This window comes from Oncorhynchus mykiss, chromosome 25 (assembly GCF_013265735.2).
Source record: "Oncorhynchus mykiss isolate Arlee chromosome 25, USDA_OmykA_1.1, whole genome shotgun sequence".
Lineage (NCBI taxonomy): Eukaryota > Metazoa > Chordata > Actinopteri > Salmoniformes > Salmonidae > Oncorhynchus > Oncorhynchus mykiss.
In genome coordinates this window covers 24675306-24819484 of record NC_048589.1, presented here as the reverse complement: position 1 = coordinate 24819484, position 144179 = coordinate 24675306, and the positions used below count along the sequence as shown (strand labels likewise).

The 144179-nt window shown below is 42.1% G+C and overlaps 4 protein-coding genes and 1 long non-coding RNA gene across 8 annotated transcripts; 3 read left to right on the top strand and 2 right to left on the bottom strand.

The window, feature by feature from the left end:
* Positions 1-27890: 27890 nt before the first annotated feature.
* LOC110505697 (protein yippee-like 5) lies at positions 27891-30559 on the bottom strand. 2 transcript variants are annotated; one of them, XM_021585088.2, is made up of 3 exons: positions 30216-30559; positions 29685-29843; positions 27891-29337 (listed from the first exon to the last, which is right to left on the bottom strand). In XM_021585088.2, exons 2-3 carry the CDS (start codon positions 29823-29825, stop codon positions 29113-29115), a joined length of 366 nt encoding a protein of 121 aa, XP_021440763.1. In that variant the 5' UTR covers positions 29826-29843; positions 30216-30559; the 3' UTR covers positions 27891-29112. The 2 variants fall into 2 exon arrangements, with proteins under 2 accessions (XP_021440763.1, XP_021440764.1); XM_021585089.2 differs by having other exon boundaries at positions 29685-29877; positions 30216-30551.
* Positions 30560-37819: 7260 nt separating this feature from the next.
* Positions 37820-44060, top strand: LOC110505695 (b(0,+)-type amino acid transporter 1-like). Its single transcript, XM_021585086.2, has 6 exons — positions 37820-38642; positions 42704-42837; positions 42927-43056; positions 43193-43317; positions 43408-43495; positions 43654-44060. The coding sequence occupies exons 1-6, from the start codon at positions 37908-37910 to the stop codon at positions 43882-43884; spliced, it is 1443 nt and encodes a 480-aa protein (XP_021440761.1). The 5' UTR covers positions 37820-37907; the 3' UTR covers positions 43885-44060.
* Positions 44061-44063: 3 nt separating this feature from the next.
* hs1bp3 (HCLS1 binding protein 3) lies at positions 44064-47671 on the bottom strand. Its single transcript, XM_021585087.2, has 7 exons — positions 47223-47671; positions 46680-46845; positions 46140-46347; positions 45506-45716; positions 45184-45305; positions 44840-44975; positions 44064-44753 (listed from the first exon to the last, which is right to left on the bottom strand). Exons 1-7 carry the CDS (start codon positions 47303-47305, stop codon positions 44504-44506), a joined length of 1176 nt encoding a protein of 391 aa, XP_021440762.2. The 5' UTR covers positions 47306-47671; the 3' UTR covers positions 44064-44503.
* An 11573-nt stretch (positions 47672-59244) lies between these two features.
* Positions 59245-96830, top strand: apoba (apolipoprotein Ba). The gene is made up of 29 exons (XM_021585085.2): positions 59245-59380; positions 60611-60655; positions 62726-62838; positions 62966-63111; positions 63344-63488; positions 63576-63728; positions 64252-64376; positions 67268-67344; positions 67661-68117; positions 68526-68634; positions 68763-68915; positions 69087-69298; positions 69632-69836; positions 70036-70215; positions 70307-70510; positions 73388-73555; positions 73708-73913; positions 74187-74369; positions 74480-74610; positions 74724-74934; positions 75027-75199; positions 75310-75485; positions 78507-78604; positions 82807-83180; positions 86676-94265; positions 94350-94461; positions 94568-94597; positions 94870-95056; positions 95270-96830. The coding sequence occupies exons 1-29, from the start codon at positions 59326-59328 to the stop codon at positions 96359-96361; spliced, it is 13110 nt and encodes a 4369-aa protein (XP_021440760.2). The 5' UTR covers positions 59245-59325; the 3' UTR covers positions 96362-96830.
* Positions 96831-109843: 13013 nt separating this feature from the next.
* Positions 109844-143307, top strand: LOC110505693. 3 transcript variants are annotated; one of them, XR_005039576.1, is made up of 5 exons: positions 109844-110461; positions 111124-111278; positions 130231-130357; positions 130435-130593; positions 142473-143307. It is a non-coding gene; the product is annotated as an uncharacterized LOC110505693 (long non-coding RNA). The 3 variants fall into 3 exon arrangements; XR_005039575.1 differs by having other exon boundaries at positions 130444-130593; positions 142473-143303; XR_002470853.2 differs by lacking the exon at positions 130435-130593 and having other exon boundaries at positions 109858-110461; positions 142473-143202.
* Positions 143308-144179: the final 872 nt, after the last annotated feature.

Below are 144179 nucleotides of genomic sequence, written 5' to 3'. Positions count from 1 at the left end.
CCAATTTCTGTTTGAAAAAGCTAGCCTTAGCTTTCCTAACTGACTGTGTATACTGGTTCCTGACGTCCCTGAAAAGTTGCATATCGCAGGGGCTATTCGATGGTAATGCAGTACGCCACAGGATGTTTTTGTGTTGGTCAATGGCAGTTAAGTCTGGAATGAACCAAGGGCTATATCTGATCTTATTTCTTCATTTTTTGAATGGGGTATGCTTATTTAAGATGGTGAGGAAAGCACTTTAAAGAACAACCAGGCATCCTCTACTGATGGGATGAGGTCAATATCCTTCCAGGATACCCGGGCCAGGTCGATTAGAAAGGCCTGCTTGCTGAAGTGTTTTAGGGAGCGCTTGACGGTGATGAGGGGTGGTCGTTTGACCGAGGGCCCATTATGGACGCAGGCAATGAGGCAGAGATCGCTGAGATCCTGGTTGAAAACAGCAGAACTGTATTTAGAGGGCAAGTCGGTCAGGATGATATCTATGAGGGTGCCCATGTTTACGAATTTAGGGTTGTACCTGGTAGGTTCCTTGATAATTTGTGTGAGATTGAGGGCATCTATCTTAGATTGTAGGACTACCGGGTGCTAAGCACATCCTAGTTTAGGTCACCTAACAGTACGCACTCTGAAGACAGATGGGGTGCAATCAATTCTCATATGGTGTCCAGGGCACAGCTGGGGGCTGAGGGGGGTCTATAACAAGCGGCAACAGTGAGAGACTTATTTCTGGAAAGGTGGATTTTTAAAAGTAGAAGCTCAAACTGTTTGGGCACAGACCTGGATAGTACGACAGAACTCTGCAGGCTATCTCTTCAGTAGATTGCAACTCCACCCCCTTTGGCAGTTCTATCTTGACGGAAAATGTTGTAGTTGGGGATGGAAATTTCCTACATTTTGGTGGCCTTCCTAAGCCAGGATTCAGACATCAGGGTTGGCGGAGTGTGCTAAAGCAGTGAATAAAACACATTTAGGGAGGACGCTTCTGATGTTAACATGTATGAAACCAAGGCATAATGTACAGGGTATAATGTCAGACAAGGGTATGGTAGGATGTGAGTAGAGTGGGGGTAACCCTAGGCATTGAGTGACAATGAGAGAGCTTGCATCTCTGGAGACACCAGTTAAGCCAGATGAGGTCCCCCCATGGGTGGGATGTGTGACAAAATAACTATCTAAGGCATGTTGAGCTGGACTAGGGGCTCTACGGTGAAATAAAACAATAATAACTAACCAAGACAGCAGAAGACAAGGAAAATTGACATTAGAGAGAGGCATGTGTAGCCGATTGATCATAGGGTCCAATGAGCAGCAATCGGTGAATCAGGGAGCCATTCGGTAGTCGCTACTATGCTAGGCAAGCAGGAGGCACGGTGTTCAGAAAGCTAGCGGGCCAGGGATAGCAGATGGGTCTTTGGCGACATCGCAACAGAAAAGTAGGTTGAAACCACATCGGACGATTACGTCGGCAGACCAGTCATGATGGATCGGCGGGGCTCCGTGTCGACAATAAAGGGTCCAGGCCAATTGGCAAAAGAGGTATTGTAGCCCACGAATTAGTGGGTATACCGCTTTGGCTAGCCGGGAGATGGGCCTAGCTCGAGGCTAGCTCAAGGCTAACTGGTGCTTGCTTCGGGACAGAGGCGTTAGACAGCAGTAGCCACTCGGTTGCAGCTAGCTAGCTGCGATCGATGATCCGGTGTACTGACTCAGAGCTTGCGGCTGGAATCCGGTGATGTGGTGGAGAAAGGCAATCCGATATGCTCTGGGTTGATATCGCGCTGTGCAGATTGGCAGGTATTGACCGAGCTAAAGCTGTCTAGTGTGCAAGCTAAAGGTGAAGACTGCTAGCCGTGGCTAACAGTGACTACTAGCTAGTAGCTAGTTAGCTGGCTAGCTTCTGATAGAGGTTACAGTTATAACATATATAAAAATAGCAGATCTGTACCACATTGTGTGAAGCGGGTTGCAGGAAAGTATATTTAGATCTTAGGTGGAAAGTGAGATTAAAATATATACAAAGAAAATGATGAAACTGACTATTTACATGGGACAAGACTGGACAAAACAGACACACGTATGACTGCTACACCATCTTGGATTCTCTTAAGGTTGGGCCCAGCCAATCAGTAATCATGACTTGCTTTGTCTTGTCGCCACCGCTATATAGTCATGACACTGGTGATAAGAATGCTAAAAATGTGTAGGATACATTACAGTAAACAAACAAAAAAGCCATTGCAGGATCTAATTGTTTATAGTATATAGGTTAGAGAGGTTTTTTGTTCAAATCAGTTATCTGGCATCATCGTAACAGTAGAATTAAATCCACTCAGTTCAAAGGTCCAACACTCCATCCCTCAATCAAGTTGGAGTAAATCGAGAACTAATCATGTAGTTGTTACATCAAATCAAAGTTTTTATTTGTCGTGTACACAGATTTGCAGGTATTATGGCAGGTGCAGCAAATTGTTTGTGTTACTAGCTCCAACAGTACATAACTCAACCCCTTAGTGAACTGACATCTGATTTGAATCCATTTCTTTCTTTTGCCCTCCATGTTGTTCGATAAATGTAATTTCTTTGGCAATGTCCTTGTGTGAACAACAATTTAAGTACATGGTGGTCAGCAAGGGCGACAGCTTTCATTTGGCCAGCGATAACATCCGAAATTCCACAGTGACACTGGGGACGGATTGTGTCTCGCACACCGTTGTTGGCTTGTGGTGCTGGGTGCTAGAATGTGCATGAGTGAGTGTGTGTATGGGTGCCTGGCTGTGTATTAAACTGTTGTCGGAGTGCTCGCAGCATATTACTGATAGCTCTCCTAGCCAATTCTTGGAATTCTTTCCTATGGAAACAATCTGCCACAGATCCCAGTGTGTCAGCACAGTCTGACCCCTTCACCCCCCAACTTTTCTCTGATTCCTGCAGTCAACAACTCACTTCGCTCTCTCATTCCCTCACTCTCCCCTCTAACCCCAGCACCATTCCCCACATGCACACACACTCACACCTGGACTCACACCCCTCACATTCACTATACTGCTCTGTAGTTCTAGTAAGTTTGCCATAATTGACTGCCGTTACATACACTGCCTCATGATTCATATTATGTTACATGACATTTTATTTGTTTTGTGCATAACCATGGTATGCTTGCTGAGTGTGTGTGTGTGTGTGTGTGTGTGTGTGTGTGTGTGTGTGTGTGTGTGTGTGTGTGTGTGTATGTGTGTGTGTGTGTGTGTGTGTGTGTGTGTGTGTGTGTGTGTGTGTGTGTGTGTGTGTGTGTGTGTGTGTGTGTGTGTGTGTGTCATGATCGTTATAATAACTGGACCAAAGCGCAGCGTGATCTGGGTTCCAGATCTTTTCATTACTAAGTGAAACTCACAGCAAAACAAATGGACTTACACAGTAATTATGACGACTTCCAGAGAACATCCTCCAACCTATCAGAGCTCTTGCAGCATGAACATCCAATCAAAGGATCAGAGCTAGTACTGAAAGCATAAGCTACAGCTAGCTAGCACTGCAGTGCATAAAATGTGGTGAATAGTTGACTCAAGAGAGAATGACAATAGATTAACAGTTTTAAACCAATTCAATTCTTCAAAAATTAAGGAGAAGCAGCAGAGAGAGAGATGACTATATTTCGTTGTATTTTTTCAGTTTCACTTACTTAGCTAGCTAATGCAGCTAATTTAGCTTACTCAACAACTTGACTCAAACAGAGAGGAAAACTATTTATGTTAGTTAGCTGGCTAAGGCTATCCAACTCTTCCAAGTCAAGGTAAACTTTCGGTTTTATTAATTTACCCAGGGGGGCCCACCAGTGTAACTGCTAAACTGCTTGTTGTACACTGTACCTACTGCACGATTGTACACATGGATTGGCAGTGCTGTTAACTCTCAGGCATTGGCCAGGGGCCACCCACATTTGACCCTCTTCACACGCTCACACAGCACACCTCTTATTTCTCAATCATGCTGCTTTTATTTTCTAATTAATCCACTATATATTCAGTGCATTAACTTTTCAACTGTGCCTGCAAATCTTTTTGAAATCGGAGCACATAATATGTGCCTGTAATTCTAAATCACAAGCAATCACTGCCACTGCACTGTGAACCACGGCAGATTGAAGCTTGTGATTGGTTTAATAATGGTCATGGACCAAGGGTATTGGATGTGCATTTGTAAAGAAACGGCACTCACAACTAGAGTGGAGTGCAGCCACAGCAGACTGGAGAGGTTCTTCGTTCTCCGCGAATCAAATTTGATGTACTCAATTATCCAAAAAGTAGCGCTGTTTTATACACGTAATGTCTTGTAGTGCTCTTTTATACACATAACTGTCAACAAATGAATTTGTGGTCACTCCTGTCCCTGTCGCAAAATGCTTCCTTACGACATCATGTGATAATTAAGAAATAAAGCCCGAGGGGGTGTGGTACAGTGGGGCAAAACAGTTTTTAGTCAGCCACCAATTGTGCAAGTTCTCCCACTTAAAAAGATGAGAGAGGCCTGTAATTTTCATCATAGGTACACTTCAACTATGACAGACAAAATGAGAAAAACAAATCCAGAAAATCACATTGTAGGATTTTTAATAAATTTATTTGCAAATTATGGTGGAAAATAAGTATTTGGTCACCTACAAACAAGCAAGATTTCAGGCTTTCACAGACCTGTAACTTCTTATTTAAGAGGCTCCTCTGTCCTCCACTTCGTTAACTGTATTAATGGCATTTCTCGTTACCTGTATTAATAGATTTCTGTTATTATCGCCACCAACTGGACTGGAGTATGGAAGAGCAAAAGGGACAGTCTAAATCCTACCCAGAATTCTCATATCCGTAAGGAAAGTCAATAGATAATTAAATACTACATCCCCGAAGATTTACCCAGCAGTTCACTTAATCTTGGCTCTTCAACCAAGTAACTTCTCAAATCTAACAACAATTTCTCCCTTTCCCCTCCCATATTTCTGGCACTGCAATAGAACATGTTCCACTGTCTCAACTTCAGTTGAACTCTCCTGGAACTCTCCTGGCTGTATGTTCCACTGTCTCCATCTCCTCCTGACAATGATCACACCTCCCAGTTTCCAAACCAATTTCAATGTAATATTGAGCCTTATGTGTTCCAGTCTCAGCCTTGTGATTACTCTTTCCTCCCTTCTCTCTCAGCCTGATGACCTCCCTGTCCCCACCTTTTCCCAAATCTTATACAGGTGTCTTCCCTTTCCCTCCCTTTTCCACAACTCTTGACATTTGATTTTAACCACTGTTTTTATCAACCCCTTGGCTTCTGCTTTACTGATTGACAATTCCATCTCAACATTAGGATGTTTAAGAGCCTGCTTGGTGTTAACATCCACCTCCTCTTTCCCCTCTACTCCCACATGTGCAGGTACCCAGAGGAACAAATACCCTTATCGGTTTTACCCTATGGAAGCACTGCAAAACCTCATACAATGCATCCTGTCTGCTCTGAGACACAAAGGAATTTAAGCTCATCAGTGCTGCACAGGAGCAGATCACTACTCTGTCTGGCCTCACCTCCTCCACCCACTCTGCAGCCAAGAGTATGGCCATAAACTCCATTGTGTAAAAATACAAATTATCTGATGCTCTTTTTGTCACTGCCACCTTAAACTCTTTAACACTAAAAGCTGCGCCTGTCCTGCCTGTTTTAGGGTCCTTAGATCCATCTGCAAATATATTCAAGAAAGCATAGTACTGTGTTCTTAAATGTTCACTTACAACTGAATCTACTCCTTCCTCATCAGCTCTTACCCTCTCAAGCAACCCTAGATATATCACTGGCTGAGGGAGCAACCAGGGTGAAATAGCAGGAAGAACCACAGAGGGGCTCAACGCCCTCCCAAACAACCCCATCTCGCTCACCATGCCATTGACTATCCACCCAAAACTTGTGTTCAGATTTTGTTCATGTTCCCAGCCCTCTGGGAGTATATTTTTCGTAAGATGTGTAACCTTATTTCCTTGTAGATTTATCCAATATGTCATGGGCAGCTGTTGTCTTCTTAACTTTAAGGGCATCTCTCCCAACTCTACCTGCATCGCTGCCACCGAGGAGGTCCTGAGTGCTCCATAATATATTCTTAGGGCTTGGGCCTGGATTACATCTAGCATTTCAAAACATTTCTGAGCTGCTGATCCTTATGCTATACTTCCATAATCCAGGGATGACCTTAACAGTGCTATTTAGATAATTTTCAATGCCATTGTATCTGCCCCTCACTCCATTCCTGACAGGCAATGCATCACAATATTTTCTTTCCTTTGACAACTACTCTGTTAACATGCTCCGCCCATGTCATTCGAGTGACAACCCAGACCCCTAGGAATCTAAACCCTCCCTCTACAGATTAATTCATACAACTTCAAGTATTATTTCCACCCCAACCTTCCTTCTAGAAAAAAAACTGTCTGTGTTTTCTCAACTGAAACATGAAGCCCCACCTTGAACTCTCCTGGCTGTATGGGTAATATATTTCCCTCTCTTTAGATTATTTGAGCTGTGCACCTTCACATATTCCTGTGCTAACATCTCTGCCATCTCTCACTACAACAATTCCCAACTTTTTAGCTCAGGGAGATCCCAATCTTGTCTGAACCCACTCTTAATCCTCTTAATCATCCCCCATACCTCTCCCACAGGAGTGGTCCTACCTATGTTTCCACAAAAGCGGCACCAACACCCCCTCTTAGCTGCCTGAATGATCCTCCTTACTGCTGCTTGTGCCTGTTTATACTGAATCAGGTGCTGGTAATTATGGGACCTTTTCAACATTCTGAAAGCCCTGTTCCTACTCTTCACAGCTTCTCTACTCTCTTCAGTCCACTAGCGTTACTGCATTACTCTTTCTCCCCCTGTACCCATAGGAATGACCTGCCTTGCTCCTTCTCCCCCCTGTACCCATATGAATGACCTGCCTTGCTCCTTCTCCCCCCTGTACCCATATGAATGACCTGCCTTGCTCCTTCTCCCCCCTGTACCCATATGAATGACCTGCCTTGCTCCTTCTCCCCCCTGTACCCATATGAATCACCTGCCTTGAGGCCCCTACTATTGCTCCTCTTATTCTATCATTCACTGTTTCTATATCTGAACTGATATAAACCTGAAACAGCTCCTGTTCACTCAACTCCTGAAACTGACCCCTCTCTGCTTTCCCAAATATCCATCTCCTACTGAAACTTCCATCTTCATTCCTACAGTACACATGATAGGATAGTGATCACTACCCCCTGTATATTCCTCCAAAACCTCCCAACTACATCTGCCTGCCATTGAACTTGAGATCAGAGAAAGATCCAGTGCAGATTTATTTCCAGTTCCTGGGTCAATCCTTGTTCCCCGGCTGTCATTAAGACTCACAAGCCCTTTCTCATACAGTAGGTCCTCCAACGATTGTCCATTTACATCAGTCTGTACCCCTCCCCAGAGAGTACTATGAGCATTAAAATCTCCACACCACATTACGCGTCTTCTATCTTGACCTTCTACATTCCCAAGGGTAATCAACTCCAGTCTCTCACACAGGTTGGAAAAAATTGCTATTACCATATTCCTCCCTCCCAACCACACCTCTACACTGACATACATTTGTTCAACTCCCTCTCATACACACCTATATGGGATCCCCCGCGTTATAAAGGTAGCACACCCTCCCCCTGCCACCCAATCTCTAAGGTCTGCAACATAACCTTGTATTACAAAATCTAGAGTAGGTTTAAGCCATGTCTCCTGGAAACATATCACATCAGGTTAGGCTGGTAACACCTCAAGAAACTGTTTGAACTCTTGCCCATTAGCCATCAAACTTCTTGCATTCCATTTAAGGATTAACACCATAATGCAAATTAACCAGAACATGATTCGTCTCTGGACTGATTCTCAATCTTATTGAGGTCATCCTGTGCATTTTCCCATGTCAGTCCTGTGATCCCAAGATATTTCACTGCCTGTTCCACTATTATCTGTATCTTCTTATTTTTAGTTTTAAATTGTTCTTTGCAATTGATTGCTGCTATCACAAATGTAACAACCTTTCTCATGTCTACTATCAGTCTTGTGTTCTCCTCCAATCTCAAATCAAGTCAAATCAAAACTAATTTGTCACATACACATGGTTAGCAGATGTTAATGCGAGTGTAGCGAAATGCTTGTGCTTCTAGCTCCGACCATGCAGTATATATCTAACAAGTAAGCTAACCTAACAATTTCACAGCAACTACCTTATACACACAAGTGTAAAGAAATTAATAATAATATGTATATAAAACTTATTGAATGAGTGATGGCCGAACGGCATAAGCAAGATGCATTAGACGGTATAGAGTACAGTATATACAGTACATATGAGACGAGTAATGTAGGGTATGTAAACATTACATAAAGTGGCATTGTTTAAAGTGGCTAGTGATACATATATTGCATACATTTTTCTATTATTAAATCAGTTGAGTCAGTATGTTGGCAGCAGCCACTCAATGTTAGTGGTGGCTGTTTAACAGTCTGATGGCCTTGAGATAGAAGCTATTTTTCAGTCTCTCGGTCTCTGCTTTGATGCACCTGTACTGACCTCGCCTTCTGGATGATAGCGGGGTGAACAGGCAGTGGCTCTGGTCGTTGTTGTCCTTGATGATCTTTATGGCCTTCCTGTGACATCGGATGGTGTAGTTGTTCTGGAGGGCAGGTAGTTTGCCCCCGGTGATGTGTTGTGCAGACCTCACTACCCTCTGGAGAGCCTTACGGTTATGGGCGGAGCAGTTGCCGTACCAGGCGTTGATACAGCCCAACAGGATGCTCTCGATTGTGTATCTGTAAAAGTTTGTGAGTGTTTTTAATGACAAGCCAAATTTCTTCAGCCTCCTGAGGTTGAAGAGACACTGCTGCACCTTCTTCACCACGCTGTCTGTGTGGGTGGACCATTTCAGTTTGTCTGTGATGTGTACGCCGAGGAACTTAAAACTTTCCACCCTCTCCACTACTGTCCCGTCGATGTGGATAGGGGGCTGCTCCCTCTGCTGTTTCCTGAAGTCCACGATCATCTCCTTGGTTTTGTTGACATTGAGTGTGAGGTTATTTTCCTGACACCACACTCTGAGGCCCCTCACCTCCTCCCTGTAGGCCGTCTCGTCATTGTTGGTAATCAAGCCACTGTAGGGTCATCTGCAAATTTGATGATTGAGTAGGAGGCGTGCATGTCGTGGGTGAACAGGGAGTACAGGAGAGGGCTGAGAACGCACCCTTGTGGGGCCCCAGTGTTGTGAATCAGCAGGGTGGAGATGTTGTTACCTACCCTCACCACCTGGGGGCGGCCCGTCAGGAAGTCCAGTACCCAGTTGCACAGGGCGGGGTCGAGACCCAGAGTCTCGAGCTTAATGACTAGTTTAGAGGGAACTATGGTGTTAAATGCTGAGCTGTAGTCGATGAACAGCATTCTTACATCGGTATTCCTCTTGTCCAGATGGGTTAGGGCAGTGTGCAGTGTGATTGCGATTGTGTCGTCTGTGGACCTGTTGGGGCGGTAAGCAAATTGTAGTGAGTCTAGGGTGTCAGGTAGGGTGGAGGTGATGTGGTCTTTGACTAGTCTCTCAAAGCACTTCATGATGACGGAAGTGAGTGCTACAGGGCGGTAGTCATTTAGCTCAGTTACCTTAGCTTTCTTGAGAACAGGAACAATGGTGGCCCTCTTGAAGCATGTGGGAACAGCAGACTGGGATAGGGATTGATTGAATATGTCCGTAAACACACCAGCCAGCTGGTCTGCGCATGTTCTGAGGACGCGGCTGGGGATGCCGTCTGAGCCTGCAGCCTTGCGAGGGTTAACACGTTTAAATGTTTGCTCCCAATATTCTCCCTACATCATGCCCAACCTGCATCCCTATCTGCTCTTCTAGGTGCCCCAATTGTTTCTGCGTGAACTGCCTTCACTGCTTCTGCATACTACTGCACTGTTGGAGCTAGGAACACAAGTATTTCACTACACCCGCAATAACATCTTCTAAATATGTGTATGTGACCAATACACTTTGATTTGATTTGACATGAGATTTTACACTCACTCCACACCTGCTGCACTTCCACCTGTCTTTTCATCACTGCACTATCCCCATATGCAATACTGTGGGCACCCCCACAATTAAAGCACTTTACTTGCACTCATCTTCACATTCCCCTTATGAATATTCTGCCCCAAACTTTGGACATACAGTTGAAGTCGGAAGTTTAAACCCAAATGTGGAACTGATTCTAGTTGGGGACAGTACATTGAAAGATAATTTGTGTTGAGTGTAGGGGTAAATTTAGCCTGTGCCATCTTGTCCTCAGAAGATTTTGTTATCAGTTTAATTTATCTGGTCTTTCACAATAGCTGATGTAAGGCATTAGAATAATTTGCATCCCCTACATTGGGCTAAAATTACACAATAAGGCCCTAGGGGATGTGGTATATGTTCAATATACCACAGCTAAGGGCTGTTCTTAGGCAAGAGTCAAAGCAGAGTACCTGGACACAGCCCTTAGCCGTGGCCTTATTGCTATTATAAACTGGTTCCCAATGTAATTAGAGCAGTAAAAATACATGTTTTGTCATACCTGTGGTATACAGTCTGATATACTATGCCTGTCAACCAATCAGCATTCAGGGCTCGAATCACCCGGTTTATAATATAGAATAATTACTTAGTGTGCTTATTGCAGCAAAAACACTGTCATTCCCAATATTTTATTATTTCACTTCTTACCAATTAAGTGATAAAATGAGGACAGGCTATATTGAAATGCCCCTTGCTTCAAATATCCTGTTTTGTAATTTTAGTATTGTGCACAAGCTGCTAGGTAGAAACGGTAAGCATAATTGCAAAAGATCTTGCCTATGTAGAGTAAGATGATGGCAAGGTTTTGAAAATCAGCCTCAACCACCTGAAGATGGATTTTTCTTAAATGTGGGATCATTTGTATAATGTCAAATGTCACATGAACATATTCAAGCCCGTAGTATTTGGGAAACATAGATCAGAGATGGGCAGCCAACCCTTTTGGAGAGTTACCTCTAGGCAGGATTTTTAATGGTCCTATTTTAGAGGGATCGTTCACCCAAATGTAATAATTATTTTGCCTGTTGGTTTCTTATGGACAAGGAGAAACTGCAATCTGTCCTATGGTTAGCCACTGCCACCTAATATTAATATTAGCTTATTCTAACCAAAAACAAATATAATTAAATGTCCCCCAGTTAGCATTCTCTAAATTCCATGCCCAAATAATCTTCAAACCAAGTCATCGAGTTTTGAGCGTGAATTCAACTTCAAAATTCCTGAATACACCTGAGCTGTTTTTTAAAAAAAATTCCACTCTGGGCCTAAGCCATGTGACAATATGTAACATTTCTGCAAATTAGCTTTAAAACAGATTTTTTTTTAAATTGGGGGAGAGATACGCACATAGGGGCATAACAAGAGAGATAATGATGGGAATGGGTAGAGACATAAAGGAGGGGTGGATGAGATCAGAGTAGTGCTAGGCCAAGAGAGAGTATAGCGAGAGGTACGTTGGCCAAAGGGAGCGAGCATAGCAATGAAGTACATTGGGCCAAGGGGTTCATCAACAGTCACGTGAATGATTTGGTGACATACAAAGTAGGCCAACAAAGATAACATAAAGTCAAGATAGGATACGATAAGGAAGGTGAAGATTTGAAAAGATTACATCACAGCAAAGGAGCTTTGTCACTGTTAATTCAATCACTCTATGTTTGTATATTGTGACACATGATGGTGTGATTTCCCCCCCAAAACATAATCCTTATTGACTGGAGCCCAGAGTAGAATAAACAGCCTCACCTCACCATTCAGAGAGAGAGAGGGAGAAAGAGAAAGAAAGAAAAGAAAGAAAGAAAGAAAGAAAGAATGAAAGAGAGAGAGAGAGAGAGATGTGTAATGTTTAATGTTAATTTCTCATTGTGTATTTCACTTTGGTTTATTATCTATTTCACTAGCTTTAGCAATGCAATATGTTTCCCATGCCAATAAAGCCCTTTGAATTGAATTGACATGCGGTAGAGAGAGAGAGATGAGGTAGAGAGAAGGTGAGCGAGAGAGTTTAGATATAGAGAGGAAGGTAGAGAGAGAGAGATAAGGTAGAGAGAAAGAAAGATGGAGGAGAGAGATGAGGTAGAGAGAGAGATGGAGAGAGAGTTAGAGAGCGATGGGGTAGAGAGAGAAAGAGAGAGAGATGTGGTAGAGAGAGAAAGAGTAACAAGAGAAAGACAGGAGATAAGGAAATTAGACAATTATGCAAGACCCAGTAAAAAGGGTGGGGTGAAAGGGAAGAAGACTTGAGTTAAATCATCCCTGTCTCTTTTCTGAACCCCATGCACCCCTTTCTCCTCCCCTCTCTTTTCTCCTGTGAAGCTGTCAGGGGCCCTCCAACCACGACCAGCACTACAAGTCAGGTGGTCAGCCTGAAATTCAGCTATCAGCTTGAATCCTTGGGATGGGTCATCATTGGTCCCCTGACGGCTTCCCTCATGAGAAGAAAGGACTATGGCACCATGAGGGTCATCCACCATGTCCATGTCCTCACCAGCACCACAAACCAATCAGTCAGCCGGGAATGCGCACACTAGCTTGAAGATGAACAGGCACGGCTGACTTCAATAAACTCGTTAAGGGTGTGGCTGGCTACTCAGTCAGGCGCCACACTTATCAGCTGCTGATTTCCCTTCACGGGGAAGAGGACTGAGAGAGCAGGTAGCTCTAGTTGCAAGTTTTATTTGCGGAACATTTCTTGATTCTTGAAGAGATCGTTTAGGTTGGAACCTTATAAAATCTATTTTGTTTTGAATTTACCCTGCCTCATGAGCCTCTGTACTAGAAACCTATCCTAGCTCTGGTCAGTGACATCACACCTCGCCACTGGCTGCCACATCTCCCGAAAAGTAGAAGGGGTCAGAAGGGACAAGAATGTTTACAAACAACAAACCAGAAGAAATGTTTTCTCTCCAATAAAGTCTTGTTAAAGCACTATCTATAGACTCCTTTGAAAATAAACCCAAGACACAATGTCCAATGCCCAAAAAAGACATCCTCTGTCTCTCTCACAGTCCGAGTCCGTCGCAGACAAAGTGAAATGACAATGTTCTTACACTGTTATGTGTTGAGTGTTTTCACCCTATTTTTTCACCCAGGTTCTTTCATTAAGAATCTCTTCTGAGAAATGGAAGCATTGAGTGTCGCATTGACATGTTTAATTAAAAGCCAAGTAGGCTATTTCAAGAGGGACTTGTAGTGGCACCTCTTCACGTGCTCCATTAACTTAAATACTCTTGTCAAAAATTCTATGGTATCAAATCAAATCAAATGTTAATGTGAGTGTAGCAAAATGCTTGTGCTTCTAGTTCCGACAATGCAGTAATAACCAACGAGTAATCTAACCTAACAATTATACAACTACTACCTTATACACACAAGTGTAAAGGGATAAAGAATATGTACATAAAGATATATGAATTAGTGATGGTACAGAACGGCATAAGCAAGATGCAGTAGATGGTATAGAGTACAGTATATACATATGAGATGAGTAATGTAGGATATATAAACATAGTGGGATAGTTTAAAGTGGCTAGTGATACATGAATTACATAGAGATGGCAAGATGCAGTAGATGCAGCAAGATGCAGCAGTTTAAATGAGTACAGTGTAAACATATACATATGAGATGAGTAATGTAGGGTATGTAAACATTATATTAAGTGGCATTGTTTAAAGTGGCTAGTGATACATTTTTACATCAATTTCTATCAATTTCCATTATTAAAGTGGCTGGAGGTGAGTCAGTATGTTGGCAGCAGACACTCAATGTTAGTGGTGGCTGTTCAACAGTCTGATGGCCTTGAGAGAGAAGCTGTTTTTCAGTCTCTCGGTCCCTGCTTTGATGCACCTGTACTGACCTCGCCTTCTGGATGATAGCGGGGTGAACAGGCAGTGGCTCGGGTGGTTGTTGTCCTTGATGATCTTTTTGGCCTTCCTGTGACATCGGGTGGTGTAGGTGTCCTGGAGGGCAGGTAGTTTTCCCCCGGTGATGCATTGATGCGTTGTGCGTTGTGCGGTGGTACTGATGATGGATAAGGTCATCACGTGTTTTCTTCTTCAGTTTGAGCTTGCAGGCACCATTCAACAGGAAGGATGCAGCAATGGCCAGGTGTGTGTGCTCATCTCATCTGTGTCTTTCTCTGTTGTCAAAAGTGAACTAGCAATGAAACAGAACTCATTGAGGTTGTTTCACAGCATAGCTTTCAGTATCCTTCTGAAGTGATGTGCTGACCCTGGATATGTTAACTTATAAACCCCTACAGCCCACTCAGACACTCAGATAATGTGCATGACACAGGGAGCATGGCACAGGGAGCAGGCCATGGAAAGTCTTGAGAGAGAGATAAACACTTCACTGACTGCTGTGGTAATTTAGTAACAGAGGAACTGGTCACAACTTTGGGTAAAATAACAAAATGACACCAGCTTGATCTTTGTCCTTCCTTTAAAAGGCTTGGAGCAGAGATTCCAGATCACAATCATTATGACATACAGTTGATTGCTAATTATATGCATCACAAATACACATGATCACCAACACTATCTTCTTCTCTCTTGTGCACTTGATTAGAAAAGGAAGTCTGATAAAGCTGTTCGAGTCCCCTTAAAGCCTTCAACACAGCAGGCCTGCTGTCCACTTTTCCTCACCTAGCCCACATAAACAGGGTCCCCTGATGGCATGTGCTAGGGTGAGAGTAAAGAGTTGAGAGGTCATTCGAGTTAAAAGGTTAGCTAGCTAGCTATGACGGCAGCAAAGCATGCATCCATCTCACATTTAACTTTCAGAAATGCAATGTTAATATACAAAAATAATATTTGTGCATCTACCAAGCATGCGTTCACAACAACCAGCGTGTCCGCAAAAGAGGTTTCGCTTCAGCAACTGGTTTTATGCTAGCTTGCTAATGCTAGCTGGCTAGTAGCTATGTTGCAACCAAGTTGTTGACATTTCGTCTTGCCCCACCCGACAGGTGCTCATTTGTAGTGAATTTGAAGTGAAGAACATTCAGGTGGGTAACAATTTTTGCCAAATGTTTACATTTCTCATGATCCTCTGATACTGAGTGATACTTTCTTTTGGTGAACCAGTTTATAAGCCTGTGTTAGCAAGCCAGCCATTGCCAGCAGCTGTTATTTAGGCTAGCTTGCTAACGTTAGGCTAACTGTCTACCAGGACTGGCAAAGCTGAGGTAGCAAGCGAATCTAGTGTGCTAACTAAGCAGCTAAGATAAAAGCATATAACTAGTTAGTAAAGAGTATATTACATTTCAGTTAAAGCATTGCTTTAGTTTTTTTGGGGGGAAACTAGCTAGCTAGCAATTGAACGAACTACAAAAATCTCTGAAACTGGAAACACTTATCTCCCTCACTAGCTTTAAGCACCAACTGTCAGAGCAGCTCACAGATTACTGCACCTGTACATAGCCCACCTATAATTTAGCCCAAACAACTACCTCTTTCCCTACTGTATTTTATTTATTTATTTATTTTGCTCCTTTGCACCCCATTATTTTTATTTCTACTTTGCACATTCTTCCATTGCAAATCTACCATTCCAGTGTTTTAATTGCTATATTGTATTTACTTTGCCACCATGGCCTTTTTTTGCCTTTACCTCCCTTATCTCACCTCATTTGCTCACATCGTATATAGACTTGTTTATACTGTATTATTGACTGTATGTTTGTTTTACTCCATGTGTAACTCTGTGTCATTGTATGTGTCGAACTGCTTTGCTTTATCTTGGCCAGGTCGCAATTGTAAATGGTTAAATAAAGGTGAAATAAATAAAATAAAATAAACTGCTGACACTACTATTTTACAGGAACACACATTAAGACCTTTTGTATTTGTTTAGGGGTGGAGAACTAGCCTAGGTATTGCATGTGAAGGTGGAAAAGTTTTAAGATGTAATGTCACATACACCACTTAATTTAGAGGTCCTGGATGATGTACTGGTTCTGTCCGCACCACCCTATGTAGTGGTATGCGATCGAGGGCGGTGCTGTTGCCATACCAAGCAGTGATGCTTTCCACACTGCCAGGTCTTTGCAGTAGCTAAAAAGGATTTAGCTGGTAATTTATATAATCCCTGTCATTGAGTTGAAATCAAGGTGTGCTGTTGGAATGTGAAAATGGCTCAGCTCATGATGAATAAATTAAGTCTACTAACTACTATGCTTTTGATGTTTTTCTTCCAGTTTAGACTGCAGCATCAACCTCATTAAACTGCATTCTCTCTGTCAAATTGAGTTATTTTCCAATAAGCCCATTTGCCCTCTATGTGTTCTGACACCAACACAAATCCTCACAGTGGTGATGTCCATTAGCGAAATGAGCAGGCTACCTCCTGGTCACATTCCAAACACTTCTAGGCCTTATCATTCTTGATGAGATTTTTAGAAAGCTTTACACACACTCGCACACACATTCTGCATAAGGTGTTTCTTTCTGGAGGAGGGATGGCAGTGCTTTATGTGGGCCTCTGTGGGCACTTATCTTTCATATCATCGAGAAATAATCTTTCAAATAAAAAGTATACACTTACTGTAGCCAGTTTGCACAGATCCATACAGTTGTGTCGCTAAAACCGACGAACTACACTTTCACTACAATTCCTCCCCAGTTACACTTACACAAAGGTGTTCGAGCGCGCTAGATAGCTAATTAGCACAGGTGGTCGCCTCTGTTTCCTCTGTCTGTCTTCCGTAAACAAACGCTGTAAAATGGAGATATGGCTGTGTGGGAACACTAACCACAACCTTATAAAGGTGTGTAGTAATTGAACCTTTGTATTATTATTATTACTTGCTGATATGAAAAATATGTTCCTTATTTTTCCAAAACTGTACCGCAAGAGATAAGTGTTAACAGAACTTCCCAGGCCAGAAGATACCTTCACTCATAGACGCTAAAGGTGGTTAGCATCTATGAATGGGTTACACTGGCCCCATTGTCCTATTCAAGTGCAATCAGTGTGCCCTGTCTATTACAGGCACAGTTCATATTGAAAGTAGGCTAACCTTACAGTATGTACTGACTACGTCCACAGGCTGTATATTGATCATTGGCACAACTAAGCCTTTTTACTGGTGTGAGTGTGTGTGTGTGTATCTGGGTGTGTGTTTGTGTTCTGGCTTGTTTTGTACTCTCAGAGATCCAATGGGTAAAAGTTATTAAAGCGTTGTTCTTTTCCCCACTGACTAACCCTCACCCTCCCCTCCCTGCGAACTGCACCACTCATCACAGACAGCAGGCAGCAATTAGCTGTGAGCACAGTGGAGATGGAACCCAGGGGTTGAAGTCCTCTCTGTTTTTCCACTGCAACAAAGAGGGCTGTTCAGCTAGCCTAACTCAGAAGTTGAATTTCTCTGCCTAATGGTTTTGAGAGCAGAGAACCAAGAATGGGCACGACTCGGTTTGCTGTTTAGACATGGTTGACCTCTCATTTCCATTTCCTCTATGGTGACATTTGGTCTCCACTCAAAATGATTTCCAGATTATGCAGGGTCAGACTACGAGCAGATATATATGTGTCATTGCAGTTGGGCTAGATCATATTTTGCTATGGTGATTGAATAAACATTTAATCAACCCTCGTTATATGGATTTAATCACATTTTCTATGATTTTATTAGTCCTACACCATTGAACATCGAAAGAAAATGTTTTCCGTGAGCGGGTGAATAGCCTACATCCCTTGTGTCCTGGGGGTTGGAAAAAATCATGATGTGATGACTTTATCACTTTTCACCTCTCATCCTCTGGGGACCATAAAGGTGTGTGTGCTCTAGCATGTTCCTGCCGACACGTGTGTGTGTGTGTGTGTGTGTGTGTGTGTGTGTGTGTGTGTGTGTGTGTGTGTGTGTGTGTGTGTGTGTGTGTGTGTGTGTGTGTGTGCGCGCGCGTGCATGCGTGCGCGTGTGTGTGTGTGTGTGTGTGTTATGGGGGAGAGCAGTAACAGGGGAGGCGTAATTGTGACAATTGTGCTGAGCCAGCGTGTTCCTCACCTCTTCCGTGCTTCATATTTTCCATTGCTAAAAAACAACAACCCTTAAACCCCCATCCAAGCTCTGTATGACACACACACCTGAGTTGTTATTCCATCAACCACTTTGAATGCTGCTTACCGGGAGACCTGCCGTGTAATGGTACTGCTGTTGCTAAGCGTGGTGGTCATTACGTGAGGGGGATGGAACCGGGAGACTTGTGCGATTACAGCGGTAATGGAGGTGGAGGAGTGTGAACCACAGTTCAAAACACCTGCTTGGTAGAGCAGAACTCCCTGTAGCCGAGCTCAGGTTCACTGCGTCAGCAAGACCAAGCAATAAAAACTAACAGCAAGAATAAAGCCATATGTTCTACTGATTTAGTGTTATGATTTGTTTTTTCTTCATAGGCTTATACTTTTATCCAAAGCCACATGCATAGCATGCGTAGCCAAGATCCCCATTTTTAGGGTAATAGGTGACACTGACAGTAGTTCTGGGAAAGTTTGTCCTACCTGTTGGGTTTATACTTTTTGTTAGGATATGCTCATTGGTTCATGCTTGGCAATACTGAGCTGTTAAGGCCCCATAAACCTAAATACGATACACTCCTCCACTCAGCAACTGATTTCTATGAACACTAGTAGACACAAAGGGTCCCTGTGGGGCAAGACTAGATATCATCTGACATGATCATATGGAGATCATATGAGCTGTCAAAGTCTCTGTACACCTACTGTAACACAGCAGTAGCTTTGAAAATAAAATGGAATATAGGCCAAGGCGTATGACAGTATTGAGTGGGCCCCAGATGGCATCCTTCTCGAAAGCTCGAGCCAACAAAAGACAGCTGTAGGCTGAGTTATATGCAAAAATATTTAGGCTATTCAGTGGAAATGTGAAATGTTCAGGTCTAAAAAAAGGTTGTCAGGCGAGCTGCATAAAATCCAGTCTCCCTGCTCACAGCATTTTAACAGTAAGAAACTCCTGGCTCCAACCCCTATTTACATTCCACAATAGGAATGTCTGCCTTGGTTTTTCCACTGTTTAGTGTTTAGGAAGATGAACAGAACAGGAGGGTTTACTAGTTATGAGGACATTGATAACTCCATTTGTCTTATATTAGGCAACTCCATGATTCATCAAATCTTTCCTCGTTACTCCTAAGCTTGCAGTTCCATATCCGCCGAGAATTCTAGAGAATTGATTAGCTTACTTTGGAAGTGTTAATGTCCTATGTACAGTATATCTGCTTCATGATCAGTTTAACTGCTTTTACTGTAGTGAACTAACAAGTTCACTGACGCATTAAGAAGAGAGTCCAAATATAAATGTGAAATCATCTCTCGCTCTCCCTCTCTCTTCCAGGTATGGCGATGTCGGTGCAGGGGCTTTACTTTGTGGTGACCCTGTTTCTGGGTAGTTTCCTTGACAGCATGTTAATGCTAGTCCCTGTGCTTCCTCTCATGCTGATGTCACCCGCCTGGTACCCTGGATCACAGACTCTATCTTGGCCACCTGGCTCACCCTGCATGTGGTTCATATATTTACACCAATCTGTTCCTGTCTCTGTCTGTGTTCCTTACCTCTGCATCTTCTTACTTCGTCTGTCTTTTTTATCACCTTTGTTTGACCACTGTGGTTTAACTGTTGTGCCTTTTTGGTTTTGACCTCCTAACCTTCTTTGATGTGTCTGTAAGTCAAACTAATTTTAAGAACATTGTATGCACATACACAGAGATACTCAGGGAGTTACCTTTCTTGATCTCTTGCCCTGATGTTTTTTGACCTCTCACTGACCTTGTTTTTTGTACTATTCTTGGCCTTTTTGTTTTTGTCTAGAGATGATGACATTTATACAGGGTGCTCTTGTGAATAAGAATGCAAATACAGGGGAATACAGCAGGACTAAATTAAATGACAGTCTTCCTGTTCCTTCCTTCCTTCCTTCTGTGCAGGCCTTGCTGGAGCTGGTGTTTGGGGTAATGGTGGTGATCAAGGCTTCATCCCAGGGGAGCATAGTGTGATCATCATGAACCACCGGACCCACCTGGAAGGTACTCCTGTGGTACTGCCTGCTGAGGTATAGCTAGCTACCTGTGCCTGGAGAATATCTACCTCAAGGTGGGTATAGGCAACATATGCACACACATGTGTGCGCGCACACACACACACACACACACACCTCAGCAGTGCTTCATCAAGCGTCAGTGGGAGGAGCCACAAAGAGAACATGCTGGAACACTTCTGTAACATCAGAGAGCCCCTGCAGCTCCTCCTCTTCCCTGACCGGTAACAGCTTTTAGTGACAGCTTTTAGTGACATCAGCCAACCAGGGCAATGACTGTTGAATAGGACATGAGCACCCTGCATCAACCGTTTCCAGCTCTCATCCCCAAGCCTGTTAACATCGGTTTTATACTGTAACTCCCTGAGTATCTCTGTGTATGTGCATGCAATGTTCTTAAAATTAGTTTGACTTACAGACCCAGGGCCAGATATATGACACATTAGGGTTAGGGTCAGCATCTGCACAAACCCCACAAACAGTGCCTGTTCAGGGGCAGAACGACAGACTAGTACCTTGTCAGCTCAGGAATTTGAACTTGCAACCTTTCTGTTACGAGTCCAACGCTCTAACCTCTAACGCTCTAACCACTAGGCTACCCTGCCGCCTCTTGTTCTTGTGTACCCCATTCTCTCTACTTGCAAATCATCATCTGCACATCCATCACTCCAGTGTTAATGATAAATCGTAATTATTTCGCCTCTATGGCCTATTTATTGCCTTACCTCCCTACTCTTCTACATTTGTACACACTGTACATAGATTTTTTTATATTGTATTATTGACTGTACATTTGTTTATATGTAACTCTGTGCTGTTTGATTTTGTTGAACTGCTGTGCTTTATCTTGGCCAGGTCGCAGTTGTAAATGAGAACCTGTTCTCAACTGGCCTACCTGGTTAAAGAAAGGTGAAATAAAAAATGTAAAATAAAATGACCCAGGAGCACTGGGCTAAAAGGGAGGTCCGCCTGAGTGACCTCTACGCCGCTGAGCCCCTGGGCTTTCCACAGGGAGGTTGCCGCGTGCCCCGGTGTAAGACGGAGCTCCACATGGCTCTGATGAAAACAGCCTCTCTGTTCTACTGGAGCTCCTTCATCACCTAACTTCACAGACCTCTGGCTCTGGGCCTTATCTGATTTTATTTCATATCATTCTTGAACCAGAGTGTCATAATAATAGCCAGAATACTATTTCTTAGTTCAGTTATGTGTTTTAAATGGATTGTATTATTGTTTTGTATGTTGTCCCTTGGTTATGTATTTATTTATTTTAAGTGATGGAAAAGAGCCATAGTATACAGCACTCATACATTAGATGTGTGTATTTTTGCCATTATTGTTCTGTGTTTAGCCAATGTAGATTATCCATTAGTCAAGCCAAATTAATCACTGTTTCTGCAAGCAATCATTAGCCAACAAAAAGTGATTACCGGTAGAACTGAATGCTTTCAGTCGAAGTGATGAGTCAATCGTGCACTAAAGTGTTTGCTGGCAGGGAATCTGAACAGTGTCTAACACATTAAGGCTACTGTCAATCCATTTACATTGAGCCTTTATAGACGAGGTAAGTTGTTTTCATTGCTTACCTCTCGATAAACCTGTAAACCTGATCATTTTTGTATACATGCTGGAAGTAGCTTTTGCACCAGGAAATCCAAAGGCAAAAATCAGCCATGTAATGTAAAAAGGAATCAAACGGAATGTAGTAGTCTGCCAAAACTGGGCAGGGCAGTTCCACCACGCATCGCTGCTAAGGTTCTTGTGGAATGCAGCAACACTTTCATGCACTCTTTATTGGAATGGGCGACTGTTCAGGAATCGAGATCTGAGACTGAGCAACTGCAAAGCAGCTTAGAAAGAGAGGGTGGAGGGTGGAAGAATGTAATTTAGACAACACCCACAACATCCAAGTGGGACACAGAGGACCAGACTTGGAGTGGAAAGTTGGCCTTGAAGTCGCCCTAATCCAAAAAAAGCCTCATGCCCACCTCTTTCTCTTCCCAGCAAACTTGCATTGATGCTCTCAGCGCGCTAAACTCAATTAGCGAATGACAGCTGAGAAAGCTCTACCGATTATGACAAAAAAACAAATCCAACCTTGCCATATATAGAGTTCTGCCAATCCAGAACCATTTTTATGAAGGACACTGTTTGATCTACCGACCACCTCAATGCTGCAGGTCAAATTATAATTTTTGTAAGAAAAGAATGAGTCCTATGTACAAAGTCATACTGTGCCTTGCGAAAGTATTCGGCCCCCTGGAACTTTGCGACCTTTTGCCACATTTCAGGCTTCAAACATAAAGATATAAAACTGTATTTTTTTGTGAAGAATCAACAACAAGTGGGACACAATCATGAAGTGGAACGACATTTATTGGATATTTCAAACTTTTTTAACAAATCAAAAACTGAAAAATTGGGCGTGCAAAATTATTCAGCCCCTTTACTTTCAGTGCAGCAAACTCTCTCCAGAAGTTCAGTGAGGATCTCTGAATGATCCAATGTTGACCTAAGTTACTAATGATGATAAATACAATCCACCTGTGTGTAATCAAGTCTCCGTATAAATGCACCTGCACTGTGATAGTCTCAGAGGTCCGTTAAAAGCGCAGAGAGCATCATGAAGAACAAGGAACACACCAGGCAGGTCCGAGATACTGTTGTGAAGAAGTTTAAAGCCGGATTTGGATACAAAAAGATTTCCCAAGCTTTAAACATCCCAAGGAGCACTGTGCAAGCGATAATATTGAAATGGAAGGAGTATCAGACCACTGCAAATCTACCAAGACCTGGCCGTCCCTCTAAACTTTCAGCTCATACAAGGAGAAGACTGATCAGAGATGCAGCCAAGAGGCCCATGATCACTCTGGATGAACTGCAGAGATCTACAGCTGAGGTGGGAGACTCTGTCCATAGGACAACAATCAGTCGTATATTGCACAAATCTGGCCTTTATGGAAGAGTGGCAAGAAGAAAGCCATTTCTTAAAGATATCCATAAAAAGTGTCGTTTAAAGTTTGCCACAAGCCACCTGGGAGACACACCAAACATGTGGAAGAAGGTGCTCTGGTCAGATGAAACCAAAATTGAACTTTTTGGCAACAATGCAAAACGTTATGTTTGGCGTAAAAGCAACACAGCTGAACACACCATCCCCACTGTCAAACATGGTGGTGGCAGCATCATGGTTTGGGCCTGCTTTTCTTCAGCAGGGACAGGGAATATGGTTAAAATTGATGGGAAGATGGATGGAGCCAAATACAGGACCATTCTGGAAGAAAACCTGATGGAGTCTGCAAAAGACCTGAGACTGGGACGGAGATTTGTCTTCCAACAAGACAATGATCCAAAACATAAAGCAAAATCTACAATGGAATGGTTCAAAAATAAACATATCCAGGTGTTAGAATGGCCAAGTCAAAGTCCAGACCTGAATCCAATCGAGAATCTGTGGAAAGAACTGAAAACTGCTGTTCACAAATGCTCTCCATCCAACCTCACCGAGCTCGAGCTGTTTTGCAAGGAGGAATGGGGAAAAAATTCAGTCTCTCGATGTGCAAAACTGATAGAGACATACCCCAAGCGACTTACAGCTGTAATCGCAGCAAAAGGTGGCGCTACAAAGTATTAACTTAAGGGGGCTGAATAATTTTGCACGCCCAATTTTTCAGTTTTTGATTTGTTAAAAAAGTTTGAAATATCCAATAAATGTTGTTCCACTTCATGATTGTGTCCCACTTGTTGTTGATTCTTCACAAAAAAATACAGTTTTATATCTTTATGTTTGAAGCCTGAAATGTGGCAAAAGGTCGCAAAGTTCAAGGGGGCCGAATACTTTCGCAAGGCACTGTAGATGGTTATCTATGTGTTTTTGTTTCTTGAAATACGAGGCCCTGTGGTTCAGGTGTATGGGCTGGTTCCAGTCACTGTGATTAGACTGCGTTAACAATTATCTCATCAGGATGTCAATGGCTTACCAAATTACTACTCATCTCTCTATTACTAGAATATCTGAAACAGCTGGAATTTACATATTTCACCCATCTCTCTCCATCTCTCTCTTATCTGTTCTCTTTGTTTTCCTTTATCTTTCTTGGTTTCTCAAAATTCTCTATTTCTCTGTTGGGTTGTCTCTGTGTTTTGTCATTGTCCATAATAGAATCAACTGCTGATGCTGGACTCCTTTACAATCACTGTCCTCAGATAAATCTTTACTGGCCAATGTTGTCAGTTATCACGCTGTTCAATAAATATAACATTTCATCCCATGCAGATACCCTGCTCTGTGTGTCTTGTTTGAAAATGTGCAATGTAAAACTCATTCTTCACTGATTGACGTTAAGGATGCTGACCCAACATTATATCAGCTCACTACCATTAGAATATTGCAGTTGTGGTCTCTTGGAGCAGTCCTAATAAACATTTTAGTGAATGAATCAATGAGACCGTGCACGCTCATGTTACAGCCATAGTGAGCTCACACCATAGACCATATATATATATAAACACACTCACCACACCAGTCTGCTGTGGCACTGACAGACAGAGGGCAAGAGATTTGAAGGTGAAGCAGTGTTGCCGTGGCAACAAATGTTGACTCATCCGTTCCCTAGCAACGTGATGCAGAATGATGTCAATGGAAGCATGCTATTTTTTCCTCTACTGCTAACGGTATGATGCCACTTGTGTATGTGTCAGTGTGTGTGCAGTGCATGGGTGTTGGGTGTTGGGTCTATGAGCTGTGTCTGCAAGCATGAGTCTCTGCTCTGATTTTAAATCCCAGCTCATTAATGCTGGAGGTAGAGAGGGAGGGAGTGATGCTGACATCCTTGGGAATAAATGAGGGCGAATGCAGGCCAGGTTGATACAGGACTTTTAGAAATAGCCACTCCAGGGACTATGAATCACAGGGCAATTATGCATATGGCTCTAATTATTACCTTAACTGTTTTTTTCATCATCCTTGTGCTGTGGCCGAACTGATGTCCACACCCACTATGATAGATATTACAGTGGGTGGAAGGATGATGATACAGCTTCCATCATTCTGTTGGCTGGTTGCAATGACACATCACAAGACATGTTCCTATTCCTTCTCATCCCTGGAGGAACATGAAACCAGGAGCTCTTTTTAGCATAGCTTTCTTAATCCACAGATAAAAGGGGAAACCTAGTTAGTTTCTAGTAATCTCTTCCTTCAGTCTTCTTCTTCTTTTGTGGACTTTATATGGCAGTTGGCAACCAACTTTAAGGTGCATTACCGCTACCAACTGGACTGGAGTGTGGACCTCAGTTCATCTTTCAATCACCCACGTGGTATATGCTTCTAAAAACCAATGAGGAGATGGGAGAGGTGGGACTTGCTGCACGTCATGCGTCAAACATTTAACCACGTTCTATTTTAGCACCTGGCTACACAGTCGTGAGCAAGTGATTTGGATGAAATTATTGAATAACATGTATGTGTAAATGTATTTTGCAACGCTTGCACACGCAACACGGGCGATGTTGTCAGCATGTCAGAGGGGAAAAGGATAACCAATACAATACATATTGGGGACAAGAAACTTGTTTGTTCATCTGATTGTTTCGTCTACCTTGAGTATTGGTGGAGCTGGTTATGTCTGGCACTCAACATGTTGCTATTTTAATCCACCTTCCTTTAACACCCTGACCCTCATCCTCTTTAGTTCAATCACCTGAGATGCCTCACAAGTACACTAATGTGCACAAACCCCAGCTAGTTCTAACAAAATGGATCACACAGGGTAACCCATTCTGTCCCGCCAAACTTGTGCAGTTAATCAGGATTTGTTAGAGCCTGCCTGGTAAGTGATTGGTAGCACTCTTGCTTGAGTAATTGCAGACCCCTGCTGATCCTACCATCCATAACACATAAACACACTCAGACTAACACCCACAGACAACGATGGCTTCCAACAGGATCAACTCTAAAAATAACCCCCGTGTTCAGCTCTGTAATATGTATGGGTGGATTAGGAATGCTTTGTCACTGCCTATTAATAAGCCAATTTCACACACCACCAAACCCCTTAATAGTGGTGATATTTGTGGCCTGTGTTGTCACAGAACAAATTATTGTGGTTGCTTGGTCTGTGTTCAGACAGCTGTGCCTGTTTGACTCCTTATCTGGGTGGACTTGGTTCCCATTCTCACATTTTCCACTACTCTTTGTACCCACCTTGACGTTCTCCACTATCAGTTTGATGTGAGTTAGTAGTTTTATATTGTAACGGCATTCTTCCTCCTCTTCTGAGGAGGAGTAGCGAGAAGGATCGGAGGACCAATGCGCAGCGTGGTAAGTGTCCATGACGTTTATTTAAAGACATAAACTGAACACTACAAAACAATAAACGTGAAACTAACAAAACCGAAACAGTACAGTGTGGCAACAAACACTCACACGGAAACAAACACCCACAACTCAAAAGTGAAACCCAGGCTACCTAAGTATGATTCTCAATCAGAGACAACTAATGACATCTGCCTCTGATTGAGAACCATACTAGGCTGAACTCAAAATTCAGAATGTGAAATATAGGCTATATAGAAGTAATGACATTCAAATTGAAAATCATTCTACGAAATAAAAGGATCTAATAGATTACAACACATTCCTGTGTTCGAACCTGTAACAAGGCTGCATGGGATTATTACTAATGCGACTCGGCGCATCCAATGACAATGTCCGCAATATGTATACCGCCAAAGCCACTTGCTGATTTGACAACCCCAATGCAGTTACACCTCCAAACATCACTTTAATAAAAACAATCAATCTGCTATGCCGTTTTCGGTTAAGGCGGATGTGATTGAATCGAGCCCTCATTCTATTAAAAAAAATGATTAAAAAGACATTGGCCGTGTTAGAGCATCAAAACCCTGATGTATCTTGGGTAAATTGTGACTGACTCACTGATCTCCAAATACTATTGAGGTTATTTATGATGCAAGGCGATTTGTAGATCACTCAGTCTCGACCCAGCTGCAATGTCAAACGCTTCCACTGTCTAAATGCTTCCACTGGGTTCACAAACCTTTTTACTTGGGGCCCCCCTTCCAGCATTGGGGAAACTCCTGCGCACCCCCTGCGCCACATCTATTTCTACGGGCACAAGCACTGTTCATGACACAAAATGTCACCCCTCTTGTTTGCAGAGAGAATTGTGCAGGTTTAAAGCTTATTTCCTGCAATTCTACACATATTGTCATGGGGTGCAAAGAACATTTTGTAGTTTAACTAAAGCAAATTTTCTTTAAATTCTATACATTTGGCCATGTCTAATGTGTTTACATGTGATATTTGAGTGACAAAAAAATGACAACAATATCTCTGGGCTAAAAATAACCCCCGTGTTCAGCTCTGTTCAGCTCTGTAATATGTAACCTAAATTAAAAAACCTTAGCTGACAGTCTAGTTGATCTGGACATTTCTGACAGGTTATAAATAGCTCTCTAATGTATGCAATGCCTAACATGACAATAGGAACTGATGATGCACTACCCAATTTCGAAATTGCACGTTGTGCATTCTACTATTACAGTTTGGAAACCACTGGTCTATAGGATAACCATAGTCACATCACAACACGCATTGTATTTTTAGTATGTAATCCGTTTTATGGTGCCATCTAGTGATCTAAAGCTCAAACTGTACCAAACAACATTTGGAAACATTACTTTTAGCAAGAATACACACTTTATTTCAGAAATCATCACTACAGAGGAAAAATTGCCCAAGCAGGATAACTGGAAAAAGAGACAATCTTACATATCAAGAAAAACATCAGACGTTGTTTTTTAAAAATACATAAAGAAAAACAATAATCATAATAAAAGCAATATTTTTTTATACTCATTCTGTAATTTCTTGGTAAATTTAAAAAAAAATATTTGTATTGTATTCACGTGACATTCTACTGTACTGTTGGAGGTGCTTTTAACACCTGCAAATCTGTGTACTCGACTAATAAACTGATTTGAAAAGCAAACCAATTAAAACAATGACTCATCTGAGAATAAAAATACAATAATGATACTAACCATTAATACAATTATAATAATTTCTGATGATCATGTGTTATTTCTATCTACTCCGCTAGCCAGCACCTCGTCTTAATAGGTGTGCGTTTCTTTTTCTTCTAGATTTCTATCTATTGTACATTAACCTGGGCAGGGATTCGAAACAAAGAACAGCATGACAGAGAACACAGATCCCTTCATTCCAACTGGCTGGGAATTGTCAGAAATTGGGAGGAACAGCAACAGTTCATATGAAGGCCAGCCCAGCAGGCCACCAGTCTTTGGGCATGATACTACCCTGCTCAGCTCCTCACTTACTAAGAGGCAATAGGCTGCTCGCACTCCTCACACACAGAAGGATGGACTTGTGGGGATGTGCATGGCAACAAGCAGGTCCTCACAATGCATGCACAGGCACAGCAGCCAGATAGAGGATAAGGATACACAGTACACACAACACTGGGAGGGAGTTATAGTGACTGCAGCTGTAACGTTGACAAAATATCCAGTCAGTGAATACATCTACTAATCATGCATGTGAGCATGTCAAGTATGTAAATATGAGTCTGTGTGCCTTGCAGTGTGTGTAGTTGCCTTCAAAATCCTGTGTTTGCACGTGTGCATGGAGTCCATAGGTATGTGAAAGCGGGCCCGTCGATGTCTCTAGGTGACAGAAGGTGGTCTTTGAAAGAGAGAGGGGTTTAGGAGAGGCCAACAACGCATCAAGAGATCCAGCCAATCAGGAGAGGTCAAAAAGTCCTAGCTAGGTCAAAGCTGTGGGTGGAGCCTAGACTATTGACCAGTGTCTGGAATAATGAGCTTGGGGCTATGGAGGGTTAGGGCAGGGGCGTAGGGATGAGCGAGTATTTTGAGCATCAGCTCAGGAATTGTCAGAGGGGACATGTTCTTCGAAGCCCTCGCTCTCCCTGACGAGTGCTCTCTCCAGGATGACACGGCCCTCCTTGTAGCGCTGGCTGTCCTCAGTGGCAAACTCATAGATCCAGCCCAGCTTGCTGTTACAGTTCTTACAGCTGACATCTCGCACCATGTGTCTGCCCGTCAGCATCACGCGGTCCTGCACCTCGCTGTACTGCAGGTTCACCACCTTACAGATAATGAATAATAATGCAGAGGTTATTACACAGTCGTAACATGGTAATAAACATGTATGTGTTTGCTAGGTGTTACTTCTGTCTTTAGTGGAAGTGGGTTTTCTAGGTGTCACGTGTAGTGTAACTTGCTGTGTAAATAATGTGAGTACACTTGTGTGTTATACATAGCTAAGTATAGTGATAGTGAGCCTGGAATAAAATATATTAGTTTTAGTGTTTATGCATAAAAGGAGTTTTCACATTGGACTATTTCAATCAAGGGATAAAAGTACTCATGTGAAAACATGTCTTTGGCAGTAGCAGGCAGGTGTCATGGTGTTACAGTGGAGGTGTCGCTTGCCTTGTTGAAGAGGAAGGCTCTGCCGGTGGCTCCGGTGAAGCGGGTGGAGATGAGTTCTGAGCGATTGGTCAAGATAGTGTCACAGTTGGCGCAGGAGAAGAGGCGTGTGCCCCCGATGTGGTCCAGGAAGATCCGCCCCATGGTTCAGTACACACTCACCTGCAGGACCAAACGGAAGGTTAAACGCTGCTCTCTGAAAGACAGAGAGATAATTTAAATTACATCTCTATACTCTGTTCAAAAAACTGTTCAATGAAGAACACAAATCCATGACAACTGTCATAATAAAGTCCCTAACGATAATACAGTCAGTCCCTAACGATAATACAGTCAGTCCCTAACGATAATACAGTCAGTCCCTAACGATAATACAGTCAGTCCCTGACGACGCTGTGTCTCGCGCACGCACTCTCTCTTTCATGGCTGGTTTGTCAAACTCAGTAACGCCATATTTAGCAAACGACGTCGATGGCATCAAGAGAAGGTCGGAAAAATATGACGTGTTGTTGCCTAAACACAGCCCAGTCTTACCGTTTAAAGACTTTTCGACTAGTTGGGTTTTAGCTATTTGTAGCTAAGCCGTCCTTTTCCACGTTAATTATTTTATTCCCCAAAGTCTGTTGGGTTCGTTGTCGCTTTGTTGTTCTCTCCCAGCTGTTCCTGCGGATTCTGTATCAACATCCGGTACGATGACGTGACGTAGAACGTCGCACTGGCACTTAGATCGAATAGCATTCCAGCTATGAACACAGTATTCTGCTCTCTAGTGGGTAGAGTTAGTAAGATTTTTCAACCAAATCGTTTGAGAAGGAGGTAGCTACAGCTCAATATGGAAACCGGAATATGGGCAAGTGGGTGTGTTGAAAGGAAAGTAGCAAGCATGTGGAAGGAAGTGGTTGTGTCCAAAGGAAAGTAGTAGGCGTGTGTAAAGGAGGGTGTGTGTCGAAGTGCTCTCCTATAGGTTAGAACAGTTCTCAACTGGTTCAGAGAGGGAAAGGAAGAGGCCCAACTCGATCAAAAAATAATACGGCCCGACTCCGTGGAAAATATGTCTCCCTCCAGCAGGTGGCATTTTTGCGTTGTTTTACCAAGGAATGCGTTTTAGTATTGAGGTCAATGAGAGAGTGTCGAATTTGGGCAACCAAAATGGCTATTTTGCTACATGAGGTTTATATTATGGAATAAGAGTTTCGTAACGCTTACATTGTTTCGAGTGTACTGATATAGGACACGTGACATCCCAGCAGCTTTGATTAAAAAAAACACTATATCGGAGTTGTCTCGAGATGGCTATGCATATTCATGTCATGAGGCTAGTAGCATAGCATCTATCTCCATTGAATACAGGTGGTTGACGTCAACAACTCTCATAGAATATTAAAAAATGAATTACAATAATGATCTCCATCCACCAATCCAAAGAAAGGATAGGCGGGAGCTAGGCCTCTACAGGATCGGTGTCCACTGCGGGACGGTTGAGCTAATGTAGGTTAATGCGATTTGCATGAGGTTTTAAGTAACAACAACATTTCCCCAGGACATAGACATATCTGATATTGGCAAAAAGCTTAAATTCTTGTTAGTCTAACTACACTGTCCAATTTGCAGTAGCTTTTACAGTGAAAGAATATCAATACCTTTCATTTCACATTTCTACAAACTTCAAAGTGTTTCCTTTCAAATTGTATCAAGAATATGCATATCCTTGCTTTAGGTCCTGAGCTACAGGCAGTTAGATTTGATTTATTTTCATTTTATTTTTTGTTAAAAAATTTTTTACAGGCAGTTAGATTTGGGTATGTCATTTTAGGCTAGACGTCACACTTTTTGGACTACTCCCATTAGAGTAATTTATCTTGTCAGTATATCCATGATCTTTGACTGGTTTTACCTAAGGACTTAAATTGGAACCAGGTTGTCTCAGTTGTAACCCAACATTGGCATTGTGAAAAATGATTGCCAAAATATAATCTGGAAACTATTTTAAATGCTATATTGATAGTAAATGTATCAATTATTTGCCAATGGAACAACATTCCCAACTCTCATTGTCAATAATACAATTTTGCCCATATTCTTGATGAAGAATGTTAGTAACTCAATGGTTTAAGAGCCCCAAATCAACCATAATAGCACTGCTAATAGCTCTATAATGAAAATACCATGAATTAAGAAAATATATACTATCACTTCTATACACTTTCTTCCTGGTTTAAGTCATTTCAGTTTAGACTGAATAAAATAAAATAAAAATGACAAAAACATTTACTCAGACAATCACGACCCATTCCAAACCTCCCGCGACCCAAATCTGGTTTGCGACCCACCAGTTGAGAATCGCTGGGTTAGACTGTTTTCATTTAACTACCGTACAACGAGAGTTAGGACTTCTGTTTTGAAGCCAGAGGACGAGTCTATGTCATATTTCACTCTTAGTTTTACACAAATAATTGTACATTTTTAGTTATAAAATTGACGATGGATTATTTTAAAAAATAAAAGTACTGATGATGGGTGTACTGTTGCTTCATACGTTGTATGCGTTTGCTTACTGTGAACTATAATATCCTATGCTTCACGGAGTCGTGGCTGAACAAGGACATGGTTAACAAATCTAGCTGCTTTTTTATGCATCGGTAAGACAGAATGGCAGCGTCTCACAAACTCAAGGGCGGGGGTATGTGTCTCTTTGTTAAGAACAGCTGGTGCACGATTTCTAATATCAAGGAAGTCTCCAGGTTCTGCTCTCCTGAGTTAAAATACCACATGAGAAGCTGTAGACCATACTATTTACCAGGAGAGTTTTCATCTATGTTTTTCGTAGCTGTCTATTTACCACCACAAACCGATGCTGGCACTAAGACCACACTCAACTAGCTTTATAGGGCCATAAGCCTACAAGAAAATGCTCATCCAGAGACAGCGCTCCTAGTGGCCGGTTGCTTTAATGCAGGAAGCTGAAATCTGTTTTGCCTCATTTCTACCAGCATGTCACCTGTGCAACTACATCACCTTGACTCCTCACACAGAGACGCATACAAAGCTCTCCCTCGCCCTCCATTTCGCAAGTTTGACCATAACTCTATCGTCCTGATTTCTACTTACAAGCAAAAACTCAAACAGGAAGTACCAGTGATGCTCAATTCAGAGGTGGACCAATGAAATTAATGCTAAGCTACAGGAATGTTTTGTTAGCACAGACTGGAATATGTTTCGGGATTCATCTGATGGCATTGAGGAGTTTACCACATCAGTCACCGGCTTCATTAATAAGTGCATCGACAACGTCTTCCCCACAGTGTCCGTAGGTAGATCTCCCAACCAGAGGCCATGGATTACAAGCAACATCCGCACTGAGCTAAAGGCTTAAGCTGCCACTTTCAAGGAACAGGACACAAAACTGGATGTTTATAAGAAATCCCGCTATACCTCTGATGTACCAACAAAGAGGCAAAGTGTCAATACAGGACTTAGATCAAATCCTACTATACTGGTTATGATGCTCGCCGGATGTGGCAGGGCTTGCAAACTATCACAGATTACAAAGAGAAACCTAGCCACGAGCTGCCCAGTGACGCAAGCCTACCAGATGAGCTAAATGCCTTCTATGCTCACTTTGAGGCAAGCAATACTGAACCATGCATGAGAGCACCAGCTGTTACGGACGACTGCATGATCACACTCTCCGGAGCCGATGTGAGTAAAACTTTTAAATAGGTTCAAATTCACAAGGCCACAGGGCCAGATTAATTACCTGGATGCGTACTCAGAGCATGTGCATTCCAGCTGGCAAGTGTCTTCACTGATATTTTCAACCTTTCCCTGAACAAGTCTGTAATACCTACATGTTTCAAGCAGACCACCATAGTCTCTGTGCCTAAGAACACCAAGGTAACCTGTCTAAATGACTATCGCCCCTTAGCACTTACATCTGTAGTCATGAAATGCTTTGAAAGGCTGGTCATGGCTCACATCAGCACCATCATCCCAGACATGCTGAACCCACTCCAATTCGTATACCACCATAGATGACACAATCTCTATTGCACTCCACACTGCCATTTCCCACTTGGACAAAATAAACACCTACGTGAGAATGCAGTTCATTGACTACATCTCAGCGTTCAACACCATAGTGTCATCCAAGCTCATCACTAAGCTAAGGTCCCTGGGACTGAACACTTCCCTCTGCAACTGGATCATGGACTTCCTGACGGGCCAACCACAGGTGGTGAAGGTAGGCTACAACACATCTGCCATGCTGACCCTCAACACGGGGGCCCCTCAGGAATGGGTGCTTAATCCCCTCCTGTACTCTCTGTGTGGCCATACACGATTCCAACACCATCATTAAGTTTGATGACAACACAACAATGGTAGGCCTGACCACAGACAACGATGAGACAGCCTATGTGGATGAGGTCAGAGACCGGGCAGTGTGGTGCCAGGATAACAAAATCTCCCTCAACATCAGTAAGACAAACGAGCTGATCGTGGGCCGAGCACTCCTCCATTCACATCGACAGGGCTGTAGTGGAGAGGATAGAGAGCTTCAAGCTCCTTGGTGTCCCCATCATTAAGGATCTATCATGGTCCAAACACACAAACACAGTTGTAAAGAGGGCACGACAACGCCACTTCCCCCTCAGGAAGCTGAAAAGATATGGCATGGGCCCTCGGATCCGCAAAAAGCATTGGCTGCATCACCGCTTGGTATTGTACTGCTTGGCATTCAACCACAAGGCGCTAGAGAGTGTAGTGCATACAGTATGGCCCAGTACAACACTGGCTCCCTGCCATCCAGGACCTCTATACTGGGTGTTGTCAGAGGAAGGCCCAAGAAATTGTCAAAGACTCCATCCACCCAAGCCACAGACTGACTGTTCTCTCTGCTACCGCACAGCAAGTGGTACCAATGCACCAAGTCTGGAACCAACAGTACCCTGAACAGATTTTACCCCCAAGCCGTAAGACTTCTAAACAAGACTGCTAAATAGCTCATGAAATGTCTACCCGGACTACCTTTAGATTAACTATCTTGCAATGGCTCTATGCACACACACTGGACTCTACCCACACACTCACACCGACACCCCAACACACACATACTGTACACACAATACATATGCCCACGCACACAACATGCACACACATGCATACTGATGCCACGCACTCACACACACACATACTTTCACACTCACCACATAGGCTGCTGCTTGTCACTTTACCCCTACCTACAGTGCATATGGAAAGTATTCAAACCCCCAGACTTTTTCCACATTTTGTTTATGTTACAGCCTTATTCTAAAATTGATTAAATAATTCTTTTTTTCTCATCATTCTGCACACAATACCTCATAATGACAAAGCAAAAACAGGTTTTTAAAATGTATTGCAATTGTATATAAATGTTTTGAACTGAAATATCACATTTACATAAGTATTCAGACCCTTTACTCAGAACTTTGTTGAAGCACCTTTGGCAGCGATTACAGCCTCAAGTCTTCTTGGGTATGATGCTATAAGCTTGGCACACCTGTATTTGGGGAGTTTCTCCCATTCTTCTCTGCAGATCCTCTCAAGCTCTGTCAGGTTGAATGTGGAGCGTCACTGCACAGCTATTTTCAGGTCTCTCCAGAGATGTTCGATCGGGTTCAAGTCCAGGCTCTGGCTGGGCCACTCAAGGACATTCAGAGATTTGTCCCGAAGCCACTCTTGGGTTTTCATGACTGTGTGCTTAGTCGTTGTCGTTGTCCTGGTGGAAGGTGAACCTTCACCCCAGGATGAGGCCCTGAGCGCTCTGGAGCAGGTTTTCATCAAATATCTCTCTTTACTTTGCTCCGTTCATCTTTCCCTTGATCCTGACTAGTCTCCCAGTCCCTGCCGGACTGCTGCTGCCACCACCATGTTTCAACGTAGGGATGGTGCCAGGCTTCCTCCAGACGTGACGCTTGGCATTCAGGCCAGAGTTCAATCTTGGTTTCCTCAGACCAGAGAATACTGTTTCTCATCATCTGAGAGTCTTTAGGTGCCTTTTGGCAAACTCCAAGCGGGCTGTCAAGTGCCTTTACTGAAGAGTGGCTTTCGTCTGGCCACTCTATCATAATTGATTCATGGATTCATGGAGCGCTGCAGAGATGGTTCTTCCATTTCTTCCTCTTGCTGTCTCTGCCTGGCCGGTTCCCCTCTCTCCACTGGGATTCTCTGCCTCTAACCCTATTACGGGGGCTGAGTCACTGGCCTACTGGTGCTCTTTCATGCCGTCCCTGGGAGGGGTGCGTCACTTGAGTGGGTTGAGTCACTGACGTGATCTTCCTGTCTGGGTTGGCGCCCAACCTTGGGTTGTGCCGTGGTGGAGATCTTTGTGGGCTATACTCGGCCTTGTCTCAGGATGGTAAGTTTGTGGTTGAAGATATCCCTCTAGTGGTGTGGGGGCTGTGCTTTGGCAAATTGGGTGGGGTTATATCCTTCCTGTTTGACCCTGTCTGGGGGTATCATCGAATGGGGCCACAGTGTCTCCTGACCCCTCCTGTCTCAGCCTCCAGTATTTATGCTGCAGTAGTTTATGGGTCGGGGGGCTAGGGTCAGTTTGTTTTATCTGGAGTACTTCTCCTGTCTTATCCGGTGTCCTGTGTGAATTTAAGTATGCTCTCTCTAATTCTCTCTTTCTCTCTTTCTTTCTCTCTCTCGGAGGACCTGAGCCCTAGGACCATGCCTCAGGACTACCTGGCATGATGACTCCTTGCTGTCCCCAGTCCACCTGATCGTGCTGCTGCTCCAGTTTCAACTGTTCTGCCTGCGGCTATGGAATCCTGACCTGTTCACCGGACGTGCTACCTGTCCCTGACCTGTTGTTTTCAACTCTCTAGAGACAGCAGGAGTGGTAGAGATACTCTTAATGATCGGCTATGAAAAGCCAACTGACATTTACTCCTGATGTGCTGACTTGCTGCACCCTCGACAACTACTGTGATTATTATTCTTTGACCATGCTGGTCATTTATGAACATTTGAACATCTTGGCCATGTTCTGTTATAATCTCCACCCGGCACAGACAGAAGAGGACTGGCCACCACTCATAGCCTGGTTCCTCTCTAGATTTCTTCCTAGGTTTTGGCCTTTCTAGGGAGTTTTTCCTAGCCACTGTGCTTCTACACCTGCATTGCTTGCTGTTTGGGGTTTTAGGCTGGATTTCTGTACAGCACTTTGAGATATCGGCTGATGTATGAAGGTCTATATAAATACATTTGATTTCCACAGAGGAACCCTAGAGCTCTGTCAGAGTGACCCTCAGGTTCTTGGTCACCTCCCTGACCAAGGCCCTTCTCCCCTGATTGCTTAGTTTGGCCGGGCGGCCAGCTCTAGGAAGAGTCTTGGTGTTTCCAAACTTCTTCCATTTAAGAATGATGGAGGCCACTGTGTTCTTGGAGACCTTTAATACTACATAAATGTTTTTGTACCCTTCCTCCAGAACTGTGCCTTGATTACAATCCTGTCTCAGAGCTCTAAGGACAATTCCTTTGACCTCATGGCTTGGTTTTTGCTCTGACATGCACTGTCGTCTGTGGCATATGCACTGTCATCAAATCATGTCCAATCAATTGAATTTACCACAGATGGACTCCAATCAAGTTGTAGAAACATTTCAAGCATGATCAATGGAAACAGGATGCCCCTAAGTTCAACTTCTAGTCTCATAGAAAAGGGTCTGAATACTTATGTAAATCAGGTATTTCTGTTTTAATATTTAATACATTTGCAAAAATGTCTAACAACCTGTTTTCACATTGTCATTATGGGGTATTGTGTGTAGATTGCAGAGGATTTGTATTTAAGCAATTTTGGAATAAAGCTATATCGTAACAAATGTGTAAAAGTCAAGGTGTCTGAATACTTTCCGAAGGCACTGTACATACATTCATTTTACAGAAATGCCTGGGGAAAAACTAGTCAGACATTGGTGCAAAATAAAGTTATTTATTTTTGTTTGTGTACTTATTTACTCCCCCAGTGACCTCAACCCCCCCCCCCCCCCCCCCCCCTTTCAAAAATCTATCTCTATCTAATCTGTAACAATCCCTTGGCACTGAAATGTGGTTGTAAAATAGTCATACTCACTCTTCCTTCTGTAATTATTAACCCACTCAATGGTGGTACAAGTGACTTGGACACAGACTTTAAAGCTTTACTTCAGCAAATATCTTGTTGGTCTATGGTAAAACATGACTGGTGAGGACAGATGCCCAGCAGTTGAAGTTCTGGATGGCACATCACCCAAGCTCAGCCTGAAACGGGAAGTGGGACTGGTTGGTGCTGTGTCGCTCGTGGCTGGCACTATGATTGGATCTGGGATTTTTATGTCCCCTCAATTCGTTCTGGTCAACATAGGAAGCCCAGGAGGAAGCCTGGTGGTCTGGGCTGCTTGTGGCCTGCTGGCTGTGCTTGGCTCTCTCTGCTATGCTGAACTGGGGACAGTCATCCGAGAGTCGGGGGGAGAGTACATCTATATCCTACGGACGTCAGGCCCAGTATTGGCCTTCATTTTAATTTTCAGCTCAGTCATATTTGTGAGACCTGCCAGTGTGGCTGGGATCTCATTGAGCTTTGCTGAATATGCATTGGCACCTTTCTACCAGGACTGTCCATGCCCACAGCTGTTGGTGAAGTGTGTGGCTGCAGCAGGGATTGTGGTGACAGCCATTGTTAACTGTCTGAATGTACGATTCGCCATGTCAATGCAAGTGTTCTTCATGGTGGCCAAGGTGCTGGCTCTTTCAGTAATAATTATTGGAGGAGTGGTGTTGCTCGTCAGAGGGGAAACAGAAAGTTTTGAGGATTCTTTTAATGGGACCAACTTGGGCATCAATCCGATAGGTATTGCTTTCTACCAGGGACTGTGGTCCTACGATGGATGGAATAACTTGAATTATGTGACAGAAGAGCTGAAACGTCCTAAGGTAAAGAGATGCATTCACTTCCATTGTAGAATCTGTACATTGAATTTATATTAGTGCTGATTTTGAGTACATAATACATTATATTTATTATCTCATACAGGTTGATTACAAAGGAACACTAACACTGGTTTACACATTCTGAGTGTCACTGACCCTGACAAAAAGTGTTTTCAATGGGTGGTGATCTCAAATTTGTTTATTCCGGATGGATTCTCCTCAGGTTTTCTCCTGCCATATCAGTTCTGTTATATTCACAGACATTATTCTAACAGTCTTAGAAACTTCAAAGTGTTTTCTATCCAATACTGCCAATACAGTCCAAGGACTGTTGACATCTACTGGAAGCCATAGGAACTGCAATCTGGGAGGTATTCCATTTATTTTCCCATAGATAGCCATTACAATGAGTGGTGAGCTCATTTTTTTTTATTTTGGATGGATTCTCCTCGGGTTTTCGCATGCCATATCAGTTCTGTTATACTCACAGACATTATTTTAACAGTTTTCGAAACTTTAGAGTGTTTCCAATACTTCCAATTACTTCCAATTATATGCATATCCTAGCTTCTGGGCCTGAGTAACAGGCAGTTTACTTTGGGCACCACAGTCACCCGAACATCCGAATACTGCCCCCTATCCCTAAGAAGTTTTTAAGCAGGTCAACATTAACAAAGCCACGGGGCCAGATGGATTGCCAGGATGTGTACGCAAAGCATGCACGGACCAACTGGCAAGTGTCTTCACTGACATTTTCAACATCTCCCTGACTCCCTGAGTCTGTAATACCTACATGTTTCAAGCAGACCACCAGGAAGTGAAGGTAACCTGCCTAAATGATTACTGGCCCGTAGCACTCACATCAGTAGCCATGAAGTGCTTTGAAAGGCTGGTCATGGCTCACGTCAACAGCGTGAGCCGTTTTCTTTTTTGTACTACTGAGGTTATAGCTCACAGGAAATAAACCAAAAATACAGAGTATAGGATATACAGTGCCTTGCGAAAGTATTCGGCCCCCTTGAACTTTGCGACCTTTTGCCACATTTCAGGCTTCAAACATAAAGATATAAAACTGTATTTTTTTGTGAAGAATCAACAACAAGTGGGACACAATCGTGAAGTGGAACGACATTTATTGGATATTTAAAAGTTTTTTAACAAATCAAAAACTGAAAAATTGGGCGTGCAAAATTATTCAGCCCCTTTACTTTCAGTGCAGCAAACTCTCTCCAGAAGTTCAGTGAGGATCTCTGAATGATCCAATGTTGACCTAAATGACTAATGATGATAAATACAATCCAACTGTGTGTAATCAAGTCTCCGTATAAATGCCCCTGCACTGTGATAGTCTCAGAGGTCCGTTAAAAGCGCAGAGAGCATCATGAAGAACAAGGAACACACCAGGCAGGTCCGAGATACTGTTGTGAAGAAGTTTAAAGCCGGATTTGGATACAAAAAGATTTCCCAAGCTTTAAACATCCCAAGGAGCACTGTGCAAGCGATAATATTGAAATGGAAGGAGTATCAGACCACTGCAAATCTACCAAGACCTGGCCGTCCCTCTAAACTTTCAGCTCATACAAGGAGAAGACTGATCAGAGATGCAGCCAAGAGGCCCATGATCACTCTGGATGAACTGCAGAGATCTACAGTTGAGGTGGGAGACTCTGTCCATAGGACAACAATCAGTCGTATATTGCACAAATCTGGCTTTTATGGAAGAGTGGCAAGAAGAAAGCCATTTCTTAAAGATATCCATAAAAAGTGTTGGTTAAAGTTTGCCACAAGCCACCTGGGAGATACACCAAACATGTGGAAGAAGGTGCTCTGGTCAGATGAAACCAAAATTGAACTTTTTGGCAACAATGCAAAACGTTATGTTTGGCGTAAAAGCAACACACCATCCCCACTGTCAAACATGGTGGTGGCAGCATCATGGTTTGGGCCTGCTTTTCTTCAGCAGGGACAGGGAAGATGGTTAAAATTGATGGGAAGATGGATGGAGCCAAATACAGGACCATTCTGGAAGAAAACCTGATGGAGTCTGCAAAAGACCTGAGACTGGGACGGAGATTTGTCTTCCAACAAGACAATGATCCAAAACATAAAGCAAAATCTACAATGGAATGGTTCAAAAATAAACATATCCAGGTGTTAGAATGGCCAAGTCAAAGTCCAGACCTGAATCCAATCGATAATCTGTGGAAAGAACTGAAAACTGCTGTTCACAAATGCTCTCCATCCAACCTCACTGAGCTCGAGCTGTTTTGCAAGGAGGAATGGGGAAAAATGTCAGTCTCTCGATGTGCAAAACTGATAGAGACATACCCCAAGCGACTTACAGCTATAATCGCAACAAAAGGTGGCGCTACAAAGTATTAACTTAAGGGGGCTGAATAATTTTGCACGCCCAATTTTTCAGTTTTTGATTTGTTAAAAAAGTTTGAAATATCCAATAAATGTCGTTCCACTTCATGATTGTGTCCCACTTGTTGTTGATTCTTCACAAAAAAATACAGTTTTATATCTTTATGTTTGAAGCCTGAAATGTGGCAAAAGGTCGCAAAGTTCAAGGGGGCCGAATACTTTCGCAAGGCACTGTACAGGCAAATCACCTGAGACAATACCTGACAAGTCTACTCTATCGCATCCTGCTAAATGGTTTTGATCTTTGGACCACCCCACCAACAGAGATATAGTGTGCCCTTATCTATTTTTAAAATTGCATCTGATACACTAATCAGGATGGAAATATGGTTGAAAATGTATGCAGAACTACGTCATTAGCTAGAGGGCAAGTCTACACTAAAAAGACCTTGGCTGTCATTTTTACATTTACATGGCTTTTGACAGCAATTGCATGTGGCTTTATGACCAACACATATAACAATGGTGAGATACTGTAGGTCAACCTTGGCCTTCACCTTTCCGACCTTCAGGGGAAGGAATTATCCAAGTGTACAATGACATACAGTAGCATCCATTTTCTCACTCTCCTAGTCAATCGGACCTCCTTTTTTTTGTTACAGTAATAATTTGGTGAATCTTTAACAAACACTTTGGGGGGGTAATCTGTATGGGTACCATTTTACATCTATAAACAAAGACACAACAATATACATTTTGCAACCTGAGAAGTTAATATTAACTACTAAGTACTTTGCACCCAGCATCAAAGATTTGCCAGGTCTTTGTATGTATTTGTCTTGCTTAAGAAGAAAGGATTGACCATTGACAACATTTTCTCATGTTGTTTGAATCAGTAAGCTGGCCATGGCAAAAACAGAAACAGAAGGGCTTGAACTGAAGTGCAAGTTGGGTTTAGTTGGTTCTGTTTCACTGGTAGCAGGAATCATAATTGGATGGGGTATATTCATGTCCCCTCAGTTTATGCTGTCCTACATTGGAAGTCCAAAGGCAAGCCTGATCATTTGGGCCCTGTTTGGCCTAGTAGCCATGCTGGGAGGAATCTCGTAAGCTGAGCTAGGAACCATTATTAAAGAATCAGGTGGGGACTTCATCTACATCCTTTAAATCTATGGACCTTTCCCTGCCTTCTTTGAGGCCTTTAACTTCCTACTAGTGGTGAAGCCAGCGAGCATCGCACCAATACCCCTCAGCTTTTCAGAATACGCTGTGGCACCTTTCAACCAAGACTGTTCTCCTTTCAGCTAATAGTGAAATGTGCTGCTGTTGCAGCCATCATGGTTGTAGCCATGGCCAGAATCTTGAATGTACATTTATCCATGAGAATTCAGGTGGTCTTCTTGGTGGCTAAGCTACTTATTTGCCCTGATGGTTATAGTAATTGGAGGAGTAGTGAAAATTGCACAGGAGAATGTTAGTGTACAAAAAAAATGCTTTTGATAGTACGAACTTGGGTGTGAGCTCCATAGGGATGGCTTTTTACTAAGGCCTCTGGCCCGTCACTGACTTGTATAACTTAAACTATGTGAAAGAAGAATTGAAAAGACCTGAGGTAAGAATGCACTGTAATAAGTAATGTCCTTTGTTCCATGATCTTAAGGACTTTACATATCTTTATCCATCTTGCACCCTCTCAGGTAAATCTGCCCAGGGCAGTTATGATTGCCATCCCCATGGTAACCATGCTCTATCTACTGGTCAATGTGAGCTACTTGGCTGCCATGACACCCAGAGAACTGATGTTGTCGAGTGCAGTGGCTGTCACCTGGGGGTGAGAGAGCTTAACTCCATCCATACACCTCTCTCAAAAAAATGTTCAATGTGTGATGAGATGACAAATTACATTGTTGTCTTTAACAGGAATAAGGTGCTCGGGAGCTGGGGATGGGTGATGTCCATTGCAGCTGCTTTGTCTGCTTTTGGCTCCCTGAATGGAACATTCTTTAGTGGTGGCCGGGTGTGCTTTGTGGCTGCAAGAGAGGGACACATGGTGAGAAACACATGCAAGAGACAGGCAATTTTAACTGACATTTTTCAAAAGGAAACTTTGGCATAGTCTGATGTAGGTGTTGAGTTAGATAGTTTTGTAGTTTTTATGTCAACATTTGTGTTGTCTTTGTCTCCAGCCTGATATTCTTGCCATGGCCCATGTGAATCGACTGACCCCCTCTCCAGCCCTGATCTTTACCACGGCTATCTCACTTCTGGTTCTCATCCCTGGGGACTTCCAGAGCATTGTCAACTTCTTCAGGTAGTTTATGCTTTGACTTCAAAATGTCTCAATACATTTATCAAATTGTTGCTTTATTTATCTTCCATCCCTCTGCATTGATATTACCAGTTTTACAGCCTGGTTCTTCTATACAATCACTCTGTCTGGGCTTCTCTACCTCAAGATCAAGAAACCTGAACTTCCCAGGACATATAGCGTGAGTCTCATAGGATATCTAATTTCTTATTTTATTTATAAAGGTGTGAGTTCTTTTGAACAACACAAGATTGATTTATTAAAATTCAATTGGCCAAATGGACCCATCTACTTTCTCAACTCTTGTGACAGTACCACTGTTTTTGTTTATTCACCCAGGTTCCCATTGTAATCCCCATCTTGGTCATCATGGCAGCGATTTTCCTTGTGATGGCACCTATCATTGACAACCCTGCAATAGAGTACCTCTACGTCACCATATTCATCTTCAGTGGTGTATTGGTTTATGTGCCATTCATTCACTACAAACTCTGCCCTGGACTGTTGGAGAAAGTCACTGTGTTCCTGCAGCTCTTCCTAGAGGTGGCCCCAGCAGACAAAAATATATGACAATGCTGTCTTCTGAGTAATACCTGGACCAAAATAATTTACATCTCAGATGGGCACCACCATAACCTGATTTTCAATAGTATTTAGGATGGAATGTAAAAAAAAAAAAAAAATCTAATTTGTACTGATTGTACTGCAATATAGGATGCTTTCAATAAATAATGCAAGTAAACATACCATTTTGTAAAATTGTAGACTTTATTTGGTGAAAAAAAGAGAAAAGATAATTTGTTGTTTAATTATTTTTTTACATTAATATGTTCCGACAAGACATTTAGTATGATAAATCCAAAATTACTGTGCAGTTATTACAAAAATGAGTTAGATTTCTTTGTCATTGCATTTGGAACCACTCAATCATGGTAATGTATACAGCATTTTCAGTATAAAAAGTAGGAAAGCAATATGGTTAAAAATAAATGATACCACACAGGCCCATTTCCAGCACTGATTGTAACTACACATGTTCAGTAGACTTTTATTAGAATCAGACTTCCAAAAGTCATCGTTGATGGAATAATATGGGTAATGTCAAAATATAATCATAGGCAGAATTTTTCCTGTGTAGCCTGCTAACAACTTCATGAGTCCTAATCAGTTACTATCATTTAGTTGGCAATTAAAACAGATCCAGATCATCAATAGATGTAGACTCATTTTGTTGGATATACTTGAGAATGTCGATTTGATCCTTCACCTCATCTGCAACTGGAAGAACACCCACAACTGGGCCCCTACCACCTGAGACTAGAGAGGAGGGCTTCACAGGCAGTTTTGGCTTTGGGGCCAGTTTGGGTTTGGGGGCAGGAACTGGCCTTGCCTTGATACTTTTCTTCACCTGGAGGAGCTTGTCAAAGTTGTCTTCTATCCTGAAAAGGGAAACAAGGACAATGTTGAATGGCTAATACAATGTTGTAATAACCCCTTTGTCTCGCAAATAACTGTGACTGTCTACCTGAAAAGTTCATCTGTATCCTCATCCAGTCCTGAATCTGCAGATGCCACATCCTTGTATGCTGTTGGAAGTAGTAAAGGGTCCCCCAACTTCACATTCCACATCAAGTCTGGCTCCTTAAACAGCTTAACGTTGCCTGTTAGCACAATGAAGATATGAGTTGAACTTAAATTGGACAAGAGGCAAGCTTCCTTGGGAACAGATCTGATATTTTCATTTACAGGGTGGCAGTCTGGAATCTCTGACACTGACACTGTTTGTAGACAGCTAATGACATTGTTATTGCAGTTCCTATGGAAGCAATAAATGGAACACAGAATCTGTATTTAAATATTTATACTAACTGTCTTTGGCTGCAGGTTGAAACAAGTCGTCATCTATATCCTCAGCCTCATCAAACAGAGATAACTTAGGTTGGGTAGCCACTTTAGCCTGTGGAGGCTTTTTCTTCTTCTGCCTCGTGCACCTGGGGGAAAGGGTGACAGAAAGCATTAAATACCATACAGTGCCTGTAGAAAGTATCCCAATTTTCAAATGTTGTTGATTTACAGCATGAAATGATATTTTCCCTTTCAACCATTTTATCCAGAATACAGATATTTGAGAAGATACCAAAACCATTGAGAAAAACATCTAAAATGAACACAACCTCAGCAAGGCTCTTACTTTAAATTGCCTAGAGGTCCAAGGTACTGATCATCATCGTCATGTTCCTGCTCCTCTTCCCTAGGTTTCACTGGTGGAACATGTTTGGTTACTTTCGCAGCAGCAGCAGGGGTCTCCTCACTTTCAAAGAAATTAAAGCCTTCTTCTTTATCCTGGTCCTGCCAATCTGCAACGTTCCTGGTTTTCGAATCTGCCATTGTGGACTTCGCCCCTACAGAAATATGAACTGTGAGCCAAATATTCTTTTTGACATTATATTCTTGATTAAATAAGGCAACTTCTACACTACAGGGAAGTACTGTTTATTTTTTCTGTTTGGTTAATAATTCATACTTTTCTTAAATAACCAGCCAGGCAGATACATGTCAATTTGAACCCCCGACTGCCTTGATATACAGTAACCTCATTGTTCAAATAATAATATCACAGTTTGGTGCAGTAGTATTAGTACTAATCCCCAAGGTTGAACATTTTCTGACCTATGTAGTTTGCATTAAGATAGAGGGGTGGCATTAATGTAGGTGAATGAGTTGGAAAGTGCAAGTTTCAGTCAGAGACAAGCAAATCAAACAAGTTATTTACCAAAACTCTATAGAAAAAATACTATTTACTGTAGTGCTTTGTGGTACATTACCTAAGAGCTCCAACACCTCTGGGCAAGTAGCAAGTGTAGAATTCTTGGAGATGAACTTGACCAGTTCGTCAAAGGCCACCCTACGCTCCCGGATGTCTGCCTCGCCTACAAACATGGCCTTGCGAGGCATGGCTGGTAAGGTGATCTTCGGATATTGACCCATGAGTCTGTAGTAAAACTCATCAATTTCACTGTATTTCTTTGAAACCTGCAAAACACATGTAAAACATGCAGGGTCTAGGTATGCCTGTAGCTTTTATAGCAATGCTTTGGGGTTCAAATCTAACCGTTAGAATTGTATATTTGGTTGTTGTTCAAAATCTTAATGTTATTATGCATTATGTAGCTGTTATAAAGGGTTTAGGAATGCATACTGTACATACTGAATGCTACAGTGAAGTGTTACCACAATTTCAGACCAAGCAGTAGCTGCAACACCATCACTTTCAATTTGAGGTGATTAGGGGCACAGGGGCAGGATGCTAATACTTATGTTTCCACCTAGCTTACATGGGACTACGACTACCTGTGACTACCTACCACCAGCTGTACAATGTCTTCAGGTTTGTGCTTGGCGGATTTGAAGGCAGCCAGCCGAGTCACCACAATTATCTGGTACTCCACATGACCTGTCATCATGGTACCACGGATCTCCTGGTAAAGAGGCACCTGCAGATCTATGCCTGTCACCTCATTCTGCAACAGCCTGGGATGGAAAACATTGTGACATTGACCAAAAGTAATTGCATAAAGTGCAAGATTCATACAAGAACAGAACTGTGGAGTGACATCGTGAATAAACATCATTTCACACTGTCCCAACGGTAAACAGCAAGAAAGGAATCCAGCAAACATGTCAATGACACCTTTTATTTCACTACATAATGGTATTAATTCATATGTGCACAATAGTTTGGTGAATAGTTGCAACTAAGTCAAAGGGACCCCTGGGTTGGTACAGGGAAAAACAAGGACTGGCTTCAACAAGTAAACAACGATGGGGATGTGTTTCACACGTGTTAATGTTATCAGGCAACCTCGAAACGTCAAAGAAAGATAGCTACGACATGTTCTTTATTTTACCTGCTTGTAATAAGTCCGTCTGGCATTGTGGTAAGATTGCTGTCCTGTCTCTGTTTATCTGTAATCAAGCTGACCACCCCCATTCCCTACTGTTATGATACAAGTCATGGGATGGGAACTAGATACTGTTTCGGCTGCAGGCATACAAAACAGGGACTTCCGGTTTTAGCCTTCAAAATAAAAGCGCGCTGCTGCACTCGTTCTGCACAGCACGAGCGGTGAGTTGCGAATATTTTGCAGTTGCTTGTGGTCTGGGAAGGAGGCACATCGACTCCTTGATAGTAAGTCGAGGCATATGTCAGTAGCAGAACAAGCTCAAATCAAGTAAAAACTAGCTTGTTTCGACAGCAAAGCTAGGTAACTAGGTCATCATCTACATTGGCTATGATCAGCTGATAGCCCATCCGTCTTTGCCTTAATGGCTTTTGCGTGCAGCCCTGCTACACTAATAGCAATCGGGCATCCGTGTGAGAACTCGTTGGGCTAGAATACGGCCATATCAGCTGTCATTTCATAGAACTCTCCATAAGCCACGCCCCAGTGGGAAGATCTAGGCATGTTGCCTAGAAAAAAATACATTTACAATGTGTCCGCCGTGGTTCTGTGTAGCCTAGTAATGCTAATATATTTCAGACCAGTGTATTGTAGTTAATTTCGTCTTTGACTCAATAAGTTCAATATATTTGAGTAGTAAACAGGGAAACAACAACGAAGTGAAAGGAGATACCAAGTCCGTTTCACAGCTGAATGCTTTCAACCAAAATGTGTTTGCCGCATTTAACCTTAACCCCCTAGGATCCAGGTAGTTCGCAAAAGAATATACCAGAGGGGGGCATCGTTTTACTAGGCTACATTGGGATCATATAGTTACCACCAGTGTTCTAATACATTGAGTTCGTTGACAAAACAGCAGTGGTGGAAAAAGTACCCAATTGTCATACTTGAGTAAAAATAAAGATACCTTTTTATAGAAAATGACTCAAGTAAAAGTGAAAGTCACCCTGTAAAAAAGTACTTGAGTAAAAGTCTAAAGTATTTGGTTTTAAATATAATTAAGTATCAAAAGTAAATGTGTAAATCTTTTCAAATTCCTTATTAAGTAAACCAGAAGGCACCATTGTCTTTGAATTTTAAATGTACCTATAGCCAGGGGCATGCTCCAGCCCTCAGACATAATTTACAAACGAAGCATGTGTGTTTAGTGAGTCTGCCAGATCAGAGGCAACCGGGAAGACCAGGGATGTTCTCTTGATAAGTGTGTGAATTACACAATTGTTCTGTCCTGCTAATCATTCAAAATGCAACGAGTACTTTTGAGTGTCAGGGGAAAATGTATGGAGTAAAAATTACATACTTTTCTTTAGTAATATAGTGAAGTAAAAGTTGTCAAAAATATAAATAGTAAAGTACAGATACCCCCCCAAAAACTACTTAAGTAGTACTTTCAAGTAATTTTAATTAAGTACTTTATACCACTGCAAAACAGACTATTGGACAGAGATGTATTTGTCAAGGTCCACGGTGGGTCTGTGTAAACTATGCAATTATATTGGAGACGGCCTCATAGCAGTGAATGTCATCTATTCATTTACTGTTATATTATTTGTAAGTAGCAGCCATATCAGCCAAGGAAACAAATTGTTCTCACTCTATAATAGAACAATCAGATTTTTCTGCATGAGTGTGGCACTCTTTAGCTGAATTATTAGGATTTTCTTGTATTCTCAACAAATCTGCTTATTTAGCTGAAATAGAGATAATTTCAATGTTTTCTTTGAAGATGGCCCTGTCTGAGAATAGAACATTCCGTTTTTTGCCTGATTGTGGAGCTGTTTATTGTAAATTTCTGGATTATCTTGTGACCAGAACAAAACTACTTAAATAAATGGTGTTTCTTTAAAATGATGGGCCTGAGGGCCTTCCAAGTTGCGCAGCGGTCTAAGGCACTGCATCTTATTGCTAGAGGCGTCACTACAGACCTGGGTTTAATCCCAGGCTGTATCAAAACCGGTCGTGATCCGTAATCCCATAGGGCAGCGCACAATCGTCCCAGCGTCATCCGGGTTTGGCCGGGGGGGACCTTACTTGGCTCATCGCGCTCTAGCAACTCCTTGTTGCAGGCCGGGCGCCTGCAGGCTGACCTCAGTCGTAAGTTGACCAGAGGAATCTGATGCATTGGTGTGGCTGGCTTCCGGGTTAAGCGGGCGTGTTTCGGAGGACGTATGACTCTGCCTTTTGCCTCCCAAGCCCGTTTGGGAGTTGCAGCAGTGAGACTAGATCAAAATTGTGGAGACAAATCAGGATGAGCCTGGCTGACATGGACTGTTTCCTCACCTTGTTCTTCTTGTGGTTATCCATGGTTGTTGCTTATTTTACCAGGTAACAAGAAGTGAAAAAACAAAAGGACTGGAAAAATAGGCTCCTTATTTTACTAAACTAGAGATTTAAATAAATGGTGTTTCTTTGAAAAGATGGGCCTAGCTGACATGAAAAATAAATTAAGTGGGAAGGATCCAGAGACACAGAGGCTCATTATCTTTCTGCACATATTTTTATTTACAATGCTGGCTGCCATGGTTAACAAAAACGCAGGAAGGCTACCTGAATTAATTCAGAAACTAACATAAGTAGTCCTGAAGTATCACAACAAGGTCAAACAAGTGTGTGTGTGTGTGTGTGTGTTTGTCAGATTATCCAGTATCCACAGCAACACTATTGATTGTTCTCTACCTCCAGTGCATGTGGTGTACAGTACTATGGTCTTAGCCATGCTCTCACTAACCCTAATCTTTTCTCTTTCACTGTCTCCCCATCCGGAGGGCCTGAGGCTCTTGGACCACAACTTAGGACACCCTGGCCTGACACCTGGATGTGCCTGTCCATATCCCCCCTCTACCTGCCTGTTACTTTAAAGTCCATATTTAACCTATACAGCTCTGGATCCATTGTCTTACATATTACTGCAACAAATTGTCAGTTATTTGCCATTTTAAATCATTTTTATTTTATTTTTTACTAATGACTGAAAGCTGTGTGACCATTAACAATTGCTGAATATACATTGTCCTTCTCCCAAAGTATTGACTTTCACATTTCTTCTCATCTCAGGGATTTAACAATGGTGTAAAGTAGCTCAAACCAATGCTTACACCTAGCCAATGCTTGGATATCCATGAGGAGAGAGATGGACAATTGGTATGCAGCCACTAATTTCAGGTGGCTTCATCAACAGATGGAATGTGTTCCAAATGGCACCCTATTCCGTATGCATAGTGCACATTCCGCCTGTTGAGCACCACCCTGCCTATTGTTATCCATCCCATTCCCCCAGTTAAGCAAACAAAGGGGAGAGGCTCTGACTATAATTTATGTAGTAAATTGCTTTTCCTATCAATTACTTTATTTTATAAACTTCCTTTGTTGTGTATGCATGTCCCTTTTAATAAAACCTTAATTGTCTCCCGAGTGGCGCAGCGGTCTAAGGCACAGCATCTCAGTGTAAGAGGCATCACTGCAGTCCCTCGTTTGAATCCAGGCTGCATCACATCTGGCCGTGATTTGGAGTCCCATAGGGTGACGCACAATTGGCCCGTGTTTGGCCTGGCTAGGCGGTCATTGTAAATTAGAATTAGTTCTTAACTGACTTGCCTAGTTAAATAAAACATTTTGTTTTTTAAATTAATTCAAACAAGAAATCCATATTTTCACTGGTGGATATTCATGATGGACATTATACTGAACAGTCATGTACCAATGAGATTCACAAGTATTGCAGTTGTGTGTGTGTGTGTTGTTGTTGCCATTCAGCCTCATCTAGAATAACTGCTAACTGACAAAATAACTCAGCCATAGGAAATCATTGGGGAAAGAAGTCACACGTCCGGTTGGCACAAATCTTTATTTGACTTTTTGTAATAGAGCTACAAACCGTATAAAAGCATACATTCAAAACCTTATGGTCAAATGTAATGGAATCCAAGTTTCTGGGTGTGTGGGGTTCAGTGACAGGGGCAGGTAGATGGGGGCCAGGTGGGATTGGGCCAGGCATGTCCAGGTGTCAGGCCAGGGTGTACTCAGTAACGGTCCAAGAGCCTTAGGCCCTCCGGAAGAGGAGACGGAGACAAGATGAGGGTTGCGAGCATGCACTGGGGGCAAAGAATGATCAATCGTGCTGATCTGGACACTGGATAATCTGACTAATACGCACACACACACCTGTATGACCTCGCTGTGGTACTGTAGGCCTATTTGTGTTACTTTTCAATTCAGGGAGCATTCAATGTCTTGCGTTTGTGTTAACCATGGCAGCCAACATTGTAAATAAAGAAATGTGCAGATTGTTAATCAGCCTGTGGTGTGTGTGGATCCTTTCCACTCAATGTCTTTTTCATGTCAGCCAGGCCCATCTTCTCAAAGAAACACAATTTAATTCATTCTTGTTACCTGGTAAATAACCAACAAATAAGGTGAGGAAACAGTCCAGGCCCATCTTTTTAAATAAACAATTTATTTCAATCTCTAGTTGAATAAACTATACTGAACAAAAATATAAAGGCAACATGTAAAGTATTGGTCCCATGTTTCATTTTGTGCAGACATTTGTTTACAGCCATGTTAGTGAGCATTTCTCCTTTGCCAAGACAATCCATCCACCTGACAGGTGTGACACATCAAGAAGCTGATTAAACAGCATGATCATTACACAGGTGCACATTGTACTGGGGACAATAAAAGGCCACTACAATGTGCAGTTTTGTCACACAACACAATGACACAGATGTCTCAAGTTTTGAGGGAGCGTGCAATTCGCATGCTGACTGCCGGAATGTCCACCAGAGCTGTTGCCAGAGAATTGAATGCTAATTTCTCTACCATAAGCCTCCTACAATGTCATTTTAGAGAATTTGGCAGTACGTCCAACCGGCCTCACAACTGCAGACCACGTGTAACCATGCCAGCCCAGGACCAGGACCACGTCCAGCTTCATCACCTGCGGGATAGTCTCAGACCAGCCACCAGGACAGCTGATGAAACTGAGGAGCATTTCTGTCTGTAATAAAGCCCTTTTGTGGGGGAAAGCTTATTCTGATTGGCTGGGCCTGGCTCCCTAGTGTGTGGGACTATGCCCAAATATGTAAAATCCATAGATTAGGGTCTAATTCATTCATTTACAAGTAACTGATTTCCTTATATGAACTGTAATTACGTAAAATCGTTGAAATTCATGCATGTTGCATTTATGTTTTTGTTCAGTCAATATTGTAGCCTCCAAAATTCCAAAAGTATTCCATTTAAGAATGATGGAGGCCATTGTGTTCTTGGGGACCTTCAATGCTGCAGAAATGTTTCTGTACCCTTCCCCAGATCTGTGTCTCGACACAATCCTGTCTCGGAGCTCTATGGCCAATTCCTTCCACCTCATGGCTTGGTTTTTGATCTGACATACAATGTCAACTGTGGGACCTTATATAGACAGGTCTGCCTTTCCAAATAATTTCCAATCAATTGAATTTACCACAGATGGACTCCAATCAAGTTGTAGAAACATCTCAAGAATGATCAATGGGAACAGGATGTACCTGAGCAAAATTTTACGTCTCAAAGCAAAGGGTCTGAAAGGTATTTCTGTTAGAATTTTTGTATACATTTACAAACATTTCTTAAAACCTGTTTTCACATTGTCATTATGGGTATTGTGTAGGGAAAATGTGTATTTAATTTTTAAAAAAAATTAAGGTCTGTAACGTAACAAAATGTGGAAAAATAACATTTTCCGAATGCACTGTAAATTTGGTATCTGCATTTGATGTAAATCTGATTTCCAGGTCTCACTCATCAATAACATCCCTCAATTTAGAACGAACAAGGTTGACTTGACTATAATTCCACGGTAACAGAGTGACACTGAGACTATTTAAAGTGTATTTCAATCAAAAACAATGATTGAAAAGTTCAAGAACTCCTACAACTATTTATTTTATTTCACCTTTATTTAACCAGGTAGGCTAGTTGAGAACAAGTTCTCATTTACAACTGCAACTTGGCAAAGATAAAGCATAGCAGTGTGAACAGACAACAACACAGAGTTACACATGGAGTAAACAATAAACAAGTCAGTGACACAGTAGAAAAAAGAAAAAAAAGAGTCTATATTCATTGTGTGCAAAAGGCATGAGGAGGTAGGTGAATAATTGCAATTTTGCAGATTAACACTGGAGTGATAAATGATCAGATGGTCATGTGCAGGTAGAGATACTGGTGTGCAAAGGAGCAGAAAAGTAAAGAAATAAAAACAGTATGGGGATGAGGTAGGTAAATTGGGTGGGCCATTTACCGATGGACTATGTACAGCTACAGCGATCAGTTAGCTGCTCAGATAGCAGATGTTTAAAGTTGGTGAGGGAGATAAAAGTCTCAAATTTCAGCAATTTTTGCAATTTGTTCCAGTCACAGGCAGCAGAGAACTGGAAGGAAAGGCAGCCAAATGAGGTGTTGGCTTTAGGGATGATCAGTGAGATACACCTGCTGGAGCGCGTGCTACCATCGTGACCAGTGAACTGAGATAAGCATGGACTTGTAGATGACCTGGTGCCAGTGGGTCTGGCAACTAATATGTAGCGAGGGCCAGCCGACTAGAGCATACAGGTCGCAGTGGTGGGTGGTATAAGGTGCTTTAGTAACAAAACGGATGGCACTGTGATAAACTGCATCCAGTTTGCTGAGTAGAGTATTGGAAGCTATTTTGTAGATGACATCGCCGAAGTCGAGTATCGGTAGGATAGTAAGTTTTACAAGGGTAAGTTTGGCGTCGTGAGTGAACGAGGCTTTGTTGCGCAAGAACTTCTAACAATGTCCACTGAACATTTACAGTTGAAGTCGAAAGTTTACATACTTTTAGGTTGGAGACATTAAAAATCATTTTTCAACCACTCCACAGATTTCTTGTTAATAAACTATAGTTTTGGCAAGTTGGTTAGGACATCTACTTTGTGCATGCCACAAGTAATTTTTCAAACAATTGTTTACAGACAGATTATTTCACTTATAATTCACTGTATCACAATTCCAGTGGGTCAGAAGTTCACATACACTAAGTTGACTTTGCCTTTACACCTCAGAAAGAATATTGTAGACCTCCACAGGTTCATCTTTGGGAGCAATTTCCAAACATCTGAAGGTACCACGTTCATCTGTACAAACAATAGTACGCAAGTATAAACACCATGGGACCACACAGCCGTCATACCACTCAGGAAGGAGATGCGTTCTGTCTCCTAGAGATTAACATACTTTGGTGTGAAAAGTGCAAATCAATCCCAGATCAACAGCAAAGGACCTTGTGAAGATGCTGGAGGAAACAGGTACAAAAGTATCTAGATCCACAGTAAAATGAGTCCTATATCGACATAACCTGAAAGGCCGCTCAGCAAGGAAGAAGCCATTGCTCCAAAACCACCATAAAAAAGCCAGACTACGGTTTGCAACTGCACATGGGGACAAAGATGGTACTTTTTGGAGAAATGTCCTCTGGTCTGATGAAACAAAAATAGAACTGTTTGGCCATAATGACCATTGTTATGTTTGGAGGAAAAAGGGGGAGGCTTGCACGCCGAAGAACACCATCCCAACCGTGATGCACGGGGGTGGCAGCATCGTGTTGTGCGGGTGCTTTGCTGCAAGAGGGTCAGGTGCACATCACAAAATAGGTGGCATCATGACGTAGGAAATTATGTGGATATATTGAAGCAACATTTCAAGACATCAGTCAGGAATTTGAAGCTTGGTCGCAAAGGGGTCTTCCAAATGGACAATGATCCCAAGCATACTTCCAAAGTTGTGGCAAAATGGCTTAATGACAACAAAGTTAACGTATTGGAGGGGCCATCACAAAGCTCTGACCTCAATCCTATAGAAAATTTGTGGGCAGAACTGAAAAAGCTTGTGCGAGCAAGGAAGCCTACAAACCTGACTCAGTTACACGAGCTCTGTCAGGAGGAATGGGCCAAAATTCACCCAACTTATTGTGGGAAGCTTGTGGAAGGCTCCCCAAAACGTTTGACCCAAGTTATACAATTTAAAGGCAATGCTACCAAATACTAATTGAGTGTATGTAAACTTCTGACCCACTGGGAATGTGATGAAATAAATAAAAGCTGAAATAAATCACTCTCTACTATTATTCTGACATTTCACATTCTTACAATAAAGTGGTGATCCTAACTGACCTAAGACATGGACTTTTTTCTAGGATTAAATGTCAGGAATTGTGAAAAGCTGAGTTTAAATGTATTTGCCTAAGGTCTATGTAAACTTCCGACTTCAACTGTACAAAAACGAATGTACATGAACAACAGTGCAAAATGTTGTAACATTTTCAAAGGACATTGTTTAAAGTAGTCACTGTGCACAGAGTTGTGTGGTTTGTTTAACATTGCAATTATTGGATTTTGTTTGACATACATTTTAAAAGGAAAAATCAGAGTCTCAGCATCTTGTTATCATGGAATTGACCCTATGGCAACAGTTTTGCTTACGAATTCCTCATCTCAAAGCCTATACCATCTGACTTGATAGTGATACTCCAACTACATGCCTGCTTCCCCTGTGTCATATATTGAATGGCTATAGTTGGCTATTGCCCAACCAGGTGAACTATACATTCATTATTTACAGTTTATCAGGGGTCACTAAACGTCAGGCTGTTGTGCTCTCACTGTACAATCAGCATTTTAAAGATACTGTGCCGTTTGAAAAAGCTTAGAAAGCTTTTTTATTATCTTTAGCGAGTTTAGTGACCCGATTTTTATTTAGGCATAGTAATTGTTGGGAAACCCATTTGCTACTTGTTTAAAGGCAGGCTTACACTGGGGATGTGAGTAGACTAGGTACAGCCAAAAAACAAAGACATAGCCTACAGTTCATGCCAGAAAAAGTGCAATTTTTGCTTGTTGAAAAAACTGGTACTTTCATACTTATATATTTTCTCACCACCAAGTTTAAGCTAAATTCAAACAGTAAAAGGTCTCGCACCTCCAGGAAAACAAATGTATGGTGACCAATCAGCACACACGCCTCAACATCCGACTATGGGGTTAATTGAAAGATAAAACATTTTAAAAAGTGCTTTGGCAGACCATGTCAGCTACCTCAGAGGTTATATTCAAATAACAATGTTTACTGAAAAACAAACATTACTTTGCATCTCAGGTGTGCATTAACTGGTGTGTTTGCTTTTAAAAATACAATGTTATCCTTGTGTTTGATATCAAGTTACACCTTGTGCCATTTAACCTATGTTCTTTGCCAAGAATAGAATCCTTACATTTTTGTTGACAGGTTGTAGGTTGGCATAAGGTTTTAAACTTCGGCAAAAAAGCAGAGAAAATAGGTTGAGTCTGATGGGTCACACGGCTCCTGCCAAAACTACACTTCAAGCATTGAATGTCTGATTCTTTAATGTCCACCAGCTGTAGTTGAAACACCCCCACTGTAATCAATGAGGCACACTACATACACCAGCCGCAGAAGCAGCATGTCATGTTCCAGGCCGCCTATATAGCAGTAGGGTTGCACAGGTTATCAGATCGTTAAGTCATACTGATAGGGTTCTTGGAATGTTAAACAGATATTAAACTGAAAGTTTATCAGACCTGTATCAGATCTCTGCAAGTTCCAAAATCTTAAAAATATAAATACAGAGTACCAGTCAAAAGTGTTCTACATTGTAGAATAATAGACATCACATTTATTAAATAACACATACGGAATCATGTAGTAACCAAAAAAGTGTTAAACAAATCCAAATATATGTTACATTTGAGATTCATCAAAGTAGCCACCCTTTGCCTTGATGACAGCTTTGCACATTCTTGGACTTCTCTCAACCAGCTTCACCTGAAATGTTTTTCCAACAGTCTTGAAGGAGTTCCCACATGCTGAGCACTTGTTGGCTGCTTTTCCTTCACTCTGCGGTCCAACTCATCCCAAGCCGTCTCAGTTGGGTTGAAGTCAGGTGATTGTGGAGGCCAGGTCTTCTAATGCAGCATTCCATCACTCTCCTTCTTGGTTAAATAGCCCTTACACAGCCTGGAGGTGTGCTGGGTCATTGTCCTGTTGAAAAACAAAAGATAGTCCGACTAAGAGCAAACCAGATGGGGTGGTGTATTGCTGAAGAATGCTGTGGTAGCCATGCTGGTTAAGTGTGCCTTGAATTCTAAATAAATCACTGACAGTGTCACCAGCAAAGCACACGCACACTATCACACCCCCTCCTCCGTGCTTCACGGTGGGAACCACACATGCAGAGATCATCCGTTCACCTACTCTGAATCTCACAAAGATACGCCGGTTGGAACCAAAAATCTCAACTTTGGACTCATCAGACCAAAGGACAGATTTACACCGGTCTAATGTCCATTGCTCGTGCTTCTTGGCCCAAGCAAGTCTCTTCTTCTTATTGATGTCCTTTAGTAGTGGTTTCTTTGCAGCAATTCGACCATGAAGGTCTGATTCAAGCAGTCTCCTCTGAACAGTTGATGTTGAGATGTGTCTGCTATTTGAATTCTGTGAAGCATTTATTTGTGCTGCAATTTCTGAGGCTGGTAACTCTAATGAACTTATCCTCTGCAGCAGAGGTAACTCTTGGTCTTTCTTTCCTGTGGCGGTCCTCATGAGAGCCAGTTTCATCATAGTGCTTGGTGGTTTTTGGGCCAACACTTGAAGAAACTTTAAAAGTTCTTGAAATTTACAGCATTGACTAACCTTCATGTCTTGAAGTAATGATGGACTGTCATTTCTCTTTGCTTATTTGAGCTGTTCTTGCCATAATATGGACTTGGTCTTTAACCGAATAGGGCTATCTTCTATATATCACTCCTACTGTCACGCCCTGGTCTTAGTATTTTGTGTTTTCTTTATTATTTTGGTCAGGCCAGGGTGTGACATGGGTTATTATGTGGTGTGTTTTGTCTTGTTTTTTTTGTAGGTATTGGGATTGTGGTATAGTGGGGTTTTCTAGCAAAGTCTATCGTTGCCTGAAGTGGTTCTCAATCAGAGGCAGGTGTTTATCGTTGTCTCTGATTGGGAACCATATTTAGGCAGCCATATTCTTTGAGTGTTTCGTGGGTGATTGTTCCTGTCTCTGTGTTAGTTTGCACCAATATAGGCTGTTTCGGTTTTCTTGTTTTTGTATTATTCGTGTTTATTCATTATTAAACATGTATGAAAATTACCACGCTGCATTTTGGTCCTCCTCTCCTTCATCGGAAGAAAACCGTAACACCTACCTTGTCACAACACAACTGATTGGCTCAAACGCATTAAGAAGGAAAGAAATTCCACAAATTAACTTTTAACAAGGCACACCTGTTAATTGAAGGGTGGCTACATTGAAAAATCTCAAATATACAATTTATTTTGATTTGTTTAACACTTCTTTGGTTACTACATGATTCCATGTGTGTTATTTCAGTTTTGATGTCTTCACTATTATTCTACAATATAGAAAATAGTAAAATAAAGAGAAACCGTGGAATGAGTAAGTGTGTCCAAACTTTTAACTGATACTGTATATACCAAATCCTACTGTTCAGTGTGCATCTCTATATTAGACTTTTGCGTAATTTAAATAATGTACGAAAACCTTCTCCAACTTTTCTAAAAGCTATACATGGATTATGGCATAGCTATAATTCCTCATACAGTATACTGACCTACATAATGTGCAACTGGTAGTTGTTGCAAGTTGCTACAGGACAGTAGATCCCTGAGAAACAAAACAGGAGACAATGATATTTTGATCCAAAACAATTGCTAAACGGGATAATCAGTACTGACAAATGTGCAATTCACATATTCTAGAATAGTGACAATTTTCTCCTTTGTTCAACTAATCAAAGTTGATGACCTTTGGATTGGCCACAACATTTGCAACATTGATTTATCTACCATAGCTCTCAGTTGGGCTGTCTTTGGGAGGGACTAGGAGAGATATGGGGAGACATTATAAACAATCTAGGTCCTGTGGTTAGTGAATCAGTTACGGTTGAGAGAGAGCTCAACCCAACATAAGGGACAGAGCTTTTTTTGTTGTTGAGCGCCCATCATGGGGGACCCCAAGATCTGGCTATTACTTCTTCTGAGCACCAATGTCTTTGCTCGTAAGTTTTTATCTTTTATTACTCTCCGATTTTCATAAGATAGTGAAAACTATTCATCACTTGCATTTTATTTAGTCAATATAGGAAGATACATATTTTAGTAATATATTAGGAAAATAATTATATTCTATACTACAATCTACTTTAATTAATGACATTAAATTATTTTGGATAGTTTGAAAAATATATGTCTAAAAATGTATGCTCAACTGCATGTCTGACATTTACACAGATTCAATGTAGCAAAGTATACTGAACAAAAATATAAAAACAACATGTCAAGTGTTGGTCCCATGTTTCATGAGCTGAAATAAAAGATCCCAGAAATTGTAAATACGCACAAAACGCTTATTTCTCTCAAATGTTGTGCACAAATTTGTTTACATCCCTGTTAGTGAGCATTTCTCCTTTGCCAAGATAATCCATCCACCTGACAGGTGTGGCACATTAAAAAGCTTATTAAACAGCATGATCATTACGCAGGTGCGCCTTGTGATGGGGACAATAAAAGGCTGCTCTACAATGTGCAGGATTGTCACACAACACAATGACACAGATGTCTCAAGTTTTGAGGGAGCGTGCAATTGGCATGCTGACTGCAGGAATGTCCACCAGAGCTGTTGCTAGAGAATTAAATGTTAATGTCTCTACCATAAGCCCCCTCCAACGTCATTTTAAAGAATTTGGCAGTATGTCCAACCGGCATCACAACCGCAGACCACTTGTTTGGCATTGTTCGAGTGAGCGGTTTGCTGCAAGATCTATACACAATTCCTGGAAGCTGAAAATGTCCCAGTTCTTCCATGGCCTGCATAGTCACCAGACATGTCACCCATTGAGCATGTTGGGGATGCTCTGGATTGACATGTTCGACATCCTGTTCCAGTATCCGCCAATATCCAGCAACTTCGCATAGCCATCGAAGAGGTGTGGGACAACATTCCACAGGCCACAATCAACAGCCTGATCAACTCTATGCGAATGAGATGTGTCACACAACATGAGGCAAATGGTGGTCACACGTGCATATCTATATTCCCAGTCATGTGAAATCTGTAAATTAGTGCCTAATGATTTTATTTTCATTGACTGATATCCTTGTATGAAATGTAACTTAGTCACATTTTTGAAATTGTTGCATGTTGCATTTATATTTTGTTCAGTATAAATAAATGCTACACCAATGTAACATTTTTCACAAAAATTAGGACTCTTTTATTTGCTTTTTAGAGAAAGGCAGTGAAAATGCTGATGAACAGATGTCATCATGCCCATGTAAGTCTCTAAGAATTTACTTGAACTGTTAATCTTACATTCAGTAAATACATGCTTTTAGATCGATGCCTGTCCTGGTTTTTGAGTTTTAGTGGAACTGGAGATAACAGAGATAACATGGCTGGATCTGAACTCTTGCGCCATGATGTTCATGATTTGTACAATTGATGTTATTCACTAAGAGAATTTCCATTTACTCAGTAAAGGTCCAGAGTTCAAGTGGTGACTTGGAACTTCGACTGTGAACCCAGGATGTTGTGTAAAAAATATTGACTTAATTAAGGGAAAACCCTTCTCTTTTTTTTTCTTCATTTAAAAAAATGATGTTTTGTTTTGCATTATGTAGAAGTACAGTACCAGTGAAAAGTTTGGACACACGTACTCATTCAAACTTTTTATTTTTATTTTTTTTACTATATTCTACATTGTAGAATAATAGTGAAGACATCACAACTATGAAATTACACATATGGAATTATGTAGTAACCAAAAAAGTGTTAAAACCAATCAAAATATATTTGAGATTTGAGATTCTTAAAAGAAGCCACCCTTTGCCTTGATGACAGCTTTGAACAGCCTTGGCATTCTCTCAACCAGCATCACGAGAAATGCTTTTCCAACAGTCTTGAAGGAGTTCCCATATTTGCTGAGCACTTGATAGCTGTTTTTCGTTCACGCTGCAGTCCAACTCATCCAATACCATCTCAATTGGGTTGACGTCGGGTGATTGTGGAGGCCAGGTCATCTAATGCAGCACTTCATCACTCTCCTTGGTCAAATAGTCCTTACACAGCCTGGAGGTGTGTTTTGGGTCACTGTTCTGTTGAAAAACAAATGATAGCCCCACTAAGCACAAACCAGATGGGATGGCGTATCACAGCAGAATGCTGTGCTAGCCATGCTGGTTAAGTGTGCTTTGATTTCTAAATAAATCCTAGACAGTGTCACCAGCAAGGCACCGCCACATTATCACACCTCCTCCATGCTTCACGGTGGGAACCACACATGGAGAGATCATCCGTTCACCTACTCTATGTCTCACAAAGACACGGCGGTTGGATCCAAAGATCTCAACTTTGGACTCATCTAACCAAAGGACAGATTTACACTGATCTAATGTCCATTGCTTGTGTTTCTTTGTCCAAGCAAGTCTATCTTATTATTGGTGTCCTTTAGTAGTGGTTTCTTTGCAGAAATTCGACCATGAAGGCCTGATTCACGAAGTGCCCTCTGAACAGTTGATGTTGAGATGTGTCTGTTACTTGAACTCTGTGAAGCATTTATTTGTGCTGCAATTTCTGAGGCTGGTAACTCTAATGAATGTATCCTCTGCAGCAGAGGTAACTCTGGGTCTTCCTTTCCTGTGGCGGTCCTCATGAGAGCCAATGCACTTGATGTTTTTTGGGACTGCACTTGAAGAAACTTTCAAAGTTCTTGAAACTTTCCACATTGACTTACCTACATGTCTTAAAGTAATGATGGACTGTCATTTTGCTTTGCTTATTTGAGCTATTCTTTCCATAGTATGGACTCGGTCTTTTACCAATTAAGGCTATCTTCTGTATACCACCCCTACATTATCATAACACAACTGATTGGCTCAAATGGATTAAGAAGGAAAGAAATTCCACAAATTAACTTTTACCAGGGCACACCAGTTAATTGAAATGCATTCCAGGCAACTACCTCATAATGCTGGTTGAGAGAATGCCAGGAGTGTGTGAAGCTGTCATCAAAGCAAAGGGTGGCTACTTTGAAGAATCTCAAATATAAAATATATTTTGATTTGTTTAACACTTTCTTGGTTACTACATGATTACACATGTGTCATTTTATAGTTTTGATGTCTTCACTGTTATTTTATAGTGTAGAAAATAGTAAAATAGAGAAAAACCCTGGAATGTGTAGGTGAGTCCAAAATTTTGACTGGTACTGTACATCTAAAACGTAGCCAGTGGCTAGTAGCTAGTATATTAGAAGTATTGATATACATTTTATAATACTTGATATAATACTTGTACATTCAGTGACATTATTCAAATTGATTTGCCTATTATTTGTGATCTCCAGTGTCAGCAAGGTTTAAGACCTTTAAGAAATATGTGTACCAATACACAACAGAGAGCAAAAATGGTGTGACTGGTACATCCAAACTCAGTAATGGCCCCAAAGTCACATGTCAGGTATGTCTGTTTGTTTTTGTGGCTCCACTTTTTATTGTTTCTCCTGGTAAACGGGGGAGCTCTTATCTTACTGCCCCTCCCTCTCTCTGTTTGCTTCACCTCTCTTGTTATTATCCTCCTCGTTTAGGTTGAACTCGAAGTCCCACAAGAATGCAGCTTCGTTCTTCACACAGCGAACTGTGCTCTCAGTGAGGTTTCGGTCATCGACCCTCAGGGAGAGCCTGTGTATAGACAGGCCGCAGGAGCTGATGCCTTCCAGGCTGCTATGGAGAAGTCAGTGGAAACATTTACCATAAAGATAAAACATGTATTGTCAATTTGATGATTTGAACATAAAATGTTCTCCATCACTTTCCATCATTTTTTAACCATTTCAATCATTTTTCACTTGTAAAATGAATAACACTATTTATTAGTCTATTATTATTAGTCCAGTGAAAGAACAGATCAACTATAATTAATTTGACAATGTTGACTTATTGTCTGGTGTGCCGTTTGTATTCAGGAACCCTCTGAAAATCACATGGGAGCCGGTCGTCGGGATACGCCTCTACCCAGAGCCAGATGAGCCTGTCAACATCCTGAACATCAAGAGGGGTATCATCTCCGCACTCAACGTCCCTGTCATGGAGGAGAGCAACGACATTATGGTAGGTCAGGTGATTCTTAGAAGTGCACGATTGCACTGAGGGAAAGTGTGGGAAATATTGATGTATATTTTTCCCTTTCCTCATTAGAACACTGTGCATGGCCTGTGCAAGACTGACTACACGGTCAACTCCAGGAAGGACATTGATACAGATGTGACCCTCACCAGAGATCTGTCTCAGTGTGATCAGTTCCGCAGAATGAAGCTCCCCAGCAGCCCCCTGGCCCTCCTCCCAAGCCTGGTGAGACCTGACTTCAAAAACATTAAACCTGTACACTGTGTTGAAAATGTTGTGGATTCCCTCTGGGTCCACCCATACAGTTATAGGATCTTAATTTGACCAGTTTCTCACAGTAGAAAAATAATCAGCAACAGGAAATGTGAAATATTGTGTGGATTATAATTAATGAACATTTTTGTAGGGGTTGATACAAGTGAAAATTACAAACTTTAGAAGCCTTTTTTTTAACCTTGAATACACTACAATATTTCCTGCAACAACAGGGTGATCAAATTAAAATCCTACACCTGTACAAAAATGTTTGCTCTCAAAGTGACTGCTAAAAGTGACATAAAACATATTATATGATGTTATTTTAGAGCAATTATAGTCTATAAAATATATGACATTTCAAGGAAGTCCTGAACAAACCATACAGCCATTTTGATAGATATGTGTCTTTTCTTATAACTTCAAAAGTGAGATTTTCAGGAAATTTAAAAAAGGTAATAATGTCATTATATGGCTATCACTCTTTCTTCAGCATGGTCCTTTGTCCAAGCTCATCAGTAGTACTCAGGACTGCAACTATCAGTTTGACAACAGGAGAAAGCATATGACCAATGCTGTGTGCACAGAAAAGCACATCTTTCTGCCCTTCTCACATGAGTAAGTCACCGACAAACATTTATGTGTATGTGCGGTGTGCAAGTGTGCGTGTGTGTGCTAGGGTTTAATTGCGGGAACTGGGTTACCAAGATTTCCCACCCAAACCCATTCTCGTTTCCCGAGATAAATAATGGCATGATCAATCAACACAGTGTGTGTGTGTGTGTGTGTGTGTGTGTGTGTGTGTGTGTGTGTGTGTGTGTGTGGTTGTAGCCTACTGTGGGCCTATTACGCAAAGTCGCCATTAATTCAAAGCGCTACGTGTGAGGGGTTCTTCTACCATGCCATTGGAAACACCAAGTAGGCCTACATTCTACATCAGATCAGCACTAAAAAAAGATGGCCATAGCCTACCCTCCCCAAGAATCCCCCAACATATCACAACTGGTGAGAGAATATGCAGAGAACGAAAAGGGCATATTAGCTTAGATGCAGAAATACAAACTATGCACTTGCAACATATCAACTCGCTGGCTTCATTCATACATTAGTCCAGTCATCACAATGCTAGCAGCTTACCATATTTACTCAAAATGAAGTCCCCAATAGAAAACATCCCTTACAAACTAAGAAAAGAGTGTTCCTCAAGGGTTCTTTGAAAAGGGTGAGGGTTCTGTGTGGAACTATAATGACTCAAAGAACCCTTTGAGCCTTTCAATGGTTCTTTGCGTTCACAGTGGTGGTTTGCTCACAGCTCTTTTTGTGCAACAGTGAATGAGTGTCATTCCAGTTTATCTAATCTGTTGTGCTATGCCATTACATGTTAAATGTGATTATGTCCAGTGATGGTGTCTTGTGAAAGACTCATATATGGCCTTGCGTCAATTGAGAACTGATGTCTAAATCAGGTTCTCAAACCTCTCCTCAGGGACCCCCAGCCATTCCAGAGCTAGCACACCTGATTCAACTTGTCAATTAACACAACAATAAAAACTATGGAATTTTAACCATACTTTAACCATGTCATTTGAGGGCTGAGGGGATAGGATGTATATTTTAAGTGTTTGGACCGCAGTCATAGACTGTTCTCTTTGCTACCGCACTTCACACTTATTTTTCTTAAAACTGCATTGTTGGTTAAAGGCTTGTAAGTAAGCATTTCACTGTAAGGTCTACCTACACCTGTTGTATTTGGCGCATGTGACAAATAACATTTGATTTGATAAAGAACATTTGAAAAGGGTTCTGTACAGAGGTAAAAATGGATGTAACGATAGCGGAACCCTTTTTGGTGATAAATAGAACCTTTTTTTAATAGTTATTTTTTGGGAACAAGTTCTCTATAGCACCATCATGGTTCCATTTAGAACTGTATGAGCATGGTTCTTTATAGAAGCTTCAAAAAGGGTTCAATTTAGCACCTAAAAGGATATGCTATCTTTACAAGCCAAATAACCCTTATTTGGCACTATATAGAAAAATGTATTTTTAGTGTGATAGCTACTTGCATGGTTTCTGTAAATATAATTGCTTACTAAGTGTGCAGGCTACACTCGACCTCTCGACGCAGTTACAGTAGACAATGTCCAATCTCAATATCCATACGTTAAAATTTCCAAACTAATGTGTGGCACTGGCAGAGACTCAAAATATAAACTGTTGCTAATCACAAAATGGCAGATACACTGTGTCCACAAATGCGCTTGAGGAAATAGACATTTGCAATTTTGTTTCATGATGTTAGGCCTATGCTAACAAAAGTGAGCTCACGGTGGGATACTGGTCAGATTCACGGACAATTTATCAACTGCAATATCCATGATTCTCCTCTGCTACCCTAGGCCTGCTTAGCTTATCTGTTTGTATAGCGGAGAATCTCATGTTCCCTGGGACAAAGTTACCACAATAAGTGTATTATCATCAAGTAAAAACAGCCACAACCTCCCCCAACTCCCCAATTGCCAGGTGCAAGCCAGGGAAGAGAAAAAGGACAAGAGAAAAGCTGTCTGACATCTTTCAGTCAAAGATATACTAAAACAAATGTCATTTTCACTAGACCTCATAATATTTTACTAATCGGCCATCAGTGCTTCATAAGACTACATTAAAACTAGGCTACATTGCCTCCCGAGTGGCGCAGCGGTCTAAGACAGTGCTGGAGGTGTCACTACAGACCCGGGTTCAATCCCAGGCTGTGTCGCAGCCAGACGCAATCGGGAGACCAATGATGCAGCGCACAATTGTCCCAGCGTTGCCCTGGTTAGTGGAGGTTTTAACTGGCCGGGATGTCCTTGTCCCATCATGCTCTAGCGACTCCTTTCCTTGTGGCGGGCCGGACACATGCACACTGACTTCAAATGCTAGTTGTACGGCGTTTCCTCCAACACATTGGTGCGGCTGGCTTCCAGGTTAAGTGAGCAGTGCGGCTTGGCAGGGTCGTGTTTCATGGACACATGGCTCTCGACCTTCGCCTCTCCTGATTCCATAGAGGAGTTGCAGCAATGGGACTAGACTGTAATTACAAATTGGGGAGGAAAACGTTTTTTTTTTTTTAAGTGTTTTGCATGCATGAATGTGATATGGGTGTTGAAAAATGCCAAAGCAAACAATCAAAAAAAACACCAAGAAACACAACAAAATCTAGAAAGGTGTCTGCATGGAGAAAGTCTCCTCCATGAATGGGGAATTGGTGTATTTATCCTGGGACACACCGGGCCCAAGTGTTTCCCATGTAGCTGACGACCCTCCCAACTCCGCCCACCGGCATCCTAATAAGGAAACAAGAACAAAGAGAGAATACGGCAGACAGAGTGGGAGGGTCGTCACAACGGGAATACCTGAATCCCGGTCATTTCTTGTAATTATCACTGGAAAATATTCAACCTTAAATTGTGCGTGTTACAAAAATATTTGAATTGATTTCAGTAAAGCCAATTTTTACCCATCTGCAGGAATAGTGGAATATCATCTGTGGTGACACAGAGCCTGACCTTGAAAGACTCAGCAAAGATCAACAACAGAGTCGTTGGTAAGGAACATGAAGGCATGTACTGTACTATCAGGAAGTGTGAGTGTTGTGTTTGTTGCGATCTGTGATTTCTCTTGCTAAAAATATCCCCTTGTTATAAGAGCTGCATAGCATTGTGTTAACAATTACATATTGATACCATGAAAGCTGTCAGTTTATAACATTAAATTCAGCTCATTTGGCTTGGGTCCTGACCCTGTCGTTTGGCCATTATATGTCAAGTAAAGTGTCAATTATTAAGCAGATAACATGAGTTGAAGGGAACTTCTTGAAGGATTTTCCATACCTGTTCTTTTCTCCCTGTACGTTGACGTAGAGGTTGAAACCAGCCGCATTCAACCCCTTCGCATGGAGTACCCAGAGGACAAGGCTCCTACTCAGACCAAAGAAGCTGTGCTGAGCACGCTGCGAGACCTCAGCGGTCTGTCAAGCACTGACCAGGGCCAGAGGAGGCCAGGTCTCTTCCAGAAACTGGTCTCCAAGCTCCGTGCTCTAAAGAACGAGACACTGAGCCCGGCTGTGGAAGAGATGATGGTGGAGGGTGGTATGCTGACCTGGCAGGCCCTGGCCCAGTGTGGAACACCAGAGTGCACCAGTGCCATCCTCCAAGTCATCAGGACGATGGACAGCAACGCTGTGGAGGGGGATGCCTTTGTGTACGCCCTTAGCCTCCAGTCGAGCCCTGATTCCCACCGGGTCAGAGATATGCTCAGTGTGGCCCAACACAGGCAGAGCAAAGCCATTATGTACGCTCTGGCAAACACAGTCAAGAAGTAAGTGAAATTACACTCTTTACTATTTTTACTCTACCTCAAAATAACTGAAATCATCGATATCTCATCAATTGCCTTTTTTTGGGAGGGGGGACTATCGTTGAAGTTTATTTGACTGTAACCATAACAGCTTTGTAACTTTTTAGATTTTTTTATTCAATTAATTGTTGAAGCTAACCACCATAGGGCAATAATTACCATCACAACTAGGGTTGCAAAACTTTCAATAAATTCTCTGGTTTTCCCGAAATCCTGGTTGGAGAATTACAGATTTCTTGCTTAATGCTTATACTCCTCCAACCGGGATTTCAAGACAACCAGGGAATTTATTGAAAGTGCCCAAAATGTTGTAACCCTAGTCACAACACAATTCAGCACTGTTAACATATTCCCAACACTCATCTGCAGGTTCCACCCAGGACATCCCACCGCTGAGGTCAAAGATGTGAAAGAGTTCATGGATACCATGTTGGGAGACTGCTCAGGGAATGAGGATATGACTTTCCTGACACTAAGGGTATACAACTGCTTATACGCAATATTAAAAGTATTGTTTTAAGTATTGTGTTGTTGTATATCTAACATACATATACAGCTAGTCAGTATTGCACCTTGCAACTTAATTCTTTCACAAACATATTCCAGGTAGTAGGTGTTATGGGTAAAGCTATGAAATCTACCGGTGATGTCGGTCTGGGCTTGAAGAAGTCCCTCATGAACTGTGTGCAGAAGGGGGCTTCTCTATCTGTCCAGAAGGCAGCAATTCAGGCCTTCAGACTCATGGACATCGACCAGGAGGTGATTCAAAGCCCACCACCATACCCACCACCTAAACCTACTCAATAAATTCTCAACGTTCTTCTTTGAGTTCTCTTCAGTTATATACTTTTATTACTTAGCACACTGTTCATAATCCTATCAATAACAATCTGTACTAATAAGCTAAAAGGTTTGTGCTGTGAATGACAGGTCAGAGAAAGTCTCTTGGAGGTGTACCAGGATGCTGAGAACCCCGTCCAGAAACGTGTGGCAGCTTATCTGATGCTTATGAAGAGTCCTGACGATGCACTCCTTAGCAAGGTGATCACCACGCTGAATGACAAGCAGAACCCACAGGTCAGGAGCTTTGTGGCCTCCCACCTTGACAACATCCGGCACTCTGATGATCCCAAAACGCAGCAGTAAGTGACTGTTTTCTGTATGATATGTTCAGTCACTCCCTATTCGTTTATATACGTAGTTTGCAAGGTTAACTTAATATGTTTGATCACAGTGGTAGAAGGTGTCGTTGTTTTCTGCATCTCCTACTGTATATGTTTTTGACACCTGTGTAAGAAAATCATCTTCATTTAGTTATATTTTTCATGTCTGTCCAGCTACAAAATCATGGACATGATTGTGTTCAATAGAATCACAGCAACAAAATAATACCCTTTATTTTCCCAATCCCCATAATCACTTGTGCAACACAAACAAGTTGTGGGTTCTGAAAAGCGCTCTCTCTTTTCCTCAAGAATAAGACAGTATATCGAGGAGGCATTGCAAAACCATCAGCATCCTGCTAACCCTTTCACCACAATGTCCCGCAACTACAAAATGGACACTGCCATGGGCTCCATGAAGGGCAACATGATCTTTGATTCCACTGACTCCCTGCCAAAGGAAGTCCTGCTGGAGACCACCCTCAAAGCCTTTGGGTACAATAGTGACATGTTAGAGGTAATGTTTGAAAATACTTTAGAAACTTATTTGGTAAATATGATACAAAAAGTGTATTTATCTAATAAATGAAACATTTTCTTTAAATGCATATTATTTCAAAGAATAATTGCATCTATATTGGTGTGATTACATTGATATCTTGTCTCCCCTTTGTGTTTTTTAAGTTTTATAACATATTCTCACTTCTTTTTTTAAGGTTGGTATTGAAGGTAATGGATTTGAAGCGAGACTTGAGGCCCTTTTTGGAGAGCAGGGTTTCTTCCCTGACTCGATCTCTAAGGCCATGTACTGGGCGGGTCACAAGATGCCAGACTCGGTCAAGCAGGTGCTGGAGAACTGGATCCCCCCCTTGAGGAGTGACAGAAGGAAAAGACAGGTAAAAGTGTATTATTTTATGTATTGATGTTCAAGGAATAGTTTTTTGGTTTGGCCTTTTAAGGACATGTTTAATCCTCCATATCTTACAGGCCCCACAGGACCTCATGAGAGACATTGGACAGAACTTCCAAAAGCTTGTCAGGGAACTTCGCTCTCAAGACTCCCCTGAGGCTATGGCATACCTAAGGATTCTTGAAAATGAAGTTGGATACATCAAGTCCAGTGAGATGGAGCACATGGCCCAGAGCCTAGCCATGTACTCTGAGGTGTTCTTCAAGATCATGCCTCTTAAGGTAAATCATGGTTGACTGAACAGGTCATTCTGAAGGAATGAAGCTGATTAAAGGCCTACCGGGTGGCGCAGTGGTTAAGGGCGCTGTACTGCAGCGGCAGCTGTGCCAGAGACTATGGATTCGCGCCCAGGCTTTGTCGTTACCGGCCGCGACCGGGAGGTCCATGGGGCAACGCATATGGCCTAGCATCGTCCGGGTTAGGGAGGGCTTGGCCGGTAGGGATGTCAGCGTTCAATTGGCATGCTGACTGCAGGAATGTGCACCAGAGCTGTTGCCAGAGAATTGAATGTTCATTTCTCTACCATAAGCCACCTCCAACGTTGTTTTAGAGAATTTGGCAGTACGTCCAACCGGCCTCACAACCTCACCCAGGACCTCCACATCGGGCTTGTTCACCTGCTGGATTGTTTAATACGCAGCGTGGTTAGGGTTAAACATCTTTAATAAAGACGAATACAGAGAAAACACTACAAATATACAAAACAATAAATGTGAAACCAGTCCTGTGTGGTAAAACAAACACAGACACGGAAATAACCACCCACAAATCCCAACACAAAACAGGCTACTTAAATATGGTTCCCAATCAGAGACAATGACTAACACCTGCCTCTGATTTAGAACCATATCAGGCCAAACATAGAAATAGACAAACCAGACACACAACATAGAATGCCCACCCAGCTAACGTCCTGACCAACACTAAAACAAGGAAAACACAAGAACTATGGTCAGAACGTGACATAATGTTTCAGCATGATAATGCACAGCCCCATGTCGCAGGGATCTGTACACAATTCCTGTTAGCTGAAAATGTCCCAATTCCATGGCCTGCATACTCACCAGACATGTCACCTATTGAGCATGTTTGATGTTTGGGATGCTCTGAATGGACGTGTACGACAGCGTGTTCCAGTTCCCACCAATATCCAGCAACTTCGCACAGACATTGAAGAGGAGTGGGACAACATTCCACAGGCCACAATCAACAGCCTGATCAACTCTACTCAAAGGAGATGTGTCATGCTGCATGATGGTGGTCACACCAGATACTAACTGGTTTTCTGATCCATGCCCCTGCTTTTTTTAAGGTATCTATGACCAATAGATGCATATCTGTATTCTCAGTCATGGGAAATCCATAGATTAGGGCCTAATTGATTAATTTAAATTGACTGATTTCCATATATGAACTGTAACTCAGTATATTCATAGAAATTGTTGCATGTTGCATTTGTATTTTTATTCAGTGTACGTAGAACCATTGTGGAATAGACGTTGAATTGATGTCTGTGCCCAGTGGGAAATATGATTTCAATTATCTCCATACACTAATTGAGTTAAAGTGAACTTACCCACACCAAAAGCAGTGTCGGTCGGTGATGTTTAAGATGAGGGAGGACGATTTTTTTTTGTTATAAGCATACCTTATTTCTATTACAGCACATTGGCTGACTGTCATTCATATTCCATTCACCCAGCTCAACGTAACGTCGATAGGTTTAGGCTACTACATTATACTCTAATTTTCCCTATACCTATCATGAGGTTGCTACGACTTGGCCTATGAATGAAAGTTTACAACTTAGGTGCAAAATTAGAGTAATCAAGGTGACATTCAATACTGCCTTTCACACTCTTGCCTGCATCTAGATGATCTAGGCCTAGGGTGTAATCATTAGTCCAACAGTTGCAAACGAGAGTTTCAATTGGATAAATTCAGGTATGTTTATCACACGCAAACAAAGCTCACAGCATGATCATTGTGCTCATTTTACAATTACTTCTAGCATCTACGCGTTCTCCTTCTCTCACCTTTTCCCTTCGCTTGTGGACTTCATTGCACAACACATCAGCTGTCTGTGACCAGACGAAAAAACCTTTCCAAGCCAAACCTTCATATCATAACCGCTAACCGCTACACACAGCTTACATCATTGTCACCATATTAGCTAATGTCATAGCTAGTCAACATACCTACTAGAACTAACGTGTTAGTAAACCCTCTACAGTCATGTGGTACAGTGTACAGTCAGCAAGCAGTTTAGCACTTACACCGGCAGGCCTCGATGGCAATGAATTAATAAATCCAAAATCTTACATTGACTTGGAAGAGTTCCAGTGTTGGATAGCCATATCCAGCTAGCTAACATAGCATCCTTCTCTGTTTGAGCCGGCTATGAGTAGGCTAAACTAGCTAGATGCATTCGCTAGCTAAGAAAAAATGCAAGTGAAAAAAATACAACTAAATATGTCTCTCTCTCTCTCTCTCTCTCTCTCTCTCTCTTTCGCTTCTCCTTCATTTTTAATGAAATGAATTTGTTCAAAACTGTTCAACTATTGTCTTTCTTTCTCTTTGAGTCAACTACTCACCACATTGCATGCACTGCAGTGCTAGTTAGCTGTAGCTTATCATTCAGTAGTAAATTGAGTCTCTGATCCTTTGATTGGGTGGACAACATGTCCATTCATGCTGCATGAGCCCTGATAGGTTGGAGGACATCCTCGGAAAGTTGTCATAATTACTGTGCAAGTCTATGGAAGGGGCTTAGAACCATGAGCCTCCTAGGTTTTGTGTACCCAGAGGAGGACGAAAACTAGCTGTCTTCCGGCTACACCATGGTACTACCCTACAGTAGGCTGTTGAGGCTACTGTAGACCTTCATTGCGAAACAGTGTGTTTTAATCAATTATTTGGTGATGTGAATATGTTTAGTATAGTTTTATCTAAAAAGGAAAACTTTTTAAATGTTTCACTATTTTAATTTGTATGAAATTCACTGAGGAGAATGTTCCTCCCCTTCCTCTTTTGAGGAGCCTCCACTGACCCAAATTCCTTTTGTTTCAATTAACCTTATTCTCTTTATTTTTGCACAGGTCATGCAGTCTCTAATGTCGAGCACTGACAACGAGCTTTATGCCCACTATATCTTCCTGGATGAGAGCTTTTATCTGCCCTCCGCATCTGGCTTACCCCTGAAATTCTCCTTGTCTGGTGTCTTTGCCCCTGGAGCCAAGGGAGGTCTGAGCTTCTCCCCTGGCATGGTAAGCTGCCTGCTCTTTTGTTTCTATTCAATTAAATGTATATGCCTTATGGAAGACTTTGAATGTATTCCAACCCTATTTGAACAAATTTTATGATTCATTTAGGATCCTAGGTTATTTTTAAGTGTGAATTGTGCCTTTCTTACCTGTAGCAGCAGCTGTCTTTCATGCCATCTGTCGGTGTGGAGTTTATTACGCAAATGGGCATCCAAATTCCTGAGTTTGTGGTGGCTGGCATTGAGATGCACACCAACATGTACCATGAGAGTTCCCTGAACGCCAAAGTCACCATTAGCAGAAATGAGATCAAACTCTCCATCCCTGCACCCAAGGGAACCACTCAGCTATTCAGTGTCAGGTGGGAATTACTCTAACTTCTACTTAACATATGTCTACTTAAAATAATTGTTTTTAAATATAATTGGAATGTTAAGGGTAACTCACATACTGTTGTCAGTGTGAATCGCAGTACAGACTTAAGAATCCAGTTGTATCAAATGCCATCATCTTTTAACATAGAAAAACTTTACATAAACCAGCCTCAACTTGAATCAGTTATATTAAGCATTACTATGTAAAAAGTAATATTAAAGATTTTGTCATTATTTTCCTGCATCTCTTCAAAATCCAGCAACAAGCTGATGTCATTGTCCTCCACCCAGACTAAGATGGTGCCGTCGATAGGGGAGGGTATGACAGACTCCACTGAATGCCAGCCCCTGTTTACTGGTATGAATATCTGCACAACACTGCGTTACACCAATGCAAGCTCAACAGATGATGCTCCGTACTACCCCCTTACAGGGGAGAGCAGGTGAGAGTTGATTCCATCGCCAGAATTTCCAAACACATTTGATTTCAACTGCATAATTTTATTGATTCAAAAGATAGTCTTTAAGAGACACATGTCTATCAATTCATTAGGCTTTCTGTGGAGATCCAACCAACAGAGGAGGTAACAGAATACACTGCTGCCATTACTTCTGAAACTCTCAGAGAGGGTAAGGAGGGACGCCAGAAAGTGGACTCTCTGAAGCTAACCCTGAGGGCATCAGGTATGTGTGTCCAATTTAAAAAAAAAAAACAAATTAAGACTGGCAAATTATAAAGCTACCCCAATAGAATGTACATAACATGAATTGAGGCACATCTGTCCTCTTCATATTAGGTTCTGAGCCCACAGAGGCGACCGCAACACTGAAGTACAACCGGAACAAGAACACTCTGACCACTGAAGTCCATGTCCCTGATTATGACATTGAGGCAGGGATTAAGCTGGCAGTCACAGACAGCAATGTGAATGGGAAGAAGATACGTGGCATCACCTTAGATGTGACCAACCACAATATTCCACAGTTGTCTCTAGTTGGTCGTGCCAGGTAAAAGAAAACCCAGAATTATGTTTTACCATTTTGGCAAGGTTGGTAATACTGTAACTAACATGCCTTTCTTTGAATGTTTATTAACTTAGACTTGAGTCCATGGAAAATGGAATGCTGCAAGTCCAGATGACCATCCCGGCCCTGAGTTCAGATGCCTCTGCTACTGCAACCCTGAAGAACACCGATGGTCTAGTCATGCAATTAGAGACGGCAGTCAATATTCCAGAGACTTCCTCCATGCAAACAGTCATTGTGAGATATGGTAAGTGTCATACAGCTTTTTCTCTGTACTGTGTGACCTGACAAAGGCAATTGCTAAATGTAACTACAAACAGAAATTATTCAAGTCTTACATGTGGTTTTCCCATACAGATGACAACAAGTTTGAGGTGGAGATGAAGTCTGACCTGAACTCTGAGATCCCAAAACTCATCCCAAACACAGAAGATTACCAGAGGGCGCTACAAAAGTTCATTGATGACATACTAGATCAGAAGGTGGCTAAGACTGATATGAAAGTGCGGCACATTGTTACCAAAGCCATTGAGGTAAGAGTTGTGTTTTTAAAATACAGAGAGTTCTAAAGTAATGGGAATAATCACTTCTATATTAATAAGGATGCTACCGTGATTACAGCTAGTTCCGAATGAATTGTGAATAGAAATTAAGGATAAATAATGTATTGTGTAATTGGAGTGACTTTTATTGTAAATAAAAATGTAATATATTTCTAAACACTTCTACATGAATGTTGATGCTACCATGATTACGGATAGTCCTGAATGAATCATGAATAATGATGAGTGAGAAAGTTACAGACGCACAAATATCATACCCCAAGACATGCTCACCATTACAATAACTGGGGAGGTTAGCATTTATTTTATTTTGAGGGGAGGTATGATATTTGTGTGTCTGTAACTTTCTCACTTATCATTATTCATGATTCATTCAGGACTATCCGTAATCATGGTAGCATCAACATTCATGTAGAAGTGTTTAGAAATATATTACATTTTTATTTACAATAAAAGTCACTCCAATTACACAATACATTATTTATCCTTAATTTCTATTGGGCACAAAATAATCTGAAACACAACCAAAACAAATAGAAAATGGATCTGTAACGTCCGTTGTTGGTGGAAGAAGGTGAGGACCAAGGTGCAGCGTGGTGTGTGTCCATATTTATTAAAATGAACACGGAAATAACAAAAATACCAAAGGTGCAGACTCCGGACGAAAAACACTGAACTTATAGGGGAGGGTCTGGGTGGGTGTCTGTCCGCGGTGGCGGCTCTGGCGTGGGACGTGGACCCCACTCCACCATAGTCCTTGTCCGCCTCTTAGCCCGCCTCCGTGGCCTCTTTAGAGCAGTGACCCTCGCCGCCGACCTCGGACTGGGGACCCTAGCCACGGGTGAATGGACGGGAGACTCCGGCAGCACCGGACAGGCGGGAGACTCCGGCAGCTCCGGAGAGAAGGGCGATTCCGGCAGCACCGGCGTGACGGGTGATTCTGGCAGCTCCTGGCTGAAGGACGGCTCCGGTAGCTCCTGGCTGACGAGCGGCTCCGGCAGCTCCTGGCTGACGGACGGCTCCGGCAGCTCCTGACTGACGGACGGCTCCGGCAGCTCCTGACTGACGGACGGCTCCGGCAGCTCCTGACTGACGGACGGCTCCGGCAGCTCCTGACTGACGGACGGCTCCGGCAGCTCCTGACTGACGGACGGCTCCGGCAGCTCCTGACTGACGGGCGGCTCCGGCAGCTCCTGACTGACGGGCGGCTCCGGCAGCTCAGGACAGGAGGGAGACTCCGGCAGCTCAGGACAGGAGGGAGACTCTGGCAGCTCAGGACTGGAGGGAGACTCTGGCAGCTCAGGACTGGAGGGAGACTCTGGCAGCTCAGGACTGGAGGGAGACTCTGGCAGCTCAGGACTGGAGGGAGACTCTGGCAGCTCAGGACTGGAGGGAGACTCTGGCAGCTCAGGACTGGAGGGAGACTCTGGCAGATCCGGACTGGAGGGAGATTCTGGCAGCACTAGACAGGCGGGAGCATCAGTAGGGAGGAGACGGAGAGACAGCCTGGTGTGGGGGGCTGCCACCGGATTCTGGTGCAGTGGAGGTGGCACCGGACAGACCGGACCGAGCACCGAGCCTGCCCAACCCTACCTGGCTGAATGCTCCCAGTAGCCAGGCCAGTGCGTCAAGGTGGAATAGCCCGCACTGGGCTGTGCTGGCGAACCGGGGACACCATGCGTAGGGCTGGTGCCATGTACCCCGGCCCGAGGAGACGCACTGGAGACCAGATGTGCTGAGCCGGCTTCATGGCACCTGGCTCGATGCCCACTCTAGCCCGGGCAATACGAGGCGCTGCTATGTACCGCACCGGGCTATGCCTGCACACCGGGGACACCGTGCGCCTCACGGCATAACACGGTGTCTGCCCGGTCCACCTCTATCCACGGTAAGCACGGGGAGTTGGCTCAGGTCTCCTACCTGACTTAGCCACACTCCCCGTGTGCCACACTCCCCGTGTGCCCCCCAATATATTTTTGGGGCTGCCTCTCGGGCTTCCTTGACCGCCGTGCCAACTCCATTCTCCGGTATCCCTCCCAGGTTGTAACCTACTCCAGATAGCGCTGCTCCTTACCACGCTGCTTGATCCTTTGGTGGTGGGTGATTCTGTAACGTTCGTCGTCTTCCTCTGATGAGGAGTAAGAGAGGTCGGACCAATTTACAGCGTGGTAAGTGTCCATTTTAATAAGACAAACTGAACACTACAAAAATACAAAATAACAAAGTGAAACAAAGTGAAACAAAGTGAAACAAACGAAACGGTCCCGTGTGGTAACAAACACTAACACGGAAAATAATCACCCACAACTCAAAAGTGAAACCAGGCTACATAAATATGGTTCTCAATCAGGGACAACGATAAACAGCTGCCTCTGATTGAGAACCATACCAGGCCAAACACAGAAATCCCAAAACATAGAAAAAGGAACATAGACAACCCACCCAACTCACGCCCTGACCATACTAAAACAAAGACAATAAAATAACTAAGGTTAGAACGTGACAGGATCAAACAAGTTTCTAGAGTCTCACGCTTTATGTAATCATTCTGTGCTATGAATATGGGAACAAATATTAAAATGTTCACTACTTTAATACACAATACAAATTTGCCCAATACTTTTGGTCCCCTAAAATGGGGGACTATGTACAAAAAGTGCTGTAATTTCTAAATGGTTCACACAATATGATTTCAAATACTCTCAAATTAAAGCTGACAGTCTGCGCTTTAACCTCATTGTATCAAATCCAAAGTGCTGGAGTACAGAGCAAAACAACAAAAAATTGTCACTGTCCCAATACTTTGAGCTGACTGTATCTTTTGATTAATGGCATCGGCAGTAATTTTTCAAATGTTCTACTCCCAATTGACATGCCTAGTTAAATAAAGTTAAGATAAATACAAAATGTTAACAAATTGCAACAATTTTGATTCCATTGATAACATTTCTCTACAACAATTCTCAACCTAAAAAGTACATCTCATTTTAGGCATGCAACATTTGGCTGGACAAAGTTGCTGGAAGAAACAGGAGGATCCTTGCAGAACTCACTCTACCCACCGTGCCTGAGAAACTGTTCCTTCAATCGTAACTATCTGACAATTCACATATTAAGTGGGGTTGGGATTACAGTGCATTCGGAAAAGTATTCAGACCCCTTCCCTTTTACACATTTTGTAATGTTACAGCCTTATTCTAAAATGTATTAAATAGTTTTTTTCCCCTCATCAATCTACACACAATAACACACAATGACAAAGCAAAAACAGGTTTTATGTATTCAGACCCTTTTCTCAGTACATTGTTGAAGCACCTTTGTCAGCGACTACAGAATTGAGTCTGGGTATGACGCTACAAGCTTGGCACACCTGTATTTTGGGAGTTTCTCCCATTCTCCTCTGCAGATCCTCTCAAGCTCTGTCAGGTTGGATGGGGAGCGTTGCTGCATAGCTATTTTCAGATCTCTCCGGAGATGTTCGATCGGGTTCAAGTCCGTGCTCTGGCTGGGCCACTCAAGGACATTCAGAGACTTGTCCCAAAGCCACTCCTGTGTTGTCTTGGCTGTGTGCTTAGGTTCGTTGGCCTGTGGGAAGGTGAACCTTCTCTTCAGTTTGAGGTCCTCAGTACCGTGGGGCAGGTTTTCATCAAGGATCGCTCCGTACTTTGCTCCATTCATCTTTGCCTCAATTCTGACTAGCCAAATCAAATCAAATGTATTTATAAAGCCCTTCTTACATTAACTGATGTCACAAAGTGCTGTACAGAAACCCAGCCTAAAACCCCAAACAGCAAGCAATGCAGGTGTAGAAGCACGGTGGCTAGGAAAAACTCCCTAGAAAGGCCAGAACCTAGGACGAAACCTAGAGAGGAACTACGCTATGAGGGGTGACCAGTCCTCTTCTGGCTGTGCTGGGTGGAGATTATAACAGAACATGGCCAAGATGTTCAAATGTTCATAGATGACCAGCAGGGTCAAATAATAATAATCACAGTGGTTGTCGAGGGTGCAACGGGTCAGCACCTCAGGAGTAAATGTCAGTTGGCTTTTCGTAGCCGATCATTCAGAGTATCTCTACCGCTCCTGCTGTCTCTAGAGAGATGAAACAGCAGATCTGGGAGAGGTAGCACGTCCGGTGAACAGGTCAGGATTCCATAGCCGCAGGAAGAACAGTTGAAACTGGAGCAGCAGCACAGCCAGGTGGACTGGGTCAGCAAGGAGTCATCAGGCCAGGTAGTCTTGAGGCATGGTCCTAGGGCTCAGGTCCTCCGAGAGAGAGAAAGAAAGAAAGAAAGAAAGAAAGAAAGAAAGAAAGAAAGAAAGAAAGAAAGAAAGAAAAAGAGAGAAAGAGAGAAAGAGAGAAAGAGAGAGAATTAGAGAGAGCATACTAAAATTCACACAGGACACCGGATAAGACAGGATAAATACTCCAGATATAACAGACTGACCCTAGCCCCCTGACACAAACTACTGCAGCGTAAATACTGGAGGCTGTGACAAGAGGGGTCGGGAGACACTGTGGCCCCATCCGACGATACCCCTGGACAGGGTCAAACAGGCACGATATAACCCAACCCACTTTTCCAAAGCACAGCCCCCACACCACTAGAGGGATATCTTCAACCACCAACTTACCATCCTGAGACAAGGCCGAGTATAGCCCACAAAGATCTCCGCCACTGCACATCCCAAGGGGGGCGCTAACCCGGACAGGAAGATCACGTCAGTGACTCAACCCACTCAAGTGACGCACCCCTCCTAGGGCCTCATGGAAGAGCTCTAGTAAGCCAGTGACTCAGCCCCTGTAATAGGGTAAGAGGCAGAGAATCCCAGTGGAGAGAGTGGAACCCGCCAGGCAGAGACAGCAAGGGTGGTTCGTTGCTCCAGAGCCTTTCCGTTCACCTTCACACTCCTGGGCCAGACTACACTCAATCATAGGACCTACTGAAGAGATGAGTCTTCAATAAAGACTTAAAAGTTGAGACCGAGTCTGCGTCTCTCACATGGGTAGGCAGACCATTCCATAAAAATTGAGCTCTATAGGAGAAAGCCCTGCCTCCAGCTGTTTGCTTAGAAATTCTAGGGACAGTTAGGAGGGCTGCGTCTAGTGACCGTAGCGTACGTGTAGGTATGTACGGCAAGACCAAATCAGAGAGATAGGTAGGAGCAAGCCCATGTAATGCTTTGTAGGTTAGCAGTAAAACCTTGAAATCAGCCCTTGCCTTAACAGGAAGCCAGTGTAGAGAGGCTAGCAGTGGAGTAATATGATCAAATGTTTTGGTTCTAGTCAAGATTCTAGCAGCCGTGTTTAGCACTAACTGAGGTTTATTTAATGCTTTATCCAGGTAGCCGGAAAGTAGAGCATTGCAGTAGTCTAACCTTGAAGTGACAAAAGAATGGATACATTTTTCTGCATCATTTTTGGACAGAAAGTTTCTGATTTTTTAAGGATGCGTAGATGGAAAAAAGCTGTCCTTGAAACAGTCTTGATATGTTCGTCAAAAGAGAGATCGGGGTCCAGAGTAACGCCGAGGTCCTTCACAGTTTTATTTGAGACGACTGTACAACCATCAAGATTAATTGTCAGATTCAACAGAAGATCTCTTTGTTTCTTGGGACCTAGAACAAGCATCTCTGTTTTGTCCGAGTCTAAAAGTAGAACATTTGCAGCCATCCACTTCCTTATATTCTGTGGCTTCGAAATGTACAGCTGTGTGTCATCCGCATAGCAGTGAAAGTTAACATTATGTTTCCGAATGACATCACCAAGAGGTAAAATATATAGTGAAAACAATTGTGGTCCTAAAACAGAACCTTGATGAACACTGAATTTACAGTTGATTTGTCAGAGGACAAACCATCCACAGAGACAAACTGATATATTTTCAACAGATAAGATCTAAACCAGGCCAGAACATGCCCATGTAGACCAATTTGGGTTTTAGCGCTATGATGGGGTCTAAAACCAGACTGAAGCATTTCATATACATTGTTTGTCTTCAGGAAGGCAGCGAGTTACTGCGCAACCGCTTTTTAGAGGAATGGGAGATTCGATATAGGTCGATAGTTTTTAATATTTTCTCGGTCAAGGTTTGGCTTTTTCAAGAGAGGCTTTATTACTGCTAGCCTCCCAGTCCCTGCCGCTGAAAAACATCCCCACAGCATGATGCTGCCACCATCATGGTTTACCGTAGGGATGGTGCCTGGTTTCCTCCAGATGTGATGCTTGGCATTCAAGAGTTAAATCTTGGTTTCATCATTAGACCAGAGAATCTTGTTTCACATGGCCTGAGAGTCTTTAGGTACCTTTTGGCAACCTCCAAGCGGGCTGAAATGTGCCTTTTACTGAGGAGCGGCTTCTGTCTGGCCACTCTACCATAAATACCTGATTGGTGGAGTGCAGCAGAGATGGTTGTCTTTCTGGAAGGTTCTCCCATCTCCACAGAGGAACTCTAGAGCTCTGTTAGAGTCACCATTGGGTTTTTGGTCACCTCCCTGGTGGCCACCTCTAGGAAGAGTCTTGGTGGTTCCAAACGTCTTCCATTTAAGAATGATGGAGGCCACAGTGTTCTTGGCGACCTTCAATGCTGCAGAAATGTTTTGGTACACACCCCCAGATCTGTGCCTCGACCTCATGGCTTGATTTTTGCTCTGACATGCACTGTCAACTGTGGGACCTTAAATAGACAGGTGAATGCCTTTCCAAATCATGTCCAATCAAATGAATTTACCACAGGTGGAATCCAATCAAGTTGTAGAAACATCCCTAGGATGATCAATGGAAACAGGATACACCTGATTCTAAGTCTCATAGCAAAGGATCTGAATACTTATGTAAATAAGGTATTTATTTTTATAATTGTTTATACATTTGGGGTCTGAATACTTTCCGAAGGCACTGTATTTCCATGTCAATCCTTTCCATTTACTTTAACCATATCTACATGTACATGCTACCTCAATCAGCCTGACTAACCGATATCTGTATATAGCCTCGCTACTTTTATAGCCTCGTATATAGCCTGTCTTACTGTTGTTTTATTTCTTTACCTACCTATTGTTCACCTAACACCTTTTTTGCACAATTGGTTAGAGCCTGTAAGTAAGAAATTAATTGTAAGGTCTACTACACCTGTTGTATTCGGCGCACGTGAAAAATAAACTTTGATTTGATTCAATTCAGGAGATACAATTAAATGTAATAATGGCAACGTGTAAGGGGAAATCAGGATAAATTCTTCGCTAATAGCAATTAATTAATTTGTCACTTTCTTTTTTGTTTTTACTACAGTGACAGTTTATTCAGATACGAGTTCAACCAGAACAAAATGGCAATCTCCCTTGTTTTGCCTTTGGGAGGAAAATCCTCTGAGGAGTTAAACATTCCCGCTACCCTGTCCATTCCTGCCATTGATGTTCCTGAAATAGGTTGGATGGTTCCTGCCAATGAGATCCAAATCCCAACTTTCACCATACCTCGCTCTTTTGACATCGTGCTGCCCTTGCTTGGCCTTGCTGAGGTGACCTCCAAAGTAAACAGCAACTTCTACAACTGGGAGGGATCCATCTCCGGGGGCAACAACACTGTTGATGTTCCCAGCTATATTGCTCATTTTAAAGTCAAGGCTCAGTCTCCTGTCAGCCCACTCGCCTACAGACTTGAAGGTAAACTTTGCTGATCTTTCCATGTTTCATTAGGGGTTCATAGTGAAGCTCTGTAACCTATTGTTATTCTTACATTTTGTTTTTCCTTGACATGGTCAAATAACTCAAGCATAGATTGGTAATTGTTTTTTTTGGGGGGGGATACAGAAACTAGAGGCCATGAGCAACTTTGTTAAAAATGACTGAACTGATTGGCCTATAGATGACGCTGGTATGATGCACTTTGCATCATATGATGCAAAACGCAGCATCGTATGATGTACAATGCATCATTCCGCCTGTATTTCTGTATTTTGGAAGTTATATATCTTGAGAACTTGATTGCTGACATGCAAAACATTTTGGGTCTATATCAACAATGGACTTATGCAACAAATACCAAAAGATCATTTTTGGGTGTAGTTTTCCTTTAAACTCTCATATCCCCTGCCATTTGACCTAGAGTCTTGAAACTTTGTATGTAGTTGTCTGTCATCATGCTGAACAAATTTTCCTCAAGGACCCATAAGGTCCATCAGGATCGATTTTCCTCCATCTTGGACAAAAATAAATAAACATATTCTCACAAACCAAGTCCAAATTACACCAAATGACACCAAATGTAGAATGTAGGTCCATTGTACATGTTTTAACTTAGTCTTAAGTTTGAGAAAAGCTAAGTGATTGATTAAGAGATGGCTGAGTTATTGATAAATCAGGAAATCTGATTTTAAATGTCTATCTAAATCCTTTATAAATCCACTCCACAATGGCCTGTTTTCTTGGGGTCATCAGAGACGTTACCTTGATGAACTATGTTACATTTTGGCATTGATATCTTAAAAAATAAGAAAACTATTAACAATTAACTTTTTTTAATATGTAATGCTAATGTTTAAATTAATCCGAAAAAAAAAACGTATTCTCATGGACTAAACTTAAGATTCATTCAAAATGTGGGCCTTGGACTCACCACAAAAGTCCCTAAAGAGTTTAAGAAAATAACGTTGATGCATTCAAAGATGTACACAGTATACCAGTAGATGCATATTAGCACATATGTTAAAATATGCTACAAATACTTTGAAAATCTTCTTCTCATGAACCATACGACCAAATGACACCAAATGTAGAATGTAGGCCCATGGTACATGTCTTAACTTTGTCTTAAGTTTGAGAAAAGCTAAGGCATTGATCAAAATATGCCTGAGTTATTGACAAATCTGATTTTATGTGTCCATTTAAACCACAGTAAATCAGCTCCACAGTGGCTGTTGAACTTGAAACTTGTCATCGCTATTATGGACGTCCCTAAGATGAACTACAATGAATTTGGTATTGATATCTCAAAAAACAAGGAAACTTTTAACAACAAATTCTTTGCATATGCAACGCTAATGCTCAAAATCATCTGCAATCATCTTCTCCTCATGAACCAAGATTCACTCCAGATTTTGTATTTAATGCTGTCATATAAGATATACAGTATTTCAAATTATATTTGTGTAGTGATTTTCTTGACCACACCTACAGTCTTGCTTCGGTACTTTGGTGCTGCAGTTTAACTCATAGACCGCACAATAGAGAAGTCGGATTTGAAAATTCCTAATAAGACACTTTAGTCTTCACCTTTGTATGCAAAACCATATTTGGTACATAGACTTACCACATTAATCTCTAATGAGTTTAACAAAATAAAGTCCCAGAATTCAAAGATGACTGCAATATACCCATACACTAAGGCTGAAACTATTTCACAAGTCTTAACATTAACCATTAGTCAAATTGACTCCAGAATTGATATATAAACTCAGTACATTAAGTAATGACTTTAAGAATGATTACCTGCTGCAATCAAAGATAACAACCTACAGCGCTAGACTAAACTTCACTTTTGTCATTCTTGTGGTATTGAGAGATAAACATGGTAATGTTTCACTGATTGCACATAAAGGAAGATAGTTCCTACATGATAGAGTTTGCAGTTTGCTGTGTTATCCAACTGATCTTGTGTCCTTTCTGTCATCCCGTGAACCCCGTTCATTGCTGGTCGCTGCTATATTTTAATGTACAGTGCATTCGGAAAGTATTCAGACCACTTAACTTTTTCCACATTTTGATCTGTTTCAGCCTTATTCTAAAATGGATTAAATGGTTTGTTTTCCCTCATCAATCTACACACAATACCCCATAATGACATCACAATACCCCATAATGACAAAGTGAAAACAGGTTTTTAGAAATGTTTGCATATGTATTCATAATAAAAACAGAAATACCTTATTTATATAAGCTGTGTGCTCAGGGTCGTTGTCCTGTTGGAAGGTGAACCGTCGACCCAGTCTGTGGTCCTGAGCGCTCTGGAGCAGGTTTTCATCAAGGATCTCTTTGTACATTGCTCCGTTCATCTTTCTCTCGATCCTGATTAGTTTCCCAGACCCTGCGCTGAAAAACATCCCCACAGCATGATGCTGCCACCAACATGCTTCACCGTAGGGATGGTGCCAGGTTTCTTGCATACGTGATGCTTGGCATTCAGGCCAAAGAGTTAAATCTTGGTTTCATCAGACCAGAGAATCTTGTTTCTCATGATCTGAGAGTCCTTTAGGTGCCTTTTGGCAAACTCCAAGTGGACTGTCATGTGCCTTTTACTGAGGAGTGGCTTCAGTCTGGCCACTCTACCATAAAGGCCTGATTGGTGTAGTGCTGCAGAGATGGTTGTCTTTCTGGAAAGTTCTCCCATCTCCACAGAGGAACTCTGGAGCTCTGTCAAAGTTACCATTGGGTTTTTGGTCACCTCCCTGACCAAGGCCCTTCTCCCCAGATTGCTCAGTTTGGCTGGGTGACCAGCTCTAGGAAGAGTCTTGGTGCTTCCAAACTTCTTCCATTTAACAATGATGGAGGCTGCTGTGTTCTTGGGGACCTTGAATGATGCAGAAATGTTTTGGTACCCTTCCCCATATCTGTGCTTCTACACAATCCTGTCTCAGAGCTCTACGGACAATTTCTTCAACCTCATGGCTTGGTTTTTGCTCTGGCATGCACTGTCAACTGTAGGACCTTATATAGACAGGTGTGTGTCTTTCCAAATCATGTCCAATCAATTGTATTTACCACAGAGGAACTCCAATCAAGTTGTAGCATCATCTCAAGTATGATCAATGGAAAAGGATGCACCTGAGCTGAATTTTGAGTCTCATAGCAGAGGGTCTTATTTATACTTATTTAAATCATGTATTTCTGTTTTTTATTTGTAATACATTTGGAAAAAAAATGTTCAACTGTTTTTGCTTTGTCATTATGGGGTAATGTGTGTAGATTGATGAGGAAAATTGTTTATTTAATCTATTTTAGAATAAGGCTGTAACTTAACAAAATGTGGAAAAAGGGAAGGGGTCTGAACACTTTCCGAATGCACTGTATATTTTCCACACATACATTTAAGTACATAGAAGATCACCATATTTCACTGTTTATATAATGACATTGGTTTAATCTCCTTTTGTCTTCATAAAGGCACAGGCATGATTTCAGGAACAGTGGAAGATAATCTGAAGTACCTAGTCAACGGGTCCCTGAGCCACAGTTTCATCGATGCCAGCTTCAGTATCTTTGAAACCTTGAGCGTTACAGACAAACTGAATGCTAAGGCCAACTACAAAATTGAAGCCTCAAGTCCTCTGGGCCTGCAGACCTCTCTGTACTACTCAGCAATGTCAGAATCCACTTCTGAAGAGGTCACAGGGGATGGTAGCTTGGATGGAACCATCAGAGTGGGCTCATGGAAAGCCGACTCCACCTACAGACATAACTATGCCATTCGCCCCCTCGATAGAGAAGGAAGAGGAGAGTCCAATCTGCGGGTGAACTCCCCACTTATCCAGGCTCAGAACATGATCAAGGGAGTGTATGCCAATGACGAGTTGTCCATTGTGTCCAAAACCAATGTGCAGGACGATGCTCTCAAGCATGTGGCAGAGCTCAAGTACAAGGATGGCCAACTATCTCTAAAATGTGATGCTGTTTCCAATGCCCTGGGCAATATACTTAAGAACAAAGTTGAACTTGGAATCTCCAGTGAGGTAATCATTCTGAGAGTTGAGTCCCAGGCTGATGATGCAACAAACCAGGCTTACTCCCTTCTCACAGGTTCCCTGAACATGGACGGTCTTGAAGTCAACTCTGAAGGCTCCCTTACCGTTAAAGGAGGCCGTGGATTGCATAAGGCCACTGTGTCAGTGAACAGAAATGGCCTGGTTACCAGTGGCACCAACAGCCTGCAGTGCAGTCCCTTGACGTTTGAGAACATCTACAATGGGGGCATAGATAGTAGTGGAGCCTCCCTGACCTCCACGACCAAAGGAATGGCTGAAGACAGCAGAGCCGAGCTAAGCTTTGAGGGCAGAATATCAAGTACTGAGGCTTCTCTAGGCAGTGCCTTCAGAGGCAACGCCTATGATTCAAACGCAAGAAGTACAACAAACCTGGTATTTAACAGGCAGGGTTTAATCTTCTCCAACAACATGAAGGGATCTCTGCAGAACATGAAGACAGAAAACACCCATAGTCTGACTCTCACATTATGGACCCTGGCCTTCCGCTCTAAGACAGATAACTCCATCTGTGAGGACGCCTCCTACAAGCATGATATAAAGGTTGACGTGAAGCCTTTTGTTACCTCCATTGACATGAAAAATTATCTCAAGCTCTTTGACGTCCGTATGAACAATGAAGGCCAGTTAAAAATGGAGCCTACCAAGCTGGACCTGAGTGGAAGTTTAAGAGGAGCCTACCGAGACGAACATGAGCTCAGACACACTTATGAACTAAACTATGCTGACCTAGCTGGCGCTCTGAAGTGTAGTACAACTGGGAAGATAATGGATGCACAGATGAGCCACAACTGTGAAATTGAGATTGCAGGACTGACCTCCAAGTCTAACTGTGAGGCAAGGATAAACTCAGAATCATTACGTTTTGTCAGCACTATTCGTACCTTGGCACTGCCATTTAGTGTCACTGTCAATGCCATAATCAACAGTGATGGTGAGGTGGACCTGTTTGGGAAGCACACTGGGCAGCTCTATAGCAAATTGCTTGTTAAAGCAGAGCCTCTTGCACTTGCTTACTCACATGACTGCCAGGCCACAACCACACATATGCTGGAGAGTTGGGAATCTGCTGCTCACCTGGATAACAAGTTTGATGGTCTTCTAACACCCAGTGAACAGTCATTAACCTGGAAAACTAAATCCAAGTTTGACAACCACGCTTATAATCAAGACGTCAGCACTTACAACAATGCTCAGATGCTTGGAATTGAGTTTGAGGGAATAATATCTACAAACCTTTTAAATGAGGCTGGAGTGTGTGGAGACCAAAGGTCAGAGAAGGAAAACCAAGAATTCAGTGTCTCCGGTTTCCTGAAGTATGACAAGAACAGTAACTCACATATCATTGAGCTTCCCTTCATTAAAAGCCTTCCTGCTGCTTTTGATCTCCTCAAGACTGCTGTAGTCAGTGCTCTGGAGGCCATGCAACATTATATCATCAGCTTAGACATTAACCAGCTAATTGGTGAGCTAAGAGTCCATTTGGACAATCTTCCGCAGCAAGTCAGTGACTTCATGACAGAGATTGATTTGGAGAACAAAGTGACTGATGTCAAAGAGAAACTGATTATTTTGACACAAGAGTATGCTGTGACACTGGAGGACTTGGAAGCCTCTGTGGAGAATCTTAAGGTGAACATTGAAAAAACACTATTTGATATTGCAACCAAAATCAGAGACCTGATTGCGACAGTCAGGGGCAGCATTGAGAGGGGAGACTTGTCAGACGCCATTTCAAATGTCCTCTCACAAATTAGTAATATGCTTAAGGATGTTGATTACCATTTTAATATCAGAGAAACAATTGTCATAGTCATTGATGCAATTGAGGATGTCATCAGACAGATTGATCTACAGAAGCTAGGAGACAGCAGTGTTGCCTGGTTGGGGGACATTGATAGTAGATTTAGAATCAAAGAAAAACTTCAAGATAAAATTAGTGAATTGAAACAGGTTATTGAGACCTTTGATGTCACAATGTTTTTCCAGAATCTGAGGGACTACACCCTCTCAATCAACTTTGACTTTGCTAAATATGTGGAGCAGCTAACTGCTAAGATTCCCACTGAGCAGATGGCCAGGGTCCTTGAATCTATAAAGGATGTAATTGTCAACTGGATTGAAGAATATGAAATTGCAGACAAAATCAATGCTATGTATTCTTATATCAGAGATCTGCTTCTCAGGTATGAGTTTGACAAGAGATTTGAAATATTCATGGATCAGACTGTAGTACTCATCAAGGAATTCAGAATCCAAGAAACTGTGCAGTCACTGGTTGATGCTTTGAAATCTATAGACGTTGAAGTCATGTATGACAACGTTATGCAACTACTGGATGGGTCTGTAAATCAGTTCAAATCAATTGACTTCAAGCAAAGCATTGATGAGCTAAAGGAATACATTTGCTCAGTCATCAAGATTATAAAGGAATTTGATTACAATGCGTTTGTTGATGATGCTAACCAGAAGATCAGTGAACTAACAAGTTATGTTAATAATCAGATTGAAGCCTATGGAATTGCACAAAAAATAGAGGCCTCCAGAGAATTTGTTAGAAAGATCCAGGGTTCTATCTTCAAATACTTGGAACAACTCAAAGAGACAAGAATTGCAGAAGTCGTGAAGATGATGAAAGATGTGATTGACACTACAGCCTTCAACGATATAAAGACGATTGTGCAGCAAGCCCTTCAAGACATGAGAGATCGAGTTGATGGCATGAACATTAGAGAGGAGATACTCATATATCTGCAAAGGGCAAGTGACTCCTATACGAACATGGTTGCCTACATTTCTGTTCAGTTCAACAAACTGATTGAGGAAATCCGCAGGGTGGCTGAGGACCAAGATATATTAAACCAGATCAGTCAGGCTGTGGATGGTATTCTGGATGCACTGAAGACAGCAGATGTTGAGATTCCCTCTTTTGTAGTGCCTCTCACTGACCTCGTAATTCCCGCCATCCAAATCAACCTGAACAGGCTGCAGGACATAAGCATTCCGGCTCAAATCTCAGTCCCTGAGTTCACCATCCTGAGTTCTTACACTGTCCCAGCCATGAACATAGATTTTGAGGAAATCAAACAACAAATAATTGCATTCATCGACCAAGTAAGAGAATATGAGGTTCCAATGCCTCCACCCGAGGCCATCTTTGGAGACTTGAGAGCACTTTACTTATCCGACCTCCCAGACTTGACCTTCCCAGAAATAACTATTTTAGAGATCAAGCTTCCAGCCATCAACCTCCCTAAGTTGAATCTGGAGAACTTTGAAATCACAATGCTTCCAATTCCGGAGTTAAAGTTCCCTCAGGTCCACACTGAAGTTCAAATTCCTGCTTTTGGCAAGCTCTATGGCGAGTTTAGAGTGAACTCCCCCCATTACACTCTTGTGACAGTAGCCTCATTAGAGAACTCAACAACAATTAATTTGAATAGAGATGCACCAGAGACTTCCAAGTTCACAGCCACGCTTACTTCTCAGGCCAAATCAGCCTGTGAATTCCTTGACTACTCCTTGGATGCCACTGCTCGTCTAGAAGCTTCTCAGATGGAAACATTGGTGTTTACTGAGACTGTGAATGTCACCCACATGGTCTTCTCTATAGATCACGAGGGATCACTGACTTTCAGCGCACCCTCTGCAGAAGCAACAGCAAAGACCACTGCTAAGGCCACTACTGAGATGTACACAGCTGATCTGGTGAACAACATCGCACTGTCCCTAAAGAATGGAATTTCTGCATCAATAGACACTACCTACAGCCACAACTTGAACATCCCAGCTGTTGAAACTTCAAGCCAAGCCACCATGACCCAGACTGCAGCAGCCAGTCTTGAATCTGGTATTATTTCTGTGACTGTTCGAAATGAAGGAAATGGAAAGTGGTCCATTCAAGACTACTCAGATGAAGGCACACACAAAAACAATCTAGAATTCAACATCAATGTTATCACTGCGAAATTAACCTTTGTTGGAGAAACTGAAAGCAAGGTCTTGAAAATGAAACAAACCATGAATGCTGAATCTGTCATTTTCAGCCACTTCACTGTTGATGCCAGGGCTGAGACAGAATTTCCTTTCGTCAAGAGCAGTATTGTGGTTTTAAATGGAGATGCCCATGTGGGAGACCTAAAGATTGCACTGACAGCCTCCCACAATGCAGAGCTTATGGGAAGAATGAGTGGAACCATATCTAACACTTTGGAATTTTTGGCCCGTCCTTTTGAGATTGTCCTAGATTGCAAAAACGAAGGAAATTCAAAGGTTATCTTCCCATTGACACTCACAGGAAAGTTTGATCTCCAAAATGAATTTGGTGTGATACTTAACTCTGAAATGCAGCGCGCCTACTGGGCTGGCTTAGCTCGATTCAATCAGTACAAGTACTATCATAATTTCACCATGGACAACAATCAGAAAGACATTGGAATCTATGCAGCAATGAACGGTGAAGCCAATGTTGACTTTTTGACCGTTCCCCTCACCATCCCTGAGATGACAGTGCCTTATCTTAGATTGAAAACACCTCACATTCAAGAACTTTCTCTTTGGGAGCATGCTGGCCTCAAGGAACTTCTAACCACCCCTAGGCAATCATTTGAAATGAACCTAAAGCTTCAGTATCAGAAGAACCCTGACATGCACACCATTGCTTATGACCTACAACCCTTCTACAATGCAATTAGTAATTTGGACATTTTTAGGGCTCACTTTGAGTTAGGGAGAAACAAACTTGTAAACCTTCTGACAACCTCTTACAATGAAGCCAAGACACATTTTGACAAATATAAGATTGACACATCCAACCAACCTCCCAGGTTTGTCACAGTCCCCGGATACAAAATACCCATCCTGCATATTGAAGTCTCTAGCTTCAGAGCAGAGTTACCTGCATTTGGCTTTTTCATCCCTAAGGAGGTCAGTACACCAGGTTTTAAAGTTCCAACAATGGGTTTTTCTGTGCCATCTTATACCCTGGTGCTGCCATCTCTGGAGCTGCCAGTCTTACATATTCCTGAGACATTGAGTGAGCTGACCCTTCCCTCATTCACACTACCTGCCATTCAGAACAACATCATGATCCCTGCCATGGGCAACATGACATGCGATTTCTCTTTCAAGTCCACTGTGATTACCCTGACTGCTAATGTAGGCCTCTATAACCAGTCTGACATTGTTGCCCGATTTGGAGCTTCCTCAACTTCTATGTTTGATATTCTAAAAGGTAAACTTGACGGGTCTACCAGCTTGACAAGGTCAAGGGGTTTAAAACTTGCCACTGCTCTGTCCTGGGAGCACAAGAACATAGAAGGCAGCCACGACTGTACTGTTAGTCTCTCTAAAAGGAACATGGAAGCTATTCTGGCAACTGTTGCAAGAGTCAACCTTCCCTTTGTGAGTCTGGAATTGAGTCAGGAACTTCTTGGAAATACCAAGACGAAACCAAATGTAGCCTCCAAGATTAAACTAAAATACATGCTTAATATGCCACTGATTGAGGCTGTAGGCAAGGGGAACATTGATCAAAACTTGGCATTGGAGGGACTTACATCTTATGTCTCACTGGAGACCTCTACCAAAGGAAAAACTGACATAACAGTAAAAAGGATTGTTTACTATGGAGCTATAGACAACGAGGCTAACATTTACCTAAACGCAAATGGCTTGCGATCCACAGTGAAAACTGACCTAGACTCCAACCTTGTTCACGATAAGGTTACCATATTGAATCTGAACATCAATGACAACCTAGCTCTTGAGGCATCTCTGAGGCGTGTGTATGCAACTTTGAATTACACCTGCAACAATATGGTTAACATTGTTTGGGCAGGGTTTGATACAAATGGGAAGCACTCTGTTAAAGCAAACTTAGACTTTGTTCCTCTAACAACGGTGACAGCTAAGGTAGACATTGGTGCAACCCAGCCATTCAATTACATGGATCTTCCAGGTGACGCAGGAGTGGATCAGAAATGTTATCTTTCCATCGCTGCAGATAAGCAGACATTCAGCTGGAGTGGCAGAGAGCAACTTGCCTCTGTTGTACATTCCTGTGACTTACTTCTGTCAAATGATGAGGCTGAAGTGAAGATAGATATTGCTGAATCTGTGGAAGGATCTCTTGCTTTCCTGAAGTCTGTCCGGCTCCCTGTCTACCAGAAGACTATTTGGGATGTGCTTAAGTTAGAGCAGGTCTCCAGAATGGATGAAATGCAATTCCTCAATCTGTCCACTACTGTAGTTTACACAAAGAACAAAGAGGGACTAATTTTCACTTTACCATCCAAATTATTTGAGAATGGGGTCACCTTCAATATCCCAGAATTGACACTAGCAGTGCCTAGCTGGGTGAAAGAGATCCCAAAGGCTGTAAGGACGATTGACATGCGATTCCAAAATATTGATCTCCCAGATCAGGTCTCAGTGCCACCTGTCATCGATGTTCCAGCTTTTGATGTACCCTTCACCACTCTCCATGTGCCAGCCTTCTCAATTGATTTGAAGAATTTGGAGATCCCTACGATGATAAGCACCACTGGCTTTGACATCATGCTGCCTGGTCTGCCCAAGGTGGAAATTCCCCGTTTTGATATTGATATACAGTTGCTACAGAACAGAATGTCCTTCCTGTCAGTGAAGCTGCCACAGTATGAAATCATTATCTCATCATTTACCTTCTCCAAGTCTATTACCATTGGTGAGCACACCATTAATTTGGATGAGATTGCTAGTCAGATTTCCAACTTTGAAATGCCAACCATTACCATCTCAGAACAGAAGATTGAAATCCCTGAAATCTCCCTGAACTTGCCTGTAAGTGTGTTTATCCCAGCCTTTGGTGCCCTTTCCACCACTGTGAAGGTGTTATCCCCAATTTACAATGTGACATCAACTGCAAACCTGGAAAACAAGGAGTCCAACGTTGTCACTTCACTGAAGTCCATCTGTACCTCCACTATGATCTTCCTGGAGTATGACCTCGATGGTAAGATTTATTTTTTTTTACTTTGGATTACTTCCTCCAAGTACTTTCAGGTTTACATTTATTTTTGTATATTTGTCCCTGCAGCCACCGCCACTCTTCGTTTTGAGAACGGAGCAGTCCGCATGAATGGGAAATGCAACTTGGTTCACAGTGACATAAATGTCAACTGGCAGCATGTCTTCTCACAAAATCTCAGGTAAAATATGTTATGAAAGTAAGACTGATGCTTTCGAAAATACAACGCTACCAAATAATAAGATAACAACATATTTTTCTGATTTAAATGTAATCTATTTTCTTAGGATGAAACGGCAAGTCTCTCCTGATGCTATGTAAGTACCACAATATAATTAGATTTTTTTTACTTTACTAGGCAAGTGAGTTAAGAAATTCTTATTTACAATGATGGCCTACCGGGGAACAGCCTTGTTCAGGGGCAGAACGGGGAACCTGGGCAACCTTTCGGTTACTGGCTCAACACTCTAACCACTAGGCTACCTGCCGCCCCAGACATCCTGTACATTTCTACCTTTCAGCCCAGATTTTCCCCAACAGACAGATCATAATCGCATAAAAATCTAACCAAGTGTCCTTTATCTTTCAGTGTATCTCGTCATACTTTGAATGTGGATATCACCAGCCCAACCTTTGTTGATGTGAGCTTCCGCTATGCTTCCCGCAAGGATGGCATCACCACTTCCATGGCTTCCCCATCGATTGGTTTCCTCGGATTCCTTTTTACTTGGAGGTCACCTTCACAAGTGTACGGAAAAGTGTTCAGTCGCTACCTGGTAAGACACATCTGAATTACTGGAACTTGTTTTATATGCATACTACACACCTCTGCCTATAAATTGTCAAACTGAAAGCTTAGAGTTTTCAAGACGTTATTTTCTATGGACACAATACATAGCTTTTTGTTGTTGTTGCCTTAATCAGTGTTTATACTGAAGGAATGAGACAAACAATTCTAATCCCCTCTTACTTGTTCCTTATCCATCCAGTCTAGCCCTGATAAGGATACGGACATTGTGAGTGTCAAAGCCACTCTGAAGAACTCTGAGAAGTTAAGTTTCCAGGTTGCCTGGAACATGAATACCATGCATTACACCATCGAAGGGCTCAAAGAGCGGATGCCTGCCATCACAGATGCGCTGCTCAAGTTCATAAACAAGTATCACACAGCTCACTTTGGCTTCAGTGTAAACCGTGCCTCCATTAAGCTGAAGAACTCTGCCTCCAACATCATTGAGAGAGCCTATCATGAGGTCCCATTGGGTTTTGATACACTACAGAATTCTATGAGAGAGATGTTTAGGATTGCAGCTGACAGTATACCGTCTATCGACATCACTGAACTGCTTAACAGTGTTCTTACGTTCTTGCGTGAGACTAATTTTGCTCTGCCCGGAATAGAGGAGAGACTTTCTGGACAGGAGCTCTACGAGAGGGCCAGTCGCTCTGTGTCTGCAGCCATTGGCTGGGCTGCCCAAAGGTTCTCAAATGTCATGGAGACCATAACTGATATAATTGAAAGTTTAATTAAAGGCGTTCAGTTAACAATCCCTGGTAGCAATGTAGTTGTCAACGGAAACAAGATTGTTGCCAACCTGAGGTCTGTCGTGAGTGCCATCCAGGATGAGATGACCAAGGTAGTGAGACACTTGGAGGACGTGAGTCTGGAGGACCTGATCCATAAAGTTCATAACCTCCTGCAGCTATGTTTCCAGAGGGCAGCAGAGTTCATCGCCTCTCTGAAGACACAAGACCTGAAGAAAATGTTGCGTTCTCTTGAGCGTGACATGTACATAACAAAATCTAAAGCTGGTGAGTACAAAGATACTGCCAAAATAAAGATCCAGGAAATCTATAATGAGGTTACAGTGGATCGTGTGAACAATGACCTCAAGGAGCTTGTCGATTTTTTCCAGTCTCACTTTTATGGGGGACTCAATGAATTGATCTACCTAATGGAGCAGGCATCGCAAAGCACAGCTCCATACATAAGAGTAACATTGAAAAAGATGGACATTGATGTTCCCCTTCCCTTCTTTTGGAAGTCTTTCGGTGAGTGGCCAACACAGATAAGGCAGTGAGTGAGCGAGCAATGCTTATTACCACCACTTGAATAAGAACAGCTAACTAAATGTACTTTTCTAAATGAAAAGAAAACACTATACTAAGCACAGGAGGTTGGTGGCACCTTTATTGAGGAGAACGGGCTTGTGGTAATGGCTGGAGTGGAATCATTGGAATGGTAACAAATACATCAAACACATGGTTTCTGTAATTGATGCTATTCCATATGCTCCATTCCGGCCGTTCTCCCCTCCGCAGCCTCCTGTGATACTAACATATACTTTATGTTTGAGCTGTGACTTTGCTATGTGGAAAACCCAAAAATATTATACTAACAAATATACATTATATTTGAGCTGTTATTATATATCACTGTGTTTCATTTTTAAAAAAGCTAGTTTTTTTTTTTAATACCTGAACAATCATCTTTTTGATGACCATGTTAATTGAGACAATAAAGGGATTTTTTACAGTTATGGTCAACAACACATTTAATATGAGTTATTTCAAGTGAGATTCTTACATCCCAACAAATTAAGGAAGATGGTTCACACACATAAAGTACAGACTCCAAGACTCTTATTTTGTTCTAGCTCAAGTTAAAATCATGTGGCCTTTAGATGGCAGGGTAGTCCAACTCTTTGGAATACTTCTGGTTATAGAATTCTAACTGTCTACATAGAAAGCTATAAACCTTTGTTTGCTACAGATTTTGGATCTTAATTTGATCACTCTTCGGTTGCTGAAAAACTTCCTGCACTGTAGGAAATGCAGATGAGCTTTTTGATTTACATAAATTAACTGAAAACCTGCACTAATACACGGCTATATTAACAGTATTGCACTTTTCATGTCGTCTAATTTTGGCCAGTTTATAGCTTAACCACCAATCAAGCAACCTTATGGACTAAACGTTCAACTCCTGTTGCTGCGGGATTATTTCACTGAGACAATACAGGGCAAATTAAGATCCTACATCTGTAGGTCCAGTTATTCACCCTTCACCCTGCCTCTTCTCTCCTTTTTGCCCTCCCTTCTTTCTCACTCCCAATATCTCATACAGCCTCTTGCTCTCTTTCATAATGTGTGCCACATTCCCCCTGCTTATTTCCCCTGGTTACCTGGTTGGACACTTAATGCCCCCCACTGCTATTTCATATACTCTATCAAAGAAGGGCCCATAACAAATGTTGCTAAGCTTGGTTGCAGTCATCTGTTTGGAATTCAGGGCTGTGATGGTTGCAAGAGAAAACAGTTTTCCCACAGTAGTCTTTCAAAAAGTGTTGTGTTTGAGCTTTGCTCAAAACATATATAAAATATCAAAATGTAGAAATGCATTATATCTCATAAATAACTAACATAAGAATAAAAAAGATTAAAGATCATTGTTGGAACGTGGAGTCAGAAAGGACGTTGGCTTCATGTATTACTTCATTATGAGCAATCTCCTTCAGATTAAAGTGACTAAGTCACATGTCCAATTTGGTCAAGTATCTGTATGAGTTTCATGTTAATTTCAGAAAATGTAAAAAATGAAAAGTTCAGTGTGGCTTTATTTTTAGGAGCAATCATACATCATATTTCTTTAAATATTCATAGCAGTCAACAAATGAGGATGTGTTCTGGTGTTGGACGGTAGTAAATTCGTTTTTTTGTCATTTATTTCTATGAAGACATAAAGATGAACAGTCAAATGTGGAGTTATACAGTTGTACACACATTTTTTTTTCCATTTTCAATCCCACCCGCTGCTCTCTCCACCTGACCCCAAAAATGAAAAAAACATAACACCCTCATCCTTACCATCCAATACCTAATTTATTTTTACATTGTCATACAAACACGATCACACACGATTAAGTCTCTGGCAAATCAAATCAAATTGTATTAGTCACATGCGCCGAATACAACAGGTAGACCTTACAGTGAAATGCAGTTTCAAAAAATACAGATACGAATAAGAGATTACAAGTAATTAAAGAGCAGCAGTAAAAAATAACAATATATACAGGGGGTACCGGTACAGAGTCAATGTGCAGCGGCACCGGTTAGTTGAGGTAGTATGTACAGGTAGGTATCAGACAATCATGGAACTGAATCATACTGTATGTCCGCAGGTTACCTGGGCATCTACTGGCCTGCCAAGATGGTGCCACTGTAGGCTGCAGGTAGCCAAACTTAACTGACAAGATTGTCTCTATAACACAAACCATTGCTCAGATGTTAAAGTGACTTCAGAGGTCATTAATAAGATTTCCTATTGTTGAATACCCCTGAATTGGATTACTGCCAGCCATGAGTAATCTCATCTCTGTGAAGGATTAACAAGGTTGCGAAAGAAAACAAAATGTCTGTGATTTACGAGGTGCGTAAAAGGCAATAAAACATCCACTGTGAAACCCCCACCCCTTTCCCATAATATTCCTCCTGCACATTGCCAGCTGTGTGTTGAACTGGACAGTGATAAAACTCATATGACTTATTGTAAATTCTTGCAATGTTTCATCTCTAACCTTCAAGATCAGATGCAGCCTTGCTCTTGAGAGACTTTGTCATTAGCACATTGCATCAGGATTGTATTAGTCAAAAGGTCAGTTTTCTTTCCATTAGGGCCTTGATGAAGACACACTGGCTACTTAAAAATGACACCAACGCCAGCCAGTAGCTTTCCTGTCGCACCTGTTGACACCCTTCGCTCTTTGAAATTAAAAGGTTTTCCTTAAGTCAATCTGAGTTGACCTAACATAAACTTCACATAAAGGCAAATAAACACAATATTATGCCACTCTGAAATATTATGTCATGATACTCATGATAATTGTGTGCAACTGTAAAGTACCGCCTACCTTATTAAGAAGGGTGCCCCCAAGAACAAATCTGCAAATGGAAGAGAGGCCCCACTGGACACACCACGTAATTTCAACGTGGACATTTGGGTATTATTTGGAGATGTTGATCAATGACATTTCAACCTTTATTCACCCACTCAAAAAGACAGACAGAAGTTTGTTGAATTCCCAATGTGTTACTACTATTTTTTCAACCATCTAAAAGCACAACCAAATTCCAATAAAGAAATGTCGGATTATGGTTTAGTTGTCATCAACATGTGCTATTACTGCATTTTCAACCATTTAAAAGCACAACAAAGCCCTGGATCAGATCAAGCGTTAACAAGAAATAGCTGATGCTTGGCAGTGTCGGAGGTGGAGCTGTCAAATCAAAGTGGTTGCTCGTGTGATCATAGTTACAAAGCCACACCCGTCCCACTCATGTTAGAAGTTCAGAAAAAGAAAGTGTAGGCTATATAGAAATAAGGACACTTACATTTCAAAATCTTCAAAATAGAGGTCTAATTGAGGTGTAGATTACATCTCATGTGCTAGTGTTCGAACTTGTAAATAAAGCTGATTTCTCTTAATGTCACACTTTATGTATAATGCCGGGAGCCGCTTGTGGATTTGACAGCTCTAACGTAGGTCCACCTCAGACACTGCCAAAAAAAAACACTATTCAGGTGTTGGCTAGCGTGGATCTGATACAATCTAGCCCAAGGTTCAAATAGGAATACAATGTCAGATATTTTGTATTTTACAACAATTTAATGTCATTGTACTTTGTCTAATAGCACAACCAAAATGGCCTGGATTGCAATTGAAATTACGTTAAAAGTACATAGTGCAAGGGATTCTGCTCGTATTATTAAAGCAGTTGTGAAGATCTCCACAGACCTGTGACCTTTGTGTGCTATCTTGAGCATGTACACTTTCTATTATTACATAAGAAGATATTTACAGTTGAAGTCGGAAGTTTACATACACCTTAGCCAAATACATTTAAACTCAGTTTTTCACAATTCCTGACATAAAACCCCCCCTGTCTTAGGTCAGTTACGATCACCACTTTATTTTAAGAATGTGAAATGTCAGTATAATAGTAGAGATAATTATTTATTTCAGCTTTTATTTCTTTCATCACATTCCCAGTGGGTCAGAAGTTTACATACATTCAATTAGTATTTGGTAGCACTGCCTTTAATTTTTTAACTTGGGTCAAACGTTTCGGGTAGCCTTCCACAAGCTTCCCACAATAAGTGGGGTGAGTTTTGGCCCATTCCTCCTGACAGAGTTGGTGTAAATGAGTCAGGTTTGTAAGCCTCCTTGCTCACACACGCTTTTTCAGATCTGCACAAAATGTTCTATAGGATTGATGTCTGGGCTTTGTGATAGCCACTTCAGTACCTTGACTTTGTTGTCCTTAAGCCATTTTGCCACAACAAGTATGCTTGGGGTCATTGTCCATTTGGAAGCCCCATTTGCGACCAAGCTTTAACTTTATGACTGATGTCTTGAAATGTTGCTTCAAAATATGCACATATTTTCCTTCCTCATGAATGCCGTCTATTTTGTGAAGTACACAAGTCCCTCCAGCAGCAAAGCACCCCCACAACATGATGCTGCCACCCCCGTGCTTCACGGTTGGGATGGTGTTCTTCGGCTTGCAAGCGTCCCCCTTTTTCCTTCAAACATAACGATGGTCATTATGGCCAAACAGTTCTATTTTTGTTTCATCAGACCAGAGGACATCCAAAAAGTAGGATATTTGTCCCCATGCGCAGTTGCAAACTGTAGTCTGGCTTTTCTATGCTGGTTTTGGAGCAGTGGCTTCTCCCTTGCTGAGCGGCCTTTCAGGTTATGTCGATTTTGGACTCGTTTTACTGTGGATATAGATACTTTTGTACCCGTTTCCTCCAGCATCTTCACAAGGTCCTTTGCTGTTGTTCTGGGATTGATTTGCACTTTTCGCACCAAAGTAGGTACTTCTCTAGGAGACAGAACGCATCTCCTTCCTGAGCGGTATGACGGCTGCGTGGTCCCATGGTGTTTATACTTGCGTATTATTGTTTGTACAGATGAACGTGGTAAGGATGCCCCAAGGATCCCAAGGATGAACCAGACTTGTAGAGGTCTTGGCTGATTTCTTTTGATTTTCCCATGATGTCAATAAAAAAGGTACTGGGTTTGAAGGTATGCCTTGAAATACATCCACAGGTACACCTCCAATTGACTCAAATGATGTCAATTAGCCTATCAGAAGCTTCTAAAGCCATGACGTAATTTTCTGGAATTTTCCAAGCTGTTTAATGGCACAGTCAACTTAGTGTATGTAAACTTCTAACCCACTGGAATTGTGATACAGTGAAGTGATAATCTGCCTGTAACAATTGTTGGAAAATGTACTTGTGTCATGCACAAAGTAGATGTCCTAACTGACTTGCCAAAACTATAGTTTGTTTACAAGACATTTGTGGAGTGGTTGAAAAATGAGTTTTAATGACTCCAACCTAAGTGTATGTAAACTTCCGATTTCAACTGAATCATTACAGCAACCTCAAAATGTGGCCATGGATGTGTTACTAATTTTAAGGTTGAGTAAATGAAGAGTTTCATTCAAAAACGCTATATATCCATTTTCAGAAGTATTGGTAAATTAGCTTTTATTGTTTAAAGAAATGATGAAAGAGATTTGTGTGTTTTATCACTATCTAATCATGGCATGGGGTTGTTCAATCACAGACATGCATTTGTTTCAAATCTATCACTTGATTGTTTAATTTGAGTTGAATTGAAACAATAGCTGTTAATGACTTAACAAATGCTACATATGCCTAGTATCATTGACGATATATGACGTATTGTCATTGTCCAGCATCACTACTCTGGACGGCTCTGACTTAGAATACGTGGACAACTACAAATACCTGGGTGTCTGGGTAGACTGTAAACTCTCCTTCCAGACTCACATTAAGCATCTCCAATCCAAAATTACATCTAGAATCGGCTTCCTATATCGCAACAAAGCATACTTCACTCATGCTGCCAAACATACCCTCGTAAAACTGACCATCCTACCGATCCTCGACTTCGGTGATGTCATCTATAAAATAGCCTCCAACACTCTACTCAACAAACTGAATGCAGTCTATCACAGTGCCATCCGTTTTGTTACCAAAGCCCCATACACTACCCACCATTGCGACCTGTACGCTCTCGTTGGTTGGCCCTCGCTTCACACTCGTGGCCAAACCCACTGGCTACAGGTTATCTACAAGTCTCTGCTAGGTAAAGCCCCGCCTTATCTCAGCTCACTGGTCACCATAAACACTTCTTACATGTTTACAGAGATCTAAAACAGATGTAAATAGTCTTAGATCCATTCACATGCGATAGTAGTTTTTTTATGATCGGATCATTATGGGTGCCAGGTAGCCTAGCAGGTAACGCTTTGTGCAAGAAACTGAAAAGGTCGCTAGTTCGAATCCCTGAGCAGACAAAGTGAGAAATCAGTGGTTGTGCCCTTGAGCAAGGCACTTAATCCTAATTGCTCCAGGGGCGCAGGACAATAGAGTTCGCCAGCTTGTAGGCTAGTCCTAAAATGAATGTGGAAAGAATGGGGTTTTGGGATAAAAGCCTGAAATAAGGTCTTAGGTTAACACAGGCTAATGAGATCCTATAAGTTTTGTTCTATGAGATAATATTAATCAGTTAACATGAATTATGAAGCCTGTATGTGCTTGTTTTGATGAAATAAATACTTAAAAATTCATAAAAAGTTACGTTATCTGGTGAAGATTATCTGGAACGCCACCAAGACTATCAGACTGGACCAGCTAGAAGCCGGGTGAGCACAAACCACTCGTGCCCCTTCAGTGTCCGTTGGTACTAGGGCATGACCGTCATCAACGTAGCAAAACATTTCATTTCGACAAAGCATTTGGTATGTAATCGTCGCAGTGAAAATCTTAGGAGTAATAGCTAGCTAATTAGGTAGCTAGCTGGCTATCCGATTTCCAACAACATTAGCAACATAATTAGCGTAGCAGCTCAGTCAGGTATGTTCTATGCAATGATATAGCTAGCTGCCCAGGCTGTGACTAAAAATGTACATGTTGTCAACCAACCTAAAAACGATTCCCTAGTCAGCTAATTTATTACACTGACTGGGTCGGTGTCAAAGGGAATGAAACGTTAAACTGATAACATGTAGGTGAACGGTTCAGTGGCCTGTGTTCCAACATGCAATCACAGAATTTGAATCTCAGTCAAATTGGACAATTTTCTAAAGAAGAACCTCTAGGTACAATAGATGGATGGCAAATATTAGGCTAGTTCTCTAAATAAATGAATAGGCTATTTCATATGGAGCATGTCTGATTATCTCCATAATAATGGAGGTTATTAATATCTTTGCTACAGCCATGTTATAATCAGGGCTCATGAGGTGGCAATAGCCTTGAGGTTAGTGACAGCAGCCAATATTGAATTGTCTGTTCAAATCCCCGCCGTTGTATCTTTGATCATGGCACTAACCTCAACAAACTACATTGCATATCCAAATGAATGAAATAACTAACATTTCATGCCTCACTCTTTTGCTAGCCATTGACATGGGATCCTCAGCAATGGAGGATAGAGATGAGGCCTTCACAGAGCACCTATACAGCTGTGGGGCTGTCACAGAGGTCCTCAAATTCGTCACCTGTAACCTACACTCTGGTAATCCCCCCCTAAAGTGCTTTTTCTCGTCATTTCAGGTGAGTCACTTTAAAGCATTTTCTTAATTAATGGAAAATGCATTATGTTATTCCTGGTTAGATTATTGTGAGATGCCTGTAGTAGGCTATATAGAAATAAGGACACTTACATTTCAAAATCTTCAAAATAGAGGTCTAATTGAGGTGTAGATTACATCTCATGTGCTAGTGTTCGAACTTGTAAATAAAGCTGATTTCTCTTAATGTCACACTTTATGTATAATGCCGGGAGCCGCTTGTGGATTTGACAGCTCTAACGTAGGTCCACCTCAGACACTGCCAAAAAAAAACACTATTCAGGTGTTGGCTAGCGTGGATCTGATACAATCTAGCCCAAGGTTCAAATAGGAATACAATGTCAGATATTTTGTATTTTACAACAATTTAATGTCATTGTACTTTGTCTAATAGCACAACCAAAATGGCCTGGATTGCAATTGAAATTACGTTAAAAGTACATAGTGCAAGGGATTCTGCTCGTATTATTAAAGCAGTTGTGAAGATCTCCACAGACCTGTGACCTTTGTGTGCTATCTTGAGCATGTACACTTTCTATTATTACATAAGAAGATATTTACAGTTGAAGTCGGAAGTTTACATACACCTTAGCCAAATACATTTAAACTCAGTTTTTCACAATTCCTGACATAAAACCCCCCCTGTCTTAGGTCAGTTACGATCACCACTTTATTTTAAGAATGTGAAATGTCAGTATAATAGTAGAGATAATTATTTATTTCAGCTTTTATTTCTTTCATCACATTCCCAGTGGGTCAGAAGTTTACATACATTCAATTAGTATTTGGTAGCACTGCCTTTAATTTTTTAACTTGGGTCAAACGTTTCGGGTAGCCTTCCACAAGCTTCCCACAATAAGTGGGGTGAGTTTTGGCCCATTCCTCCTGACAGAGTTGGTGTAAATGAGTCAGGTTTGTAAGCCTCCTTGCTCACACACGCTTTTTCAGATCTGCACAAAATGTTCTATAGGATTGATGTCTGGGCTTTGTGATAGCCACTTCAGTACCTTGACTTTGTTGTCCTTAAGCCATTTTGCCACAACAAGTATGCTTGGGGTCATTGTCCATTTGGAAGACCCATTTGCGACCAAGCTTTAACTTTATGACTGATGTCTTGAAATGTTGCTTCAAAATATGCACATATTTTCCTTCCTCATGAATGCCGTCTATTTTGTGAAGTACACCAGTCCCTCCTGCAGCAAAGCACCCCCACAACATGATGCTGCCACCCCCGTGCTTCACGGTTGGGATGGTGTTCTTCGGCTTGCAAGCGTCCCCCTTTTTCCTTCAAACATAACGATGGTCATTATGGCCAAACAGTTCTATTTTTGTTTCATCAGACCAGAGGACATCCAAAAAGTAGGATATTTGTCCCCATGCGCAGTTGCAAACTGTAGTCTGGCTTTTCTATGCTGGTTTTGGAGCAGTGGCTTCTCCCTTGCTGAGCGGCCTTTCAGGTTATGTCGATTTTGGACTCGTTTTACTGTGGATATAGATACTTTTGTACCCGTTTCCTCCAGCATCTTCACAAGGTCCTTTGCTGTTGTTCTGGGATTGATTTGCACTTTTCGCACCAAAGTAGGTACTTCTCTAGGAGACAGAACGCATCTCCTTCCTGAGCGGTATGACGGCTGCGTGGTCCCATGGTGTTTATACTTGCGTATTATTGTTTGTACAGATGAACGTGGTAAGGATGCCCCAAGGATCCCAAGGATGAACCAGACTTGTAGAGGTCTTGGCTGATTTCTTTTGATTTTCCCATGATGTCAATAAAAAAGGTACTGGGTTTGAAGGTATGCCTTGAAATACATCCACAGGTACACCTCCAATTGACTCAAATGATGTCAATTAGCCTATCAGAAGCTTCTAAAGCCATGACGTCATTTTCTGGAATTTTCCAAGCTGTTTAATGGCACAGTCAACTTAGTGTATGTAAACTTCTAACCCACTGGAATTGTGATACAGTGAAGTGATAATCTGCCTGTAACAATTGTTGGAAAATGTACTTGTGTCATGCACAAAGTAGATGTCCTAACTGACTTGCCAAAACTATAGTTTGTTTACAAGACATTTGTGGAGTGGTTGAAAAATGAGTTTTAATGACTCCAACCTAAGTGTATGTAAACTTCCGATTTCAACTGAATCATTACAGCAACCTCAAAATGTGGCCATGGATGTGTTACTAATTTTAAGGTTGAGTAAATGAAGAGTTTCATTCAAAAACGCTATATATCCATTTTCAGAAGTATTGGTAAATTAGCTTTTATTGTTTAAAGAAATGATGAAAGAGATTTGTGTGTTTTATCACTATCTAATCATGGCATGGGGTTGTTCAATCACAGACATGCATTTGTTTCAAATCTATCACTTGATTGTTTAATTTGAGTTGAATTGAAACAATAGCTGTTAATGACTTAACAAATGCTACATATGCCTAGTATCATTGACGATATATGACGTATTGTCATTGTCCAGCATCACTACTCTGGACGGCTCTGACTTAGAATACGTGGACAACTACAAATACCTGGGTGTCTGGGTAGACTGTAAACTCTCCTTCCAGACTCACATTAAGCATCTCCAATCCAAAATTACATCTAGAATCGGCTTCCTATATCGCAACAAAGCATACTTCACTCATGCTGCCAAACATACCCTCGTAAAACTGACCATCCTACCGATCCTCGACTTCGGTGATGTCATCTATAAAATAGCCTCCAACACTCTACTCAACAAACTGAATGCAGTCTATCACAGTGCCATCCGTTTTGTTACCAAAGCCCCATACACTACCCACCATTGCGACCTGTACGCTCTCGTTGGTTGGCCCTCGCTTCACACTCGTGGCCAAACCCACTGGCTACAGGTTATCTACAAGTCTCTGCTAGGTAAAGCCCCGCCTTATCTCAGCTCACTGGTCACCATAGCAGCACCCACTCGTAGCACGCGCTCCAGCAGGCATATCTCACTGGTCACCCCCAAAGCCAATTCCTCCTTTGGTCGTCTATCCTTACTTTTCTCTGCTGCCCATGACTGGAACAAATTGCAAACATTTCTGAAGCTGGAGACTCACATCTCTCTCACTAGCTTTAAGCACCAGCTGTCAGAGCATTTTACAGATCACTGCACCTGTACTTAGCCTATCTGTAAACATCCCATCTATGTACCTACCACATCCCCATACTTTATTTTGCTCCTTTGCACCCCAGTATCTCTACCTGCACATTCATCTTCTGCCGATCTACCATTCCAGTGTTTAATTGCTATATTGTAATTACTTCGCCACCATGGCCTATTTATTTCCTTAACTTACCTCATTTGCACTCACTGTATATAGACTTTTTGTTTTATTTTGTTCTACTGTATTATTGACTGTATGTTTGTTTATTCCATGTGTAACTCTGTGTTGTTGTATGTGTTGCTACGCTTTATCTTGGCCAGGTCGCAGTTGCAAATGAGAACTTGTTCTCAACTAGCCTACCTGGTTAATTAGAGGTGAAATAAATCAAATTTAAAAAAAATCTCTCAATAATAATTCTCACAATAGCACATTGATAGTAGTCAGTAACAAATATCAAAGCCAAGCAGGGATGGCCTTAGATACAACCCTGGATGGGAGACCAAAAAGATAACTGTAGATAGTTCAACTCTCCAGGAGGTTCTGCCCATCATTGATTTTTTTCTGATACTGGATATAACTTTGAAAAATCTTATGTTGTTTCAAAGCTACAAATTCAACAACATTTATCTACGTTTAAAATTGGTTACCATTATGACATAATCCTGTGGTTGAAATACTAGCCTCTAAACAACATTTTCCGTTGATGACTTTTTGCATATCCAACGTATTTTCCACATAGATTCTACGTCACAATACGTTGACAAATTACGTTGAAACAACATTTATTCAACCAGTTTGTGCTCAGTGGGGCACCTCTGGCAGCAGGAGAGGGACATCCACCTCCTGGGAGGAGGAGGGATTTTATTGCTACACACAAGTTGCTGATGTCCTCTCTCCTTTAGCCCTGGAGCTTTAACAGCACCCAGCTTGTGGTTCCTAAATAATGAGGTCAGAACTTTTCAGCCATCCCATCACATCACAACACACATCATACCACATAACATCACACCACACCACAACACCTCCTCCTCACCCCCTGCACCCTCCCATCCTGCTCTCCCTCCCTGCAGGTTTGGGAGCACATCACACCACACCACATCAGACTACATCGCATCACGTCACATTCCGCTGGAAGCAGCAGCAGCAACATCACCACCCCTTTTGCCTCCCACAGGCTGCATGTTGCCCCGCAGTCCTCCTCCTCACCCCCTGCACCCTCCCATCCTGCTCTCCCTCCCTGCAGGTTTGGGAGCACATCACACCACACCACACCACATCAGACTACATCGCATCACGTCACATTCCGCTGGAAGCAGCAGCAGCAACATCACCACCCCTTTTGCCTCCCACAGGCTGCATGTTGCCCCGCAGTCCTCCTCCTCACCCCCTGCACCCTCCCATCCTGCTCTCCCTCCCTGCAGGTTTGGGAGCACATCACACCACACCACATCAGACTACATCGCATCACGTCACATTCCGCTGGAAGCAGCAGCAGCAACATCACCACCCCTTTTGCCTCCCACAGGCTGCATGTTGCCCCGCAGTCCTCCTCCTCACCCCCTGCACCCTCCCATCCTGCTCTCCCTCCCTGCAGGTTTGGGAGCACATCACACCACACCACACCACATCAGACTACATCGCATCACGTCACATTCCGCTGGAAGCAGCAGCAGCAACATCACCACCCCTTTTGCCTCCCACAGGCTGCATGTTGCCCCGCAGTCCTCCTCCTCACCCCCTGCACCCTCCCATCCTGCTCTCCCTCCCTGCAGGTTTGGGAGCACATCCAAATCTATTACGCACAGGGCCAAGCCTAGCTACTCTCTGAATGAACTCTTCACAGCTGGACCCAAATGACTTGCAGGTGTCTCTGTAGGCTGCACATCACTGGCTCTCTACTCACGGTCAAAGGGGGCATCACCTTTGCTACATTGGGGATCACAGCTGGTGCAGCGTAACACTCGGCAGGAAATGTCTGACAGCAGCCCGCCAGCGTGAATCTGGGAAGTGCCCATAGAGAGAGAGAGGAGAGTGCGTTAGAGAGAGAGAGCAAGGGTTGGAAGTGGGGGGATTGGTGTTTTGTGAATGCGAAGGCCAAACAGGAAATGCTGACCAACTTTTGAATGTGCTGCTGCCCCATCTGACAAGGTGCAAGTGCAACAACGAGTAACACACTGTGATAGTGAGCAATTTTGCTGGACTATGGATGTGATGCACGGTAGTTGTAAGCATGCTATGGTTCTCATATGTTTCTCAATCATTGCCCAGCTGCTGTTTTATGGACCTGGTCAGGCATATATCAGCCCCTACATAGTTAAAGCTCTGAAATGTTCCTAGGTGATTTAGGTGTAGCGTGTTGGCCAGATCCAACGGGTTGAGGAGAGTTTTATCTCCTCTCCCCAGAGAGAGGCTCTCTCAGTCCTGCGTGTTAACTTGTTTCCTGAAATCAAAGCACACACAGGAGCACTCACTGGAACACACACACACACAGACACACACAAGGCACAGACACACACAAGCAAGGCATAGACTCACACACAAGGCATGATAATTAACCAGCATAAAATGTGCTAGAAGAATGTTTGTTTATACTCCAGCTCAGAAGGTGGCGGTAATGCACCTAAACATTGTTTTGTGCACTGGCATGAAATCTCAATGAGAAAGAAGAAGACAAAGAAGGAGGCTGTGTTCCAGACCGCCTACATTGCAGTCATGTTGCTTAGATTATCAAAATGCTAAATCATACGGATGGGATTCCTGCCATATTAAACACTTCTTACATGTTTACAGAGATCTAAAACAGATGTAAATAGTCTTAGATCCATTCACATGCGATAGTAGTTTTTTTATGATCGGATCATTATGGGTGCCAGGTAGCCTAGCAGGTAACGCTTTGTGCAAGAAACTGAAAAGGTCGCTAGTTCGAATCCCTGAGCAGACAAAGTGAGAAATCAGTGGTTGTGCCCTTGAGCAAGGCACTTAATCCTAATTGCTCCAGGGGCGCTGGACAATAGAGTTCGCCAGCTTGTAGGCTAGTCCTAAAATGAATGTGGAAAGAATGGGGTTTTGGGATAAAAGCCTGAAATAAGGTCTTAGGTTAACACAGGCTAATGAGATCCTATAAGTTTTGTTCTATGAGATAATATTAATCAGTTAACATGAATTATGAAGCCTGTATGTGCTTGTTTTGATGAAATAAATACTTAAAAATTCATAAAAAGTTACGTTATCTGGTGAAGATTATCTGGAACGCCACCAAGACTATCAGACTGGACCAGCTAGAAGCCGGGTGAGCACAAACCACTCGTGCCCCTTCAGTGTCCGTTGGTACTAGGGCATGACCGTCATCAACGTAGCAAAACATTTCATTTCGACAAAGCATTTGGTATGTAATCGTCGCAGTGAAAATCTTAGGAGTAATAGCTAGCTAATTAGGTAGCTAGCTGGCTATCCGATTTCCAACAACATTAGCAACATAATTAGCGTAGCAGCTCAGTCAGGTATGTTCTATGCAATGATATAGCTAGCTGCCCAGGCTGTGACTAAAAATGTACATGTTGTCAACCAACCTAAAAACGATTCCCTAGTCAGCTAATTTATTACACTGACTGGGTCGGTGTCAAAGGGAATGAAACGTTAAACTGATAACATGTAGGTGAACGGTTCAGTGGCCTGTGTTCCAACATGCAATCACAGAATTTGAATCTCAGTCAAATTGGACAATTTTCTAAAGAAGAACCTCTAGGTACAATAGATGGATGGCAAATATTAGGCTAGTTCTCTAAATAAATGAATAGGCTATTTCATATGGAGCATGTCTGATTATCTCCATAATAATGGAGGTTATTAATATCTTTGCTACAGCCATGTTATAATCAGGGCTCATGAGGTGGCAATAGCCTTGAGGTTAGTGACAGCAGCCAATATTGAATTGTCTGTTCAAATCCCCGCCGTTGTATCTTTGATCATGGCACTAACCTCAACAAACTACATTGCATATCCAAATGAATGAAATAACTAACATTTCATGCCTCACTCTTTTGCTAGCCATTGACATGGGATCCTCAGCAATGGAGGATAGAGATGAGGCCTTCACAGAGCACCTATACAGCTGTGGGGCTGTCACAGAGGTCCTCAAATTCGTCACCTGTAACCTACACTCTGGTAATCCCCCCCTAAAGTGCTTTTTCTCGTCATTTCAGGTGAGTCTCTTTAAAGCATTTTCTTAATTAATGGAAAATGCATTATGTTATTCCTGGTTAGATTATTGTGAGATGCCTGTAGTTTTCATCCAAAAACTGTATTGGTAAATCAACTACAGCCAAGATATGTGTATTTTGAGTGGGCTATCCCTTTAGAGTAGAGTCTTTATTATCCCCAGTGGGCATTTAATTTTGCAGCACATAGTAAAAGCACATGACAATAAATATACACCAAAACAATATATACTGCAATAAGTTCACAACTACCAGTGCTACTACAGCTTATTGAGAAAGCTGATAGCAGCTGGCATGAAGGAGAGTTTAGACCTATTTGTTTTGAGAGAAGCAACATAAAATAATCAAACAAGGGATGCTGGGAGTCCCTCAGAATGGATGGCTCCTTACGTATGACTAGTGTCTGATACAGGTGAGAAAGGTCAGTAAAGCTCATGATCCTGCTACTTTGTTTCACAGTGTTACCCATCCCGTTCTTACTCTTTAAGTTGAATATTTCTAAAACAGCAGATCGTATTGAATGGTAAAATGGATTCAATGAGCGATCGATGAAAGATGGTCATCGGCGTCTTATCCACCCTGAAACGGCAGTTTCCTCAGAAATAACAAATGCTGATCTCTCTCAACTCAATTTGCTGTTGAGGAAAGTTCCAAGATATTTGTATGGATCGACGGCCTCTCACCATCTATCAGTCTGTATTGGCGGCAGTGAGCTCCTCCAGAAATCAATAGCCATATCCTTGGTTTTCTTGACATGAATTTCTAAGTAGGAGTGGTCACACCATCCAACCCTCTCCTCCATCACTGGGCCATGGCTCACCTCAACTTCCTGTCACACTCATGATAACCTTAGTCATCTGCAAACTTAATGGTATGTCTTGTCGTGATTACTCTGACAATCATTAGTGTACAGTACAAACAGAGGGGAAAGGACGCAACCTTGTGGTGAACCAGTGAAGGAGGATATTGTAGGGAACCATTGAATCTCACTGAGTTATTTTGATTAAAAAAATCTCTCAACCAGACTGTTAAAATCAAGAACAAAATTGGACAATAGCCTATCTGCTAAGATGTGGTTGTATACAATTAAAAGTGGAAGAGAAGTCAACAAATAGTAGTCTGGCATGGGTTTTACTGTACTTCCCTCGAGATGTTTAAGGACATAGTTAAGAAGAGTGACAGTTTCATCTTCCATCCCTCTCCCAATCCCATAAGCAAACTGCAATGGGTTTAATCAATCCTGAACCTTGGCCATAATCTCACCCTTAACAATATGTTCAAAGGCTTTTTAAACTGCAGTTTTTAAAAGTGGTGTCGTTAATACAACACGTTTCATCGTATTCCTGACAGAGCAGTTTGCTTTAATTGACCCTTAGTGTCTCATCATCATATCATGTGATGTTGATATTAAACGTCCTATCCTGTGACTATGTTCTCACCACGTCCGGACCAAATAGCACACAAACATATTTTGGGTCTCGTGTGCCTCGATACTACTCTGCCTATGTCACCCCACTTCTTTGTGGTTAAATATGGGAACTTTGAGAAAGATGAGCCATAGAGTCAGGGGGAGAATCTCAGTCATGCCAGTGACCTTTGAAAGGTCGCAGTGACTGGAGCTCGTTCATTGCCCTCTAAATATCACTCAGTATATGGCTCAATGGACCCATTATGGCTGACAGAGACACCGTGAAGGCCCAGTTATTGTAGACCAGCTGCCCTTTTCTCAGTGATCAGAGTAATGATCTTTGTGTCCAATCTTATGGACAAGCAGTGTTTCATACTCTAAAGCACTCACAGGTGTATCTGTATTCTCTGTAGGTGTGTTTTGATTGATGAATGGAAACCATGACGACTTGAATAGAGGTTGACCTCTTCCAATTAAACGTATGTGTTTTTGACTGTTTTGATAGAGCACAGATGCCACAGCCAATCATTCTAAAATCTCAAAGCGTGTAGCCTACTACAATCATAGACATTCGGTATTCCTTGGTGAAAAAAATGGGTTAGTGAAAAGTTTGATGTTTTAAAACCAGCACCTGATATGTTTTGTCATGTGTAGGCCTATGTTCTTCTCTGTCTGTTCTGTGTGATGGTGTTGTGTGTGCGCCTGTGACATCTTGAGAACTTGAGAACTTGTTCTCAACTTGCCTACCTGGTTAAATAAAGGTGAAAAAATCTTAATTTCCTCCTGAGGATCAAAAATGGTCAATTCAACGGATGAAAAAGTAACCAGGAGCAACTCGCTTTAGCCTCTAGGGTAAATGGATAGGATAGTCTACTTAATACATAGGCCACCCTCTATCGATACATCCCTCCACCCTCCCTCCAGGCCACCCTCTATTCTCAACAGATGGAGGAGAGGCAAAAAGGTCAGCAAGACCAAGGGAGGGAATAGCAATCAAATGTTACCTCCAGGTTACATTCCACCAAATATTTCAGCAATGCATGAAAATAATCATAACCAATAACTTGGGCTGACATTCCAGTCTTAGCCCTCAATCCACCTGCCGCAATGCTATTAGCAGTACCAGGCATGTCACTATTAGGTAAACATCTGAATTGAGCCCCTGTAATACCGCTGTGATTAAAGTGAGTTAAAATACATACTTTAAGGTGTGGTGACTGCAGTCCGTAAAATGTACCACTGCTCACTGAACATTTCAACCACTTGATTTTTGCAGAATAGGCCTAAAAGGCAAATGTGTTTTGGGAAGTCTAACTCAGTCTTTGGAAGTGCAGTGGAAGCTCAAAGTGGGCTGCAGGTGCGGGACTACGTCAGTGCTGCGGTACTTCAGGCACGAGGCCGAGAGATCAAAGATGCTAGGGAGGGAGGTCTCCACAGTGTTCAGTTCAGCAGACCCACATTCATAGACACTAGAAATGCACCCTTTCTAGTGAAGGAAGAAGGGAGGAAAGACAACAAGTGGGGAAGACGGGGAGGGTTGTTTGACTTTCTTTAATGAATCAAGCCTGGAGTGATTCAGGAGTTGTCCTCTTCCAAAAATAAGACATTTGGTCATGAGACATCTGTATTTAAATAATTAACAGATATCCAATGTGCTATTGTGCTTATTTTAGCTAAGAGATGAGTCAGTCTCTTATTAAGGCACTTATGTCACTACATTAATAATGCTTCATCATTTGTCACTCTCTTATTGCCAGTGCATGCTCTATGCCTCCAGAAGCACTTGCACAACTGCTGTTGCCAATACTAAAGTGATCTATGATCTGAACTGTGGCTAAAATGGAATTCCTTTAGTGACAGACACACAAGAACAATAATGTATTTTTTATTGAGTTATAATATCTTAGCCATTCTTAAATTAAAATATAATGTGTTGCTATTTCCAACTGTAGCCTACACTGAGTATAACAAACATTAGGAACACCTTCCTAATACTGAGGTGTTGAAAGTGTTTCACAGGGATGCTGGCTCATGTTGACGCCAATGCTTCCCACAGTTGTTTCAAGTTGGCTGGGTGTCCTTTGGGTGGTGAACCATTCTTGATACACACTGGAAACTGTTGAGTGTGAAAAACCCAGCAGCATTGCAGTTCTTGACACAATCCTACCACCATACCCTGTTCAAAGGCACTTTCATTTTTTGTCATGCCCATTCACCGTCTGAATGGCACACATACACAATCCATGTCACAATTGTCTCAAGACTTAAACTTCATTCTTTTACCTGTCTCCTCCCCTTCATTTACACTGATTGAAGTGTATTTAATAAGTTACATCATTAAGGGATCATAGCTTTCACCATAGCTTTCATAGTAATAGCGCCAGAGGAGATGGCTGCCGTTTTACAGGCTCCTAACCAATGGTGCTATTGTGTGTTTTTTTTTGCATTATTTGTTATTTATTTTGTACATAATGTTTCTGCCACCGTCTCTTATGACTGAAAAGAGCTTCTGGATATCAGAACAGCTATTACTAACCTCATACTGGACAAAGATTTTTTCTTTAACGAGTCAAACACAAAGGATTTACTTCAGACACTGAACAAGGCCTAAATCCCCGTCATTCACATGAAGATGAGATAGAGATATAGGGGACGTAGGTCGAGGTGCCTTGTAGGAACCCGACGGCGAGCGGTTAACCCACCTCTAACAACGTGCAATCATTGGATAATAAACTGGATGAGCTCCGATCAAGACTATCCTACCAACGGGACATTAAAAATGAATATCTTATTTTTCACAGAGTCGTGGCTGAACAACGACATGGATAACATACAGCTGGCTGGGTTTTCCATGCATTGGCAAGAGAGAACAGCTGCCTCTGGTAAGACTAGGGATGGCAGTCTGTGTCTATTTGTCAATAACAGCTGGTGCACGAAATCTAATATTAAGGATGTCTCAATTTTGCTCGCCTGAGGTAGAGTATCTCATGATAAGCTGAAGACCACACTATTTACCAATAGAGTTATCATCTATATTTTCCATAGCTGTCTATTTACCAACACAAACCGATGCTGGCACTAAGACTTAACTCAACAAGCTGTATAAGGCCATAAGCAAACAAGAAAATGCTCAGAGACTGCGCTCCTAGTGGCCGGGGACTTTAATGCAGGGAAACTTAAATCCGTTTTACCTCATTTCTACCAACATGTTACATGTGCAACCAGCGGGAAAAAAACTCTAGACCACCTTTACTCCATACATAGAGACCCGTACAAAGCTCGCCCTCCATTTGGCAAATCTGACCATAACGCTATCCTCCTGATTTCTGCCTACAAGCAAAAACTAAGGCAGGAAGCACCAGTGACTCGCTCAATACGGAAGTGGTCAGATGACGCAGATGCTAAGCTACAGGACTGTTTTGCTAGCACACACTGTGTGTCTGGGACACACTCTGTCTGGGATTCTTCTGATGGCATTGAGGAGTACGGCACATCAGTCACTGGCTTCATCAATAAGTGCATTGTGCATCCCCACAGTGACCGTACGTGCATACCCCAACCAGAAGCCATGGATTTAAGGCAACATCCTCACTTAGCTAAAGGGTAGAGATGCCGCTTTTAAGGAGTGGGACTCTAACCCGGACACTTATAAGAAAATCTGTTATGCCCTCTGACGAACCATCAAACAGGCAAAGCATCAATACAGGACTAAGATTGAATCCTTCTACACCGGCTTCCGATGCTCATCGGATGTGGCGGGGCTTGCAAACTATTACGGACTGCAAAGGGAAGCACAGCCGCGAGCTGCCCAATGACATGAGCCTTCTAGGCGAGCTAAAGGACTTCTATGCGCGCTTAGAGGCAAGCAACACTGAAGCATGCATGAGCGCACCAGCTGTTCCGGAAGACTGTGTGATCATGCTCTCCCCAGCCGATGTGAGTAAGACCTTTAAACAGGTCAACATTTACCAGGCCGCAGGGCCAGACGGATTACCAGGACGTGTACTCTGAGCATGCGCTGTCCAACTGGCAAGTGTCTTCACTGACATTTTCAACCTCTCCCTGACCAAGTCTATAATACCAACAAGTTTCAAGCAGACCATCATAGTCCCTGTGCCCAAGAACACCAAGTCCACCTGTCTAAATAAATACCGACCCGTAGCAGTCGTGTCTGTAGCCATGAAGTGCTTTGAAAGGCTGGTCATGGCTCACATCCACACCATATCCCAGAAACCATAGACCCACTAAAATTTGCATACCGCCCCAACAGATACACATTTCACTCCACACTGCCCTTTCCCACCTTACAAAAGCAACACTTACATGAGAATGCTATTCATTGCCTACAGCACCTCGCTCAACACCATAGTGCCCTCAAAGCTCATCACTAAGCTAAGGACCCTGGGACTGAACTCCTCCCTCTGTAACTGGATCTTGGACTTCCTGATGAACTGTGTCAGGTGATAAAGGGTAGGTAACAACACATCTGCCACGCTGATTCTCAACACGGGGGCCCCTCAGGGGTGCGTACTCAGTCCCCTCCTGTACTCCCTGTTCACCCAAGGCTGCATGGCCAAGCACAACTCCACCATTATTAAGTTTGCTGACTACACAACAGTGGTAGGCCTGATCACTGACAATCACCGACGAGACCACCTATAGGGAGTAGGTCAGAGACCTGGATATATGGTGCCAGGACAACAACCTCTCACACAACGTAATCAAAAAAGGAGATGATTTTGGACTACACGAAAAGGAGGACCGAGCACACCCCCATTCTCTTCGATGGGGCTGTAGTGGAGCAGGTTAAGAGCTTCAAGTTCCTTGGTGACCACATCACCAACAAACTATCATGGTCCAAACACACCAAGACAGTTGTGAGGAGGGCATGACAAATCCTATTCCCCTCAGGAAACTGAAAATATTTAGCATGGGTCCTCAGATCCTCAAAAAGTTATACAGCTGCACCATTGAGAGCATCACTGCCTGGTATGGCAACTGCTCAGCCTTCGACCGCAAGGCACGACAGAGGGTAGTGCGTACAGCCCAGTACACACTTCCTGCTATCCAGGACCTCTATACCAGGCAGTGTTAGAGGAAGGCCAAAAAATTGTCAAAGACTCCAGAGACCCTAGTCATAGACTGTTCTCTCTGCTACTGAACGGCAAGCGGTACCGGAGCACGAAGTCTAGGTCCAAAATGCTTCTTAAAATTTCTTGCGACTCTCAAACCCGGATCCTGGAGCGTAATCATCGCCTCAAACTAATTAGCATAACGTAGCGCACATAAATATCCCTAAAAAATCTTCCTATTCATGAAAATCACAAATGAAATATATTGAGACACAGCTTAGCCTTTTGTTAATCACACTGTCATGTCAGATTTTCAAAATATGCTTTACAGCCAACGCTAGACAAGCATTTGTGTAAGTTTATCATAGCCTAGCATAGCATTATGCCCTGCTAGCAGCAGGCAACATTTTCACGAAAATAAGAAAAGCAATCATATTAAATAATTTACCTTTGAAGAACTTTGGATGTTTTCACTCAGGAGACTCTGTTAGATAGCAAATGTTCCTTTTTTCCAAAAATATTATTTTTGTAGGCGAAATAGCTCAGTTTGTTCTTCACGTTTAGCTGAGAAATCGACCGGAAAATGCGGTCACTACAACGCCAAACTTTTTTCCAAATTAGCTCCATAATATCGACAGAAACAAGGCAAACGTTGTTTAGAATCAATCCTCAAGGTGTTTTTCACATATCTATTCGATAATATATCCACCGGGACAATTGGTTTCTCATAAGAAGCGATTGGAAAAATGGCTACTTCTGTACTTTACGCAAGATTATCTGCGGGAGCCATCATGTGACCACTTGCTCAATGTGGTCCCTTACGGCTATTCTTCAACATAAATGCGTAAAAAGACGTCACAATGCTGTAGACACCTTGGGGAATACGTAGAAAGCGTAAGCTCATTCGTAGCCCATTCACAGCCATATAAGGAATCATTGGCATGAAGCGCTTTCAAAAAATGCGGCACTTCCTGATTGGATTTTTATCTGGGTTTCGCCTGTAACATCAGTTCTGTTGCACTCACAGACAATATCTTTGCAGTTTTGGAAACGTCAGAGTGTTTTCTATCCAAAGCTGTCAATTATATGCATAGTCGAGCAACTTGTCGTGACAAAATATTCTGTTTAAAACGGGAACGTTTTTCATCCAAAAATGAAATACTGCCCCCAGAGTTTCAAGAGGTTATTAACAGCTTCTACACCCAAGCCTTAAGACTCCTGAACAGCTAATCAAATGGCTACCTGGACTATTTGCATTTTTTTACACTGCTGCTACTCTCTGTTTATTATCTATGCATAGTCACTTTGCCTCTACCTACATGTACATATTACCTTAATTACCTCGACTAACCTGTGGCTCTGCACATTGACTCTGTACCGGTACCCCCTGTATATAGGCTCGTAACTGCTATTTTATTGTTGCTCTTTAATTATTTTTTCAACTTCAGTTTATTTTTCTTAACTGCATTGTTGGCTTAGGGCTTGTAGTAAGGAAGCATTTCACCTGTTGTATTCGGCTTATGTGACACATACAATTTGATTTGATTCTTCCTGTTGAATACAGAATGTGGCAGAGCTCGGTTTTGGTTTCTTGAAAAGTTTGTTTGAAAGTGTATTGGAAAGTTCTTGGTAGCTTGCTAGCTTTTTAGTTTGGATCCTGCAACGCAGTTGGCATCATTTGCTGGGACTGCTTATCTCTTTCCAGTGATCCTGCCAATGACAGGTCTGAGGAGCTAGCCTAGCTGCTAGCTAGCTGCATATCAAGCTAGCTGGGTTTTCTTGAACACAGCCTGCAATGCGGTAAGCCATTGTGGCTGGGTACGCGGATTGTCACTGGTTTGTGGCTGTCTAGATCACTGCTGTTTGTTGTTTTCAATCTTCACTGTGACCTGCCCTGTCTGGAACTGCAAGGAGTAACAGCGTAACCTACGTTGCTAGCTACCGTGACAAAGACCAAAGCCTGAGGGAGTACCGTTGAGGACAGTGGTCTCTCTCTATCACACATGAATGATCTTTTAAACTAACAAAAGACACAACAAGAAAATAGCTTCAAGTGTTTTATACTTGTGGATTCTACTAATAAAAGAATGGACGACCTGACCAGAGAGGTCCAGGATCTGAAGAACAGTTTCCAGTTCTCCCAGAGTCAGCTTGATGAGTTGAAACTGGAGAACCTCAAGATGACAGCAATCTGTAAGTCATTGAGAGAGGTCATATGTTCTGTGTGTGAATCCATGATAACAATGACAGATAAATCATATGTCTCGGGGGACAATCAAGGAGGAACAACATGGTTGTGGACGGAATTACAGAATCTCCACACGACGGAGTCTGAGGTCAAAGTGAGGGAACTGATCTCTGAGAAATTGAAGATGGACCACAGGAGGGTTGAGGTGGAACGCGCCCACAGGACTGGAAAACCCACCACTGGCCCAGGTGATAGGCCCAGGCCGATAGTGGTCAAGTTCCTGAAGTTCAAGGACAAGGTAGCTGTTCTGGAAAGAGCCAAGGACTTGAGAGGAACGTATATCTTCCTCAACAAGGACTATCCGGAAGCTGTGCGCCAGAAGAGGAAAGTACTGATCTCAGCCATGAAAGCTGCCAGAGCGCGTGGGGACATTGCTTACATCCGCTACGACAGGCTCATTGACCACCCTCCCTGCCAGAAGCCTGGAAGGGACGAGAGAGCTAAGCCTATGGGTTCGTAGCTTCAACCCCGCAACACACACACACACACACACACACACACACCAATTGATTAATGGACTGCTGAATGTATATATTTTTTTCTTGCTTTGTTTGCTCTTTTCAGTATTATGTCTATCCCTGGTAAGCTACCCAGGAAATGGCTGAAAATAGCCCATATTAATATATGTAGCCTTACACCGTACCCAAACTGGCTGCGCTCGTGCACTATTGCGTGCAAATTGATTTTGTCCGCCCACACTAAATGCAATCACGACACGCAGGTTCAAATATCAAAACAAACTCTGAACCAATTATATTAATCGAAAAGCAATAAACATGGCCATTTAGCTAGCTTGCAGTTGCTAGCTAATTTGTCCTATTTAGCTAGCTTGCTGTTGCTAGCTAATTTGACCTGGGATATAAACGTTGAGTTGTTATTTTACCTGAAATGCACAAGGTCCTTTACTCCGACAATTAATCCACATATAAAACTGTCAACCGAATCATTTGTAGTCATCTCTTCCTTCATCCAGGCTTTTTCTTCGTGGTACTTTATATAGCGATTGGCATCTCTATTACCACAACAACTGACCTAACTCAGTTCATATTTCAATTTTTGGTACCAGTTACTGAAATCCACAATGGTTTTACATTTCTCTACCTTTTGAGTTGCACATGGATACAGTGTCTCTACGAAGTTATCATTCTAGTTAAGATTAGTTGTGACTTGTTTGAGGACTAGCCTACATCTGGTGTGGCCTTTGTTGTTGCTGTAGACGGTGTAACTTCGTCGGAATTTCCAGTCGCTGTCTCATTGAAATCAATGGCATCTGAATTCATCAGGCTATTGTGCTTTGCCTAACAGAGTACAACAATAGGAAACCCTCTTTGCTCCCCCTACTCCAATACCTCTGTCATGAATCATTCAGTTCTCATGTGTTTACCACCACCACTCCTGAAGAGTCTTATTGTGGAGTTAAGGCTTTTCCCTCTGTGACTGACTCTTGACTCAGTAAGACCTCAATCATCTCTCTCCATCAGCTCAGTCATCTCTCTCCATCAGCTCAATCCTAACCCCTTGTTAATTCAGGTTTATTTCTACAGTATGTGCTATCACTCTCTTTCAGCCCACAGACTTAACATTGTGGCTTTTTTCATGTCCTAATTTAAATTTTTCTCTCTTAATTATGTTTTTTTTGTCCACTTTATTTACCGGATAAAGGGGGACCTGTGCAGTCACCTTCATGACCTCTCTTGAGTGAGCGGTACACTCCTCGCAAAATAGTACCTGCGTAACCCGCCCCTCAATTGGCTGTGAACACCAGATACAGTAGATGTATCCTCCAGCGAATCACATTCCAAACTCCTCTTTGCTGATAGAGACAGATGTTGGGGACAAAACTCATACAAATACTGAAGCTTATCTTCATGAAGGCCAAGTATCCGTTGAAAGTTTATTTGTTCACATCCTAATAATGTGTTCAGTTTTGGGTACCTGTCTACTCCTTACAAATGGGTGGTCTGAGGAGTGATCCCAGACTGCTAAAGTATCAAGCGGTTTTCTTTTCTACACTTGCCTCGAGTTCAAAACGGTTCAAGCTGTGTGACAGTGGGATTCGGGGGGCCTTTATTACATCTTCTCTTGGGAGTGCAAGCCACCAGCGGGAGAGTGGGGGTGTCTTTACTGTTGTGCCTAGCAAAAATAGCACTGTCATTTCCAATGGCACATCTCTGGTATGGGTCGGGTTTCTGAAAGCCCACTTCTTGAGCATGTCTGGGGCCATCTGGGAGAGATTTGGAAACCCAGCGTGAATAAAAACATACAAATGTATTTCATCAGTAGGCTAGGAGGGGCTGCGGACGGAGTCTAGAAAAGGGTGCTGCATTTAAGGACAGCCCATCCCCTGCACACTCCCTACTGTCTGGGAGAAAGAGGGAGTTTACTGTTTACTCAGCTTGTGGAGAGCAGGAGACACAATGTTCAGTTGCGGGAGTCTTGCAGATATTGAGAGAGGTGGAGGTTGCCATTCGATGAGAGAAAAGAGGGGGCCTTATCTGTCATGGTTGGTTACAAAAGGTAAAAACAAAGTGACCAGGAAGCTCTCCTAGATAGTGGGATGGACATGATGTCCATTCTAATGGATCTACTGCAGTAGAGGCATGCACTTCATGAGATTCAAAATTGTTGTTTTTTTCACTGATCTACACAACCTCTGCCTACTACTGTCAATTAAATGAAAAGACCGGAAAGTTTCCACCTCACTGAACTATCGCTAGGGGGAATTGTCCTCATAATAACTTGTACCTCATAAATATCTGTACACTTCTAAGTCTTTATTTGTCTCCCATATTTATTTTATATGCACTCTGCTCAGCAGAGAAGCTTGCTCTCCCACAAAGAGTTGCGCAACGTCTTCAGCTGCGCTCGGTTCTTGATTAATGACTCAGGATATGTGAATGAAAATATGAAAACACTAGCGAGAACTGCAACAAGTGTTCTGAACTCGGGCCCACGGTAGTGAGAGTTCAATCTCAGACTACAGGTTTCATGCCATATCCCTCCCCCTCAAACCACTGTTTGTCCTTATTTCCCACAAAATCCTCATCTAGTTCCATGTACTTTATGGTTGCCATCACCCACCCTAGAAAAATAGAGTTGAACTCATAGTAAATGTTTTTGATTGTTTCAAGATCACATTAGCTTTCACAAGGAATCCAAGCCCTTCTGCCAGGCAAAATAAGACAAGTTAATTATTTTTAGGACATTAACAATGTGTGATTGTTACTTATTAGCTTGTTAGCTTGATGGGGGGCATGTGGTTAGATGCTTTCACAATGCAATAATTGTGGGTTCAACTCCAAGACTTTAGAGCTCCTAAATACAAAAACATCTAGATTCCATATCTTGCAATGGGTTTAATTCATCTTGAGGACAGATGTAGGATCTTAATTTGGCCTTTATTGTGGCAGGAAAATAATCCCGCAGAAACAGGATTTGAATGCTTAGTTCATAATGTTGCTTGATCGGTGGTTAGGCAATTATCTGGTCAAAATTAGGCTGCATGAAAAGTGGAATACAGTTTATCTAACCTTCTGTTAGTGTGGGTTTTCAGTGAATTTGTAAATCCCGAAGCTCATCTGCATTTCCTGCAGCACAGGAAAATTCTCAGCAACAAAGGATCATCAAATTTAAGATCCTACATCTGTACTAAGTGATACATTTATAGTATGCGGTCTGCGTGTTGCCAGATATTTATTTGTGTTTTATATGTACCCAATTGGATGTATTATGGAGATAATGGATTAAAAGGAATAACAGAAGCAGTGAGTACACTCCTTTACTGCATTTTTAACAGTGGCATATGAACTATCCAACCAACAAACCAATGCCATTTTAACCAGCATGTGGTCATGTAAAATCTCCCAGGTGAATTTTATGAACTTAATAATGTCCACTATTAACCAAAGTGTTAGATGGCTTTAACTTATTGTTCCAAATGCTTTAGCCTAAATGTGGCATGAGCGATGATTGGCAATGTATTGTTATAACACTCCACGGCCTAATGGAAAGAAAGCTTTATGTTCCTCCATAGATTGGACCTGCAGCTCTCTCTCAGCACCCTGTCACTGAGGCAGTTATATATGGAAAGGGCTTCATCTCATTTCAAAACAGAGAGCATTACCAATCCCATGGCCTGAAATTACAGATGTAGGCAAAAGTTACTTCTACTTTTCAGCTGGCCAGGACGCCAGGCTATGCCTACATCATTGTAAGCATGCCAATAAAACCTTGTGTTGCAGTCATAAACTTACTGCAACATAGTGTACACCCCGATTCTCATCCACACTTATACACGTGACTTGCACAATACAAAACACCTACTGTATGAATATATACAGATTACTCTCAAATAATGTCACTCGTCACACGCTACTGATACACACTCAGAATGCCACACTTCAGCTTCTCTCCTATTGGATGGACGGACAGACAGACCACACAGAGTAGCCTTTATTCTTAAACATCTGCTATTCAGCTTTTTGCTCTTTTATCTCACCCTGACAGAAATAAACCCCAACCAGGATAAACTCACCTTTTTTTACCTGTAGGAAGATATTACTCAACCGTACTATAAGCTAAATACAGTTCCTAGCTAGCAGCGGAGTTGACAGTGGGGGCTGATGAGATTGATGGCAAAGGTCAGGGAATGACAGGACGACCATAACGTGGCCACCGCTTTGTCGTCATACGCGATGTTCTTCAAGAGTACAGTGGAAAATGTATTGACATAATAAGAAACTGGTACAGTTGACTATGAAAATAGGTAACCCCGGTGTGATTGGCTTTTACATGACCTTTATGCAGACGCTTCACCAGACGTTGGGCTGGTGCTACCCTGTGTGGGCAGTGACCCATGCTGGACACTGTGTGCCTCCTGATACTATGGACGTGATCGATGGTATATACCGTAATTGCTGGACTATTAAGCGCACCTGAATATAAACCGCACCCACTGAATTATTTAAAAATATTTATTTTGTACATAAATAAGCCGCACATGTCTATAAGCCGCAGGTGCCTAACGGTACATTGAAACAAATTAACTTTACACAGCCTTTGACGAAACACGGCTTGTAACAAAAATTAAACAGTAGCCTACCAAGAAAGTCATTGGTCACTATCTTCCTCCTCCTGTGCACTGAAACCACTGAAGTCATCTCCTTCGGTGTCGGAGTTGAATAGCCTCAGAATTGCTTCATCCGATGTTGGATCGCTGCCCTCTTCAACACGCAGCAGTCCAGCCTTTCAAAACCCGTTGATGATAGTGGATTTTTTTGACAATGCTCCACGCTGTCAGCAGCTCTATTTCCTTTTCCAACAGCCAGATCGATCGCCTTCAACTTGAAAGCTGCATCATATGCATTTCTCAGTTTCTTTGCCATGATGAGGGTGACAAAATGACTACCGTAATCAGAATGATGGGAAGTTTGAGTGCGCTCGATTTACGTCACATTATGTGACGGTGCTCAGTTTTTTGGCGGCATGAATCTTGTGAAAGCGGGAAAAATCCATAAATTAGCCGCGTCATTGTATAAACCGCGAGGTTCAAAGCGTGGGAAAAAAGTAGCGGCTTATAGTCCGGAAATTACGGTAACTAATTCATATCTCTTATTGAAAGTGGTTTGTGCAGCAGGACATTCTATGAGGCTTTATTGCATATCAGCAGCACATCTCCTGACCACTGATGACTGACTAGCTAGCTTTGAAATGTGTACCTCCTTGTAAGCTCACTCGCCAATACTAAAGACAATGCTAAGGATGGCGCAGGAGAAGAGGAATGTGAGGTGAGCTGGACGAGTTAGCTTGAGCCAAGAGGCCTCTCCCTCTCCAGCCCGCACCAGCATATGAGCCCTGTAATATTCATTCATAAAGCAGTGAGGACGTTTTTATTGTGCCTGATACGTGGGAAAGACATTACCAAGGCCTCACCTGTAATAAGTGAAATACCAACCAGATGGAAGCAACAGCTTTTCTGAGGGCCATGAGATGGATGGGACGGTCTAGTTTGGATCTGTCCATCTTGAGAATGACAAAAGACATATCCATCTTGAGGATTTTAAAGAACCACTAGTAACACTTTACTTTGCACCCAGTGTCATAACATGTTATGACATGGTCATTACCGTGTCATAATGTATCTTAACAGCTGACATAACGTGTCATAACCTGTCATAATATGGTCATAACACTGTCATGACGCATATATTTACACCTGTTGTGACATAGATTGTGTTTTATGGCTGGTTATGACACCTACATAAGAGTGTCAAAACCCATATTTATTTACATTTGTTTTTCCCTGCCAAGAAGTTTCCTTTCATTTGAAAGTTTGTTTCTTAAATCTTTTGTTGCAGTAAGGAGTTTTATGACACTGTCATGAAGCATTATGACCATCACTTTACTTGAACTAAGAAAATTCAGTTTTGACACTGTCAAGAAGCATTATGACCATCATAGGCATATCTGGCTTATATGATTATCACGTACATGCCCTTATGTACGTCATCAGTCAAAAAGAGGGTGACTTGTCCTGCTCCTGAAATCTGCTTCTGCATTCATCCCAGTCATCAGCAACAGAGCATTGGGGTAGGTGCATGTCTAATATCAATGTTTGCGCAATTACAATCATAATTGAATATGGTAATTTAAAAAATATATTTCCATCCTGAACATACTGTTGACACTTAGGCTATAGTGTAATGGAATGTTTTGCCCTGTGTGGTAATTTTTGGGGGTTTTGACACTCTTATGTAGGTGTCGTAACCAGCCATAAAATAACACAATATATGTCATGACAGTGTTATGACTGTATTATAACAGGTTATGACAAGTTATGTCAGCTGATATAACATATTATGATATGGTTATGACAGTGTCATGTCATTATGACGTGTCAGTAAGTGTAACCTTCTGTCAGAGTTTCCCCCTGTAGGTACTGTATGCCTCACATGGGCTGTGCGATAACTAGCATGAGTTCTGAAGAAAACTTGAATGAAGCCTTGGTTTCCAGGCATCTCTTCACAAAGCTCAAACGCCTGGAGACAACGTGACTTTGTCAGGTCAATCAGATAAACTATTTTGACCATATAGATGTCAGATTATGGTCATGAACCTAACCCTATCACAATTTTATGGGGGGGGGGGGATTATCAAATGATGTAATACTGTACCAGAGGTAGATGGTCTTGATTATATAGACATTCATGTAACAAAGTGAAGCATTGAACAGTTCCTGTTTTATCCTGAACACGTGGCCATACTTGTCAACTCTCAACTCATAAGTGATTCATGGGACACAAGGCAAATTCTAGAGATATTCAGTAGATACAGTTAACACATTTTCAGACACCCCTGCCAATTTGTAGCATGTCATTTGATCATCAGAGGGAATAAATCAAAACCACTCTGTTCAGACTGGTATTCCAAGGGTGTTTTAAGGGTGCTAGGGATGTTATGATAGGCTGTCACCCCTATCTCAAGATCGACAGAGAACTCATCTTTTGTCCCAAAGCCTGATCTGATCTTAACTACGGTCCTGATTTAAGATGAAAGGTTCAAATTGTTCAGCCGCAAGCCCTATGTTTATCTCAAGTCATGCATCATGCCTTTTCATTTGAGATGCCCTTATCCAGGGAAATCTGCCTACTGTTAATACTATTTGCCGATCTGGAAAGCCATAGCCAATCAATAAATAATATGATAATACTCATAGGAAAGGTTTTCATCTTTAGCTCACAATCTGTGGATAATATATGATTAGAAAGATTAAAACATTTTGTAAAACATCACAGTACAATTGAAAAATATATGGCACAAAACAAACAAGGGTGGTCTATGGTGATAGGTGGGATGGACTGAGTGTGGCTGAGGGTTGGGATTAAAGAGTTTGTTTGGTAATGTATTGTTGTTATATATAAAAGTACCATGTATGTAAAAGGTATAGGTAAAATGTATGTATATGTAGTAAAAAAGCTGTACCAAAAAAAACGTAAGTCATTTGTCCTTTTTTTGTTGTTTTTTAATACTATTTGCCAGGCTAGACCTGCACGCTCATGTGGTCATGCATTATGGCTAGTATTACTTACGAGGTGTGTGGATGACACTTTCCACATCCGCTCGACTCTTACCCTCATCCAACACAGAAACACAAACACGTCTGACATATCGGCTACCTTTCCACCCCTCTTCTGCGGTTTCAATCCAAGCCTTTGGTGACGGACCACCCTGGTCAACCCTTGAATGCCATTGATTTACACCTCGTCAGAGCATTACATTTGCTGAGGGTCAGGGTGGCATCGTAGAGCAGCAGCCTCTGAAACCTCTGGGACGTCCAGGGAAAGGCCTGGCCGATACAGAGAAACAGTATTGATTGGGCCTCCTCTAAAAATAGCTGTTAATGCAAGCACAGGGAACATTCTCCCTCTGCCAACATCAATAAGCCATCCCTGGGTCATGGGATCCTCCAGGAGCCCCAGATCTCATTCATTTTGTCAGAATGAGTTTGCAATGCTACTTTTCACCAGCAGCTTTCCCTCTTTTGATATGACTAAGTTGTACACTGTTAGTGTCCAGAGTACTAAACTATTCATTTCCCTCTATATTTCTGGATCGAACAGCTAAGGTCTAATATCAGGGTTATGGATTTTAACGAGATGTTTTTATGGTGCGTCTGATTCCAATTACGCTCCCTCCACTATCGTTGGTCACGTCTACAGATTTGCGTGATTTGTGCATAGGAGACAAATGGCACGAAGCAGTAGAAATTTCAATAATGACATAATGAATGTCAGGAATTCAACTTTTTTGTTTACTACCACTTTGTGACATTTTGGTCTGATGCCCAGCTTCTCAATCTGATCAAATAACTTCAAGACAACGTTCACTTTATCTTGTTACTTGATCCCTCGTTTTTATATGCAAGGTCGACAACTGTTGGCTACCACTGTGGTACAGATGTTGAACCAGCTTCACAAACACTTTTTGAGGAGGAAGTTTGTGAGCTGAGAGGAAGTATGCACAGTGAAATACAGGACGGAGGCTGTTGCTAATCTCCTTCTCATCTCTTTCTCTCAAAACTACACTGAGATGTGTTCATACCGTGTCCACACCATTGCCGTTGTTGGCATTTGTCACATTATTCAGAGGTCCTGAAGTTTTGCAAATGTAACCACACCCAAATATTGAGGAGAGAGTTTAAAAAAAGAGCCTCCACCTCCCATGTTGCAATCAGTAACACCACAAGTGAGGGTCTTTTGACACATAGGAAATCAGTTACCTTTCCCATGGAGGAAAAATGCACCACACATTTATTGCACATTTGTGCAAAGGCTTTAATCGCTTAAAGGGCCGCCCCAGCCTCCTGCCTCTCTCTTGCCAAGAGGATCATTAGGTTGTGTGGGGGAATTTATTTTTTCCATATGTTATTCTTTACTGACCCATTAATCACAATTTGTACTCATTTAGTTTTTTTCCCATTATATTTAAACATATCCTCAACCCCTACAACCTTCCCCACCCTATCCCTATGCTGTCTGAACAGAACGTCTTCGCCAAATTCCGCTCTGAAAGAATAAAACGTCAATCCCTCATCAAATATGTAAAATGGGGATTAATTTGTTCATTCTTAAATTAATTGGAATTTGTATTTTTCCTCCCGCTAAATCTCGATCACCATAGGTAGACACATTCTACACTTCCTTCAGCTCTTTCTTGCCCTCTCATCATCTCGCCATCTCCTCGCTCATACCCTCTCTTTAATCGTAAAAGGTTATTGTATTTGACTGCTCGGCGCAAGTAGGGAAATGTTAACCTCTTTCTTCGAAACTTTGTTCTGGGGCTAGATTTACAGGATTATTTCAATAAAGTAGAGCTAAATAGCTTTGCAAAAAGATTACAGAAATGAGATCAAGATGTATTTGGAATACTTCCCAACTTCGATTTCCCTTTGGATGGTCTTGTTTTAATTTTGTTTTCAAAGGATCCTGATAACTGCTAATTTGAGGATATCAGCAAAATGAAACAGTGAATATTACCATAACATGTCCCTACATATGTTGGGGTGATCCATGTGCTGGTGCTGACGAATGTACATGTGTACAGAGACATTGATGAACAATGCTGCTCTCATGTCCTTGATCAGGGTGATGGCGAAATAGATGTCATACTGATGTAATACTGAATACTAATGATGAACCTTGATCTTTGCAGACTGAATGGAAGGATGAAGCACAAGCTGGTCTTCCTCAGTGAGCACATTCCCAGGGACACTTGCCTGGTCCTAATGGGTCACTCCGTCGGCTGCTACATCATCCTGGAGATGTTGACGTTGGTGCAGGTGAGACCCCACTTTGGATTAAATACTATGGTAGAAGTGAAATTGTGAAATTGTAGTGTAACATCTATCATATCGAGATTTGTCAGGCTTTAAAGCGGCAATCAGCAGTTGAAACAACAACAAATCGAACTACCCACCACCTTTTCCCTAAAACGACCCAGTCGGGGGAGAAGGGCCTTGGTGTAACGGCAGATCTCCTCTGAAGAGGAGTAAGGATCGGACCAAGATGCAGCGTGGTAAGTGTTCATGATGATTACTTTAATAAACAAACTGAACACTATAAAATACAAAACAATAAATGTGAACATGAACGAAACCGAAACAGTACCGTGTGGCGACAAACACTCACACGGAAACAAACACCCACAAACCAACAGTGAAACCCAGGCTACCTAAGTATGATTCTCAATCAGAGACAACTAACGACAACTGCCATACTAGGCCGAAACAGAAACCAAACATAGAAAAACAAACAGACTGCCCACCCCAACTCACGCCCTGACCATACTAAATAAAGACAAAACAAAGGAAATAAAGGTCAGATCGTGACACTTGGTCACTGACAGAGCTCTAGAGTTCCTATGTGGAGATGGGAGAACCTTCCAGAAGGACAACCATCTCTGCAGCTCTCGACCAATCAGGCCAGATGGAAGCCATTCCTCAGTAAAAGACACATGACAGCCTGCTTGGAGTTTACCAAAAGGAACCTAAAGGACTCTCAGACCATGATAAACAAGATTCTCTGGTCTGATGAAACCAAGGTTGAACTCTTTGGCCTGAATGCCAAGCGTCACATCTGGAGGAAACCTGGCACCATCACTACGGTGCAGCATGGTGGTGGCAGCATCATGCTGTGGGAAGGTTTTTCAGCGGCAGAGACTGGGAGACTAGTCAGGGTTGAGGGAAAGATGAACTGAGGAAAGTACAGAGAGATCATTGGTGACAACCTGCTCCAGAGCACTCAGGACCTCAGACGGGGGCGAAAGTTCACCTTTCAACAGGACAACGACCCTAAGCACACAGCCAAGACAATGCAGGAGTTGCTTCGGGACAAGTCTCTGAATGTCCTTGAGTGGCCCAGCCAGAGCACGGACTTGAACCCGACCGAACATCTCTGGAGAGACCTGAAAATAGCTGTGCAGCGACGCTCCCCATCCAACCTGACAGAGCTTGAGCGGATCGGCAGAGGAAAATGGGAGAAACTCCCCAAATACAGGTGTGCCAAGCTTGTAGCGTTATACCCAAGAAGACTCGAGGCTGTAATCGCTGCCAAAGGTGTCTGAACAAAGTACTGAGTAAATGGTCTAAATACTTATTATTATTATTTTTGAAGTACAATTGCCAAGAAAAATCCTAAAACCTGTTTTTGCTTTGTTATTATGGGGTATTGTGGGTAGATTAATGAGGGGAAAACTGTTTGGTGTATATGGGCTCTCTGAGCATTGATGTCCATCTAGTTGCCTCTGTTCTATGGCACCCTACTGTCCCGTGAGGGGATAGGCTGGTCCCAGGGTGGTAGCTTGGCATGTTACAAAGTGCAGTGAGAACACTGCCTCAGCATGGGAGAGGTGCATGTTCGAGAAGGCATGTGAAAACACCCTAAACTGAGATTGGACCCTTGTAACCCTCCCATTTCGGACGCCACATTAAAGGTTAACGGATTGAATAACGTTTTTTTCTGGGAGGCATTTCCTCTCTCACTCAGACAAGCTTTTCATCATTTTTATTTTCTAGCTCTTATTTTTTTTTTCACTGTTTTTTTGTGTTGTTTCTCTTGTTGGCAGTTCCTCCTCTCTGTGGGGTTCCTTCCTCTGTTCTATGTGTAGAGATCAAAATATAGAAGCATCGGCAACCGCTCTGTGTAATCTTAATTGCTATCTTTAACATTTTCCTCACAGAAATAGAGCTTAATGATATGTAGGCCTACAGTAGATCTGTAATTGTCAAGGCATGATCACTTATTTGCTGTCAAAGTGCTCAGTCTGAACACATTCGATACATAAAAAGCTAATTCTATCAGATTAATTTATTGGATCTCATGTTACCCAAATAGGCTAACATTTATGCATCAACTTTGAGCTGCATTAAAATCCCTTTCCATCTCTCCTTGAGCTGGTACAGATGTAGGATATTCATTTGAGCCAGTTTGCTACAGCAGAAAAATAATCCTGCAGCAACAGGAAATGTTCATTATTATGTAGATTATAATTAATGGACATTTTTGTTGGGTTTGATATATTTTTCATTCGGTCAAATCAAGTCTGGATATTACAAACTTTATAAGCCTTTTTAAAACTCAAATACTTTACAAGGATATCCTTGTCTCATCACACACCAGCGACTCCTGTGGCGGGCTGGGCGCAGTGCGTGCCAACCAAGGTTGCCAGGTGCACGGTGTGGCTGGCTTCCTATTTGGATGCGCGCTGTGTTAAGAAGCAGTGTGGCTTGGTTGGGTTGTGTATCGTAGGACGCATGACCTTCAACCTTCGTCTCTCCCAAGCCTGTACTGGAGTTGTAGCGATGAGACAAGATAGTAGCTACAAACAATTGGATACCATGAAATTGGGGAGAAAAAGGGGTAAAATAAAAAATAAAAAAACATATTATAAAAAAAAGAAATAAAAAGAAATAAAAGAGTGATCAAATTAAGATTTTACATCTCAGCCCATTCTGTGGTCCAGCCGGCTCTGCCATATTATTTTCTGCAAAAAAAGAATGAGCAGAAAAATACTTCCTTTCCCACTGAAGATTGCAGGCTGCCAAGAAGCAAACACAAGCGATTATGTCCTGTAACGTATGATGTGTGATAATCAGAAACTCCTGTTCCTTTGTGCCTCAGGTATTTGTGTTGGAATAATGGCTTGCCTTATGGGTTGGGGCACCGGCACGGCCTAGGTAAGCGGTGGCAGAGTTTTTAGTGTACTTACTACTTACCAACGGAAAAGGAGGCTGAGTTGAGCTTGTAGTAGGGACCAGTCTAGGGTAAGTTTTTGTACTTCCAGAGCACAGCATCTGGCACGCTGCTTGTCCCTGAAAAGGACATTTGGGTGTAAGGGCTGATAAGACTGTCTAGGTTATGCCCTGGGTTCTCTCCAGGTTCACTAGGCTATAGGCCTTGTGTTTTTAACGTCATGTTCATAGAGGCTTTGTTTGGCATCTGACACAATATGAAGTATAAATACTGTTTGTGTGCTAATATAATGCGTCATATACACACTTAGTGTTCAAAACATTAGAAACACTTTCCTAATATTGAGTTGCACCCCTCATTTTGTCCTTAGACTCAATTCGTCGGGGAATTGACACTACAGTCGTAAGCGTTCCACAGGGCTGCTGGCCCATGTTGACTCCAGTACTTCCTACAGTTGTGTCAAGTTGACTGTACAATTGAAGTTGGAAGTTTACCTTATCCAACTACATTTAAACTCAGTTTTTCACAATTCCTGACATTTAATCCTAGTAAAAATTCCCTGTTTTAGGTCAGTTAGGCTCACCACTTCATTTTAAGAAAGTGAAATAGAATAATTGTAGAGAGTGATTTATTTCAGTTTTTTTCTTTCATCACATTCCCAGTGGGTCCGAAGTTTACATACACTCAATTAGTATTTGGTAGCATTGCCTTTACATTTTTTAACTTGGGTAAAAAGTTTTGGGTAGCCTTCCACAAGCTTCCCACAATAAGTTGGATGAATTTTGTCCATTCTTCCTGACAGAGCTGATGTAACTGAGTCAGGTTTGTAGGCCTCCTTGCTCGCACACGCTTTTTCAGTTCTGCCCACAAATGTTCTATAGGATTGAGGTCAGGGCTTTGTGATGGTCACTCCAATACCTTGACTTTGTTGTCCTTAAGCCATTTTGCCACAACTTTGGAAGTATGCTTGGGGTCATTGCAAATGGGCCTTCCAAATGGACAACCAAGCTTTAACTTCCTGACTGATGTCTTGAGATGTTGCTTCAATATATATACACATATTTTCCTACCTCATGATGCCGTCTATTTTGTGAAGTGCACCTGACCTTCATGCAGCAAAGCACCCCCACAACATGATGCTGCTACCCCCGTGCTTCATGGATGGGATGGTGTTCTTCGGCTTACAAGCCTCCCCCTTTTTCCTCCAAACATAACGATGGTCATTATGGCCAAACAGTTCTATTTTTGTTGCATCAAAGCAGAGGACATTTCTCCAAAAAGTACAATCTTTGTCCCCATGTGCAGTTGCAAACCGTAGCCTGGCTTTTTTATGGCAGTTTTGGAGCAGTGGCTTCTTCCTTGCAGAGTAGCCTTTCAGGTTATGTTGATATAGGACTCGTTTTACTGTGGCTATAGATACTTTTGTACCTGTTTCCTCCAGCATCATCACAAGGTCCTTTGCTGTTGTTCTGGGATTGATTTGCTCTTTTCGCACCAAAGTACGTTCATCTCTAGGAGACCGAATGCGTCTCCTTCCTGAGCGGTATGACGGCTGCGTGGTCCCATGGTGTTTATACTTGTGTAGTATTGTTTATACAGATGAATGTGGTAACTTCAGGCATTTGGAAATTGCTCCCAAGGATGAACCAGACTTGTAGAGGTCTACAATTTTGTTTCTCTGTCTTCGCTGATTTCTTTTGATTTTCCCATGATGTCAAGCAAAGAGGCGCTGAGTTTGAAGGTAGGCCTTGAAATACATCCACATGTACACCTCCGATTGACATAATTTATCAGAAGCTGTTTAAAGGCACAGTCAGCTTAGTGTATGTAAACTTCTGACCCACCAGAATTGTGATACAGTGAATTACAAGTGAAATAATCTGTCTGTAAACAATTGTTGTAAAAATTCCTTGTGTCATGCACAAAGTTGATTTCCTAACCGACTTGCCAAAACTATAGTTTGTTAAAAGAAATTTGTGGAGTGGTTGAAAAAACGAGTTTTAATGACTCCAACCTAAGTGTATGTAAACTTCTGACTATATCTGTATGTCCTTTGGGTGATGGACCATTTCTTGATGCACATGGGAAACCCAGCGTGTGAAAAACCTTGATACACACAAACTCGTGTGCCTGTTACCTACTACCAAACCACATTCAAAGGCACTTCAATCTTTTGTCTTGCCCATTCACCCTCTGGATGGCACACATACACAATCCATGTCTCAAGGCTTACAAATATTATTTAACCTGTCTTCTCCCCTTCATCTACACGTATTTGAAGTGGATTTAACAAGATTGAAGTGGATTCAATGAGGATCATGACTTTCACCTGGTTAGTCTGTCATTGAAAGTGTAGGTGTTCCTAATGTTGTGTACACTCTGTGTACACGCCCCAGGTAAATAATGTTCCTACATTTATTTACATTTGAAATATTTAAGTTGGACAAAAGTCACTTTCATTTAAAAATAAATGTTTTTCTGACATAATTACTAAATGTTTAGTAAATACAGAGTAGAGTACATAATTATTAGTTATTTCACCCCTTGCAAAGTAATATAATCTGAAATAATGTAAAACCAAATTGACACGAGCACAACTCGCAAACATATGTTCAGTAGAGGATTAACAGTATAATAAACACACAACTTTACTGCACCACCAACTGGTTTGTGTAATGAATTTCGGATTTAGTCTGTTTCTGAAATGACAAGGAAGAACGAAACCCCATCTAGCCTGTAACACCCTCTCAGCCCAGATCTCATCCATCACAATGGTATAAACACATTAGTCTCAGTGTGTATTCAACAGGAGCCTAAGCTTCAGATAACACTAAGCCTTCCATATTCATTTGCAGTTCAACATGGCAGATAGTGAATATATCTAGCCAACTAATAAACCAAGGTTTACAGATGGTAGCTTTCACCTGTATTCACCTGGTCAGGTTGTCATGGAAACACTCAGTCTGATCTTCCTGGCAGCACCATCCGGTTCTCCTTACAGGCACAGAGAACTGAGTCGCAAACAAAGCACTTTAGAAGCCAACTCACTTAACCCTATCTCTTTCCAATCTCTGTACCTGTCATTTGGACACATGCACCATCTCACATTGACTCGACAACAGATGGCTTTCCGTATTGCTTATACAGTAAGTATGTAAGTAAGGAGTCTCTGGTGATTCTCGAGTCAGAGGAGCCTTCTTAATCTAAATCATTTTCAGCTTTGGGGCTGGCAGGTCTAACTGGAATTCCATTGATGTGAAAGACAGGTTAGACCCTGTTGGCTCGAGAAAGCCATCAGATCATGTTGTATACATACAATATGACTCTAAAGAAACCAGCTGTCTCAAAATGTGTTTAGCATGGCAGCTCTCTCTTCCTACCACCTTTGACCACAAGGGTTGTTGTAGTCATAACATTGACTTTAAATGGCAGAAATGGAGAGGGTTTTATCCTGACACTTGGCACAGCACAGCAGGTTACAATGAGCCAAGCCTGTGTTTGAAGTGGCAAACCTCACACTGTTTCCACAGTGGCACGTTGGTTCAATAGAGTGGCCTACGCTGGCTCTTTCTGGCTGCCCCTCACTGGAGTAAAAGCAGTAATTCACGTTAGAATGATGCCACCTGTCAGAAGACAATGATCTCTACTGTACTTTGACATCGGTCTCCCCCGAGACCGTTGTCCAAGGCCAAGACTAAGAGCACAGCTGCCAAGAGACTGCATCTTTGAATGGCAGGAAAGGCCAGATTCAAACCGGCCTGTTGAGTATTTATGCATTTGTTTACTGCCTGCCTCCATGTCGAAGGTGTATGCTACTGTGCAAGTACTACTGGGGTTTTGGTTGCCCAAGCTTCAGAAGCAGACAGTGGGGTGCAGTAGCAGGGAATAGCTGGAACACTGCTGGAGTGCAGGCATGAAGAGCTAAAAGCCTGAGGGGTCAGGGGAAATATACCACAGGAATGTAGCCTTGCAACCCACTGCAACAGGGGGTGCTAGAAGCTGTGAAAACAGTGGACACAAGTAGTTCATGGGCCATATCAGTGGACTAGAGTGTATATTTTAGTCTACATTTATGTGGGTTATTACCTGCAATAGATCAATACTGTGTGTTCTGTGTGCATGGGGTTAAACTTCCTCTTCACTGCGACGGATTTCTGTCATATGGATTCTGGAGAAGTCGTTTTTGAGATCAGTGTAGATCCACAATAATACTTTCCTGTGGGTTGGGGCTGGTTTGGAGATTACATAGCCTAATACAGAAGCATGTCTGTACTACGAAATACATTCCCAAAGAGATTTATTCTCAAATATTTTATTTTCTCTGTTAAGCTGTGTGCAATGAACTGACATGCATGATTGTTGCTGACACTTTGATGTTCAGATGAAAGGAATTAAATAAATCTATCATGTGCACAACTGCTGCTCAACTTAAAAAGCTATGTGTAGCCTGCTGTAGCTGCTGGCAAAGTAATTCAAAGCCTATACTTGATCAATCAGATGAGGATACAACTTTCCATTGCTACCAGTTTTGCTATGTAATGTTGTCATTCAAACAATCAGACAACCCCATAGTAGAGTAGTTTACCTATTTACCTAGTCGACTTGTTGTTGTGTGTTCTATGCAAGATGAATATGCCTCTCAAGCCGCATTAATGTTGCAAGAGTCATAGGGAGCGAAACATGTATTCTGACAAGCAGTTATTGCACAACAATTCATAATTCAATCCCTGGAAAGCACTTTTGAATGCATTTTAGTCCTTTGTAAAAAAAGAGGGTGGTCCCAGTTTTCCATTGCTATCACTTTTTTCTTTACTCCTTCAATTCTTTACTCCTTCAATTGCGTGAGTGGCATCATTTACAAATGCAGTTACAACCGGAGTTTCAACCATGGTTTAGAAGCAGCTGCGCAACAGCAGTAATGGTTTGTTCGTGAACGAACAACCCTTTTTGAACAAGACCTTTTTGGTGAAAGAGCCTTTTTATTTGCCTCCCTGATTTGCATACTGTTACTATTCATTTTTGAGCTCCGGACATCGATTAGTCGCAGATGAGTTATAAAAACATTTTCTGAAGATGGTAATTCCTTAGTGCAGGAACAATATAGGGGGGAGAGAGCCTCATTCTAGTCCACGCAATTTTTTTCCAGTGCGTTAAATTTAGTCTTACATTTTTTTTGCAGGCCATCTAATAATTTGGTTAGGTACAAATATATTTGGACTCACATTTCATGACCTGACATAATAGCTTATGGGAGAGAAATTACTATCCAATTATCTAGCAACAGCTCTGGTGGACATTCCTGCAGTCAGCATGCCAATTGCACGCTCCCTCAACTTGAGACATCTGTGGCATTTTGTTATGTGACAACTGCACATTTTAGAGTAGCCTTTTTTGTGTGTGTCCCCAGCACAAGGTGCAACTGTATAATTAATGGTCATGCTGTTTAAAAGGCTTATTGATATGCCACACCTGGATGGATTATCTTGGCAAAGGATAAATGTTCACTAACAGGAATGTAAACAAATTTGTGCACAACATTTTAGCAAAATAAACTTTGTGCTTATGGAACATTTCTGGGATCTTTTATTTCAACACTTTACATGTTGTGTTTATATTTTTGTTCAGTATATTAAAAAAAGCATGAGCTGGCGCACACCCAATACATTTACTGTGAACTTGTATATAGAGTGCCACTCTCTTTATTTATATTTATAGTGTTTAGTGTGTAAATACATTTTTTCCCCAGGAGAACAAAGCAAGGGGACTGGAATTGGCCAAGCTCGCAGTTTAATAAATTTACAGAATGATCCTCTTTCCCTAAAAGTATTATAGTCGTGACTTTCTTACATGAAAAGGAAGGTTAATTTGGCCCCAGACAATCGATCTGAGGTCGACTTAAGTTTCAGTCATGGGATTTATTTTTGCTTTAACCCCTGTTTGTGCTTACAGTATGTACATTCTAAATTCTATTTAGACTGAACTGTGTTTTTAATAGGCTACATTGTTATTTGTGATTTAGCACTGTTTGGAAGAACATTGGATATGATATGCCAAAACGGTGATTTCACTGGTGCCCCCCCACTGACTTTATGTTCCTCTCCAGGGGTCCATTATCAGGCCAGGCAGACAAAAGCAGATTGGCAGAGAAATAAAGATGGACACAGTGGAAAAGCACTTTTCATCTAAATAAACAGACAAGTGCGAGGGAAGGGGGGGGGGGGGGGGGGGGATTATTGGATCTCTGGACCTAATTTTATATGTCTGTAGAGGAAGAAGATGTATGACATCTAGCTTATAGGCTATGTGTTGTCAAGCAGGGTAACTGACACAACAACCTTCCGTTTCGTCTTCTGTATCCTCCGGAACTTGTAAATTGGAACTTGTTCTAATCAGAAGGAATCTGCTGCCCCCCTCTTTAATAATACCTTTCCTGATTACTTTAATCAGAATACTAAAGTAATGCATTTCCAAAAAACTGGCAAAATTCCCAAATTCTGGTGTAGTGAGGCTCCAGTTACGAGGAAGTTGATATTCCGGTCCACACAAAATGCCACATCCTTTTCTCTTCAGTGCTGGGCCCTAACCTGAGGCAATGATCACGCTGGTCTGCTGGTCCACATTCACTCTCTTTTAGCACCCTGCTTTGAACGACGGCATGAAAGAGGGAAAGAAAGGAAATCCAGCGTGTAATCAACGTTTCTAACTGTAGAGTAGAGTTTCCTGTTAAAGAGACTTTTAATATTTTACAGCCCTTAAATGTGTCTATAATGGTGTTAATAGCCACATTGTTTATTAACAGCCTTTTAGTGCAAGGTAGGCATTAAGCCAATAGTGAGGAGAAGGGGATGGGGGGTATACAGTACATAACCTGCATCCGACCCACACCCGGCACTATAATATTGGGACCGCAGCGCAACCCGCTGTAAGGAGAGACTGCTATGGCAACCCAACCATGTCTGCATAGAATTCAACCACGACCAATTCGCTAACCACTAATATCATAAATATTATAACAGCCAGAAGCCTATACCTTCCCATGAATGTGCCTACTCTAGTTCGTGCCACTCTCAAATGGCAGTAAAATTACTTGATTTGAAAAAGGTTGAGAATCCCTGTGATAGCCTAAGCAATTGTGATAAATCTCATGTGGTGATTAATAGTAATTCACAAGTATAATGCATCGTTGAATTTCCCTTAGAAACTATGGTGTGATGACAAATGTTGGCAAGGCGTCAACACAAGCCGCCTGGAAAGACGTCTGGTTTGGGATGCCCTATGGCTGGGGGGCAGTATTGAGAAGCTTGGATGAATAAGGTGCCCAGAGTAAACTGCCTGCTACTCAGGCCAAGAAGCTAAGATGAGCATATTATTATTATTATTAGTAGTAGATTTGGATAGAAAACACTCAAGTTTCTAAAACTGTTGGAATGATGTCTGTGAGTATAACAGAACTCATATGGCAGGCAAAAACCTGAGAAAAAAATCCAGCCAGGAAGTGGGAAATCTGAGGTTTGTAGTTTTCAAGTCTTTGCCTATCCAAGATACAGTGTACAGTCTTTAGAACCTTGTTTCAGGCTTCTACTGTGAAGGGGGAGCGAATGAGAGCTGTTTCAATCAGGTGTCTGGCAGAAAGCCATGACCTCAGTCTCGCGTGCGGCCGTGAGAGCGACCTGCATTCCATTGCATTTCTAAAGACAAAGGAATGGTGTGCTTTTTCCGTAAAGCTTTTTTGAAATCTGACATAGCGGGTGCATTAAGGAGAAGTATATCTATAAATCCATGCATAACACTTGTATCTTTTATCAATGTTTATTATGAGTATTTCTGTAAATAGATGTGGCTCTCTGCCAAATCAAAAACACAGCTAGCACTGATTTAGACCACTGCGCCACTCGGGAGGCCCAACTATGCATAGACAATAAACAGCAAGTAGCAGCAGTGTAAAAACAAAGGGGGGTCCATGTATGGTGCCTGCCACCGGTTATGAATTTTATGTATAATGACTAAATTATGTATACATTTAAAGTAATGATAGGACTATATCTAATAGAATTCTACCCTGTCTCTGTTTAATGATGAAGAATGTTTATCCATAAGAAACAGGAACTGTGGCAGACAACTTGTGACCACTGTGGAACTGATAACAGGGAAGGAAGTCTCCCCATCCAGGGAGGGGAGAAACCTTGGGTTTGTAGTAGATTGTATAACAGGTGGCAGGATGGGATAAGCAATGTATGAGTAGATGAAGACTTGTAAACTATATTGTTATTGTCTGAGAGGAGGAGGGACATTTATGACGAAATGAGATGTATATAAACCAATGTACAGGAAATGATAAGCAGAGCTCTCATAAATAAACGTTTGCTGACTATTGTAGACTGGCCTCTGTCTGTTTCATTTCAACAAGAACCTTACAAATTCTTGGTAACAGACCGAGTAGTTTAATTGAAGTTCAGTTTATGAACATTGAGAACATAATTCTCTTAACACCGGTCTGCTCGCTTTTGCCAGTTATTGTCAGGTATGTGGATGATCGGGGCTTTATTCAGGAACGTTTCTTGAGCTACTTTGATATTAGTTTTTTTTATTTAACCTTTCTTTAACTACGCAAGTCAGTTAAGAATAAGTTCTTATTTACAATGACGGCCTACCCCGGGTCAAACCCTCCGCTAACTCGGACGATGCTGGGCCAATTGTGCACCGCCCTATCAAACTCCCGATCAAGGCCGGTTGTGATACAGCCTGGGATCGAACCTGGTCTGTAGTAACTCCTCTAGCACTGAGATGCAGTGTCTTAGACAGCTGCTCCACTCAGGAGCAAGTGGGTGAGATGCGCAGTGCATTTGACTTTGTGAATTCTGAGATGTCTGATTTTAACTTCATTGAGAAACCCAAACCTATGATGTCACTGCTGTAATGGAATGTATCTGCTATTTGTATTTACAACTATGTCCTCTTCTGGTTCCTGATTTAAGAGGTGATCTCAACTACTAGTGTCAACTCTCTCCTGACATGAACTAAAGCTGCGTCTCATGTGCTCTCTCATCCACTAGCACATTGAATGTTTCCTCTCCAAGCACTGAGTAGACCTGTCAAACACATACACAAACACATTATTACACATACATGATTTTACTCCTTGCTTGGACTAACTCATTCTTGTGTCTTTTGTCTAAATGTTGTTTTGTTTTTTTGTCTTTCCAGTCAAATCCTGTCCTGCCTTCAGTAGAAGAGTTGAGCTGTTCTCCAACACCATCCATCCAAGATGTGCCTGTCCTGCACTGAAGCATATGAACACCTCGACCCCTGTCCTACACTTAAGTCAAGCCTCTGAACACCTTAACTCATGGCCTCATACCCTCATTCAATCACTGCTGTGATCCCTTCCCAACACTTTGTAAGTAACCCTCTCATTCCCATTCCCCATAATGTTGTACTATTAGTGTATTTATTAAATGCTTTAGGTTGAAATAATTAGTATTTGACGATTTGTGAAAGCACGCGTTGTCGTCTCAGTGCGGTCCTCTCTGTGGGTCTCTATACCGTGGGTCTCCCATCCTCCAATCAAGTCACCAGCCTCCACTGACTTACCTAACCCAATAATTTGGCAATTGCATTGACTGCATTAGCGAGCAGTTTATACAAGCGGGGGACTAAAATGTCCCTTGAGCCTCATGTTTGACCCCTGCTCTAGAGGTCCTCGATACAATGGAGAATATTGATGGCTTGTTGACTGCTTGGGTGGGCTCTGGCAAATTTTCTATCTGGATCGTTTTCATCTGCCTGATGGGAATATTACATTTTACAAATGAATAAATAAATACATTTTGAGACATTTTCATATGCCTTTGTTGTTCATCTAGATGATGATGGTGTTTCTATAAAGCAATAAAAACCTCTCATTACCTTTCTCTGTCTTCAGGATTATAGATTAAATGGTGAATTTCACCACAAGTGTGCTGTCACCAATCTACCTGTCATCCCCACATGAGTTCAGCTGGTCCAGCTTTCCATAACTGTACTTTCCACCTGATGTCACTTCCCAGCCGAGACAGCTGACGCACGTAGACATGACACCATATGCCATGGAGACTGGAGAGTGAGCCCTAGGAAGGCTCCATCCTTCCCTATCTCCAGCCCCCTCTTTCCTAGTCAGAAAACCGACAGAGCAGGCGTATAGCAGGGAGTGTGGGCATACAGTATGAATGGATCCTGAGGAGTCCCCAGGCTATTGTTGTCTTATGAGGTGCAAGAGAGGTACGTGAGGAGAGCTTTAGTGCAGCTCTTAACCCACACTGTCACTTAACAACCGCGGCAGGGCTGCACAAGGCTCTCCACACGCTCCGTGGCCAGGTGGCTTGCACACCAACATTTTACGACCGGGGGAACACCTGCTTTCTAACAGTGCGCTGGGTCTGGCCTGGCACTGTGTGGCATGTCAGCCCATTGGACCTCGTTAAAGAGGGTGTTAGGGCGGGCTGGACGCCACTGACCAAGTTCCATGCTGTTCCCAGAACCTTCTGTGAAACTCCCTTCTCTCTTTCCTACTCCTTTCATTTCTCACCTCCAGAACAATAAAAAAGGAAGGTAATATATCTATAAAACGACTAAGGCTGGAAGGTTTAGTCGTTGACAAATTGTTCCTGTTTCGGAAAACCATTTGGTTTCCTTAGTTCCAGGGTAAAGCTGGTCATCTGAGCTTGTGTGTTCTTTACCAAATGTTTCACTGTGTCAGGAGTTTGACTTCAGGAGTTGACACAGGAGTTCAGTAAACACGTGTGTGTGCATGCGTGCGTGTTTTCTTTCACAGAACAGACTGAACATTCAGTCACAAGTGAAGTGTACGTGTCATGTTGGTTCCATCTCTGGTGCAGAACATGTAAAACATTAACCTTCCTGCTCTGTCACATT

What these genes read in the sequence shown, in the direction of transcription:
- LOC110505695 (XM_021585086.2), top strand. Translation starts at nt 37,908, where the DNA reads ATGACTGGTGAGGACAGATGCCCAGCAGTTGAAGTTCTGGATGGCACA. An exon ending in CTGCAAGAGAGGGACACATG is followed by an intron (nt 43,057 to 43,192) that starts GTGAGAAACACA and finishes CTTTGTCTCCAG; the next exon opens with CCTGATATTCTTGCCATGGC. An exon ending in AACTTCCCAGGACATATAGC is followed by an intron (nt 43,496 to 43,653) that starts GTGAGTCTCATA and finishes TTATTCACCCAG; the next exon opens with GTTCCCATTGTAATCCCCAT.
- apoba (XM_021585085.2), top strand. Translation starts at nt 59,326, where the DNA reads ATGGGGGACCCCAAGATCTGGCTATTACTTCTTCTGAGCACCAATGTC. An exon ending in AGGAGAGCAACGACATTATG is followed by an intron (nt 63,489 to 63,575) that starts GTAGGTCAGGTG and finishes TTTCCTCATTAG; the next exon opens with AACACTGTGCATGGCCTGTG. An exon ending in CTGGCAAACACAGTCAAGAA is followed by an intron (nt 68,118 to 68,525) that starts GTAAGTGAAATT and finishes ACTCATCTGCAG; the next exon opens with GTTCCACCCAGGACATCCCA.
- LOC110505697 (XM_021585088.2), bottom strand. Translation starts at nt 29,825, where the DNA reads ATGGGGCGGATCTTCCTGGACCACATCGGGGGCACACGCCTCTTCTCC. An exon ending in GAGCCTTCCTCTTCAACAAG is followed by an intron (nt 29,338 to 29,684) that starts GCAAGCGACACC and finishes ATTATCTGTAAG; the next exon opens with GTGGTGAACCTGCAGTACAG.
- hs1bp3 (XM_021585087.2), bottom strand. Translation starts at nt 47,305, where the DNA reads ATGGGGGTGGTCAGCTTGATTACAGATAAACAGAGACAGGACAGCAAT. An exon ending in GGACCTCTAGGCAATTTAAA is followed by an intron (nt 45,306 to 45,505) that starts GTAAGAGCCTTG and finishes CCTTTCCCCCAG; the next exon opens with GTGCACGAGGCAGAAGAAGA. An exon ending in GATACAGATGAACTTTTCAG is followed by an intron (nt 44,754 to 44,839) that starts GTAGACAGTCAC and finishes TTCCCTTTTCAG; the next exon opens with GATAGAAGACAACTTTGACA.